Here is a 144179-nt window from a genome sequence, read left to right as displayed (position 1 = left end):
TTGGCGGTCCGGATATGCCAACACCGGTGGCGTCATTAAGCACCCTTGCAGGTGGTCGAAGGCCTCCTGGCACTTTGGAGTCCATTGGAAGGCCTCGGTCCGTCCTTTAGCGAACCCTTTCTTTTCCTTTCCCATGAGGGCATGCATCGGTTGCGCCACTTGGGCGAAGTGGGGCACGAATCGCCGGTAGTACGACATGAATCCGATCACTTGTCGCACTTCTTTCGCCGAGCGTGGCGCCGGCCAGTCCTCTAGGGCCTTTACTTTGTCTGTGTCGACTTGGACCCCGGCCGCAGATACAATGTGTCCCAGGAATTTTACTTCCGCCTTGAGGAGGAAACACTTCCGGGGCTTGAGTTTGAGGCCGTGTTCGCGGAGGCGTCCGAACACCAGGTCCAGCTTCTGGCAGTGGCTCTCGAAGTCCCGTAAGAACACCAACACGTCATCCAGGTAGACCAACAGGACATCGAAGGCCAGGTCCCCCAACACCGCGGTCATCAACCGCTGGAATGTCACCGGCGCATTGTGCAGCCCGAAGGGCATACGGGTCCACTGGTAGAGGCCGAAGGGCGTCATGACGGCCGTCTTTTCTTGATCCTCCTCTTTCACCGCCACCTGAAAGTAGCCAGCCGTGAGGTCGAGGGATGAGAAGATTTTGGCCTGCCCGAGGGCATCTAGGGACTCCTCTATGCGGGGTAGAGGGTACGCATCTCGGTGGGTCACATTGTTTAGTCGAGGGTAGTCGCAACAGAATTGTACAGAGCCGTCTTTCTTGATCACTATCACGGCTGGCGACGCCCATGGGCTACAGCTCTCCACTAGGACACCCTGAGCGACCAGGTCTTGCACGTGCCGTTTCATCTCCTGAAAGATGTGAGGCGGTGCCGTTGTTTGATGGGGTGTGCGCCCCCGGTGGGGATGTAGTGAGTGATCGTGGTGGTGTATCCGTAGTCTCCATCGTCGATGGAGAACACCGTCTTGTGTTTCTCCAATACCTGGTTCAGTTGGTCCACTTGTGCCTGAGTGAGGTCTTGGAGGTTTGCTTGCACAGGCACGGCTAGTCGCCGGCGTCGGGTTGTCTCCAGCTTCAATCGCCATCACCCTCAATCCTCCGGCGACTTCTTCCACAGTCACCCTTTCTTTGGGCAGTATTTGACGGGGCGGTGGAGTTCCGCCAGTCGGGACCGGGGCCGGAGCACAATGGCTGCGTCAGTCGGGTTTAACAGACGCACGGGCACCCTTCCATTTAGGGCGTGTGCCACCACGTTGGCCACCATTAGGCCGGGCGGTAGGTTGGCACTCGGAGTGCTCTCGAGCATTACGGGGTGTTGTATCTTCGCCGACGTCTCGCAGCGGCCCTGGACGACCACTTCGCTGCGGGGGGGAATGACCACCGGGTCTCGGCCGGCCACTTTCACGTACCCCCTTCTCCCCGGGGCGGTGCACCCCTGTTCCTCGTGAGCAACGGCAGCGACGATGCGGCGCAGGGCGGCGCTCCCGGCGTTGGAGCGATGGCAACCAGTTGGGCGTATCACCTCCATTCCGGCAAAGAGGTCATACACCCCGCTGAGTATGTTCATCCCCAGGAGGCCCGGGGCGGCTTTTCCCGCGGAGCTGCAGTGGGGGTAGTCTTTTACTACGAACACACATTTTCCAGGGAACTTCATGCCTAGACACTCCACTTCAGCGAAGAGGCACCCCACCACGGGGATTTCTAAGCCGTTGGCGGCCGTGAGGGTGACCCAGGTGGCGGAGGACAGTCTCTTCGTCTTGAACTGCCGATTGAAATGGGTTTCGTTCATGGTGGTAACCTCGGATCCGGTGTCTAAGAGGCAGCAGGTCTTGACACCGTCTATCTGTACGTCTAGGGTGTAGCAGCCCCCGTACACATCTTGGGTCTCTGGGCCCGTGGCTATCGAGTCGACGGCTCCTGCCGCAACGGCGTCAATTGCCCCTCGTTTTCTAGATAGGCGCCCCTGCGAGCCCGAAGCTTCGGGTGCGGGAGAAGGTGCTTGGCGCGGTCCGCCGGCCTGGAGTGGACATTCCCTACTGATATGTCCCGGCTGCTGATAGGTGTAACAGATCAGTCTTCCATCCTTGCTCCGGCGGGGTAGTCTACGCGGGGTAGCGGGCACGTCTCCCCGGGGATGGCGTCCAGAGAAGTCTCTTTGGGGCCCGTCTCGCTCGGACTGCAGGGCCCGGAGGAGCAGCTCCTGGCCCGCGACCAGCTGGCGGATGGACTCCTGTAGTGCAGACACGTTGACAGGGATTTCGTGTCCTTCCGCGGCGGCGGCGTGTATCGTGCCCCGGGCGGGGCTCTTAGCGGTGGACTCCTCCTCTTCGGACCAGTCGATCGCGGCCAGCATTAATTCGAGGAACATCAGCGTCCCTTTCTCTCTTTGATATCGTCTCATCTCCCGTCGCAGTGCGTCGTCTCTTAGGCCTAGAACGAATTGTTCCTGGAGCAGGGTGGCGGTGTCTGGGACCCGCGTGGGTGCCCGCCGCTGTAGACGCTGAAGCATTTCTTGCAAGTCGTACGCAAATTGTCGTACGGTCTCGCCGGCTGTCTGCTTGCAATCGTAGAACTCCCCCAAGCGGACGCTGACAGGGGCTTTGTCCCCGTAAGTCGCTTCTAGTACCTTGAACAGGGCTTCTGGGTCCGGGGAGGGCTCTTCCATCATGAACCGCACGGTTTGTTTAGCCTCGCCTTTCAGGTGGAGTTGTAATACCTCCGCCTGGTCTTCGGCCGGCACCTTGCCCGCTCGGAAGTGCGACTTCATTGCCCGGATCCAGTCCTCTATTGACAGCTCTCCCCTCTCTTTCCCCCCCCGAACCTGCTGCATTTTCGCTCCCGTTGGACGTACACCGTCGGGGGGGTCGCTTGGGGTTCACGAGCGTGTCTCTCGAGAACGGCCTTGGCTAAAGCAAGGGTTTCTCGCTGGTCGATCCGGGCCTGCTCCAGGTACTCCGCCTGACGGTCCAGGAGGCCTGCCTGGTCGTGGAACCGACCCATCAGGGCCTCCACTTGTGCGGTCAAGTCTCGCATTGTCTCTGTTTCTTCTTCTTTTACCTCGGGGGAGGCGTGCTGGCCGCTTTGTCGCTCCTCTGGGAGCGCCTCTTCCTTCGCCGCCGTTTTCAGCGTGGCGCGGGTCCGTTCTTCGGACATCGTGGGTCTCTCTCTCTCGGTCAATCAAGGAAGTGAGTTAGGATGTTGATCCTGTTCGTGATGACAAATGTAGCAGGGTGGATTATCCCTGCTTTATGGGAGTGGTTGTACACGGCCACCTGGTAGCGAGAACGCAGCAGAGCTGGGTCCAGCTGGGTCCCCGACTGTAGGCCAGGAATGTTGAAGTGGAGGTCGAGCAGCAGGAGTGGATGGGGCCTAGGATTCACTGACCTAGGAATGGTACGCTGGTCCTTCTTGCCCTCCAGGGCGATCAGCAGTAGCTCCCCACACACCCACACTTCCCCCAATACTTCCTGGGCCCTCCCACACCCGATGGCAGTAAAGATGGATGTTATATTCGCTCCCCAAAGCAGTACCCTTCCTCAATGATGAGTGGAGACCTTTCACAATGACTATAGGCAGGGGGTGGGAAAAGGCTTAAACTATAATGAGCATTACCCGGAAAGAAAAGGGTTAGACAGAATGCACATTAACGACACACACACAGTCCTCCCATTTACATCTCCTTTACTGAAGTCTGTTTCACGTTACAAATGATCACAGAACTATAAAGGCTATTTCCACACTGGGCACCTAGTGCTCTCGCTCTGTACTACAGACTCAAGTTATCCCCACACTGGGCTAGACACAGTAATAACCTCTTCCCTTTAAGGGTTATCTACTGCTCCGCTTCTCCGTAGGTGGGGGGAAAAGGGAAAGGAGTAAAGGAGTTCAATGGGATTTTTTATAAGAAAACACACATTATTATTACACTTAAACCAGATTGACAGTGGGCCCAAAAACACGAGGGCTAAACTGTGGTGCTAGCCTAACTAAAGCTAAGCTGTGGGTCGTGGTGAACCCCCTGTCATAACGCATATACACAGCTAACGCAAGGTGGACAATATCTACCACCTGGTCTTCGGCAGTCGCTCGTCTGCTGGTTCATTCACAATGTCTCTTCCGCATTAACCAAAACGCTAAACTATCGCATACTCATTCATCCACAAGGCTCATTCATCCACAATGCTCATTCAGCCACGATGTCTCTTTAATAACCCGCTTCGTAACTGGTTTTATCTCTCGCGTGGTGAATCTCCGGAGCTCCAGCTCCGTGCGTCCTCCTCTCTCTGTGGAAAACGATGAAGAGGAAGCGCCTCCCTAGGCACCACGCTCTGAGCCCATCCTTCTTCACCTGTGTCCCACTATGAAGTGTCAATGTTAGGATAGGGACCCGTCAAGAGAGGTAGCAAGTTAAGTGTCAAGGTTAGGGTAGGGAGGATCAAGAGCGGTCAGCCGGTAACACAACGTCCTCGCGGACACAGGGAATGCAAAGAATTAGCGTTAGACACATTGAATCATTGTCAGAAATATTCAGGTGTCTACATATCTATCTATCTATCTATCTATCTATCTATCTATCTATCTATCTATCTATCTATCTATCTATCTATCTATCTATCTATCTATCTATCTATCTATCTATCTATCTATCTATCTATCTATCATCCAACCATCCTCCATCTATCCATCCATCATTATATCCACACACACACACACACACACACACACACACACACACACACACACACACACACACACACACACACACTGGGGGGTGAGCAAGGCACAAACACAGGGAGACAGCTAAGGACGGGGGATGGGGAAAATTTATTAAAGAAAAGAAGAATGCCACTGCCCTGGGGTAGACAACTCGACCAGCACAGTACAGCCAACCCAACTCACTCACACAGGGCAGGAAGCCAAAACAACAGTGGTGCATCAGAAAAACTGGGCCCTCCAATATGAGGCGCTGATTGGGACAAAAGCCTGTCGAATACAAGACACCACCTATCCAGTTATCCTGCGTGACCCAGTTGGTCTGCGCGCGCCACCCAGTTGGTGCGCCGATTGGGACAAAAGCCTGTCGAATACAAGACACCACCTATCCAGTTGGTCCGTGCGTGCCGCACAGTTTTGGTCCACGAGAGAGGCCCAGATGACCCGCGAGAGAGGCCCAGATGGGTCCACGGGCCACCCAGATGGGTATCACGCATGGACCAAAACTGGGCGGCGCTGGATACCCAGTAACTTTATTCTTTTATTTAAAAGATTAAAGTGGTGTACTCCTTCACTTCCGCAATCAGATCAGTCAGCCTTTGCGCATGTTCAATGATTCTATCCCGCCTTCTCACACAGACAGAATGTCGGGAATTGCTAGAAAAATAGTAGATAGAATTCTTAACAACAACGAAATGGTGTCATCAGGGTTAGATTTAGGGGTGTGGCTGTGGTATTGGACTGGACTAGCAGGATGTGCTGCAGGTTTAAGGTTAGGGTGCTGCTCTGGAGAGGGTGCTGCTTTCTGAAGAAAAAACAAGGTGTTAGTCTGGGGAGCTCATCAGTCTGGTACATATGAGACTGAGCAGGTGTCTGGTCTCTCCCAGGTGTCTGGTCTCTCCCAGGTGTGGCTGTGGTGTTGGCCTGGACTAGCAGGATGTGCTGCAGGGTTGGGGTTAGGGTGCTGCTCTGGTCCTGGGTTGGCTGCCTTGTGGATGAGGCGGTGGAGGGTGGTAGGGGCCAGCGAGGTGTGGGCTGGGTCTTTGAGGTGGTGACAGGCCAGCTGCGTGAAGGCTAGATAATTTGCTGGTCCTGGGGGAGGCGGGGGTCCAAAGGCCACATCCTTCAATGTCTTCACAAAGGTGCTGACGGTATCCTTATGGAGGTGAACATGGTCATAGAATGATGGTGAGCCAGTAGGAAGTGGTCATAGAGACTGAATGTTGAGGGTAGACTGGTGAGCCAGGAGGAAGTGGTCATAGGACATACGTGTGTGTCTCTCTCTCTCACTTTCTGTCTTTGTCTCTCTCTCTGTCTGTCTCTCTCTCTCTTTCTCTGTCTGTCTCGCTTTATCTCCGTCTCTCTCTTTCTCCATCTCTCTCTATCCGTCTGTCTCTTTCCCTCTGTCGGTCTCTGTCTCTTTATCTCTGTCTGTCTGTCTCTCTCTCCCTCTCTGTCTCGCTGTCTCTCTTTTTTTCTCTTTCTCTTTCTCTCTCTCTCTCTCTCCTCTCTCTCTCTCTCTCTCTCTCTCTCTCTCTCTCTCTCTCTCTCTCTCTCTCTCTCTCCTCTCGCTGTCTCGCTGTCTGTCTCTCTCTGTCTCTCTCTCTCTCCTCTCTCTCTCTCTACTTCAGTGCCCTATTTCTCATCCTGATAGAGGGGGCAGGGAGTCTTAATACCTCTACACACACACACACACACCCACATGCACACGCATGCACACACACACACACTCACACACACGCACACACACACACACACGCACACACACACACTCTCACAGACAGACGTGCACAAAGGCATCCCCACACAGACTGATGCACGTGCACACACACACATGACACAGAAACAAGGGTGAGAGAGACAGAGACGGAAAGAGAGACTGGGATGGAATGATACGACCGTCAGAGGAGAGGAGGGAAGGAGGAGTGGAGGAGAAGAGGAGAGAGGGGGAAGGGGGAAGTAGGGCAACCTCACTGCAGGGGAGGGGCGAGAGAGAGAGAGAGAGAGATAGAGACGGAGAGAGATGTAGTATTTGAAGCCAATGGTAGCAAGCTAGCGAGAGAGAGAGAGAGAGAGAGAGAGAGAGAGAGAGAGAGAGAGAGAGAGAGGGTTTTCTTTCCTCCTCTTAAGGATTCTAGCAGGATGGTTGGTGAGTCTCTTCATCGCTCTGAAGCTGCAATAACTGCCTTTGTCGTGTGTGTCTTTTCTGAGGATGTGTTTATGGCTGTCACTACATCAGTCAGGCTGTATTAACTTACTGTGCTAACCAGTTAGCATATGGCGAGGCTAGGATGTGTTGAGACTAGGATGTGTTGAGGCTAGGATGTGTTGAGACTAGGATGTGTTGAGGCTAGGATGTGTTGAGACTAGGATGTGTTGAGACTAGGATGTGCTAAGCCTAGGATGTGTTGAGGCTAGGATGTGTTGAGACTAGGATGTGTTGAGGCTAGGATGTGTTGAGACTAGGATGTGTTGAGACTAGGATGTGTTGAGACTAGGATGTGTTGAGGCTAGGATGTGTTGAGACTAGGATGTGTTGAGGCTAGGATGTGTTGAGACTAGGATGTGTTGAGGCTAGGATGTGTTGAGGCTAGGATGTGCTAAGCCTAGGATGTGTTGAGGCTAGGATATGTTGAGACTAGGATGTGTTAAGGCTAGGATGTGTTGAAGCTAGGATGTGCTAAGGACTAGGATGTGTTGAAGCTAGGATGTGTTGAAGCTAGGATGTGTTGAAGCTAGGATGTGCTAAGGACTAGGATGTGTTGAGACTAGGATGTGTTAAGGCTAGGATGTGTTGAAGCTAGGATGTGCTAAGGACTAGGATGTGTTGAAGCTAGGATGTGTTGAAGCTAGGATGTGTTGAGATGTGTTTAGTGTTAAGACTAATTTTAGCACTCTAGTTCTAGCACTTTAGTTTTAGCACTCTGGTTCTAGCACATTAGTTTTAGCACTCTAGTTCTAGCACTCTAGTGTTAGCACTTTAGTTCTAACACTCTGGTGTTATCACTCTAGTTTTATCATTCTAGTTTTTGCAATCTAATTGTAGCACTCTACTTTTAGCACTCTAGTTCTATGACTAACTTTAGCACTCTAATTGTATCACTCTATCTGTAGTACTATAGTTCTACCACTCTATTTCTAGCACTCTAGTTTGAATACTCTAGTTTTATGACTAGATGTATCACTAGTTGTATCACTCTAGCTTTAACACTATTTGTATCACTCTAGTTTTATCACTCTAGTTTTATGACTATGTGTATAACTAGTTTTATCACTCTAGGTTAATCACTCAGTTTCTATGACTAATTTTAGCACTCTAGTTTTAGCACTTTAGTTTTAGCACTCTAGTTTTAACACTATTTGTATTACTCTAGTTTTATGACTAGATGTATCACTAGTTGTATCACTCTAGTTTTAACACTATTTGTATCACTCTAGTTTTATCACTCTAGTTGTATCACTCATTTTATCACTCTAGTTGTATCACTGTAGTTTTATCACTCTAGTTTTATGACTAGGTGTATCACTAGTTTTATCACTCTCTAGGTTTATCACTCAGTTTCTATGACACATTTTAGCACTCTAGTTGTAGCACTCTAGTTTTAACACTCTAGTTTTATCACTCTAGTTTTAATACTCTAGTTCTACCACTCTAGTTGTATTACTCTAGTTTTAAGACTAATTAAAACCACTCTAGTTGTATTACTCTAGTTTTAAGACTAATTTTAGCACTCTGGTTCTAGCACATTAGTTTTAGCACTCAAGTTTTTGCACTCTAGTTGTATGACTAATTTTAGCACTATTGTAGCACTCTAGTTTTAACACTAGTTTTATGACTCTAGTTATATCACTTTAGTTCTAACACTCTGGTGTTATCACTCTAGTTGTATTATTCTAATTTTAACCATCTAGTTTTAGCATTCTAGTTCTAGCGCTCTAGTTCTAGCACTCTAGTTTTTATTATCTGGTTTTATCACTCTAGTTTTAGAACTCTAGTTTTATGACTAGTGTTATCACTAGTTTTAACACTATTTGTATTACTCTAGTTGTAACACTAGTTGTATCACTCTAGTTTTAACACTATTTGTATCACTCTAGTTTTATCACTCTAGTTTTAACACTAGATTGATTGATTGAAAACTTTATTAACAGATTGCAGAATGGGTACAATACAGTACAGCTCAATACGCACAATTGTTAAGGGGATGCAGACCAGAGAAAGACTTTCGTCTTGTTTACATCAGGGTCCCTCATTTTCAATTCATCATAACATATATGACATACATGACATACAGGTACAGTACTGTTGCATCTAGACATTTATGGGGGGGGGACTGTACATTGGAGGGGGTTGGGTTTAGATGTATCACTTTAGTTTTAACACTATTTGTATCACTCTAGTTGTATGGCAACTTTTAGCACTCTAGTTTTATCACTCTAGTTTCAGTACTGCAGTTGTATTACTCTAGTTGTATCACTCTAGTTTTATCACTCTAGTTTTAGTACTCTAGTTTTAGCAATCTATTTATAGCACTGTAGTTTTATCACTCTAGTTCATTGTATATATCCTGGATGGAGGGGAACTCACAACCACAGATGTTCTGGGCTGTTCACACACCCCTCAGAGCAGTTTCCATTATAGGCAGTGATGCATCGCTCGGTTGTGTCTCTGTAGAAGCCTGTAGGATCTGGGCCCTCATGCTGAATTTCTTCAGCTGAGGTGAAAGAGGCGTTGTTGTGTTTTCTTCACCACCTGGCCGGTGTGCTCGTCCCAAGTGAGGTCCTCAGTGATGTGAACACAGAGGAACTTGAAGCTGCTGACTCTCCACAGCAGACATGTTGATGTTGATGTGAACACAGAGGAACTTGAAGCTGCTCACTCTCCACAGCAGACATGTTGATGTTGATGTGAACACAGAGGAACTTGAAGCTGCTGACTCTCCACAGCAGACTTTGGCGCGACCCGAGTCAGTCGCCATGGGCTTTGCTCAGCAACGAATGTGCACATTTTTAGTTATTATGTTTGTTTTTACTACTTTTTTTTATCGAAGCATCACTGGCGGGGACGTCATACGACCGCCAGTCACTTATTGACCTAAACTCCGGACTCAAAGAGGAGTTTAGAGACACGTTATCATGCCAAGAATGGCCAACGGAGATCAGAAGAGACAATGGAGACAATGGTCAAGCGGGAGACGGACGCAGAACAAAGAAGAAACACAGGGGGAAGAGGAGCGGGATCAGATTAAGGCTAAGAAAATCTGCTTACCGTCCGGCTATTCCATCTATCTTCCTGGCGAATGCACGTTCGCTAGAGAGTAAGATGGATGATTTACGAGCGCGGGTCCGATTCCAGCGAGAGATGAAGGAATGCAATATCCTGTGCTTCACGGAGACCTGGCTGAAATCAGTGACTCCCGATCACAGCATCTCTCCCTCCAACTCCTTCACCATCTTCAGAGCGGACCGTACAGAAGCCTCCGGGAAGAGCATCGGCGGGGGTCTATGCCTTATGACCAACAACGGCTGGACTAGCCCCGGGGAGGTGAAGATACTCTCCCGTTCATGCTCTCCCGACATGGAACACCTCACGATCCAATGTCGCCCGTTCCATCTTCCGCGCGAATTCACTGCAGTGATCATGACTGCAGTGTACATTCCACCCCAGGCGAACGTCGGCAGGGCGTTAGGGGAACTACACGAACATCTGAACACACACCAGATCAAGCATCCGGACGCAGCCATGATAGTAGCCGGGGACTTCAATCAGGCGAATCTGAAGAAAGTCATGCCGTCTTTCTTCCAGCACATCGTCTGCTCCACAAGGGGAGGAAATACACTCGACCACTGTTACACCCCGTTCAGAGCCGGTTACAAGGCTGTACCGGCTCCACCATTAGCGGGAGCAACAAACACGTCGGATCATGCCGCCATCTTGCTGGTCCCAGCATATAAACAGAGATCACGTGACGCCGTCGTGTCACGTGAGGTAAAAAAATGGGACGACCAATAAGAGGCCACGCTTCAGGACGCACTAGACGCCGCCGACTGGGGAATGTTCAAGAGGAGTAACAGTGACGTCAGCGATTTCACAGACGCTGTGGTGTCATTCATAACAACACTGGCTGATAGTATCGTCCCCACAAAGAAGGCGAGGGTGTTCCCAAACCAGAAACCATGGGTGGACAGTACTATCAGAGCAGCCCTGAACTCTCGCACCACTGCTTATAACCGGGGCAGAGAGTCAGGAAACATGGAAGAGTACAAGACAACAGTCTACACTCTGCGCAAGGCTGTCAAATTTGCTAAGAGGACGTATGCCGACAAGATGGAGGCACAAATGGCACAGAATGACACAAGAGGCTTATGGCAGGGACTGAGGGCTATAACTGACTACAAAGTCAGCGCCCCCTCAATGGGGAGCGACGACGCCTCCCTTGCGGACCAGCTCAACACCTTCTACGCACGGTTTGGTGCAAACAGTGGCACTGCTAGCCCAACGGCTAGTGACGTCACTGGTGCGCCGGCTGTTGTGGAGGGGGGGGGGGCATCCGCGGGGGGGCGGGGACGCTCTCTCATTGACGGTACACAGTGTGAGAAGAGCATTTATGCAGGTGAACACCAGGAAGGCTGCTGGCCCAGATGGTATAACAGGACGCATACTTAAGTCCTGTGCCAACCAGCTTGCCCCGGTGTTCACCGCCATATTTAATCAATCCCTGGCGGAGTCAGTGGTCCCTGCCTGCTTCAAGATGTCTACCATCATCCCTGTACCGAAGAAACCCTCCCCAACATGTCCAAATGACTACAGACCGGTGGCACTCACCTCTGTGGTCATGAAATGTTTTGAGAGGCTGGTCAAGGACCACATTTGTGCCTCCCTCCCCAGTGATATGGACCCTATGCAATTTGCATACAGGACAAACAGGTCCACTGACGACGCGGTCTCCCAGGTACTGCACAGCACCCTCTCCCACCTTGACCGTCAGAAGGGGGGCTATGTGAGACTGTTGTTCATTGACTACAGCTCAGCGTTCAACACCATAGTCCCCACCAGACTGGTGGACAAGCTGATCGAGCTGGGTCTGAGCTCCGCCCTGAGCGCCTGGGTACTGGACTTTCTGAGTGAAAGACCCCAGGCGGTCAGGGTGGGGGGTCAGACCTCCAACACCATCACCCTGAGCATCGGGTCCCCCCAGGGCTGTGTTCTAAGCCCCCTGCTGTACTCACTCTACACACACGATTGTGTGGCCAAGTTCAGCTCCAACTCCATAGTGAAGTTCGCAGACGACACGGTGGTGGTGGGGCTGATCTCGGACAACGACGAGAAGGCCTACCGGGAGGAGGTTGAGGTACTGGAACGCTGGTGCCAGGACAACAGCCTGCTCCTGAACATTGGTAAAACCAAGAAGCTGATCGTGGATTATAGGAGAGGACAGCAGGAGACACACACACCACTGATGATTAACGGGGCTACCGTGGACAGGGTGAGCAGCTTTAAGTACCTGGGGGTCCACATCTCAGAGGATCTGACATGGTCAACACACATAGACACAGTAGTAAAGAAGGCGAAACAGCGCCTCTACCACCTGAGACAGTTAAGGAAGTTCAGAGTATCGGGGAAGATACTCCAGTCCTTCTACTCAGGAGCTGTAGAGAGCATCTTGACCGGAAACATCACTGCCTGGTATGGAAACAGCACGGCACAGGACAAGAAGGCCCTACAGAGAGTGGTGCGCTCAGCCGAGCGTACCACGGGTATTGCACTACCTCCCCTGCAGGTTCTATACAACAAGAGGTGCAAATCCAGAGCCTGCAGGATAATGAAAGACCCTCACCACCCCAATAACAGCCTGTTCCAGCTGCTGAGGTCAGGCAGACGCCTGCGAACCCCAGCTACTAGGACAGAGCGGCTTAGGCTCAGCTTCTTCCCCCAGGCCATCAGAGCCCTGAACAATGAACATTGAGTGCCACAGATCACTGAACTATCCACACACAAGCACACATGAACACACACACGACACGCATGCTGTGCACGCTCACACACTAGCAGCCACTTAACACTTTAACATGAGCGGGCACACACTCATGACGCACACACGCACACTTATGGCCAAAAGGAAAGGCCACTTTAAATTAGAATAACAGGAACAGTGTATTGCACTACCAAAGCTACCTAGCATGTCCTATATGCTCTGTAAATAACTATGTACAGATACCGAGATGTCACACCATGTTACCTGTTACCTGTTTATTGCACAATGTTGTTTTTTATTGGATTCTATTATATGTTGTACCACTGTATTGCACATCGTTGCGGGCAAGACCACCCGCATTTCATTGTATACTTGTATGCCGTGACAATTAAAACTCTTGACTTGACTTGACTTGACTTGTTGATGTTGATGGGGTCCTCTCTCACCCTCTCCTGTAGTCCACAACCAGCTTTTTGGTCTTGTCAACATTGAGAGAGAGGTTGTTCACCTGGCACTACTGTGTCCTAACCTCTGTCCTGTAGGCCGTTTCGTTGTTGTTGGTGATTAAGCCTATCACTGTTGTGTCATCGGAAAACTGAATCACCATGTTGGAGCTGTGCGTGGCTACACTGTCACAAGTGTACAGGGAGTAGAGGGGGGGGCTCAGGGCACCATGGTGGGTGTACAGGGAGTAGAGGAGGGGGCTCAGGGCACCATGGTGGGTATACAGGGAGTAGAGGAGGGGCTCAGGGCACCATGGTGGGTGTACAGGGAGTAGAGGGGGGGGCTCAGGACACCATGGTGGGTGTACAGGGAGTAGAGGGGGGGGCTCAGGGCACCATGGTGGGTGTACAGGGAGTAGAGGAGGGGGCTCAGGGCACCATCGTGGGTGTACAGGGAGTAGAGGAGGGGGCTCAGGGCACCATGGTGGGTGTACAGGGAGTAGAGGAGGGTGCTCAGGGCACCATGGTGGGTGTACAGGGAGTAGAGGAGGGGGCTCAGGGCACCATGGTGGGTGTACAGGGAGTAGAGGAGGGGGCTCAGGGCACCATGGTGGGTGTACAGGGAGTAGAGGAGGGGGCTCAGGGCACCATGGTGGGTGTACAGGGAGTAGAGGAGGGGGCTCAGGGCACCATGGTGGGTGTACATAGGGAGTAGTGTTGTCACAATACTGGAATTTCGACTTCGATATGATACCTTGAAAAGTATCGATACTTCGATACCATTTCGATATAAAAAAAAATATATATATATATATGTTTTTTTTTTTTTTTTTTTTTTTAACAAATTTAGCTTTTGTTGCTGGCTTATTCTCCTCAGCTTCTCTCTGGTACTATAAGAGAAGATAAATATAACACTTTTAAAACCCTTTGTTTATCTTTAGATCACACATTTAAAAATAACTGTTCATCTCACTTCAATCATTTTAATTGCAGATGCAGAACATGGTATTTTCCCAAGCAGACAGATGTAAACACTGTAATCTGTGTTGCATGTACCTGACAAACTGAACTGTTTGTATTACAGTTAGTAACAGTTTCGATTTTTATTTAAAGATAACAAGAGCGAGAGAGAGAGAGAGAGAGAGAGAGAGAGAGAGCCGGTGTGCTCGTCCCAAGTGAGGTCCTCAGTGATGTGAACACAGAGGAACTTGAAGCTGCTGACTCTCCACAGCAGACATGTTGATGTGAACACAGAGGAACTTGAAGCTGCTGACTCTCCACAGCAGACTTGTTGATGTTGATGGGGTCCTCTCTCACCCTCTCCTGTAGTCCACGCAGACCAGGCTGCAGAAACAAATTAGTGGGGGGGCATAACATTTTCTCGGGGGGGCACAATGGTTTTTCAACACAGGTTCCCTTTTATACGTTTCAGCTGGGACAGCGGCGCTGTGGCTTGCTTGGCGCTGCCCACGGTGCTGAACTAAACAGCAGAGAGGCAATTGAAAAATCTAATTTCTCTCTATCTTAAGAACTTTCACTTATACAAAAACAGACTGAACGGATATATATAGCAGACCTGCTGGGGCAGCGGACTGAGAGCAGGGGACACAAACAGGCTGGATAAGATGGTCAAGAAGGCCAGTAGCGTGGTTTGGGTGGAGCTGGACTCTAGCGAGGGTGGCGGAGAGGAGGAGCCTTGCTAAGCTCCAGGCCATCAGGGAAAACCCCTCCCACCCACTATACACAGACTTGGCTGACAGGAGGAGCATGTTCAGTGCCAGGCTCACACTACCTAAATGCAGCACTGAACGGCACAGGAAGTCCTTCATTCCGACAGCCATCAGACTATACAATGCATCACTGTGCCTCACTGCATCACTGAGCACAGAGTGACAGTTACCATCTTCCTGGACTCTTACTTTTTAAACAGCACTGTGCATTATTACACCTACTGTAGACTTCAGTATATTTTTACTGTATTCATTTACTGTATCTTTTATTCTATTTTTATTCTATTTAATTTTATTCTATTCTTAGGCCATTTGTTTTGTTATTCTTATTCGTGACTTGTTCTGTCTAAATGTTTAATGTTGAGTGATTTGCAGTGTCAAATCTCCCTCAGGATAATACATTTCTATTCTATTCTATTCTATATCTTTGAAAAGTCTCCATTTATTCAACACTTCTGAATTCACTGACAAACTGAACTGAACTGACAAAAATAAGGTGCATAAAAAAGCAAACAAAATTCCTCCACAGGCTACTCACCATCATAAGTAGAGCGGCAAGCGGTGTTTGGGGACAGAGTGAAATCTTCTTAAAACACTGCCCCTCCACTCATTCCTGAACTTTTTTGTTAAGTCCTTCTCAAATGCCAACTGAATAAAATTGGCCTTAGTTGCGTCGATGAAGCATACTAAAGCGATGTTCTGTAAAGACGTTCTTGAGGGTAGAAAACGAATTCTCACAGAGTGCCGTGCTAGCTTCAGTAGTGTTGTTGTTGACATCAGTGCCCACTAGGGCTGTCCCTGACGAAGGATTTGGATAGTTGACTTTGATTGAAAAAAAAAAAAAAAAACGTGTTTTTTTTTTTTTTTTTTTTTTTTTTACCAGGGTGGGCACAGCTGACTCAGTGGGCGGGCCCGGCCCCCTAATGCCCGCCCATGGCGCCGGGACTGAGTCCACGACCAGCTTTTTGGTCTTGTCAACATTGAGAGAGAGGTTGTTCACCTGGCACTACTGTGTCCTAACCTCTGTCCTGTAGGCCGTTTCGTTGTTGTTGGTGATTAAGCCTATCACTGTTGTGTCATCGGAAAACTGAATCACCATGTTGGAGCTGTGCGTGGCTACACTGTCACAAGTGTACAGGGAGTAGAGGAGGGGCTCAGGGCACCATGGTGGGTGTACAGGGAGTAGAGGGGGGGGCTCAGGGCACCATGGTGGGTTTAGTTTAGTTTAGTTTATTCGGATCCCCATTAGCCATTGCCACAGGCATAGGCTACTATTACTGGGGTCCACACAAATCAATACAATACAATAAAATCAATACAATACAATTAATACAATACAATAAAACAATACAATACACCTCAATAACACCTAAAATATTATATAATAAAATATCTAAGTTCACCTATCACACATAAAATATCTAAGTTCACCAATCACACATACCCATCTACTCAATCATGTTTCAAGGCATATATGTTCACTTAAAGCATAACAATACATCTCAATACAATATACAAATATATTAAAAATCCAAGTTCAACAATCACACATACCCATCTTCTCAATCACCCACTATGTTTACTTAACTGACAGTACCACTCTTTCTTATATGATTTTTAAGGTGTTTTTTAAATGTCTGTTTGTCTTCAACCCTAGTTAGTGCAGGTGGTAAGGAATTCCATGCAGTCATGGCTCTATACATCACAGTCCTTTTCATTGCATTTGTTCTTGGCATCTTTACAGTACATCTTTCCATTGACACATGCCTGGTGGAGTAGCTGTGTCTGTTGATTGTGAATTGTATCTCATCATATAGACAAGCAGGTTTTTTGTTCTTATATATATTTCTAAAAAACATTATGATATTTACATTTAGTCTTTGTTCTACCATTAACCATGACAGTTTTTCATGCATGCTTACTATGTTTGACCTTTTCCTACAATTCAGAGCAAGGCGCGCTGCTTTGTTCTGTGTCATTTGTAGTTTTCCCAGTTTTTCTCTTCCAGCACTTCCCCAGATCCCCGGACAGTAATCCAGATGTGAAAGGATCAGAGCCTGGATAACATGGATCACCGACTCCGGAGTTAGGAATTCTGCACATCTTCTAATTAAAGCCAGCCCTCTCCCCATCTTTTTTGTTATGTTATTTATATGCGTTGACCAGTTCAGATGACTGTCCAATGTTATACCTAGTAGCTTTGCTTCTTTTACCTGTTCAATTTCAGTTCCCCCATCATTATTTTTAGCAATTAGCATATGGTGTGAACCCATTAAAATACACTTTGTTTTTGCTATGTTTAAAACCATTCTATTCACTCTAATCCACTCTTCTACTTTTTGTAGCTCTTTATTTAGTGCCACACCCAGATCTTCCACAGAGGAGGATGCCATGTACAGGGTTGTATCATCCGCATATATAGCCACCTTTGCTTGCTCTAAAATTAACGGCAAATCATTTGTATAAATGGTGAATAACAAAGGTCCAAGGCAGCTTCCCTGCGGAATTCCATACTTAACATTTTTCGCTTCAGATAGGCTACCGTTAAAAAATACTCTCTGTTTTCTACTGTATAAGTAGCTAGTTATCCATGAAACTGACGATGAAGCAAAACCATAGTCTTTAAGTTTCTCCAGTAGTATTTCATGATCCATGACATCAAATGCTGCACTGAAGTCTAACATCACTGATCCTGCTAATTTCTTTCTATCAATATCCATTAGACAATCATCTACTAGCTGTGTCAACGCTGTCACTGTTGAGTAACCATCCCTATAGGCATGCTGAAAATCAGTATTCAATTCATTGTCATTGAAGTAACTCTGAATTTGTGTAAACACTATTTTCTCCATTATCTTCGCTAACACTGGCAAAATGCTCACAGGGCGACTGTTTGCACCCGACAGGTTGACTTTTGCATTTTTCTGTAAAGGAATGATTTTAGCCTCCTTCCAGACTTTTGGACATATACCATATTTAATGCTTTGATTTATAATATGTGTGACCGTACCTGCTACATGCTTTGCTGAAACCTTCAGTAGTCTACCATCCATGTTATCCAGGCCTGCTGGTTTTTCCTTTTTTATATCTGACAACATTTCCTCCACCATTTTAGTGTCAACAGAACATAGACTAAATGAGCATTTTTTTATCTTTCATAATCCTTTCTAATATGTTATCATTATATTTTACATTACTCATACACATATTATTCCTTAGAGTTTCAACCTTACACAAGAAGAAGTCATTGAAATACCGAGCTATATCAACAGGCTTTGTTATAAATGCCCCATCAACCTCAATAAAGCTAGGTACATTGTTATTCCCCCTTCCTAGTACAGTGTTAAATGTTTTCCATAACTGTTTACTGTCATTTTTCACTTCAATTATCTTAGCTTGAAAATAGCTTTTCTTTTTCTTTCTATTCCACTTTGTGACACAATTTCTAAGCTTGCGGTAGTTCTGCCAATCAACCAGACATCCAGACTCGCATGCTTTACTTTTTGCTGCATTTCTTTCTGCCATACAATCTTTTAATTCTTCATCTAACCAGGGTGCCCTTACTGTTTTCACTGTACACTTAACTATAGGCGCATGTCTGTCTGCTACTTGGATAAACCTCTTCATAAATATACTTAGTGCTTCTTCTGGGTTATCCTCTTTATATACATCATCCCATGATATGTTTTCAATATCTTTGACAAATTCCTCTTCCCTGAAATTCTTATATGATCTTTTATGTATAATCTTAGGTCCAGCTTTTGGTATTTTTGCCTTTCTAGTGAATGCTATAATATTATGATCAGTGCATCCTATATTAGCTGATATAACTTTTGAACATAGCTCTGCACTATTAGTGTACACATGGTCGATGCATGTAGACGATTTTCCAGGGAGTAGAGGAGGGGGCTCAGGGCACCATCGTGGGTGTACAGGGAGTAGAGGAGGGGGCTCAGGGCACCATGGTGGGTGTACAGGGAGTAGAGGAGGGGGCTCAGGGCACCATGGTGGGTGTACAGGGAGTAGAGGAGGGGGCTCAGGGCACCATGGTGGGTGTACAGGGAGTAGAGGAGGGGGCTCAGGGCACCATGTTGGGTGTACAGGGAGTAGAGGAGGGTGCTCAGGGCACCATGGTGGGTGTACAGGGAGTAGAGGAGGGGGCTCAGTGTACATAGGGAGTAGTGTTGTCACAATACTGGAATTTCGACTTCGATACGATACCTTGAAAAGTATTGATACTTCGATACTGTAACTGAGGGGTACAATTCCCTGACTGTATTGTTAGATATGATATTTAATACCACTACCTCATGTACTTTAACTTCTGGCCACCCAGTACAAGATATAAGTATGATGAACACTTTTCCACCTGATGAAACGAATCCACACAAATGTACCAAATCGAAGGTTTAATACAGCAAAGGGTGTATACAACGATCACTTAATTACATTTATGATTTGAAATATGGAATATGCACTTTTATGGCAAATGAGTATTCGTAGGTAAATCAACATTGAATGTCCAATCTCTGGTTGCGCAGGGAGTAAGTATACAACCTGGAATATTTAGGAAAACGATAGCGATGGTACTTAGATGATTATAGCTGGATACACTACGGGGGGGGGGGGTCCCGCTGGTTGTAAGACAGTAGGAGGGGGGGGGTTAGAGAAGCCGCTGGCGGTATCCCATCTGGCCGACGGTGTCTTGGGAGAATCCAAAGTCTTGGACACGGTGCCCACAGAACCTCGGACCGCAGACGAATACAGCTGGACCCTCTGTGGAACGGTATCTGCCGGTCCACACAACGGAGAGACGTGAGGCGACCTCACGTGTAGAGCGCCGTCTCACCTGGAGTCCTCTCCGGGGGGTAATTCCAACACTCAGCAATGTTGGCCTTTATCCATGGAATAATCAAAGCACACAAAGCATAATCCAAGCCGTGGAAGGCTCGCCGTCGTCTGGGTAGAGTAATCCAATATACAGGTCCAGTCGCTCTTGGCCCGGAGCTCCTCGGATGCAATCACCACTAGGGGTCTGACCAGCCTGGTTAAGCGTCCAGATAACGTCAGGAACGATGGGGGTACTGATAACTGTAGAACTCTAACCGAACGATGCACCATACATAAATAGACTATTATTAGCTTAATAGAATACGTCCAACTCGACGGTATGGTGCCAAACTATGACCATTCAACTATTAATCTACACGATATCTCAATGCCTATTCTGGGCCAAGTAGGCCTTACTACACCGCACGTGCGTCGTGGGGAGGCTTTTGCGTCTGTCACTCTGTTGGAGGGTAAAGAACTGGACTAAAAGAAGGTTCTACTTTACTGGCGCCATATATATATGCGCTATGAACAAATAGTACCATTCGTATTTCGCCCGACATATTACTGCGCGGAACCGGGGGTTGCCTCGACATGTTAGGCGGCACGATTGAACTTGGACCTAGGGGTATGGCAACCTGGCGCCAGGTTCTCGTCCAATGGTAGAATGAAACTATTATGGGCTGTTTAGTAGAAACGGGGATATTCAATGCATATTGTACAAGGAATATACAGGGGATATCAAACGATATACAAATACAATTAAATATATATATATGAATAAATATACATATTCGGTTTAATCTGATCCTTCACAACAGCCACCCCCTAATTAGTCCCACCTAATTAGCTAAGCAGAGACAGATTAACCGCACTGTCTTCCACTCAAGGTCCGCTGTAAGGGTCAGTCAACTCACAAAGTCATAGGGTCATGGTCATCATCGATAGTATCTGGGAGTCGGGGCAGTTCTATGAGCCTCGCCACGGGACGTGTGTAAGTGCGCCCTTGGACGAGTACTTCAGCTGCTCGGACCTTGCCATCGGCACCGGGGATCACTTTGCTTACGCGGCCAGCCGGCCACATAGCTCTGGGTAGCGACTGGTCAATAATCATGACGACTGTTCCTTCTGTCAAATTGTCTCTCTCTTTTACCCACTTCTGGCGGGTCTGTAGAGACGGCAGGTAGTGAAGTAGGAAGCTGCTCCAAAACTTGTCAGCTAGTACTTGGCTGTACCTCCACATTCTTCGGCCGTTCGCTTCTTCAGGCCTGTACATTGTCTGGGGTAGCGCGGGGTCCAGCCGCCCCATTAGGAGTGTGTTGGGGGTGACTGGGTCGACATCTGCTACATCACTGGAGACGTAACCGAGGGGCTTTGAGTTCAATACTCCCTCGATCTCCGTGAGGACTGTCATTAGGACTTCCTCTGCCACAGTCTGGGCTCCGAGTACTGCGTACAGGGCTGTCTTTATAGAACGTACTTCTCGTTCCCAGGTTCCACCGAAGTGGGGTGCGTTCGGGGGATTAAACTGGAAGTCAATCTGGGCTGGAGCGAGGTGGGTCTTAAGTTCTGGGCCCATAGCTTGGAAGCTCTCTCTCAGCTCTCTTTCTCCGCCTTTGAAGTTGGTCCCGTGATCAGACAACAATGTAGACGGTTTTCCTTTCCGTGATGTGAATCTCCGGAAGGCCATAAGGAATGAGTCTGTGCTCATGGTCGGAAGGAGCTCGATATGTATCGCTCTGGTGGTCATGCATTTGAATACAATACCCCACCGCTTCTCGGTGCCTCTTCCTCTCTTTATATACAACGGGCCAAAGCAGTCCATGCCTGTGGAGTGGAATGGCTTGTCGCCGATTCGGAGGCGACAGGGGGGTAAGTCAGCCATCCGTGGTATGCTGGGCTGCGCGCGCCACTTACGGCAGTCTAGACAGGTTCGCTGGAAGCGCCGTACTGCTTCTCTCCCTTGCAATATCCAATAACGACGTCTGATCTCCGCGAAGACTCTCTCTGCTCCTGCGTGGTGTACATCCTTGTCGTATTTCTTTATGATCAGCTCTGTGACCTTGTGTCGGCTGTTCAAGACGATCGGGTGCTTAATGTCATCTGGTAGATCGGGGGCTCTCCGCAGGCGACCACCCACTCTGATGAGATTATGTGCGTCACTCTCTGGTGCCAGGTGAATCAGTCTGCTGTCTGATGGGACGGGGTTTCCTCCCTGTAGACAGTCTAGCTCATCGGGGAACGAGTCTCTCTGGGCTCGTTGTAGTAGAAGAAGTTCTGCTTCTTCGTAGTCAGCTGCTGACATGTCAGTGGTGGACTGAATCTCTGGGTGGTGCCGCAGGAATGTTCTTTGTTGCGCACTCTCTAGGGTAATGCAGTCATCTATGTTGGGGTCTGTGGAGGCGACAGTGCTCAGTCCACAGAACATAGGCTTCTTGTTCTCAGCCTCCTCGTTACTTGCTTCCCTCGGGGTGGGCGTAGGCCAATCTCCTTCCGGGAGCTTGAGGAATGCTGGTCCGTCACTGTAGATGTTGCGACGGGTTAGGTCATCCAGAGACATTCCCCGGGTGATGACGTCAGCTGGGTTGTGTTTGGTGTTCACATACCGCCAGCTTGCTTCTTCTGTTAATTCTTGAATCTCGGTGACTCTGACTCCCACGAAGACTTTGTATCTGCATGAATCAGACTTAATCCATGTGAGTACTGTCGTGGAATCTGACCACAAGATTGTTCTATGCACCGGAATGGTGAGTTCACGTTGGATTAACGTGGCTAGATGCGCTCCTGCGAGGGCTGCGCAGAGCGCTAGACGTGGGATAGATTGTTGCTTACGTGGGGCTATTCTTGAGCGGGCCAGTATGAAAGCAGTGTGTATCTTTCCTCCCATCTCTTGGGCACGCAAATAGGCAACCGATCCGTAGGCTACTTCGGAGGCGTCGCTGAAGACGTGTAGCTCAATCTCGCATGTCTCTGGCCTCACTGTGGATGGGAAGTAGCTGCGGCGTATATTGACACCTGGGAGTGAGCGGAGTTCCGTCTCCCACTCTCTCCATGTTGAGGCAAGGTGTGCGGGTATTGGGTCGTCCCAGCCCTGGTCCTTGTCCCATAGTGCTCGTACAATCATCTTTGCCCTGGTGGTGTAAGGTAGAATACATCCCAACGGGTCATATTGTCTGGCGAGTGTTCTGTACACACTCCGTCTGGTGGTCGGTATCGCCGCCGACCTTCCCTGCTCTGGAGCCAAGGGTTTGTGTCTATAGTGGAGCGAGTCTGTTTTGAATCGCCAGACTAATCCTAGTGTCATTTCTTGGGCTTCTCCTGGGATTGTCGCCATCCAGGTCTCGCTGCTGGCAGCCTTGTCCGCGGAGGAGAGGCTGCGCAATACGTGCGGGTCGCTGCTGGCCCACTGCCTGAGATCAAAGCCGCCCTTGATTAGGGAGGCGCGTAACTTGATTAGGAGAGCCTCGGCTTCTTCTTGAGTCGAGACGCTTTGTAAACAGTTGTCCACGTAGAAACTGTTCTTCACACTGTGTTGGACCTCTTCATCTGCTGCTGGGTCCTCTGTGACGTGTTTCTGTAGTGCAAATGTAGCACAGCACGGGCTGCATGTGGTTCCGAAGGGGAGTACTTCCCACTGGTAGATGGATGGGTTCTCATCTCCGATCTTCTCTCTCCATAGGAACCGTAGCAGAGGCTTGTCCTCCTCTACTAGTCTCACCTGCAAGAACATCCCTTTGATATCCCCGCTTATAGCCACCTTGTCCTGGCGGAAGCGCAGTAGCACGCCTAGTAGGGAGGGGCCGAGTGTGGGGCCGGGCAAGAGCTCTTTATTCAGATTTTGGGATCCGATCTGGTAGCTGCAGTTAAACACAATGCGATCCTTGCCATTGTGATGGACCTTGTGATGCGGCACGTACCATGATTCGGTCGTCTGATCGGCCTCTTTAATGTCAATCTTTGTTACGTGTCCCGCTGTGATTAGCTTCTCAATCTCAGCTCGGTACACACTCTCTTGAGCGGGGTCTTTGGCTAGGTGCCGCTCTGTGTTCAGTAGATAGCGCTCCGTGGCGTCTTTCTTTGCGTGAAAGGTGGGCATTCCCTCTCGCCTCAGGAGTGGAGTTGCGTATCTCATCACTCCGCCGACTGTGACTCTCTTTGTCCCCTGCTCGAGTAGGTTGATGGCGTAAATGTCTTTTTTAGAGCGAATGTCTTTGTTTTCGTTCTTAAAGGGCATTGTCTCTAGGGTCCATAGCCTCTCGACATGCTGCAGGAGAGTGGTGTCTTCTTCTGTCGTTCTGGAGTGGAAGCAGCTAGTGGCTGCTGTTCGGTTGAGAGATTTAGCGAGGGGGCCTTGGAGGGTCCACCCTAGGCGGGTCTCGACTGCTGCAGGACAGCCTCGGGGGCCTGTATGGACCCGGTCAATCGGGACTATGAGTTCTGCATGGTCGGAGCCTATCAACAGGGTCGGGGTAGCGCCGTCTATGAGCGGGATAGGTAATTGGCGCAGGTCCACATATTTATCCATCAACTTGGTGACAGGGTAGGTGTACTGCGATAGTCCTATTTCTTGGCTGGTGAAAGCATTTGTGATCTTGTACCGTCGCTCTGGCTGCCCGTTGGCTGCGATGGTGAAGGAGACATTCTCGCCCTTTATCGTCTTTAAATCTCTTCTTATTGTCCGAATCGTCATTTCGTTCTTGCTCCCCCGCAGTCCCAGCTGGGTCGCAGCGGAGGCGAGCAGAAGGGTCTTCTCTGACCCGTCATCAAGGACGGCGTAAGTGTCCATGACTTTATCTTGGTAGCTCAATGTCACACGGACTACCTTTAAGAGCACTTGAGCTCCGTTGCTGCTGGCGGGGTCAATGTACATGACACTTGCCTTGGTGCCGCTCCGTGGTGCAGGTATAGGCCGTCTTCCGTTACTATCGTGTAGTATATCTAGATGGGCTCCATCGCACCGGCTGCACCTTTTCTTTAGGCGGCATTCGGCTGCCATGTGGGGCCGCGCACATCGATAACAGCGCCGGTTGGACTTTATCCATTGACTCACTTCTTCTGCATTCATCTTTGTGAATGAGTCGCATTGTGACAGCCAGTGTTCTTTCTCACAGTAGGGACACGCTATCTTCCACTTCTCTTTTCTCGAGGGGGTGCTGTGACTCCTACTGCTCGGTACTGACTCTGATTGGTGCATGACAGTCACCGATCTTCTTCCATCATTTATTCTCCTGGGTCCCTCTCTGGAGCTTGGCGTGCTCCGCCCGAAGGTGTCCAGTCGTAAGCTGCTGACCTCTCTCGCCAGGAAGTCGGCCAGATCAAGGAGGGATGGCTCGGGGCCGTCGGGATCTCGGTAGTCCCTCTGCCGCCTAAAGCGCTCCTGTCTTGCGGGTGGCAGCTTCTCCAAAATCCTCTCAACGTTAGAGTTGGCGTATAGCTCATGCATGCCCTTCTCTCGTTGAGCTCCCAGCATCCCCACCAGGGACTGCACTTTGATTGACAGGTCGTCTAGTGAGCGATTGTCTGTGGCTGGGGGTAGGCGGTCAATATGCCTTATCTCCTGGATTACGTAATCCCATATACGTCCATATCTCTGATCCAGCGCTGCAAGGGCCGCTGTGTATGGGGTCGAGGAGGTAGCATAGGCTAGCGCTATATTGTGCGCTCGCAGTACTTTCAGGTGCTTCAGTAATATTGCATACTTGTGGCGTTCATCAGCGACATCCACCATCATTGTCTCTAGGCACATCCGGAGCTCCGTGTACTGTGCTCGACTCTCATAGGCGAAGTCTGGGAATGACGGCGTGGCGTTGTATGACGCCGTGGATGGCTGATACATCGGCGAGTGTTGGGGGAGAGACCTCCTGGGCGAGTCCCCTCTTGCGCCTCGCTGTAGGCTGGTACTGGCAGGGTACCATGGCCCGCTGGTCCAGGTACTGTTCCTCGGGGCTGGTCGTGCGTCGTGCTCACCCGTGAATAGAGTCGGGGGTCTGTAGCGCAGCGCCGCGGGGTATAGCCTGGACTGTATGGGACCTCCTGGTCCGGTGGAGTACTGTGCTGTCGTCGGGCTTGGTTCTCCTCTTCTCCCTCTTCTTCCTCTATCAAATCTTCCAGATCCTGTAATCGTTTATTTAGCTTCTCCGCAGTGTATGCCGCTCCTTCCTTGTAGCTGGGTCTCGCTTGGACCGGTATGGGAAGGGGGTCTGCGGGGGGTCTAGACTCGGTCTGTTGGTCAAGTTCAGGGTCGCTTGCTCGTTGTGGTGACGCTGCTCTTGACTGTTGTCTCGACGAGTTCCTTGAGCCCCTGGCGGAGGGAGAGGGAGTTGTCCTTTTGATCAGCTGCTCCATTAGCTGCGCTTGTTGCTTGTCGCGCTCGGCTTGTATCCTGTCGCGCTCGGCTTCGCGCTGGATGAGAGCGAGTTCGCGCTCTGCGTCTCTTTGGGCACCGGCAGCGGCACGCTGGGTGTCTGCTCGGTCTCTTGCCATATTCTCTTCCATCTGAATGCGTCTCATCTCCAGGCGTATGCGCTCTTCTTCGCTCCGTTGTTGCGCTTGGAGTTGTTCGCGCTCGCTAAGCGTCTGTGCTTGGAGTTGTTCGCGCTCGCTAAGCGTCTGTGCTTGGAGACGATCGCGTTCGGTAGAGGCTGTCAGGCTGACGAGGAACGCCTGTTGTAGTATCCTCTCCGCTTCGCTGGGGGAAGGCGGTTGTGGAGGTGAGCCGCTCCTGCGTGAGCCGCTCCTGGGGGTACTCGTTGGGGAGTCCTGGAGCTCTAGTTCCTCGGCGCTCTCCTCCTCTTCTTCCGTGCAGAGTTCTCTCTCTGTAGGGTTGTCTTCCTCCCGGGGCTGGTCGGGGACTACTTCTTGAGTAGTGGCGGGGGGTAAAGGCATGTCAATTCCCTCCTGGTCCCCACCGTGGGCTTGGTCAGTTACATTAGGACCTACTAGGGCCTCTGTGGTCGGGGAAACCTGCTCGTTAAGGTCAGACATAGTTTTACTTTCTACTTTTACCGCGTTTACCGTTTGTCGAAGGCTAGGTAGTTGACTGACAGTGTAAGCCTCTAAGTACTGAGGTGTCTGTCGTCTGCGCCGCGGTCGTTCTAGGTTAGGAGGATCGTTTCGTGGAGTGTTCATCATAGGCCATTTCGATATTAATAACACTATATTAATATTACACTAGTTACCATCCGGCTCGAAGGACCAATTGTAACTGAGGGGTACAATTCCCTGACTGTATTGTTAGATATGATATTTAATACCACTACCTCATGTACTTTAACTTCTGGCCACCCAGTACAAGATATAAGTATGATGAACACTTTCCCACCTGATGAAACGAATCCACACAAATGTACCAAATCGAAGGTTTAATACAGCAAAGGGTGTATACAACGATCACTTAATTACATTTATGATTTGAAATATGGAATATGCACTTTTATGGCAAATGAGTATTCGTAGGTAAATCAACATTGAATGTCCAATCTCTGGTTGCGCAGGGAGTAAGTATACAACCTGGAATATTTAGGAAAACGATAGCGATGGTACTTAGATGATTATAGCTGGATACACTACGGGGGGGGTCCCGCTGGTTGTAAGACAGTAGGAGGGGGGGGGTTAGAGAAGCCGCTGGCGGTATCCCATCTGGCCGACGGTGTCTTGGGAGAATCCAAAGTCTTGGACACGGTGCCCACAGAACCTCGGACCGCAGACGAATACAGCTGGACCCTCTGTGGAACGGTATCTGCCGGTCCACAACGGAGAGACGTGAGGCGACCTCACGTGTAGAGCGCCGTCTCACCTGGAGTCCTCTCCGGGGGGTAATTCCAACACTCAGCAGTGTTGGCCTTTATCCATGGAATAATCAAAGCACACAAAGCATAATCCAAGCCGTGGAAGGCTCGCCGTCGTCTGGGTAGAGTAATCCAATATACAGGTCCAGTCGCTCTTGGCCCGGAGCTCCTCGGATGCAATCACCACTAGGGGTCTGACCAGCCTGGTTAAGCGTCCAGATAACGTCAGGAACGATGGGGGTACTGATAACTGTAGAACTCTAACCGAACGATGCACCATACATAAATAGACTATTATTAGCTTAATAGAATACGTCCAACTCGACGGTATGGTGCCAAACTATGACCATTCAACTATTAATCTACACGATATCTCAATGCCTATTCTGGGCCAAGTAGGCCTTACTACACCGCACGTGCGTCGTGGGGAGGCTTTTGCGTCTGTCACTCTGTTGGAGGGTAAAGAACTGGACTAAAAGAAGGTTCTACTTTACTGGCGCCATATATATATGCGCTATGAACAAATAGTACCATTCGTATTTCGCCCGACATATTACTGCGCGGAACCGGGGGTTGCCTCGACATGTTAGGCGGCACGATTGAACTTGGACCTAGGGGTATGGCAACCTGGCGCCAGGTTCTCGTCCAATGGTAGAATGAAACTATTATGGGCTGTTTAGTAGAAACGGGGATATTCAATGCATATTGTACAAGGAATATACAGGGGATATCAAACGATATACAAATACAATTAAATATATATATATGAATAAATATACATATTCGGTTTAATCTGATCCTTCACAACAGATACCATTTCGATATAAAGAGAGAGAGCGAGAGGGGCAGGCTATGCTCGGAGCATTTTAGTAACGTTACATTTTCAACAAGATTGCTGCTATTTAAACACTTCATGGAAACGGGGTAACGTTAACCTTATGTCGACTGTAGTATTGTATGACCTCGACATAACGTTTAAACGTTAACGTTACTCCGTTTCCATGCAGTAATTGTAAAAGTGGCCAGCTAAGCTAACGGAGCTAACGGCTAGCAGTAGCTAGCTCTAACGTTACAACGAATCAGCTGTTGATATTATGCGCCATCAGTAGACAACGTATCATGTATTAAACTAGAGTTAATGGTTTAATGCTTCAGTCACAGTGACGTTGAAAGAGCAGCTGTCACAAACCTCTTTCATTTCTTTATGGAGATCCTCGTTGGCACTGCTCTAACACTACTTGCAAATAGCATTGGGGCAGCTTTAGCTTGTCCTTTGTTGTTTACTCAAACCCGAAGTACCTCCAAACAGCACTTCTGCTGTTTTCTTTATCCACAAGCACAAGTTGCGGAGGCTTCCTTTGAAACGAAAAACGAACTATCAAAACGTACACGGACCCATTTGCCATAGGGATGCTCGATATTGGCTTTTTTACCGATACCGATATTCCGATATTGTCCAACTCTTAATTTCCGATACCGATATCAACCGATACCGATATATGCAGGGTTTCCCCCCAAAAAAACTGAATAATTTCAGGTAACTAATAATTTCACTGGATGCATTCAAAAGGCTTTCTAAATGTAAGCATTATCTGTGCAAAATATGATCATTAAAAAAGTAAAAATTAACATTACATATCTCTTGTTGTTGAATTAAACCAACATGCATACTTTTGACAATAAATAAAATAAGAATTGGTTCTTACTTGCTTGCCTGGGTAAATAAAGGTTATATAAATGTAAAAAAAAAAATTGTTATTGTTTTTTTCTTTTTTTTACCGATACCGATATTTTCCGATATCACATTTTACTGCCGATATCGGCCGATAATATCGGACATCCCTAATTTGCCATCTTCACTCAGCTAAAAAGTTTATTTACAAACTGAAGACGGCTCTGAGGGGGAGGGCTGGAGCAGGCGGAGGGGCAAGAACAGCGTGTCAACAACTTGAGGTAGAACACTCGCCAGCTGGTACCGATACTGCAGAAAGTATCAGTATTTCAGGAAATGAGTATCGAAACCATTTTAAATATTCAGTATCGATATGTATCGATACTTCGATATTTTTGACAACACTAATAGGGAGTAGAGGAGGGGGCTCAGGGCACCATGGTGGGTGTAGGGAGTAGAGGAGGGGGCTCAGGGCACCATGGTGGGTGTACAGGGAGTAGAGGAGGGGGCTCCTGTGTTGAGGGTCAGAGGGGCTGAGGTGTTGGGTCTCATCCTCACCACCTGGCGATGGTCTGACAGAAAGTCCAGGGCCCTCATTCATCAACGTGTCTTACGCACAGATTTGTGCTTAACCTGTGCGTACGATCATTTCTAAGCAAAGAGTGGGATTCATCAATTTCAACTTGAACTTGACTCTGTGCTTATATTTACGCACAGCTCAGAGCACACTTAGCTGACGCCCAGTGGTAGAATATATTATTACAACAAGGAAATGAGCTTCTGTGCATAATAGTTTCAACACTGGCATGTTCTGTATGAACCGTAATTCATTATAGTTCATTGTAAAATAGCAACAGTAGTGTAATTATGGTCAAAAGAAAACCCTATAAATAGCATTTGGAATAATAGATCTTTCTCTCAGAATGAATGCAGCATGGTTTATATAGCGTTATCGCCGTTATCGGAATATACGGGGTGTACTGCTCCGCGTAGCTCAACTCGTTATTATTTTGCGCACAGACCGCAGAAACACGGGAACGTTTTGATTATATTTAAAAGGCTTTACGTTAAACGAAACAAGTGGAATTTCGAAGCTGTAAGCAGAATACAAGTCATAGGAACACCCACGATATAGTGTTCTTCCCCCTTTTTACTGTATAAGAAAGAATAAAAAAACGCATTGCAATGACACCAGATAGTGGACAGACTATGTATATGATGGGATTCAAGTTCGCGTTTTTGTTGATCATAGGCATGCTGTCAGAGTATAATATCTTAATCAAACATTCTAGAACATTTGTCGTCACAGATCATGTCCTAATAGAACATATGGCTATGGCATGGTCCATCGTGATATTGTGTGGACTGTTATTACTGTACCGGTACCACCCATTGTGACAACAGCCTTGTGAGTCCCGCACACAAACATGATGGGATTCAAGTTCATGTATTGAAAGGCAGGCTACATCATACATGCAGTGAGATTCATTGTTCTTGTATATGCTCTCGTATTATTGTTTATATAGGCTACCCAATACTGACATCAAAATAGATTGTAGTATGCCTCTAGAAATCATATGCAGCAGGTAGAAAATTGACGGAAGATCCATCGCGATTTGGAATAAAATTGAGGAGAACTTTAATCCCTGGGTATTAATCAAACAACACGGGAAAAGGCAGTCATATTCCAGCGCGGTCTTTGTGTTTGCGCTGCCCAGGCAGCAATGGTTAATAGATATCATATCCGACATCACCGTAAGTGTACACGTCTGTCAGCCTGTCGAACGAGTTGAGTTCTAACAAAGAACATATTACATGCTGGTATGCTGATAGAGTAAACTATTATATGAATATGATATGATACAAGGTATACACTGGTCCGTCGCATACACTGGTATGCGCAAGTTACTGTTGCATAATGTAGGCTATGGCTGCTATTATATGTAATTCATATAGGCTACCTAATAGTATATGATTTTTAGAGGCATCTATTTTGTTGTCGGTAATACCGACAACAAAATAGATGCCTCTAAAAATCATATAGCCAATCGAACACAACTAATAAAGGCATTCATATTACAGCACGGTTATAATGACACACAACCAACGCCAAACAGTGGTCAACGAACGGTCTTTATTAGTATTTTGAGCTGTCCAGGCAGAATTGCAGCAATGGTCTTAGGGAGCCGTTGATATCTGACATCACCGTTTACAAGTCCGCCTTTTATTTATCCCATAAACACGCGCGTTGTGTCTTCTTGGTTCGACAGCAGTGAAAAATCTCCGTGAAGCTTCTCAGAGTTCCGCTCGGGTCAGTCCATTATTTCACATCCCATGGGGGGTGTTTCCTCACTTTCATGACCATATATGGATAATCATGCACGAGCATTGACGGTAGAACAAAGTGGTATTCATCAACACGGAGGAGCATAGGACCTGTGTACGCACGATTGATGAATCCCAATATTCCTGTGCGTACACTCATTCTAAATTCCGTGCTTACGTGTGGAAATAGAACATGTTCTACGCACACGTTGATGAATGAGGGGGCCCTCATTCATCAACGTGTCTTACGCACAGATTTGTGCTTACCCTGTGCGTACGATAATTTCTAAGCAAAGAGTGGGATTCATCAATTTCAACTTGAACTTGACTCCGTGCTTACGTGTACGCACAGGTCAGAGCACACTTAGCTGACGCCCAGTGGTAGAATATCGTTACTACGTACAAGCGCTCCTCAGTACATGCATTCGTTCCAACGCGGAAATAAAGACACTGGCCGTGTTCTGTATGACCCCCCGTAATTCATTATAGTTCATTGTGAAATAGCGATATTAGTGTAATTATTGTCAAACCCTAAATAGCATGTGGAATAGGTCTTTCTCTCCGAATGAATGCAGGTTTATATATATAGCGTTATGGGGTGCATTGACTGCGCTCGCAGGAACTGTTTTCAGAGATAGCATCAGATAGGGATGAATGAGGGGCAGTCTAATTGCAGAGAGAACATAATATTAACTAGAGTCCACTACCCGAGACACCTCCTTCATTTGTACCGCAATTTGGGACCCAAATTGGAGCTACAAGCTTAAAAGCTTTTCCGTGCTTATTTGATCAAGGTCCAGCTGCAGAGCCGGAGAGACAGACAGCAGAGAGAGAGACAGACAGACAGATATACACTGTTCCACAGTGTGTGTGTGTGACCACTAGTCTCCTAGTAGAGACCCCCCCCTCTGGACCACCTCCCAGTAGAGACCCCCCCCCCCCCCCTCTGGACCACCTCCTAGTAGAGACAAGTTTTCTGAAATTTATGTTTATATATGCAAATGAGGCACTTCCCCATTAAATATGTGGACATTTATGGATGCAATAAGGCAAAATGAAGTAAAATGAACAACTAAATGTGTGTTATTGACGTTTTATTGTCACTAGTTTCATAGAAGACATGTTTAGGAAGCAAAATATAACAGAATCTCAAAATCAACAAAAAAGGTATATTTGCCTATTCACCTGCAGTGTCTCGCCTTAATCCTCATCTTCGTCTTCTTCCTAGAGAAGTCTCTACTAGGAGGTGGTCCAGAGGGGGGGGGGGGGGCTGAGTCTCTACTATTAGACTAGTAGTCACACACACACACACGCACGCACACACACACACACACACACACACACACACACACACACTGTGGAACAGTGTCTGTCTGTCTGTCTGTCTCTCTGCTGTCTGTCTCTCTGCTGTCTCTCTCAAAATAGTATAAGTGCTATCTTGGCCCTGAGAGTTGCTCTCCGGCTCTGCAGCTGGACCCTCTCAAATCAGCACGAAAAAAGCTATAAGCTTATAAAACGATTTAATATGCTAAACTTCGTTTTAAATTCCTTAATTCACTTTTGTTTATTTCATAAAGATTTTCCCGACATAATGATACCTGCCCCGACCAGATCCGTGACTCTGTTGCGATACAGATGAATTATCTACTCAGAAAGCTTATAAAACAATTTAATATGCTAAACTTTGTTTTTAAATTCTTTAATTCACTTTTGTTTATTTCATAAGGATTTTCCCGACATAATGATACCTGCCCCGACCAGATCCGTGACTCTGTTGCGATACACATGAATTATCTACTCAGAATAGTATTATAAAGTGGCTATCTTTTATGTAGATCACTGCTGGTATGTGTGCAGAACCTTTATTTCAGCGGGGACTGTAGTATTTATTTGACGTTACTGTACAATATATGTGTATTAAAAGACGGAGCTGTCTTTTATTGTATTATAATAATTATTAATATTAAAAATAGATTAAGAAAGGCATTCTTATTCCAGCATGCATTAATGACACTAACGGGCAACGGCAAAACAGTGGTTAATGGTCTTTATTAGTGTTTGCGGTGTCCAGGCAGCAATGGTCTTTTAGGAAGTTAATAGGTATAATATCCGACAGTGTACAACACCCTCGGTTTAGTCCATTCTTCCACATTTCATGGGGGTGTCCATTACCGTATATGGTTAATCGGGGCGGTTTTGGTATGCAAATACGTGAAAGTGTGCACGAGCCTCGGCGCAGGGCCAAGGTGAGATTCATCATGAGAGGTGTGCGTAGAACCTGCGTACGCACGGTTGATGAATCCCGATTTTCCTGTGCGTTCACTGATTCTACATTCTGTGCTTACGTGTGGAAATAGAACATATTCTACGCACACGTTGATGAATGAGGGGGCCCTGGATCCAGCTGCACTGGTTGGGGTTGAGTCCTAGATTCCTGAGTTTGGTGTCAAGTGGCCGGGACTATGTTGAATGCTGTTATAGACCACCTGATTCTGACATCATGGACGCCTTTTATTGTACCCTGGAAAAGACATGTAAGAAAGGAAAATGTGTAGCTACTTGGTGATATATTTAGTTAAGTATTGTGTGATTTTGTGTGAAGGGTGGACTAGCAAAGTAAGATTTTCATTGTACGGCAAACAATGTCTGTTTAACTGTGCACATGACAATAAACAATCTTGAATCTTGAATTTCAATATTATCCTCCTCAGTGATAATTGACATTGGAAAATGTTTCCCACTGTTAAATTTTTTTACTAATGTGTGATTTATGTGCGTGTGTGTGTGTGTGTGTCTGTCTGTCTGTGTCTGTCTGTCTGTCTGTCTGTCTGTCTGTCTGTCTGTCTGTCTGTCTGTCTGTCTGTCTGTCTGTCTGTCTGTCTGTCTGTCTGTCTGTCTGTCTGTCTGTCTGTCTGTATGTGTGTGTGTGTGGGGGGGGGTGTCCAGGTGTGTGTGGGGGGGGGTGTCCAGGTGTGTGATGCGACAGGCGAAGTACAATAGCCAGGATTCGTTGCTCAGCACTGGCTGTGTGTCGTCATTGGAGCTCAGCATGGACCAATCAGTGATCATCAAACCTGTCCACTCATCAATACTGGGGCAGGACTACTGCTTTGAGGTAACACACACACACACACACACACACACGCACACACACACGTACACACACACACACACACACGCACACACACACACATTGAGGCCTTTATATCAATTACCTGGCATATCTGAGGCCTGTGTCCTTATATCAGTTACCTGTGTACTGTCCTTATATCAGTTACCTGGCATATCTGTATGTTGATTGGACAAAGTTATCTGCCTAATAGTCCTATACGTCCTATAGACCAGGGGTTCTCAACCTTTCTGCTGCCAAGGCACCCCTGTGTCCAATAAAATATTCCAGGGCACCCCTACATACGTCTTTTTGTTTTTAATATACAAATAGACCTCCTGTTCACTATAAAGTGCCACGTTTTGATATATTGAGCTTTAAACTTTAAGTAAATCTTTTGGAACACGCAACCTAAAACACATTCCTCTCCCAAACCGTTCCTGCAATTGTTTTATGTTGCATGATGATCATGGATATATTTATTATGTATTGTATTTTTTATGTTTAAATATCAACATCATTTTAGATTAAAGATAGAGCTAATAGCGATAGCAAATGAACATTTTGATGACATACAGATAGACAGTACTGCTATACATACACTATCTATACATTTATGACATACCAGATTTGCAAATACAGTACTGTTTGTGATACGAAAAGAGTCCAGACAAAAAGTATATACATCTGACGTAGAAACTGTACATTGGAGGTGGTTGGGTAGGTGGGGGGGGGGGGGGGGGGTACTGTACATTGGAGGTGGTTGGGTGGGTGGGGGGAGGTTGGGTAGGAGGGGTGGGTGAGGACACTGTACAACTGTACAAGCAAAACTGTACATTGGAATATTGACAAGACCATACTTGTAAAGTAGTAAAGTTAAAACACAAATTTGGCTGTGGGGGGCCAGAGGAACAGGAGTCAAACAAGGTAATTATTGTAGAAGCTAAACTTTTCTCCACATAATTACTCTTTATGGGACAACGACATAAATTCAGAATAATACTATTCAGCAGGAGGTGATTTGACTGTCAAATACCATTAGTTAAGTCATGCTCCCAGGTAGAAAATAAAACCGAAATGGCAGTACATTTAACTAGTCATTATAGGCATGGTTAGATTTGCTCAATAGCTCAAATTCCTGGTCAAGAGTGAGCCTACGTTAGTGTAGGAGTAGACATTGCAGCATAGGATGCAGCCAAGAGCTTGTTGTTAGCTTATGCTAACGGGACATTAATTCCGTTCTTAAACACGACGTGGTCAAAAGGAATGGCAAGGATTGCAAAGCATGTTATATGCATTTGACCCGTTACGGAATAAAACAGCAGGGATTTGTTTTGGGTCGCGAAAACACTATCCTTGCTCTGTTTCAATGTGCGTGTTCACTGTTTCAGACGCTACTGCTCAGGCTGCTGAGCTGAGAGACGCTACTGCTCAGCCTGCTCTGTGTGGAGATGCATCCTTATTGGCTGTGTGCTGTAGAGCGGATATGAGTCACGACACCACGGATTAGCTCACGCTCTGCTCTATATTGGAACAAAAGAGCGGAGCAGAGTGGAGAGCCCGACAAATGTACCCACTGAGGTCCCCTAGAACCATCAGAACACGGGGGAGGGGCGGGGGCGGAACAGGACACCGACTGTGCGAAAGAGGGGACAGCACCCAAAAAAAGCACAGGGTGAGCAGACCGCGGGACAGAAGGGCCTGCGACTACCCGACCGCGCGCTACCAGGGAATGTACGTGAAAAAAAAAGCCTGTGTTACCGCTTCCACTCCTCGTCGGGTCGGGGTTGTTAAACCCAGACGCTGCCCGCAAGGCCGTAGCAGCGGGGCGCAAAGGGAGTCCCAGCCCCAGGCCACTCAAGGCGGGCTTACCGCCGAGTCCGGGGGCCAGGACCCCCAAAAAGGGACCTGGTGAGGTCAACGAGGCCGACAGGTAACAAGAACAGAGCTCGACCTGCAACCGGAGGACTGCAAACTACACAGGCACGCCTAGAGGGGCTGACTGTAAAAACAGTACCCCGGCGGCCCACCCGCCAAGCGGGGGGGGAGGGGAGGCTGTTCCACATGCCATGCACAATGTCATAATCTCATGGGGCCACGAACCTCGCGGGATCGGGGTCAAGGACCCCGACTCCGTCAGTAAACTGACCTCACCACGAACCCTGATCCCGCCAATCTATTAATCCCGCGGGGTCGGGGTTCAGAGAAAGAGTTCGACACTATTGGCAGACATCATAAAACATGCAAGGCAGACCGTCGAGGAGCCGGAGCCGGACCCAGGCTCCGTCAGAGAGTTGACTCCGCTATCGGCATGCCGGGGAGACAACCATCCCAACAGAAAAGGGTTGCTCCCTTAACCCATTAAACAACCGGGAAACACAACTGCGCGTATATACAGGCTATATAATGCAGTTTAAGGCGTTTCAGGCTTAAAAAAGGGTTAACCCAGGCCAACAGGTAACAACGGCAAGGCCCGACCCGTGCCTGGAGGACCGGGAACTACACAGGGGCGCTTAGAGGGGCTGACTGATAATAAGCAGCCCCCCGACGCCCCCCACCCCTGCCGAACGGGGAGGGAGGGGTGAAATTAATGGAGAAAGGAAAACGCACAGCTCCCGGCAAACGCACAGCTCCCGGTGGCCCACCTAACTGGCGTGAAAAAAAGTGGGGAGTGGATCCCACAACGACCTTGACCTTTGTGATACGAAAAGAGTCCAGAAAAAAAGTATATACATCTGACGTAGAAACTGTACATTGGAGGTGGTTGGGTGGGTGGGGGGAGGTTGGGTAGGAGGGGTGGGGGAGGACACTGTACAACTGTACAAGCAAAACTGTACATTGGAATATTGACAAGACCATACTTGTAAAGTAGTAAAGTTAAAACACTAATTTGGCTGTGGGGGGCCAGAGGAACAGGAGTCAAACAAGGTAATTATTGTAGAAGCTAAACTTTTCTCCACATAATTACTCTTTATGGGACAACGACATAAATTCAGAATAATACTATTCAGCAGGAGGTGATTTGACTGTCAAATACCATTAGTTAAGTCATGCTCCCAGGTAGAAAATAAAACCGAAATGGCAGTACATTTAACTAGTCATTATAGGCATGGTTAGATTTGCTCAATAGCTCAAATTCCTGGTCAAGAGTGAGCCTACGTTAGTGTAGGAGTAGACATTGCAGCATAGGATGCAGCCAAGAGCTTGTTGTTAGCTTATGCTAACGGGACATTAATTCCGTTCTTAAACACGACGTGGTCAAAAGGAATGGCAAGGATTGCAAAGCATGTTATATGCATTTGACCCGTTACGGAATAAAACAGCAGGGATTTGTTTTGGGTCGCGAAAACACTATCCTTGCTCTGTTTCAATGTGCGTGTTCACTGTTTCAGACGCTACTGCTCAGGCTGCTGAGCTGAGAGACGCTACTGCTCAGCCTGCTCTGTGTGGAGATGCATCCTTATTGGCTGTGTGCTGTAGAGCGGATATGAGTCACGACACCACGGATTAGCTCACGCTCTGCTCTATATTGGAACAAAAGAGCGGAGCAGAGTGGAGAGCCCGACAAATGTACCCACTGAGGTCCCCTAGAACCATCAGAACACGGGGGAGGGGCGGGGGCGGAACAGGACACCGACTGTGCGAAAGAGGGGACAGCACCCAAAAAAAGCACAGGGTGAGCAGACCGCGGGACAGAAGGGCCCGCGACTACCCGACCGCGCGCTACCAGGGAATGTACGTGAAAAAAAAGCCTGTGTTACCGCTTCCACTCCTCGTCGGGTCGGGGTTGTTAAACCCAGACGCTGCCCGCAAGGCCGTAGCAGCGGGGCGCAAAGGGAGTCCCAGCCCCAGGCCACTCAAGGCGGGCTTACCGCCGAGTCCGGGGGCCAGGACCCCCAAAAAGGGACCTGGTGAGGTCAACGAGGCCGACAGGTAACAAGAACAGAGCTCGACCTGCAACCGGAGGACTGCAAACTACACAGGCACGCCTAGAGGGGCTGACTGTAAAAACAGTACCCCGGCGGCCCACCCGCCAAGCGGGGGGGGAGGGGAGACTGTTCCACATGCCATGCACAATGTCATAATCTCATGGGGCCACGAACCTCGCGGGATCGGGGTCAAGGACCCCGACTCCGCCAGTAAACTGACCTCACCACGAACCCTGATCCCGCCAATCTATTAATCCCGCGGGGTCGGGGTTCAGAGAAAGAGTTCGACACTATTGGCAGACATCATAAAACATGCAAGGCAGACCGTCGAGGAGCCGGAGCCGGACCCAGGCTCCGTCAGAGAGTTGACTCCGCTATCGGCATGCCGGGGAGACAACCATCCCAACAGAAAAGGGTTGCTCCCTTAACCCATTAAACAACCGGGAAACACAACTGCGCGTATATACAGGCTATATAATGCAGTTTAAGGCGTTTCAGGCTTAAAAAAGGGTTAACCCAGGCCAACAGGTAACAACGGCAAGGCCCGACCCGTGCCTGGAGGACCGGGAACTACACAGGGGCGCTTAGAGGGGCTGACTGATAATAAGCAGCCCCCCGACGCCCCCCACCCCTGCCGAACGGGGACCTTAATGGAGAAAGGAAAACGCACAGCTCCCGGCAAACGCACAGTGGATCCCACAACGACCTTGACCAGCTGGAAACCATCACAGCGAATGTGGAGCGGATCCTGAAGGCTGGGGGCTTCGAGCTTAAACCTTGGGTCTTCTCTAGGCAAAGTGGGAGGAGCGAGTGCAACGACAAGTTGGAGAAAACTATAGTCTTGCCAAACCAAATGCACAGTGACAACAACAAAGCACTTGGCCTGGGTTACATAGTAGAGGAAGACAAGCTCCACGTCATGACTGCAATCAATTTCTCAAAGAGAAAGCAAAAGATGCGACTTGGCCAAGACCTTCTGCAAGAGCAAATCAGAACCCAGACGCCAAACCCCCTCACACGCAGAGAACTGCTCAGCCAAGTGTCAGGTCTGTATGACCCAGTTGGCCTAGTAACTCCCACCAAGCAGAAGGGAGCTATTCTGGTATGGAGGGCATTCCAAGAAGCAAAGGGGGAAAGTTGTCAGGTCAAGGACACATGGGACACAGCACTCTCAGATGGCCTCAGGGAGGATGCGATTAAGCTTTTCGAAGAGTACACCCAACTCTGCAAGATAATGTTTCCAAGGGCATTAACACCTCTATGCTTCACTGATGAACCTTGGGCGATCACATTCTCTGATGGAAGTGAGCATGCCTATGGGGCAGTGATGTACTTGCGGTGGAACTCAAACCTAGGCCCAATCATCAGGCTGGTGGAGTCTAAAGCCAAACTAACTCCCTTGGACCACAAAGGCGATGCTGTCAAAGCAGAGATGTGCGGAGCAGTGTTTGCATCACGCCTGAGAAAGTACTTTGAGCTGCACAGCCGAATCCAAGTTGGGAAGTGGTACCATTTTGTCGACAGCCAAACAGTCCTCTGTGCCATCCAGCGAGAAAGCTATGGCTATCGGACATTCTTTGCCAATAGGATCGGGGAGATCCAAAGCAATACAAGCACCCAGGTTGCGGACCAGGAATCCACCACCAATCAGATCGGCCAAAGATCTAGCAGCCACTGCCAGGGAAAGCATCAACAAGCTGCAAAGGAAGGCTTTTGCTGCTGTGCTGACAAGGGCCAAGGCAAAGGAGCAAGAACCAAAACAAAATCGGAACCAGGTCCAACCATTGGGAGGGTCAGCTATCCAAAGCCTTGTGGATTTCAAGCGGTTCAGTGTCTTAACCCGACTGGTCAAAACTGTCGCATGGATCTGGAGGGCGGCGAAAAAGTTCATTGGACAAAGTCCAAGGGCCGTGGACAGCCCAAAGTGGGAGGCTGTCTCACCAGCAGGAGTCATCTCGGGAAGAGAACGAGAGGATGCCTTAAGAGACATTTTCCTTGCTGTGCAAGAGGATACAACCTTCCCAAGCACCACTACAGAAAGGCTAGTAGTCTATAAGGACCAAGAATCTGGGCTGTTGGTTTGTGGTGGCCGAGTGCAGGCCTTCGAAGAAGACCAAATTGTTGTCCCCATCCTACCTTATGACGCCTGGGTATCCACACTGTTAGCGCGGGAGGCCCACAATGAGAGTCACGATGGAGTGGCCGGGACCTTGCTCAGAATGAGAAGGAAGGCCTGGGTCATAAAGGGGAGGAGAATCACACAGAAAGTTGTCAATGGCTGCATGGTGTGCAAGAAGGCAAGAGCAAAGAAATGTCAACAAGTGATGGGCAACTTGCCACCAGAACGGACCGAACCTGCTGCACCATTCGAGTTCACAGCAGTAGACCTCTTCGGACCCTACCAAGTGAAAGATGATGTCAAGAAAAGAGTGGCACTAAAAGTCTGGGGAGTGGTCTGTTGCTGCATGGCTAGCAGGGCCATCCACACAGAAGTAGTGAACACCTTATCAACTGAAGGTTTCCTGATGGCCTATCAAAGGTTCACAGCCATCAGAGGGCATCCAAGGAAGATCTGGTCAGATCCAGGCACCAACTTCATCGGAGCAAGACCAGTCTTGGAAGAACTGAACAGATTCTTGGATGGCCAGAACACGGCAGCTCTGGAGGAGACTGCGGCCCAAAATGGAACGGAGTGGACGTGGAGGATCCATCCAGCTGATTCTCCACACAGGAACGGTGCAGCAGAAGCCGCTGTACATGTGGTGAAGAGAGCACTCCAGAATCTTGGAAAGGAGTCTGGGCTCAGTTACACCGAGTTCCAGACAATTCTTTGCATCGCAGCCAATCTCACAAATGAGCGCCCAATTGATGCTAGGGTACAGAGCCGGGAAGACTGTATTGAGTGTCACGCCCAACACTCTCCTGCTCGGTCGAGCATCCCAAAGTGGGGATTTCAAAACCTTTGACTTTTCCTGCTACCCCTACAAACGACTCAGAACAATGCAGTCGGAGGTGACCAAATTCTGGAAGTGCTGGAGCCAACTCGCTGGTCCCAATTTGGTTGTGAGGAGCAAGTGGCACACCACACAGAGAAATGTCGCAGAAGGAGACATTGTCTGGTTGGCCGACCAAAATGCGCTGAGAGGCCAATTCAAGCTTGGCAGAGTCGTCGGAACCAACCCAGACAGCAAAGGCATCGTAAGGGACGTCTACGTCAGGGTTTTCCCAAGCTACCATGTTCCCCTGACGAAAGCTCTAAAAAATAAAACAAGCCACCAGACCCCTACTGGCAAAAGAGATAAGTCCCAAGCCACTATCCTTCACAGGGACGTCCGGCGGCTGGTTGTCTTGCTACCTGCTGAAGAACAAGGTCAAATCAAATAGTTGCTGTGACATCTCAACTTCAAGAACCACCAGTTTGCCTTTGGAGCTGGCGATCTCCCCAATGGTCCATGGAGAGATCGAGTGGGAGGTGTCACGTCAAACTAGATCTCCCAACCTCCTGAACCCACACATGACCCAGTCATGGCACCCCCCCCCCCCCCTCCCTCTCCCACACACACACACACACACACACAAACACTAACACACTGTCAGGGCAAAACTGCTCTCACACGGGCTGATTGGTAACCAATTAACTCTCACTCTCACCCCCCTGTCGATGTTTGATCTACCCCATCATTTCCCCCCGGAGATGCACGCGAGCCCTCAAGCTGCCTAGTGAGCTGGCACTCGGTAGAGGAAAAAAAAACGTCCCGGCCGACAGCATAAAATGCTGTTTATGCCGTTGGCCAGACCAGGGCGCTCTGGTCCCGAAGGCTGATTCAAATAAACACCTGAAAAACACGCCCGGGCCAGCGCTGATACCGGTCCCGTAAGACCAAGCGCTGATATCTCGTAAAACCTGAGAACGGTAGCGGGCCAATTCTGACCAGAAAGAGCCCCCACAACGTTTCTTCCCCCTGTCTGGGTAGAACCCTGAAGGAACCGGTCCCAAAAGGACGCTGACACAGGGTTTATATACGGAGCCTACAAATGACCCCTTCCGGCGGGATCAGTGACATTTTCTCCATGGCTGTTCTAGTGTTAAAAGACAACGTGAGTGAATAAATGAATGAACACTTTATTTAACAGATTGCAGAATGGGTACAATACAGCACAGCTCAATACACACAATTGTTAAGGGGATGCAGACCAGAAAAAGACGTTTGTCTTGTTTGCATCAGGGTCCCCTATTTTCAATTCATAGTGACCTGCCACGCAGACCTCAACTCACGGATATATCTCTCGGGCCAATAAGAAAACGCGAAAGCCTGTGACGTTTTCAATGGCCGGGAATCCCAGCCCCACTCACTAAGTTTGGTGTGGGTATGGGGAACCCCCCCCCGTCCCCCTCCTCCCCGTGACAAGCAGGATATGCAATGTCGGGGAAGCTGACGGGACGGAGTGCTACGCACTTGCGTGATGACGCTAAAGTGCACGAGAGACTCTACATTTAGTGAGCGAGAGGTGCGCTCGTTTTGAGCCACAACCTCCCCGTCCACAGTCAGTATTGTAGAGCAGTGGTTCCCAAAGTCGGGGTCGCGACCCAAAGGTGGGCCGTGAGCAGCCACGGGAGGGCCGTGAGATGATTTCCAAAAAAAATTAAAATTTTCAGGCCACTGAACATAGAAGCAGGCCAGGACAGTGTTTCTAGTTGTATTGTAAAATTCTATTCTATTGTATTCTAAAATGTGACTATATGGTTTTATATTAACTTAATAAATAAACAAAAACGAAAAATCTACTTATTTCAACGAACATTTCAAACTAAATAACAGATTATGCACATAAAATGCTGAAAACAACCGAAGCAACAATAGTATGTTAATGAGGCTATTATTATTATCATTATTTTGCAACAAGTTAGCCCTCTCATAAATAGCACATATAAATGAATAACTAACTTGAACTAACTTAATAGGATTGAAGTGATATTTGGCTTAAAAAATCGGTCGCCTGGCAAAAAAGAAAAGAAAAAAAAAGCCTGACGATGTGCATTGGGCTGCGGCTCTCTGACGCCTTATTTTCTGGGTCCCGGCCTGAAAAGTTTGGGAACCCCTGTTGTAGAGGACATACAGTAACCATCCAAAGGGGAGGGTTTATCCTCACCCCCCCTCAACCAACCCCATGTAAATACGAAGCATGTAAGAAGTGAAGACAGAGCGAGGCTACCAGCCGTGCGGCGTGTTACAAATGAAAGGCACATACAAGCGTATTCGCTTCATTGCATTGCACAACCAAAGCACAGCCGCTAACCATTAACCATGGGGGCAGACCGTGTCTGTGTAAAAGACGTGTCCACCGAAAATGTGTGAAAAACTTGTTACCCGCCATGTTTTCACTTCACCACGTAAAGTGACATACTGGCGGGATGAAGAGAGGGACAAAAGCCCTTGGCTACGTGCTAATGTACATTGCTTTGCAAAGCTAACATAAATAGCCACTCGAGGATTCAGAGTTTACGTTTTTGTTAAAAAATTATTTCATCACATGAATCGCATAACTCTCCTCATACAAGAAAAACGCTGCCCGACAATACTTTAGCTGCTTTCAAACAGAAAAGGACAGCGGGTCTTATTGCTTATTTCGTACACATGCCCAAAATACAGTGAATAATCACACGTCTGTTACAACAAAAACCATCACGCTCAAATGAGGGACTTTTTATTTAACAAAGCATGTTGAGGACGGGGGGAGGGGAGAAAATAATAGGGTGTTAAACACAAAATATGATAGCCGGAGAGGGAGAACAGAGCCGCCATCTCCCGCCGCGCATGGAGCGGCCTCGCTTGCCCCCTCGGGCAGATGGCCCGGGGGGACGGTTCGGGGGTGCAGCTTGCACTCGCAGCTTGCACCCTACCTTTCCCCCCGGGCACAGGGTAGCTGGTACCAGACCGAGGTACGGTGTCAGACTCTCCCCCTCGGTGGCGAGCCCTCTTGCTGGTGCTGGGGCCAGCGGCTGCGCTGGCTGTAGCCTTACGCCGCCGTTCTCTTTGGCGGCTGGTTGTCGCGGAGCCGGACCGGGGGAAGTTCTGGACGAGGACCAACCGCTGCTCCTCCATCTCCTTACAGGCGGCTGTCATCTTGTTGATGGCGGAGCCGAAGAGCCCAACGTCGGAGAGGGGGGCCAGGAGGAGGGGTATCCTCTGTCGCTCGCCCAGCGATGCCTGCTCCAGCCACAGGTGTCGCTGAGTCAGGGTAGCCAGAGCGCGCATCCTCCCCGCAGCTATGGCCTGTAGCTGGATTAGGTGCAGGATGGCACCTAACACCTGCGCGTGGAGGAAGAGCTGCTCCGGGTCCAGGACATCCTCGCCCACCATCAGCCCCGACTGGAAGCACACCAGCTGCGCAATGTTGGAGGACGCAGCTAGGCTCTGCATCGAGGCGATGTAGGCCTGGTTGGACCAGTATGCCAGCTGCCGGGCCGACTTCCCCTTTGGAAGCGGCTTCTTCTTGGGCTCCCACACCATCTCAGGGCAAAGGACGGATGGCATTGGGTTGTCAAGCCGTGGCACGCCGTCCCTCAAATCCTGGACCAGACCCTCCACCTGCGTGAATGGCACGTATGCGGGGGATAGGCTGACGATGCGGGGCACCACCTGTCCCCGAGCCACATAGGCACCCATGGATGAGAAGAACGGGCACACAACGCTCGGCTCCTTCAGCGGGCGGCGTTGGAAGACATGGCCTATCATGTTGTCAGGAACAGGTGTCAGCAGGGGCATCGGTAATGGTATCCCATTAGCTTGCGCAGCTGCCGCCATCAGCTCGGGAAAGAGAGCGTGCAGCTCTCCTTGCGTTCTCTCTTCTGCCTTGTTCTCTCTTCTGCCCCACGCACGGGTAGCTCAAACCACTTGGAAGGTGGGAGCTGACGCCTGATGCTGTAGAAGGGGTGTCTCGTTTCGGAGTTGGTAAGTCTAACCCAGTCTCCGAGTACGAGGCTTCCCAGTATGAAACCAGAGCCTCGGGCTCCGATTCCGCTGGGACGTCAAAGAGTAATTCCCCCGCCCCCTCCATATAATCCTCAGTCTCCATCGGATGCAATGGAGAGGCAACGGGGAATCTCTCCTCGGAGCCAGCTGTTCCACAAAGCCGAACGCCTCGGGTCCTGCGTACTAAACACAGCCGCCAGACCACCCGCCCCTGCTGCTCACCGCAGAGTGATGGGAGCGAGCAGAGGCGGAGAGCTTGCGCCGCAAGTCGGCACCCACCAAAGAGACCGTCGGACCAGCCAACTGCCTCTAGGCGAGATGCTGGAACCGGAGGGCCACCTCACTGGGGAAGGGATGATCGACGGCTGCCGGGCGGCGCACACCCAGCTCTGCACGCCACTGACGCTCACCTTCCTGCCACAAACTTGGAGTCAGGGAACCTCCGCGGCGCATGGAGGAGGTCGCGACTGTGAACCGCTGGTGGAGGCCTTAGCGATAATTCCCAGGTCCCGGTGGTGATGTCATTTTCAGTTTCCTCTGCGGGGACGGTGGAGGGAAAAAGAAAAGGGACAGCAACACAATCGTAATCTAAGCTAATAACTAACTAACTTTCGCTGCGAAGAGTGCTTGTAGCCATGGACTTCCGTGAGTGAAAGATAGGGAAGAGCGGAAGTATGGTCACACCCCTCGCTTATATACATGGGCGGATGTGGGCGTGGCCGGACAGGTGTAGGTGCATTGTGGCAGAAAGTTTTCAAGATCACAGTAGGTGATAGGGAATGTTCCAATATATAGCAAAGCGTGAGCTATTGCGCTATATAACCACCTCCATCTTGTCTCTTAGGTAACCACCTCTATCTTGTATCCTAGATAACAACCTCTATCTTGTTTCCTAGGTAACCACCTCTATCTTGTCTCCTAGATACAGTAACAACCTCTATCTTGTGTCCTAGGTAACCACCTCTATCTTGTCTCCTAGGTAACCACCTCTATCTTATAATAATAATTATAATAACTTAATTTTATATAGCGCCTTTCAAGAGACCCAAGGGAATGTTCCAATATATAGCAAAGCGTGAGCTATTGCGCTATATAACCACCTCTATCTTGTCTCCTATAACAACCTCTATCTTGTCTTCTAGGTAACAACCTCTATCTTGTCTCCTAGGTAACAACCTCTATCTTGTCTCCTAGGTAACAACCTCTATCTTGTCTCCTAGGTAACAACCTCTATAACGTGGGGTTATCCTATAACCCTAGTTATATGAGTATAGCGAGCGCTCTACTCTATTGGAACTATCCCTTTATCCATTCTAATAAGGAAGAACTTTCTCCACATGCACACACCTATTTACCTCCGCCTATATAAGCGGGGTTGTGGTCACACAATCAGCTCCTTCCCAAGTCTTTCACCACCGAAGGCAAAGACCATGGGGTCCTCAGTGAGTCAGAGCAGAGCGCTCGCTATACTCATATAACTACTGTAGGGTTATAGGATAACCCCACATTATAGATCGTATAGCTTTACGCTCTGCTCTATTGGAACACAGGAGCTGAGCAGAGCGAAAAGCTCGACAGATGTACCCGCTGAGGCCCCCTATAACCATCAGAACCGGGGAGGACCCGAGCCCCCCGGTCCTCCCTAGTGGAGGACGGGAGGGAGATCGGATCCGACTGTGTGAAGAGGGTTTAGCACCTCAAACGCACAGGGTGAGCAGACCGTGGGACTTTCCTTCGTTCAGAAGGACCCGCGACCACTTGGGCGCGCATCCCACATGCCACCAGGCAATGGACGGGAAGCCAAAAAAACCCTGTCACAGCCCCCAACATCACGGGTCGAAGGTCAAGAACCCAACCCTGTGGCAAGGCTGCAGCAGCGGAGCACGGAGGAGGTCCCAGCCCTAGGACAACCTGAGGACTAGGACCCCCCGAAAAAAAGGGGCCTGGCGAGGCCAACGAGGCCGCGGCATCGAGACCCCACCAGACGGTCACTAGTGACACCACCCCCCACATCGCCAGCGTATCGGACAGGGCCCAAATCAAGAGCAGGCCCTTCCCCCCTTGGCACGCCGCTCTCCTCAAGAGGCTACCCCCCCACAACACTGCAGGGCCAGTCGACGTGCCGGGGAGACAACCCCCAAGGAGGTTGATCCCTCAATCCAGGCAACAGGCCCCAAGAGCAGAACTTGACCTGTGCCTGGAGCACTGCGGACTAGACAGGCGCCTAAAGGGTCTACTGCAAGAACAGTATCCCGGCGGAAGGGGTGTTCGGTATGCTGTGCACCATGTCATAACCTCCACAAACCCGACCCCCCAATCCAGCGGGGTCGAGGTTCAAAGAAGAGGCTGACACAATTGGCAGACGTCATGAAAGATGCGGGGGCATACTCTCGGCAGACGGGGTCAAGCCCGGCCTCCCCGAGAGTCGACTCTGCTACCAACACACCGGAGAACCAACCACCCCCCTATGTTTAGTTTAACAGGAGGCGGTTGTTCCCTTAACCCACAAAGAAAACTCAGAAACATAATTGCGTGTATACACAGGCTATACAAACAGCACAAGTGTTTCAGTTTTCAAAGGGTTAACCCAGGCCAACAGGTCGACGAGAACGAGTTCGGACCTGGGTCCCGGCGGACCGGGACCTACACAGGGATGCCTAGAGGAGTTGACAACAACCTCCCCGACAGCCCCCTCCCAGCCCCGTCCTAGCAGGGAGGGAGGGGTGAAACAAATGGAGAGGGACCAAGCCATACATATGACACACACATCCACGACATCAATCCCCGCGACGCCCGGCCCAACCCAGCATTTTCCCCCCGGAAAAGCACAAAGTCCTTCGGGGTACCAGAACAGCAGATCTGCCCCCCGGCGGACAACGGGTTAACTGACCTGGTCCGGCGTGACCAGAACCAGTCCTGCATCCTAGTCACGCCGCCATCCCCAGTCCTAAGAGGGGGGTAGGTACGCGTGTCGATCCAAAACATCACAGAGGGCGCCACCAAGACGGTCAGTACGCGAATGCACTGCTCCTGGTGGCCCACCTCATGGGCGTGAGACCCCTCCGCCAATGTTTTGATCTACTCCGTCATCTCCCCCCGGAGATGCACGTGAGCCGCCAAGTCTAACCTAGTGCACTGGCGCTCGGTAGAGATAAAATCTCCTTCCCAGCCGCCCGCATAGAAAACGCTGTTTCTATGAAGTGGGCAACCAAGGCGCGCCAGCCATAAAGTGGTTCCACATGGAAAGCACCCAGGGCCAGCGCTATATGCACGTCGAGAACACGAAACATATCGATGACGAATTCTAATAAGAAACACTAGACAACGTTTCCTCCATGCTGTCTGGGACGAGCAGCAGGAAGCCGGCCTATAAGACACAGACACGGGTCTCATATGACGCGTCTGAGGGTAAAACCCTGTCAATTCTGCTCTTTACATACGAGGGGAAGACAGAAGTTCCCCCAGAGAGACCTCTACGTGAGTAACAATTGAAAAAGATACATGTATAATTGGGCCAAGTGACCAACGGCCCAATACACACTTTAATAGAGAGCAGAGCAGAAAAAAACAGTTTTCGAATGCATCGCATCATCCAACTTTGACAATGACAGCGGTCTGCAGCACAGAGCCTGACAACTCACGGATGTCTCATGACCAATAGGAAAAACGCGCCCAGTGACGTATTCCATGGCCGGGGGAAATCCTGTGACCCACCCATCCTAACATGGAGTGGAACCAGGGAACCCCCCTCCCCCTTCCCCCTCCCTGTGACGCGCTGACCCCTCAGCCCAACTCAGGCGGCTGAGGTCGGAGAAGGAGGTGGCCAGGCTCAGTGGTGATGCTCATCGGTTCAGGCAGGTCAAGTCCAAATTCGCCAAAGAGGTGAGGGAGGCGAAACTTTGCTTCTCAGATAAACTGCGGCAGCAGCTCTCTGAGGGGAATTCCTCCTCTGTTTGGAAAGGCCTCAAGACCATTACAAACTATAAGCTGAAGTCACCACAGGCGCCTGATAACCTCCCCCTGGTGAACGAGCTAAACACATTTTACTGTAGGTTTGAGAAAGAGGTTCCCCCCGCCCTCTTCCTTCACCCACTCGGTCACAACCTCCATCCCCCCACCCCAGTGCCCCCCCCCCCACACCCCCCCCCCCTCTCTCTGTCAGTGTGAGAGAGGTGAAACGGCTGTTTTCTAGTCAGAATCCCCGGAAGGCGGCCGGCCCGGACTCTGTCTCCCCCTCTGCCCTGAAGCACTGTGCTGACCAGCTCGCACCGGTGTTTACCACCATTTTTAATGCATCGCTGGAGCTGTGTCACGTCCCAGCATGCTTCAAGGCCTCAACCATCATCCCCGTCCCCAAGAAGGCCAAGGTCACGGGCCTTAATGACTACAGACCTGTCGCCCTGACCTCTGTGGTCATGAAGGTCCTGGAGCGCTTTGTCCTGGCCCACCTGAAGCTCATCACAGATCCTGTGCTGGACCCGCTGCAGTTCGCGTACAGAGCCAACAGATCCACAAAGGATGCTGTGAACATGGCTCTGCACTACACGCTGGAACATCTGGACTACGCGGGCAACTATGTCAGGATCCTGTATGTGGACTTCAGCTCGGCCTTCAACACCATCCTTCCACCCATCCTGGAGCACCAGCTATCCCTGCTGCAGGTGCCGGCCTCCACTCGCAGGTGGATTACCGACTTCCTGTCCAACAGGTCTCAGCGGGTGAGGCTGGGGAAGAGCATTTCCAGCTCTAGGTCCACCAGCACCGGTTCCCCGCAGGGCTGCGTTCTATCCCCACTACTGTTCTCCCTGTACACCAACAGCTGTGCCTCTCTACACCCCTCGGTCAAACTCCTGAAATTCACTGACGACACCACCCTGGTGGGTCTCATCTCCAGGGGGGACGAGTCGGCCTATAGGAGGGAGATCGAGAGGCTGCAGAGCTGGTGCAGCTGCAACAACCTGGAGCTCAATGCTCAAAAGACAGTGGAGATGGTAGTGGACTTCAGGAAGAAAGCAGCCCTGCCCCCTCCCATCATACTGGGAGGCACTCAGGTGACCTCCGTGGAGTCATGCAGATTCCTCGGCATGACCATCTCCCGGGATTTGAAGTGGGAGCTCAACATCACGGGGCTGCTCAAGAAGGCCCAGGGGAGGATGTTCTTCCTCCGGCAGTTGAAGAAATATAAACTGCCGAGGACCATGATGGCCCAATTCTACACGGCCATCATTGAGTCCATCCTCACCCACTCCATCATCTCCTGGTTCCCCGCTGCAGCGGCAAAAGATCTTGCCAAGCTGCAGCGGGTGATTCGCTCCGCGGAGAGGGTGATCGGCTGTCCCCTGCCCTCCCTCAGGTCCCTGCACGACTCCAGGGCGCTGAAGAGGGCGAGGAAGATCATGGCCGACCCATCCCACCCCGGTCACAGCCTCTTCACCCTGCTCCCCTCTGGGAGAAGGCTGAGGATCCCAAAGGCTGTGAAAGCTCGACACAGACTGAGCTTCTTCCCCTCAGCCGCCAGGCTGATCAATGCCTCAGGTCCCCCCCCCCCCCTCGGTACCCCTCCCCCCCCCCCCTCTGCCCCCAAGTGACACTGGCACAATGACACTGACTGCACTGCACTAGTCCGTACTGGATCTATGCACTCTTCACTTTATATATATATATATATATGTATTTTATTGATTAATCCCCCACTGCACTGTTTCGTTTCTTGTCTGTGTTGGTGTTGTTTACTGTGAAAAAAAAAGAAAATGCATACACTGTATTGCTGCAACAATTACCAATGTGTTTTACACAAATGGCTCAATAAAGGAATCTGAATCTGAATCTGAGACTGACAGGCAGGAGGTCCAACCTCCCGGCCAATCAGTAAAGGCGTGGAGGGGTTTATTAGTCCACCCCTTATGACCCCTCACCCCTGATACGATGCAACAACAAAGCAGAGCCATGACACCAGTCGTAGCACGCTACATGAAAGCACATATACCTGTTAGGGTAATAGCTTCACATTCTGCACGCCAGCCACAGACCATAACCTCGTTTGTGCAAAAAAACTGGCTTTATACACGGCTTCAGGCTCATGTGCGAAATTTGCCACCTGCATTTTTACACCTTTACCCTAAAGTAAAGAAAAAACACACACCAAAGAGAGGGGCCAAAGGCCTTGGTACAAGAGCTATACATGTAAACTTCTGTAGGCTAACACCTAACCCAGTTGTGGACTCAATGCCACGTTTATCTTAAACGTAAAAACACGATACACACAACCCTCTTTACACAATAAAAAAGGCAAAAGTTCACTCTCACTACTGCAAGAGGAACGCCGTCTTTTATGACGAGAGAAGACATAAGTCCTCGACCAAGTGCTAGCTACAGGCCTTGCTAAGTCATACATAATAGCGACCAAACAATTTTCAGAGAAAACTGCACTCTCCCTAAGCAAGAGCACAACCCCAACAGTAGCTGAGGGATTACACCGTATCCCCAAAAATATAGTGAATCAACACACGTTTTGTGGGGGGGGGGGGGGGGGGGGGCCAACCGGGGAATAATTTCACCCACCCCCTCACCACCTCACCCCTGATACGACGCCAAAAGAAAAACAGAGCCGTGACACCAGGTGCATCGTTATTTTTTTTTTTAAACTTTGACCAGTCAGCTGGTTCTTTTAGCGTTTATCGCTTTTTCATCGCATTCATACTTGGTCAAGTTCGACCGACAGAAGCAGGCTGAAAGGGTTCAGATGGGGGGGAAGACACTCTGGGAAAGGCACGGCTGCCGTCCGGGATTCGAACGCGCTCAGCCCCAGATCCGTGACGAGCACGGTTGTCCACGGCGCTGAAATAGCACTCGCGGTACGTGGTGAGCTACTGGAGCTCCCCCAGGTGCATCGTTATTAACCAAAAACATTCGGGAGGGGGAGGAAGCAAGAGTGGGGCAATGTCCTACGGACATCTTACCTGCACCTCGTACGCAGGACGAAATGGCCGCAAACACAGGTTGGTCTACCACGTTGACGATGCCTCTCGCTGGCCAGAAGCGGCGACGGCTGGAGCCTCGCTCCGGTGCGACGCCCCCCTCCTGCGGCCGGTCATGGCGCAGGCCTGACGACATCTTCTGCCAGAAATGACGCCGTAGTCAGAGTGCCAGGGCCCGCTACCTCCTCACGGCTAGCGCCAATGGTTGTAGCATAAGCTAACAGCTAACTCCAGGCTAACTGATAGCATCAAGCTAACGTTTCTAGCCGAGCGTAGCCGCCAGCTAACGACTTAGCCTAACAGCTAACTGGCTAACAGTTAGCTTCTACCGGCTATCGATAGCCACTAGCTAACGCAGTAGCAAGCTAAGCGGCTACTCTGAAGCTGTATAACGTGAGAAATAGTGATAGCGGCCAACACTTCTGACAGCCGCTGTCTTTTCCTCTTTTTATCCGAAAGAAAAAAGGGAAAAGGGCAACACACGTCCCTCTCACAGAACGGTGTTTACCAGACACAGCAGCATCGGCAGTAAGCCCTGTTGTACGCGGGCTGCAGCCGACTCGAGCTCGGAGATATTCTCATAATGAAACACCAAGCTCGCATCCCTCGTGCCGGGTGTTTTCGTCTTGAAAAATGGGGCCAGCGCGGTGGCAGAGGGTATCCGTTTTCCAGAGACCCGGGGAATTGAACCGCAGACTCGGAATCACGGCCCCAGGAAAACAAAGCTACGACTTCACTGAGGTGGAGCACTGTGTTATCGTGGGGCATCAAACTAGAACCCCCTCCACGCCGCTATGAGGGGCAACAAAGGGATTCTAGCCTGGAACCAACCTTACGCAAGCTGCACAGTTGTCCCCTCACAACTGACACACCCGAGGCTCGCGTCGCAAAAAACACCACCCGCCCTGGGCGACCGTCAGCCCTCACACAGCCGACCGCCTCCCGAGGCACAGTATCCAGCTGCAGAGCCGGAGACAATGCCGGCGGGGATTGCTCAGCAACGCGCGCCCCAATGCGAAGCGCCGGTGGAGGTCAGAATGATCATCATCTTCTAGACTATCCGGTGGTGAAGACATTATCGCTTTCTTTTCTCGAAAAATAGTGAGAGAGAAAACAAAGATACAATGTCAATGCAGCTCCTTTTCTCTTCTTTTCTTAACTACTTTGGCACTAAACTTAAAGTGGTGTATACAGACACCTTCGGTGGTGAAAGTAGGGAAGGAGCTGATTGTGTGGCCACGACCCCGCTTATATAGGAGCGGATGTGGGTGTGGCCAGGCGGAGGTAAATAGGTGTGTGCATGTGGAGAAAGTTCTTCATTATTAGAATGGATAAAGGGATAGTTCCAATAGAGCAGAGCGTAAAGCTATACGATCTATAATGTAGGTTTCCATAGCTATGCGGATGATACACTGTACATATCTGCTGAACCAAATGATACAGCTATTAACTCCATCACAGACTGCTTATTGGCAATAAATAAATGGATGAGTAAGAACTTCCTGAAACTAAACGAGAACAAAACTGAAATTATAATTATCGGCCCCAAAACAAAAAAAGAAACGTTAATAAAGAACCTGAGAGGACTAACCCCTTGGATCAAATCTGAGGTCACAAGTATCTGGGTTATCATAGATTCAGAACTGAACAGAGCCCTGGTGGAGAGCTTCGTGGGGTGGAGCGACAGCATCCACCTCCAACTCAACACCAGTAAGACCAAGGAGCTGGTGGTGGACTTCCGGAGGGGCAAGAAGAGGCCCCCCCCGATTCCCATCTCCATCCGAGGGGTGGATGTGGAGATGGTGGACTCATACAAGTTCCTTGGGGTACACCTGAACAATAAACTGGACTGGTCGGACAACACAGAGGCCCTCTACAGGAAGGGACAGAGCAGGCTGTTCTTCCTGAGGAGACTCAGGTCCTTCAATGTGTGCAACAAACTGCTGCAGTCTTTTTACCAGTCTGTTGTGGCCAGCATCCTCTTCTATGCTGTGGCATGCTGGGGAGGCTACATCAACTCAAGGGACACCAACAAGCTCAACAAGCTGGTGAGGAAGGCTAGCTCCGTGGTGGGAGTCGAGCTACCTAGACTTGAGGTGATGGTAGAGAGGGGGATGATAAGGAAGCTGGATGCCATCATGGAGAACCCCTACCACCCCCTCTACGACGAGCTAGTCAAGATGAGAAGCTCGTTCAGCCACAGACTCATCCCCCCCCGACACTCAACTAACCGCCTCGGACAGTCCTTCATACCAGCGGCCATCAGCAGTGGGCAGCGACTAGCAGCCTCCAGGCCCCACAACAGGGGGCAGCGACAGCGACTGCTACCAGACATTGACCTGGGACTTATAGGAACCCAAGGGGGACAAAGTAGACTACCCTGGTACTTTGATTAATGTATACTCAGTAGATAGTAAATTATAACACTACCTCATGCATACTGCACCTTATGTGACACTGTGAATAATGTGAATATTCCTCAGCTAGTCAGATAGTAAATTATATTGACCATATTGATCAAATTGTTTACACTGCCTGTGTTGTCTTTTACTACTGTATACTGTGTTGTTTTACTACCTGTACCCCTCCCCCCCTCCCCCCCATGCTGCTATGATGCCTGAATTTCCCCAAGGGGATCAATAAAGGAATATCTTATCTTATCTTATCTTATCTTAACTTCAATTATCATATTAACAAAGTGACCAAAACATCGTTCTTCCATCTCAGAAATATAGCCGGTTAGACGACTGTAATGCAATTTTCACAGGTCTCCCTAAGAAAACCACAGAGAGGCTTCAGCTAATCCAAAACTCTGCAGCCCGACTGCTAACTAGAACCAAAAGGAGAGAGCACATTAGTCCAGTCTTAGCTGCTCTACACTGGCTTCCTGTAACATTTAGAATTTACTTCAAGGTCCTTCTCCTTACATACAAAGCTCTAAATGGACAGGGACCTAGCTACATCGCCAACATTCTAATAAATTACAGGCCAGCAAGAACACTGTGATCATCAGCTGCTGGACTACTAGAGGCTCCCAGAAACAGTCAAAAGAGGATTGGTGATGCAGCCTTTATCAACTACGCCCCAAAACTATGGAACAAACTGCCCAAAAACATCAGGAAAGCCAACTCGCTAGACATCTTCAAAAGACAGCTTAAAACCTATTTCTTTGCTCAGGCATTTAAATGAAACATCAGGGACATCCTAACACAAATTGTACTTTACCTGCACTTGTCTTACCCTGCCTACTTGTATACACTTCCTATCAAATTCATGTGTCGGTTCTATGCCAATTTTATCTCACTGCACACTTTTTACTTTTTACTGATGCACTGCTCTGTTGTATGTTAAATACCCTGTTGTATGTCCGTTCTATTTTTAAACTGAATCAAACCGCACTTTTTTACTCTGTCTATTCTATTTTTATTATTTGTATTACTGAATGGAACTGTAAACAGAGAGGCCTATTGGGATGCTAGATCCTAATGTGAAACACTGTGATTTACCTTACCTTGCTACCTCTCTATCTTTTTTATGCTCGCTTATGCCTGTATTTTTCACTGTTGTGAAGCACTTTGAACTGCAACTTCTGTATGAAAAGTGCTATACAAATAAAGTTATTAACTTATTATTATTATTATTATTTGTTTCCTAGGTAACAACCTCTATCTTGTCTCCAAGGTAACAACCTCTATCTTGTCTTCTAGGTAACAACCACCACGGGGACCAAGTGTTTCTCATGTCGCTCTGCAGCAGAAAGAGACAAATGGATGGAGAACCTGAGGAGAGCAGTTCACCCTAATAAGGTATTTATCATCTAGATCTACCGGTACTGTATAAACACACACACACGCACGCACGCACACACACACACACACACACACACACACACACACACACACACACACACACAAACACACACACACATATATATCATATATATCCATAGCCATGAAGTGCTTTGAGAAGCTAGTAAAGGGCTACATCTGCTCCTCCCTCCCCATCAACATGGACCCCCTGCAATTTGCATACCGCCCCAACAGGTCCACGGAGGACGCCATAGCCCATGTGCTGCACACAGCAGCATCACACCTGGACAAGAGGCAGGGGAACTATGTGAGAATGCTATTCATCGACTACAGCTCGGCATTCAATACCATAGTCCCCTCCATACTCATAGCCAAGCTCAGGGACCTGGGCTTGAACTATGACCTCTGCCAGTGGGTCTTGGACTTCCTGACTGGCAGACCCCAGGTGGTGAGAGCAGGCAACTGCACCTCCTCATCCATCACCCTCAACATAGGGGCCCCCCAGGGCTGTGTTCTGAGTCCCCTCCTCTACTCCCTGTACACACACGACTGTGTGGCTCAGCGGAGTAGCAATACAATCATCAAATTTGCTGACGACACAGTGGTGGTGGGCCTGATCTCTGCCAACGACGAGAGGGCCTACCTGGAAGAGGTCAAGGTCCTGGCGGGATGGTGCCAGGAAAACAGCCTCTCCCTGAACGTCAGCAAAACAAAGGAGATGATTGTGGACTTCAGGAGGTCGGGGGTCAAGGACTACAGCCCCCTCAGCATCGACGGGGCACCGGTTGAGAGAGTCAACAGCTTTAAGTACCTCGGAGCCTACATATCCGAGGACTTGACATGGACCACACACATTGACAGTGTTGTGAAGAAGGCACGACAACGCCTCTACTTCCTCAGGCGCCTAAGGAAGTTCCAAGTCAGTCAGAAGATCCTTAAGAACTTCTACTCATGTACAATAGAGAGCATCTTGACCGGCAACATCACCTCCTGGTTTGGGAATAGCACTGCACAAGACCGAAGCAGACTACAAAGAGTGACACGTTCAGCCGAACGCACAATTGGAGGGGGGCTCCCCACCCTCCAGAACATTTACAACAAGCGTTGCAAGGGCAAGGCTAAGAGAATCATTAAAGACTCCAGTCACCCGAACAACTGCCTCTTTGAACTGCTGCGGTCAGGCAAGCGATACCGGAGTCTCAAGGCGAGCACAGAAAGACTCAGAAGAAGCTTCTATCCCCAGGCCATCAGGCTGCTAAACGAACAATGAACACTACACAACAACAACCACCAAACGCACATAGCACACACATCCACACGCACACACTCACTTTAAACAAACACACTGTAGCACCCACTCCACACACTTTATAGCACACACCCACTTTAAACAAACACACTGTAGCACCCACTCCCCACACTTTATATTTATTGATGAAGGATTGCACTACAACTCGTACACCTTACTGTAAATTGTACCTAAATTGTACCTCATCCCATTTCTGCTTTGCACTATATAGTACTGTACATTAGTACACTGCATAGTATTGTATATTATATGGTAACTCAGAACATTGTACATATGTCTATACCGAACACTGTGACCTCATTTTCTTCTTCTAAATTACATGCTATACTATGTTATTTGATACTATCTTGTCTAGCACAGTCTCTGGAGCGTAACAGTAAGAAGCATTTTGTATGAAAGTATTCTGTACTTCTGTATGACAACTATTAAAGAAACTTGAAACTTGGAATCTAGTAATTATATTAAAGTGGTTTCAAGGACGATTCCACTCATCTGGTTTTTCTCAAACTGGGATAATTTCAGTTTGTCTGCTGTTAGGGTTAGTTAGTAGGTTTAGTTAGTGGGGTTAGTTTGTAGGGTTAGTTAGTAGGTTTAGTTAGTGGGGTTAGTTTGTAGGGTTAGTTAGTAGGTTTAGTTAGTGGGGTTAGTTAGTGGGGTTAGTTTGTAGGGTTAGTTAGTAGGTTTAGTTAGTGGGGTTAGTTTGTAGGGTTAGTTAGTAGGTTTAGTTAGTGGGGTTAGTTTGTAGGGTTAGTTAGTAGGTTTAGTTAGTGGGATTAGTTTGTATAGGGTTAGTTAGTAATAATAATAATAATAATAATAATAATACTTCGTTTTATATAGCGCCTTTCAGAGGACCCAAGGTCGCTTTACATAAGGGGGGGGGGGGAGATAACAAATTAACAAACATAGTGGACAGACACAACATATACATATAAAGTGAGAAAGTTAGGGGTTGAAGGCCAGGTTGAAGAGGTGGATTTTGAGCCGTTTTTTAAATGAGTCCAGAGTTGGGGTGGTGCGGAGTTCTGCGGGGAGGGAGTTCCAGAGGGTGGGAGCTGCCACACTGAAAGCTCTGTCCCCGAACGTCCGTAGTCTTAGTTAGTGGGGTTAGTTAGTAGGTTTAGTTAGTGGGGTTAGTTTGTAGGGTTAGTTAGTAGGTTTAGTTAGTGGGGTTCGTTTGTAGGTTTAGTTAGTAGGTTTAGTTAATATGGTTAGTTGTGGGGTTAGTTAGTAGGGTTTAGTAGGTTTATTGATGGTTTAGTTAGTGGAACTAGTTTGTAGGGTTAGTTAGTAGGCTTAGTTAGGCTTAGTATAATAATAATAATAATAATAATAATAACTTTATTTGTATAGCACTTTTCATACAGAAGTTGCAGTTCAAAGTGCTTCACAACAGTGAAAAATACAGGCATAAGCGAGCATAAATAAGATAAAAAGAATAGAGAGGTAGCAAGGTAAGGTAAATCACAGTGTTTCACATTAGGATCTAGCATCCCAATAGGCTCTCTGTTTACAGTTTCATTCAGTAATACAAATAATAAAAATGGAATAGACTAAATCACAGTGTTTCACATTAGGATCTAGCATACCAAAGTGTGATAAAATAGTTCAAAAAAAATATAACAGAGCAGTGCATCGCTCTTAATCAGTTTTGAATTACAACAGAGCAGCATAGAACCGACACATGAATTTGATAGGAAGTGTATAAGTAGGCAGGGTAAGACAAGTGCAGGTAAAGTACAATTTGTGTCAGGATGTCCCTGTTGTTTAATTTAAATGCCTGAGCAAAGAAATAGGTTTTAAGCTGTCTTTTGAAGATGTCTAGCGAGTTGGCTTCCCTGATGTTTTTGGGCAGTTTGTTCCATAGTTTTGGGGCGTAGTTGATAAAGGCTGCATCACCAATCCTCTTTTGACTGTTTCTGGGAGCCTCTAGTAGTCCAGCAGCTGATGATTGCAGTGTTCTTGCTGGCCTGTAATTTATTAGAATGTTGGTGATGTAGCTAGGTCCCTGTCCATTTAGAGCTTTGTATGTAAGGAGAAGGACCTTTTTTTGTATCCACTTTTTCTCCCATTTTCTATTTTTCTCCCATCCCAATTTCGTATCGTCCAATTCAACCCTCCCCTGTCTCGAACGCTGTTTCTTGCCTCCCACAAGCTGGCTGCAATGTGGACGAAGCCATACATAGCACGAGTCCCCTCCGATACTCGAGGTAGCAGCCGTCGCATCTTTTCACCTGCGCGGCATGATCTTTCAGCGTCAGGGGTCTGCGCTTTGGAGGGGCGCCGCCCCCATCGCTTCTTGATTCTACTGCGCAGGCGCACCAACCGACCTGTAGGAGTCGCTGTCCACAACGTCCGATCCCCACCCCTCAGTTTTCCCTCCCCATAATACTGCCAATTGTATTAGTACGGACGACCAGCCAAACTGAAAACAATGTGGAGAGCTGGGCTCGAACCCAGCATCTCCAGCATTGGTGGTGAGTGCCTTGCCCACTGCACCACCTAGCCGCCCAAGGAGAAGGACCTTGAAGTCAATTCTAAATGTTACAGGAAGCCAGTGTAGAGCAGCTAATACTGGACTAATGTGCTCTCTCCTTTTGGTTCGAGTTAGCAGTCGGGCTGCAGAGTTTTGGATTAGCTGAAGCCTCTCTGTGGTTTTCTTAGGGAGACCTGTGAAAAGTGCATTACAGTAGTCTAACCGGCTAGATACTGTATGAATGCATGAATTAGATTCTCAGCATCGTTTTGATTAATAAATGGTCGTACTTTTGCTATATTTCTGAGATGGAAGAACAATGTTTTGGTCACTTTGTTAATATGAGAATTGAAGTTCAGTTCTGAATCTATGATAACCCCAAGACTTGTGACCTCAGATTTGATCCAAGGGGTTAGTCCTCCCAGGTTCTTTATTAACATTTCTTTTTTTGTTTTGGGGCCGATAATTATAATTTCAGTTTTGTTCTCGTTTAGTTTCAGGAAGTTCTTACTCATCCATTTATTTATTGCCAATAAGCAGTCTGTGATGGAGTTACATTTACATTTACATTTAGTCATTTAGCTGACGCTTTTATCCAAAGCGACTTACAAGTTCTGTACGACAAGTCATCAGGAAGGGTACAACTCTATCAGCTGAGTAACAATGTTCATCAGAGTGTAGGTTAGTTTATTAGGACAAGTGCATGACAGTAAGGTTAGTTAGGGTTAGATATATATATACAGTATTTTTTTTTTTTCAGATAATGGTTGAAGAAGTGCGTCTTTAGTCGACGGCGAAAGATTGGACAGGGTTCGGCTGTCCTAACTGGGGTGGGTAGTTCATTCCACCATTGTGGGGCAAGGACTGAGAATAGGCGACTTCTCTTTGATGACCCTCCCGGAGCTTGGATAGGAGTAGGTCTGAGGCGGCCAGAAGATGCAGAGCGTAGGGGTCTTGAGGGTGTGTAGTTAGAGACCATTGACCGGAGGTAGGCGGGAGCGGTTCCCTTTGCCGCACGGTATGCTAGGTCGAGGGCCTTGAAGCGGATTCGTGCAGCAATGGGGAGCCAGTGCAGGTCCCTCCCTAAGGGCGCTTTCACATATACAGGGTTCCCACGGTACCTGGAAAACATGGAAAACATGGGATTCATTTTTTCATTTTCCAGGTATGGAAAGGCATGGAAACTGAGCAAAAGTGACCAATTACATGGAAATAGAAACAGTTGTCCTGGAAAAAATGTATTGGATGATGTGTAATAAAATGTAACTATTGAGCACAGAATTAACATGAGTTTATAAAAACCCTTTACATGTGAACAGCTTTTACTGTAGATAGAAATGGATGATCCCATGTTGTAGAGCATGCTCTTGGCATCCTATATGGTATATTGGATGTTGGAATTTGATGCAGGCAACTTGGTGAGCCAAGGGAGCCTTGGCATCTACAGTGAAACTTGAGTGAAACTTCTTATGCAAGTTTATCCTCAAATGTAAGTAGCTGTGTTTTAACTGTGTGGTAAACCTGGGTTTATCAACGTTAGTTAGTAAGCAGTGCAATCTTTCAGCAGTCAGTCTGGAATTAATGTATGCATTCAAAAGTGGTGAATAAATGTTTTATGGGCCCATTGTAGTGATTATTAATATTATTTAAGTTAAGTTTGGCCATAATCATGTATTTTGCCATAATCAGGTAGCTGAAAAAAAATTCATTATATATATATTTATATTAATCATTTTCGGCCTTTCTGCATTCGGTTTTCGGCCAACTGTTTCCTATTTTCGGTATCAGTTTTGGCCAAGAATTTCCCTTCAGTGCATCGGAAACCCATTGGGGGGTGCGTCAGCTAGGTGGGGAGGTGACAGGGGGTGCACGGCCAAAAAAGTTTGGGAACCGCTGCTATAGATCATCACTTAATATGGTACCTGGAAAATCAGGAGGTGGTATGGAACAAAATGTCAAGGCAACCGTGGGAACCCTGATATAGTTTTGGTGGACTCGGTGCGGACTCGGTGCGGTTCGGGGGGTGAAGTTGCAACATTGTTGCATTCTTCATTTGGTTTGTCTGCTTTTACATTGCAATTTGTCAAGCGCACTAAACTTTCGGAACAATGTCACGCGGTCGAAAAGGGCGCTCGTCTATTGGACACAATTGAGTGGAAATGTGTGTGTGTGACTGCGAGCATGTGTGTGTGTGCGCGCGCGTGTGTGTGACTGCGAGCCCTGTCTGACTCCAGATCAGCGGAGGCGACGGCGTCACAATTTTTAGTCGGTGGTAGGGTGACCAGGTGTCCCGCTTTTGGTTGTACTGTCCCACCATTTGACCGAATGTCCCGCGTCCCGCATATTGAGGGATATCCCTCTTTTCGAAGCAAAAAAAAAACATGGGTCTAAAAGCCCCTCCCTACAGTAAACGTAGCAACCCGCCTCTTGTCCACACACATTGCTCTGCTCGTGACGCTACCTCATATCGCAGATCTGATTGGTTAGGTAGTAATTTAGCGCTCTGCTCGTGAGAGTCGTGACTCACTTCCTATATTTGGTCCGCGTTTGGTCCGATGAAGTGAACCGAGACCTACGTTTTCAGGCGGACCAGAGTTTGCGTGTTTGGTCCGCACCAGAGTTCGACTGAGTATTCACACCACCCCAAAAAAAGCTGACTATCCGAGAAAACGAACTCTGGTCCGATAGTCCGGACCAAACAGCTCTGGTGTGAAAGCACCCTAAGAAGTGGGGTGACATGGGCAGACTTCGGTAGGTTTGAGATCAGGCGGGCCGCTGCGTTCTGAATGAGTTGAAGAGGTTTGGTGGCAGTGGCCGGGAGGCCAGCAAGCAGTGCGTTGCAGTAGTCGAGGCGGGAGATGACTGGACGAGGAGTTGGGTGGCTTCTTTTGTCAGGAATGGGTGGATCCTTCTGACGTTGCTCAGGAGGAATCTGCAGGTTCTGGTTGTCGCTGCAATGTGAGCAGAGAAGTTCAACTGGTCGTCAAGGACAACACCAAGGTTCTTGGTGGTCGGGGACGCGGTCACAGCTGCATTCTCGACTGTGATGGAAAGGTCGGTCAGGGGGGAGGATTTGGCCGGCAGGTGGAGCAATTCTGTTTAGCTTAGGTTCAGTTTGAGGCAGTGTTAATTTTGTTGACTAAATTGATGATGAAAGATGTTCGTCAACGAAGGTTTTTTTCATGACGACAACGAGACGTGACGTCACGTTACTGAAGACCATGTCACGCTAACGAGACTAAATAGTTTATTAAATATCGTTGACCACAACTGAGGACACAAAAATGTAATTTACAAAAACCAGGACGAAATTTCACTTCATGTATGTTGCTATTGTTGACTAAAACAAGACAAGACAAAATAATTATAACTTTTCTTAATGCCATCGTCCCGAGTTGAGCAGTGTGACGGGGAGCTCTGTTATTAGCATTAGCTGTAGAGCTATTTGAAAAGCTAGTTTTAGCTTAACCTTACCTTGGCTAAAGTTGGGACTATTCATAATCCAGCTGCAGACCTGCAAGCAAAGTACAGAAAGTTGGCAAAGGAGTATTCCAAGGTAAATCACTTTTTCACCAGTAACGTGACATTGTTTGTATTTCCATCTAGCTCGCATTAGCTAGTGGCTAACCTAGCTCACGCTAATGTGGCTAACTGATCGACCTCTCCCACAGAATTAATGACATGTTGCAGACAGCCATACCGGTGACAATGTTTAGCTTTTAGTGCCAAATGATAAGAGTCTGAGGCGAAGTCTCAAAAGAGAATGTTGAATATTTATTTTGCATTAAAAATCACAACAGAGCCTCTGCTACTACATTAGCTAACCTAAACGGAGCCGACTGGATAGGAAGTGCGCAACAACGTGTAACGTCCGTGCGGAACCAATGTACCAACAACCATTCCGTGGGTGAACTCATTGAGTTTAGTTGTCAATTAATGATACTAATACTAATCTATACAATCACCTGTTGTTGAATAAATACCATTACTTTCTAGTTATTACTAAAAAACAGTATATATAAAACAGTAGCTGTAAAAAAGAAAAGAAAAAAAGTTTTATAATTTATATAATATAATTTTTTTTTTATGTATGCACTGGTATCGGATCAGTATAACCAGACCTAGACCACCTCTAACTCTAACCCCTAACCAGACCTAGACCACCTCTAACTTTAACCCCTAAGTTAGGGTTGTGACTTAGAGGTGGTCTAGGTCCGGATAGGGGTTAAGAGTTGGTCTAGCCCTTTACATCCATCTAAATAATAATAATAAATTATAATGAATGCTTAACTACCCCTAAGTTACCCTAACCAGACCTAGACCACCTCTAACTCTAACCACTAACCAGACCTCTTCCATGTGGCACTTTAACACTGACCTCAGAATGTGATTTTATATAATGTTTTTATGCAAGCAGATTGCAATCAGTGTGTACTACTACTAGTATTACTGTGTGTTCTGTTTACTTAGTTTACAGTATCCTGTTATAGAATAAACCGCTGCCAGACACAGCAGAGAGAGATAGGACAGACATGACAGAGAGGACAGACACAGCAGAGAGAGGACAGACATGGCAGAGAGAAAGGAAAGACACAGCAAACAGAAGACAGACAGAGTTCAGCGTCGTCTCTCTGGTCAGAAACAACGTCACCACATTTGTAATGCTCTCTTTGATGCATACATTGGACCATGTCTACACCAACATATACTGTAGGAGCAACAATACATTGGACCATGTCTACACCAACATATACTGTAGGAGCAACAATACATTGGACCATGTCTACACCAACATATACTGTAGGAGCAACAATACATTGGACCATGTCTACACCAACATATACTGTAGGAGCAACAATACATTGGACCATGTCTACACCAACATATACTGTAGGAGCAACAATACATTGGACCATGTCTACACCAACATATACTGTAGGAGCAACAATACATTGGACCATGTCTACACCAACATACTTCCTGTGTATCACTTGTGCCGCTGACTCAGATTCCCCTATGTTAAAAAATAAATACGCAATTTAAATCAGAAAATGTTCCATGTTGACTATTTCTGACTTCTGACCATTTTTACCCCATGAACTAAAAATAGACAAAAATGTCATCCGTTTTCGTCGACTAAATCTAGACTAAAACAAAAAAGACAAAATTGAGACAAAAACTAACTAAGACTAAATTGCTCAGACATTTAGTTGACTAAAACTGTCTAAACAAAAAATAAATGAAGATGCCTAAATATGATGAAAACGAAAAAGGAGCACTTGACACATGACTAAGACTAAAACTAAAATGAAAATAGCTGCCAAAATGAACACTGGTTTGAGGTGGTTGGTCGTCATCCAGAGATGTCGGACAGACAGGCCGAGATCCGCTCAGAGACGTGGATATCTGAGGGAGGGAAGGAGAGGACGAGTTGAGTATCATCGGCATAACAATGATACGAGAAGCCATGAGACGTGATAATGTTACCCAGTGATTTAGTGTAGAGGGAGAAGAGAAGGAGTCCTAGGACCGAGCCCTGGGGGACACCCGTCCACGGGTGGCCGACAGGGTCCCTCTCCATGACACTTGGTAGGAGCGGTCATTGAGGTATGATGTCAGCCATGTCAGCGCAGAGCCAGCCACTCCCATTCCTGCTAGGGCCGCGAGGAGGATCTGATGGTTGACTGTGTCGAAGGCTGCAGATAGATCTAGGAGAATCAGGACAGAGGGGAGGCCTTTCACTTTTGCTAAGTGAAGTGCCTCTGTGACCGCAATGAGGGCCGTTTCTGTGGAGTGGCCAGTCCGGAAGCCAGACTGATTAGGGTCTAGGAGGTCATTCTGTAAGAGATAAGCAGTACAGTAAGTTGGTTGGATACAGCACGTTCAAGTGTTTTAGAAAGGAAGGAGAGAAGAGAGACAGGACGATAGTTGCCTATGACGGTGGGGTTCAGGGTTGGTTTTTTTATGAGCGGCGTGACTCTGGCTTGTTTTAGGAAGGTGGGGACCACCCCCGAGTTGAGTGAGGAATTGATGGTTGCAGTTAGGAATGGGAGGATGTCCGGGGCTATAGAATAGAATAGAAATACTTTTATTATCCCGTGGGAAATTTGACACTGCAAATCGCTCAACATTTAAACATTTAGACAGAACAGGTCACGAATTAGAATAATAAAACGAATCAAATCAAGTTGCCTAGGATAAGAGTAGAGTAAAATAGAATAAAAATGGAATAAAATATACAGTAAACAAATACAGTAAAAATATACTGAGGTCTGCAGTAGGTGTAATATTGCACAGTGCTGTTTCAAACTAAGTCCAGGAAGATGGTAACTGCCACTCTGTGCTCAGTGATGCAGTGAGGCACAGTGATGCATTGTATAGTCTGATGGCTGTTGGAATGAAGGACTTCCTGTGCCGTTCAGTGCTGCATTTGGGTAGTGTGAGCCTAGCACTGAACCTGCTCCTCCTGTCAGCCAAGTCTGTGTATAGTGGGTGGGAGGGGTTTTCCCTGATGGCCTGGAGCTTAGCAAGGCTCCTCCTCTCCGCCACCCTCGCTAGGGAGTCCAGCTCCACCCCAACCACGCTACTAGCCTTCTTGACCAGCTTATCCAGCCTGTTTGTGTCCCCTGCTCTCAGTCCGCTGCCCCAGCAGGTCACAGCGTACAAGAAGGCGCCCGCCACCACCGACTCATAGAACATCCTCAACATCCTATGGTCTGGAGGAGTGGGGAGGGTAGCTGGTCCAGCTGGCATGTAGTCGGACGGTTTGACGTTACCAGTGTCAGGGTCTTGGCTTCTGTAATGGGAGAGAAAGATGACAGAGTGAAGGATGAGGTTCTCGATTCAGTATTTGGAATGGGTGGGGGTTGGGAGAAGGAGCTGCGGATGTTCTCCTCTTTTTCCTCAAAGAAGATCGCGAAGTCTTCGGCAGAGAAAGATGAGGGAGGGGGGGGTGGGGGGGGGAGTGAGGAGGGAGGACATGGTAGCATGCAGTTTGCGAAGATTCTTGGCAGAGGGGTTCATTTGTTGAACTTCCCACCACAGTTAGGACAGCCGAAACCCAACCAATCGTTGTCGACTAAAAACACACTTCTTCAATTCAAGAAAAGAAAAGAAAAGAAAAAAAATGAACTTTCTTACTGTCTTCTACCATGCACTCTTCTTACTATACTAATATGTCTCTACTGCTATGCACTCAACACTGCAGCACCCAAGTTTCAACATTGTTACTCAGCTGAAAGAGTTATACCCTTCCTGTTGACTTGTTGTACAGAACTTGTAAGTCGCTTTGGATAAAAGCGTCAGCTAAATGACTAAATGTAATGTAATGTAGGGTTAGTTAGTGGGTTTAGCCCGTCTGTCTCTCTCTCTCTCTCTGTACGTTCAATGATTTGAAGTAGCGTTACACTATAAAAACGAACTGGATAGTTGATGATAATAAACATTTCACTTCATTAGCAAAAATACTGTAAAATAATTGTATCTGCTATAAGATATTCTCCATCTCTCTCTTGTGTGTGTGTGTATACACATTTACTATAGGCTACTATTTTTTTCTTTATTTTTATTTTTATTTTTTTACATGGATTAGGCTAATTAGCTTTAACGATCTTGATTCCGGGGCCTATTTTATACATTGTATATAATGATAAACAATGTCATAGTAACGGGCGGGTGTTATATTATTTCAAGATAATAAACTAGCTATGATGAGTCAATAGATAAAAAGCCAGACCCCAGGAAGACTAGCTTGACTCTGGTGCAGCAAATGGGAAGACCTCTTTTGCTCAATGCTGCCCCCTAGTGGGCCAGTGTACAAGTACAATGAAATAACTTTTTTGTATGCTAGGTCAGGGGTTCCCAAACTTTTCAGGCCGCGACCCACAAATAACGGTGTCAGAGAGCCACGACCCCCACTATTATAGTTCAAGTTTTCAAGTTTCTTTCAAGTTTCAAGTTTCTTTAATATTTGTCATACAGAAGTACAGAATACTTTTATACAAAATGCTTCTTACTGTAGGAGGTTTTATTTTTTTTATAAATGTAAATGTATGGTTGAAACATGCACACGTTCAAACGCACACACACTAATAAGCATTGGAGGCTTTTAACCAGGGCCAGACTGGGGAAATCATTCAGGCCAGGAAATATAGTGCAAAATATAGCCCCATTCAGGCCACTTTTTAAGCAGGGTGTCTGGGGGTCCCCCACCAGGACATTTCTTGTTACAAAGACTTCATTTCCTGCATTCTGGTGCAGGAATTTTTTTATTTGTACCCTTTAAATGCCAGTGTTTGTGATGGCATCACAAATTATTGTTAAAAAACAGGCTAGCATATGTATGATTAACAACAACACTGATTTTGATGGATTTTCAGTTTTTTTGTAATGTCAGATTGAAAATAATACAATATTTTATTCAACTTCAGCCCTGATCATAACACCACATAGTCATTTTATAATTCTAACCCTTTAAATGCCAGTGTGTGTGATGGCATATATTTGCAATATACCAAATGCAAAGTAGATTTTTCTGGGGGGGATTATTACAGGCTAGCATGTGTCAATGATTAGCAACAACAGTTTTTTGTAAGGGTCCCGCCTCCACCAATCACATGCGGCTCCCTTTGTGTGTGTGTGTGTGTGTGTGAGAGCAAGAGAGAGAGAGAGAGAGATAGTTCTCCAACTTGTGTGAGTTGCAGTGATCTCCTGGTTGTTCCCCACCTAGGTTATCTAACTATTGCGCTGCTGCAACTAGAAACACTGTCCTGGCCTGCTTTTAAGTTCAGTGGCCTGACTGCATAAATTTATTTATTTAAATTTTTTTAGGATAAAAAAAAATGGAAATCATCTGGCGACCCCGACTTTGGGAACCCCTGTGCTAGGTCTATCAAAGCAGCAGTCAAGACCAAGGAAACTATAAAAGAAGGAAGAGTAATCGCGTCAGAATACCTGCATTCTATACCAAGGAAACTATAAAAGAAGGAAGGGTCATAATAACGTAACAATACCAGCGTTCTATAACAAGGAAACTATAATAGAAGGAAAGGTCATCACGTTCAGAATACCAGCTGTTGTAATTATTTTCACTCTTCATATGAAGCTGTTTTTTTTTAAATGCAAATACATTTTTCAAATCAGATATTTTTCACCTTTTTTGTATCATTCACATACAGTAGAACTACAGTTTTGAACAGATTCAGGTGTTTGGTTAATCGAAGAGATTTCTGCAGAACTAAATGGTGCATGTTTACACCATGACACTTTGTGACTTTGATGGCAGTTATATTGAAGACTATAGGAGATGTAAATAATACAAAAGATAATATACAAACTATCTGAGGAAATATACATCAATCAATATATCAAACGTTAACTAGTTAACAATACACCAAATTTCAGATGATTCTGATATCTGAGATAATAACCTGCTTAAATAAAATGTCATAAACGAGGAGATGGATAATCCCATTGAACTCAATGTCGGCCAGACGGAAAGTTTCCACACTTGGCACCAATGTGCGTTCAAGCGCTGCACGGTGACGTGATGACCCTTCCTTCTGTTATAGTTTCCTTGGTCAAGACGAGGAAAGGCAGGATCAAAAGTATATATTTTTTACTAAACTGTTTTTATGATGTGAAAACTACATTTGTGACCTACACAGTCTGAGCCTCAGTGAATTGTATTGAAGTGTGTGTGTTTGTGTGTTTGTGAACAGGACAACAGTCGCCGTGTGGAGAACATGCTGACAGTCTGGGTGATCGAAGGAAAGGACCTGCCAGCTAAGAAGAGGTGCTGTGTCTGTTGTGTTGTGTTGTGTTCTGTTCTGTTCTGTTATGTTCTGTTCTGTTCTGTTCTGTTCTTGTATGTTCTGTTATGTTCTGCTCTGTTCTGCTCTGTTCTGCTCTGCTCTATTCTGTTTGGCTCTGTTCTGTTCTGCTCTGCTCTATTCTGTTCTGCTCTGTTCTGTTCTGCTCTGCTCTGCTCTGCTCAGTTCTGTTCTGCTCTGTTCTGTTCTGCCCTGCTCTGTTCTGCTCTGTTCTGTTCTGTTCTGTTCTGTTCTGCTCTGCTCTGCCCTGCTCTGTTCTGTTCTGTTCTGTTCTGTTCTGCTCTGTTCTGCCCTGCTCTGTTCTGTTCTGTTCTGTTCTGTTCTGTTCTGTTCTGCTCTGCTCTGCTCTGTTCTGCTCTGCTCTGCCCTGCTCTGTTCTGCTCTGCTCTGCTCTGCTCTGTTCTGTTCTGTTCTGTTCTGTTCTGCTCTGCCCTGCTCTGTTCTGTTCTGTTCTGTTCTGTTCTGTTCTGTTCTGTTCTGCTCTGCTCTGCTCTGTTCTGCCCTGTTCTGTTCTGCTCTGCCCTGCTCTGTTCTGCTCTGCCCTGCTCTGTTCTGCTCTGTTCTGCTCTGCTCTGCTCTGCTCTGCTCTGTTCTGTTCTGTTTTACTCTTCTCTGTTTTGTTCTGTTGTGACTGGGTTGCTTCTCACCAGTAGTGATTCTGTAGATGAAGGGATATTAAGAAATGTTGTTGATTTCAGCTTGTTCCATGCTGTAGTATTTTCTTAGTCCAGGTTTAGCCTAAGCCCAGGTTTAGCCTTAGTCAAGCTTTAGCCTCAGTCCAGGTTTAGCCTCAGTCCAGGTTTAGCCTCAGCCCAGGTTTAGCCTTAGTCAAGCTTTAGCCTCAGTCCAGGTTTAGCCTCAGCCAAGGTTTAGCCTTAGTCAAGCATTAGCCTCAGTCCAGGTTTAGCCTCAGTCCAGGTTTATCCTCAGCCCAGGTTTAGCCTTAGCACAGATTTTTTGTTGTTGGGGTTCCATGGTTTCTCAATAGAGCCATGTCATTTAGCACAGGTCAGTGCAAGTCAGGGACAACTCAGTCACATGTTTCAGTGAGCGTTACTCATAGGCTGGAGCACAGTGTGTTTACGAACAGGAAACCTGTCTGCGGCACATGCAAATTTTTTTGGACTAATCTTTAGTTTATCACCGAATTAACCATTCCATGTTGCCAATAATTTACCAGTGACTTAAAATATCAAAGAAAAACAACTACGGTACTGTATATGTATGCCAATTCTTTGATACAGATGACTCCCTATCTATTCAAAGAGGTGTGGGTGATTATTAAGGTATTTCTGTGAGTTGTGTTTGGATGATACTTGTATAAAGCTATTGTTAACATTATGATTATTACATTATATATTGTAGGTATTTCTGTGAGCTGTGTTTTGACAATACTTGTATAAAACTATTGTTAACATTATGATTATTACATTATATACTGTAGGTATTTCTGTGAGCTGTGTTTGGACGATGCCCTCTATGCGCGGACAGCCTGTAAGCTGAGAACGGACAACGTTTTCTGGGGCGAGAGGTTTGAGTTCAGCAGCCTGCCACCGCTAAGTGCCTTGACCTTTCACCTCTACAAAGACACAGACAGGAAGAGGAAGAAGGACAAGAGCAGCTACGTGGGATTGGTCAACATCCCTGTCGCCACGGTGACCGGAAGACAGTTGGTGGAGAAGTGGTACTCAGTGAGCACGCCCAGTACCAGAGGTCTGTGTCTGTCTGTCTGTCTGTCTGTCTGTCTGTCTGTCTGTCTGTCTGTCTGTCTGTCTGTCTGTCTGTCTGTCTGTCTGTCTGTCTGTCTGTCTGTCTGTCTGTCTGTCTGTCCGTCCGTCCGTCCGTCCGTCCGTCCGTCCGTCCATTTATATAATGCTTTTTCTAGTATTCCAACCTCAAAGCACTTCATAACGTATTCCTCACATTCACCCATTCACTCAACATACTGTTCGATTTCGATCAATCAGCCAGTGTCACCTCTTCATCTGTTGGCTTGTGTTATCACCTCTTTATCCGTTGACTCTGCGTTGTGTTTATTTCTTTGATGTATTCTCATACTGGCTGTACAATCTTTGTCATTCCCCCTTTAATGCAATCCGTAATCATAATAATCCACCACCTTCGTAAGAATTAGACACTTGACAGCGTAATACCTTTCTTGGAAAATGTTGTTTATTCCATAAACAAAGCCTCGTAATCAGATGGAAACCAATTCTGTATTGTCCTTGAAAAGTCTTTGGAAGAAAACTAAATTCATTATTCTAATGATCTCTCCTTTCACCCCGCTCGGTGGTTGTCGCGGCCTAGCTGTTATCCAAAAGCCTTCATGGTTGTCGTGCCACGTCAGTCCCCCCCCCTTTGTGAGGGGAGGAGGGAGCCGTCTCAAAGTCTCTGATCAACGTCCGCTCGCGTCAGCTTCGTTTCTTAGTCTGCCCTTACCCGGAAGAAACCTTAGTTATATGATCTTCGTCATAGCAATGACAGGCCCCGCCCCTCTTCTGGTTGTCATGTGACGCGCTGTCATGGCAACTGCTTTCAACCTTTAACACACATTAAACTGCCATTTCTAATGATGGCAAACTCTCTCTCTGACCGTTCCTGCACTGTTCTCTGTCCTTATCAGTTGTTATGTGCTGATGGAATGCAGACACCCTGCTCGCTGCTACGACACTGACTGCTCCCTGCTCTGTTTTCACCCAGCTGATAACGGCCCTCTGCCCAGTTTGGCTGGAGACAGACATACATGCTGAAAATGATGATAATGGTATTATCCTCTTAAAACTCATCTCTATATCGGTTATACACCAAATGCAAATCATCGATTTCCTTCACTACACAACGATGGCGAAGGCAGCCATGCAAGGCGCCAACCAGCTTGTCGCGGGCAGTTAGGGGTTCAGTGCAGTGCCATGCTCAGATAGGGCAGAAGGTATGCAAAGCACCCCCCCCCCCCCCCTCTTGAGGCCCGCCCCCCAAATTGTCTGTGCGCGCCCCTGGTTCAGTGTCTTGTTCAAGAACTCTGAAGTCGGGAGGAGTTATATTTTGCAGACAATCTCTCTACCTGCTGAGGGGTAATGATGAAGTAAAGAGCATGGCATCAACATGGGCCTTCGTGATCCCCACATCTCTGATGGGGAGAACAAGAGAGAGGATGACATCTAGGGTGTGATTTAGTTATATCTCCGTTGTAATATGTAATAGGTAGTCAGACAGTATGGTTTAGTTATCTCTGTTGTAATAGCTAACCAGATTACAGGGGTTACACACACACACACACACACACACATACACATACACATACACATACACATACACATACACACACACACACACACACACACACCAAACCAAACCAATGTTTTTCACAAAGGGGATCAATAAAGGAATGTCTTATATATTACATTATATCAGCTCAATTATAATAACATGGTGTTTTTCTCTTCTCTAGGTAAATCTCCAGGTCCAACGGTGCGTATTAAAGCCCGTTACCAGAGTATTGGGATATTACCCATGGAGCAGTACAAGGAGTTTGCTGAGTACATCAGCTCCAACTACCTGCTCCTCTGTTCCACACTGGAGTCAAACATCAGCCTCAGGACTAAAGAGGAGCTAGCTGCTGCGTTGGTGCACATACTACACAGCACTGGGAAGGCTAAGGTAGGTACACCCTAAAGAGTACCCTCAATATACCCCAGTACACACTATAACATGGAGCTCTAGACAGTATAGTATAGCCTATAGTAAAGACGTCAGGAAATGCATGGGATGTGAAGCTATTAGGGATGTCTGATATTATCGACCTACCGATATTATCGGCCGATATCGGCATTAAAATGTCGGTATCGGTTTTCAAATATCTTTTTATTTAAATTTTTTTTTTTACATTTCTATAACCTTTATTTACCCAGGCAAGCAAGTAAGAACAAATTCTGATTTTATTTATTGTCAAAAGTATGCATAATGTTGTGTTAATTCCACAACAATAGATATGTAATGTTAATTACCTGAAATTATTCCATTTTTGGGGGGGTGGGGGAACCCTGCATATATCGGTATCGGTTGATATCGGTTGATATCGGTTGATATCGGTATCGGAAATTAAGAGTTGGACAATATCTGTATCGGTAAAAAAGCCAATATCGAGCATCCCTAGAAGCTATGGTAGCCTGTATAAAGACCTCTTTATATTCATGACTGACTTATATTGATGACTTATTCATCACTCCAAGTTTGGAATTGTATAGTATTTTTTGTATTTCCTTTTAGCAACAGCTAACATTAGCCACACAGTTAGCAACAGAGTTATCAACAGGTTAGCCACATAATTAGCATCAGAGTTATCAACAGGTTAGTCACATAATTAGCAACAGAGTTATCAACAGGTTAGTCACATAATTAGCAACAGAGTTATCAACAGGTTAGCCACAGAATTAGCAACAGAATTAGCAACAGAGTTGGCAACAGAGTTGGCATCACACTTCTGAATTCAACACTGATTTGTTGATGTGTGTCAATTAGGGTTGGGTACCTAACTCTGTACTTTTAAGGGTACCGACCGAATTATGTTGGTACTACAGAGTACCGATTCATGTTAGATCAATCTGTGCCACATTTCGGTTCCTTGAGAGTTTATAGATTAAGACCCGCCCAGTTAGAAAATAAATCTAAATCCAATGAGGCATTACATTTACATTTACATTCATACATTCAGTCATTTAGCTGACGCTTTTATCCAAAGCGACTTACAAGTTCTGTACGACAAGACAGCAAGAAGGGTACAACTCTATCAGCTGAGTAACAATGTTTATCAAAGTGTTGCGTGTTACAGTGTAGGTTAGTTTATTAGGACAAGTGCATGACAGTAAGGTTAGTCAGGGTTATATATATATATATATTTTTTTTTTATTATTATTATCATTTCAGATAATGGTTGAAGAAGTGAGTCTTTAGTCGACGGCGAAAGATTGGACGGGATTCGGCTGTCCTAATTGTGTAAATTGAGTGAAGTTATAGTTTGTAGATAATGCTGCAGGTGTTGATGAGTTATTGGGGGTTATCCAGGTCTCAGTTAGAGCCAGGAGCTGCAGATTTTGACTATGGGCGTAGGCAGTAATGAAGTCAGCTTTCTTGACTGCTGATTGACAATTCCATAAGCCTCCCCGTACTGTGACAGGTGTATTAGTGGCTGTAGGAGGGTAGGAGAGATTAGCCGGGTTGCTAGCAAACTGGTGTGGATGGGTTGAATCTGTTCTGGAGGAGCAGATTGTGGATATAGGTATGAGGCACATTGTGGTGTCAAGAGTGGCAGGGAGAAGGTTGTAGGGAGGCAGATTTTACCATAACCATTTATTTAAAAAAGTATTTTACGTGTCTCGGTTTTTGGGTTTGAGTTCATATCCCTCCTCCCATCAATGTTAACAAAGAGTTTCGAATGAGTTTAAAGGGTGGTAGAGGACACATAGACCTCTCACTGGTGATGTACAGTAGTTTGGCAGCTTTGGCTGCTTTGAAATTACCTGAAATGTCCTTTGACCCCTGCAGGACTTCCTGACTGACCTGATGATGTCAGAGGTGGACCGTTGCCGTGACAACGATCACCTCATATTCAGAGAGAACACGCTGGCAACAAAAAGCATAGAGGAATACCTGAAACTAGTGGGACAGAGATACCTTCAGGATGCACTGGGTACACACACACACACACACGTATACACACACACACATATTATATACACACACACACACACACACACACACACACATACATACATACACACACACACACACACACATATACACACACACACACACTCCCTCACTCACTCACTATCTATCTATCTATTAACAAATCTGTCTGTCTGTCTGTCTGTCTGTCTGTCTGTCTGTCTGTCTAGGTGAGTTTATTAAGGCGTTATATGAGTCAGATGAGGTGTGTGAGGTGGATCCAGCTAGATGTTCCTCCTCTGAGCTGTCAGAGCACCAGGCCAACCTGAGGATGTGCTGCGAGCTGGCCTTCTGCAAGATCCTGGACTCATACAGGTACACACACATTGGCCTTCTGCAAGATCCTGGACTCATACAGGTACACACACACTGGCCTTCTGCAAGATTCTGGACTCATACAGGTACACACACACTGGCCTTCTGCAAGATCCTGGACTCATACAGGTACACACACACTGGCCTTCTGCAAGATCCTGGACTCATACAGGTACACACACACTGGCATTCTGCAAGATCCTGGACTCATACAGGTACACACACACTGGCATTCTGCAAGATCCTGGACTCATACAGGTACACACTGGCCTTCTGCAAGATCCTGGACTCATACAGGTACACACACACTGGCCTTCTGCAAGATCCTGGACTCATACAGGTACACACACACTGGCCTTCTGCAAGATCATGGACTCATACAGGTACACACTGGCCTTCTGCAAGATCCTGGACTCATACAGGTACACACACACTGGCCTTCTGCAAGAGCATGGACTCATACAGGTACACACACACTGGCCTTCTGCAAGATCATGGACTCATACAGGTACACACACACTGGCCTTCTGCAAGATCCTGGACTCATACAGGTACACACACACTGGCCTTCTGCAAGATCCTGGACTCATACAGGTACACACTGGCCTTCTGCAAGATCCTGGACTCATACAGGTACACACACACTGGCCTTCTGCAAGAGCATGGACTCATACAGGTACACACACACTGGCCTTCTGCAAGATCATGGACTCATACAGGTACACACTGGCCTTCTGCAAGATCCTGGACTCATACAGGTACACACACACTGGCCTTCTGCAAGATCCTGGACTCATACAGGTACACACTGGCCTTCTACAAGATCCTGGACTCATACAGGTACACACACACTGGCCTTCTGCAAGATCCTGGACTCATACAGGTACACACACACTGGCCTTCTGCAAGATCCTGGACTCATACAGGTACACACTGGCCTTCTGCAAGATCCTGGACTCATACAGGTACACACACACTGGCCTTCTGCAAGATCCTGGACTCATACAGGTACACACACACTGGCCTTCTGCAAGATCCTGGACTCATACAGGTACACACACACTGGCCTTCTGCAAGATCCTGGACTCATACAGGTACACACTGGCCTTCTGCAAGATCCTGGACTCATACAGGTACACACACACTGGCCTTCTGCAAGATCCTGGACTCATACAGGTACACACACACACACACGCACGCACGCACGCATGCACGCACGCACGCACGCACACACACACACACACACACACACACACACACACACACACACACACACACACATAAAAAACAACTCTCTCTCTCTCTCTCTCTCTCTCTCTCTCTCTCTCTCTCTCTCTCTCTCTCTCCAGAGTCTTTCCCAGGGAGTTAAAGGATGTGTTTGCGTCCTGGCGTCAGGAGTGCGGTACTCGAGGTCGTCCGGACATCAGTGAACGTCTGATCAGTGCCTCCTTATTCCTGCGCTTCCTGTGTCCTGCTGTGATGTCACCGTCCCTGTTCGACCTCACACAGGTACACACACACGCACACACACACACAAACAAACAGGTACACACACACAAACAGGTACACACACACACGCACGCACGCACGCACGTACACACACACAAAAAAGAAAAAGATGGCGCCGCTACGACCGGCTGCCTGTCTGTGCGCTCCGTCGAGACTGTGCATACTTTTGTTAATATTTATAGTTTTAAGAGTTTTGTCTGTACCAACAGTAGGTGCATTTAATGTGTATGACCGTCAGTCACTTATAGACATTGGATTACGGGAAACTTACCGACTGGATTACTCTCTGGATCAGCTCTCTGAACCGCAACAATGGCCCGTTGAGATCTTGAGGACATCAGGACCGGATCTCGCCCCCAGGGACAAAGGACCCAGACGGCGAGGAAAGAGAGCTGGAGTCCGTAACAGGCTGAGAACCAGGCGGCACAGGACACCACTACCCAGTATATTGCTAGCCAATGTACAATCAATAGACAATAAACTAGACGACATCCGAGCAAGGATTCAATTCCAGAGAGACGTTAGGGACTGTAACGTTCTCTGCTTCATCGAGACGTGGCTGGCGCCAGAAGTCCCAGACCACGCCATCCAACCGGCCGATCATTTCTTCATTCACCGCAAGGATAGAACAGCAGAATCCGGTAAACAACGTGGAGGAGGTATTGCCTTCATGTTGAACAAAAATTGGAGTGACCCAACTAACGTGAAGGAATTATCCAACCACTGCTCCCCAGAACTGGAATATATAACCATCAAGTGTCGTCCTTTCTTCCTCCCGAGGGAGTTAACGGCGATCGTCCTGGTCGGAGTGTATATTCCACCGCAAGCCAGCAACAAGGTTGCGCTCTCCAGACTACACGACGAGGTAAATAGAATCCAAGAGGCGAATGTTAACGCCGCCATTTTAGTTCTGGGAGATTTCAATAGCGCCAATCTGAGAAAGGTATTGCCCGACTTCTATCAGCATGTGACTTGCAACACCAGAGGCGGTAACATCCTAGATCACTGTTACACGCAATTTAAAGGTGGCTACAAGGCTCATTCTGATAGTGGCTTCGGTAAGTCAGATCACGCATCAATTTTTCTTTCACCGAAGTACAGACAGAGAATTAAAAGTACTCCCGTAGTCTCGCGAGAGGTGCAGAAATGGGATGTGACGTCAGAGGATACGATCCGGTCAGTGTTTCACAACACAGACTGGAATGTGTTCCGCGACACAGATAACATTAATGCCTACACGGAGACAGTGCTGGACTATGTTTGTACTAGGGTGAAAGAAACAATCCCCACTACCAAAATGAAAGTTTACCCAAATCAAAAACCCTGGGTAGACAAATCCGTCCGTGAAGCTCTGAGAGAGCGCACCAAAGCATACAACGACGGCCTAGAGGCAGGCAACATGAATGACCACAAGGTGGCGCGATACAACGTAAGGAGGACTGTGTCAGAGGCCAAACGACGCTACAGGGATAAAATTGAACTCCAGTTTGAACAAGCTGACTCTAGAGCTATGTGGCAGGGGCTCAAAACGATGACAGACTACAAAGGCGCCTCCCTCAAACTGAACAGTGACATCTCATTAGCAAATGACCTCAATACCTTCTATGCGAGGTTTGATGCTGGTAATAACAACACCAGCTCACAAGCCTCGGCAATGGGGGGGGGGGGGTCGGCTGCTGATGGAGGCGCAGTGTTCAGGGTAACAGAGCATGAGGTGAGGCGGACCTTTAAAAAAGTGAATATCAGGAAGGCAGCAGGTCCAGACGGCATCCCCGGCCGCGTCCTAAAAGTCTGTGCCGACCAACTGGCCCCAGTATTCACTGACATATTTAACCTGTCCTTAGAACAGGCTGTCATCCCCACCTGCCTGAAGAAGTCCACTATTATCCCTGTACCCAAAAAATCCAAGCCTGCTTGCCTCAACGACTACCGCCCTGTAGCTCTCACCTCCATAGCCATGAAGTGCTTCGAGAAGCTAGTAAAGGGCTACATCTGCTCCTCCCTCCCCATCAACATGGACCCCCTGCAATTTGCATACCGCCCCAACAGGTCCACGGAGGACGCCATATCCCATGTGCTACACACAGCAGCATCACACCTGGACAAGAGGCAGGGGAACTATGTGAGAATGCTATTCATCGACTACAGCTCGGCATTCAATACCATAGTCCCCTCCATACTCATAGCCAAGCTCAGGGACCTGGGCTTGGGCTATGACCTCTGCCAGTGGGTCTTGGACTTCCTGACTGGCAGACCCCAGGTGGTGAGAGCAGGCAACTGCACCTCCTCATCCATCACCCTCAACATAGGGGCCCCCCAGGGCTGTGTTCTGAGTCCCCTCCTCTACTCCCTGTACACACACGACTGTGTGGCTCAGCGGAGTAGCAATACAATCGTCAAATTTGCTGACGACACAGTGGTGGTGGGCCTGATCTCTGCCAACGACGAGAGGGCCTACCTGGAAGAGGTCAAGGTCCTGGCGGGATGGTGCCAGGAAAACAGCCTCTCCCTGAACGTCAGCAAAACAAAGGAGATGATTGTGGACTTCAGGAGGTCGGGGGTCAAGGACTACAGCCCCCTCAGCATCGACGGGGCACCGGTTGAGAGAGTCAACAGCTTTAAGTACCTCGGAGCCTACATATCCGAGGACTTGACATGGACCACACACATTAACAGTGTTGTGAAGAAGGCACGACAACGCCTCTACTTCCTCAGGCGCCTAAGGAAGTTCCAAGTCAGCCAGAAGATCCTTAAGAACTTCTACTCATGTACAATAGAGAGCATCTTGACCGGCAACATCACCTCCTGGTTTGGGAATAGCACTGCACAAGACCAAAGCAGACTACAAAGAGTGACACGTTCAGCCGAACGCACAATTGGAGGGGGGCTCCCCACCCTCCAGAACATTTACTACAAGCGTTGCAAGGGCAAGGCTAAGAGAATCATTAAAGACTCCAGTCACCCGAACAACTGCCTCTTTGAACTGCTGCGGTCAGGCAAGCGATACAGGAGTCTCAAGGCGAGCACAGAAAGACTCAGAAGAAGCTTCTATCCCCAGGCCATCAGGCTGCTAAACGAACAATGAATGAACACTACACAACAACAACCACCAAACGCACATAGCACACACATCCACACGCACACACTCACTTTAAACAAACACACTGTAGCACCCACTCCACACACTTATAGCACACACCCACTTTAAACAAACACACTGTAGCACCCACTCCCCACACTTTATATTTATGGATGAAGGATTGCACTACAACTCGTACACCTTACTGTAAATTGTACCTAAAATTGTACCTCATCCCATTTCTGCTTTGCACTAGATAGTACTGTACATTAGTACACTGCATAGTATTGTGTATTGTATATTATATGGTAACTCAGAACATTGTACATATGTCTATACCGAACACTGTGACCTCATTTTCTTCTTCTAAATTCATGCTATATTATGTTATTATGTTATTTGATACTATCTTGTCTAGCACAGTCTCTGGAGCGTAACAGTAAGAAGCATTTTGTATGAAAGTATTCTGTACTTCTGTATGACAACTATTAAAGAACTTGAACTTGAACTTGAACACACACACACACACACACACACAGCAAACAGGGTCACTAGACAAAAAAAAGTGTTAATCCACACCATAAAATGCAGGCAAACATTGTAACCATCGACAACAGAAAATTGCAATCCTCTAGCATTTCCTATGCCTCAGCGCGATGCAATGCCATGTTCCAACATGAATCAAGCATAAGAAGTGCTTGAGGAACGTGTTTTTCAGCTGAGGATAGTTAAAACATTGTTATGGTGTGGATTGACACCTTCCTTTGTCTCATGAGTCGTGACCCCGTTTGCTGCCTGTCTGAAGGTCAAAAGGTCAGACCTCCAACCAAGGGACTCATATAATAATGTCATAGCATCGACTATACTACTAGCAAGTCTTTCATACCACTTAACCCCTTATTAACCCCTTATTGTTGCCAGATGCCTGTTTTTGGGTTCCAGCTGAGAGGTAGGAGCTGGAAAACATAACGGTTCCATAGCCTGAAGTCTTATCTAGTACAGGTCCAAAGTTTATAACAATCCCACAGAAAATTTGTGTTTTACAAATGTTTTTGTAATGTTCCATTCAGGACCAGCCGAAACCGGACGTGGTCACTTGTCCGATGCTTTAGCACAGGGGTCGGGAACCTATGGCTCGCAAGCCATATATGGCTCTTCTGGTGACAGCATATAGCTCCCAGAAATTTTAATTTTTTTTTTTTTTTTTTTTTTTTTTTAATACTTGTGATATTTCTTAATAATACTGTGTCATGGTAGACTTCCGGTCTGACAGCGGAAGAACATGGCTGCTTAACTCGCGAGCTCCCCGACAGCAAAATGATGTAGCCCCGAGAAACATTTAGTAAAAACACCAGGGTATATATTTAATGATGATGGGATGACAGAAGGGGCTATCACGAGACGTAGGGCGACCACGATTACAACTGAAAAGGACGACGGAATGGCAGAGAATGACGAAGTAACGGGAGGAAAAGATGGCAACGATGACTGTGAACAAGAAGCCACGCTGTTGAACATATACAACGAGCTCAAAGACTTCAGAAAAGACAATGAGCGTCAATTTCGGGAGATAAGAAATGACATGAACAAAATGAACGACAGGCTCGATGAAACTGAGGGGAGAATCGGAGAAAATGAAAATGTGCTTGATGCGGCGACGGTTTTAATAAAAAAGCTAATGCAGAGGCAGGCCGACGTGGAGGCTAAACTACTCGACCAGGAGGGCAGGACGAGGAGAGAGAACCTGCGGGTGTATGGTATCCCGGAGGAAAAAGAGGGGAAAGACATGCATGGATTTCTAGACGGCTTGTTTAAAGACGCCCTCGGTCTGCCTCATGACATGGACCTTCGTATCGAAAGAGCACACCGGGCACTGGCCCCAAGGCCTAACAACCCACAGCTGAAGCCACGGTCAATCGTGGTTAAGTTTGGGAGTTACAAAATGAAGGAAGAGATAATACGCCGAACATGGCAGAAGAAGAACGTCTCATGTGGCAACGATCGCTTCTATGTCGACCATGACTTCCCCACTGAAATACTGAAGAAGCGAGGAGAATATGCCGAGGCCAAGAGAATAATGAAGGAGAAGAATCTCAAGTTCCAGACACCGTATCCAGCGAAGATGAGGGTATTCTACGAGGATGGCACCCGCCTGTACCAGAGCGCGGCGGAGGCGACGGCGGATATGGCAAAGCGTGGATTCAAGATCACCGTGGTGAACCCGACTACCGACCCGGACCGAGAGGAGATAATGCGGCTGTCTACCTGGCAGACAATGGGAAGAAAACGGGGACCGGGGGACGACATGCAGACGACGGGGACTGAACGCCCCACACAGCAGGGCAATGGTCATCACGGATACCGGGAGAAACTACAGGGATTCAGACGGGGACAGTCGGAGGCGGACAATTGAGATAAAGTTCATGAAGCGCATGAATACAGATAAGTCACGGGGGCATCGTCATAGAGTAAATAACATCAAAAAATGTCAATATGTATATAGAGGAAAAGACAAAAGAGAAAAAAAACAAAAAACAAAAAAAAAATGTGAAATGAAAATAGAGGGCAATGGATAGAAGAATATGATAAAAGTATGGGAGGGGAAATATCCCGGATGGATACAGGAAAAGTATAACGAAATGAACCACAGGCCATTATGGCTATGTCATAGAAGTTACAATGTACCAAGATATATCTGAAAGATATACAAATGTTAATGGTTGGAAACGTTACCGTTTTGTCAAGTTCAGTTGAATTGATCGCACTGTATATAGATTACAGTGTGAGCCATACGTTACGTCAGGGTATACAAGATAATAGGGGCACAGTTTTGGGCAATCTGCCTTGTGCCGTATGCACTCCTCTGTTAGTCGAGGGGGACCAAGGTGCATGGGTGAGTATCGATTTCACCCTCGGTACGACTGTTCTATCTGGGGTCATATCGAACGTAGCTTGGGTAAATGTGGGGGGGGAGAGTGTATTTATGTTTTTATATGTTCTTTTTTATTTCATTGTATGCTATACTATTGTATATATATCTTCACAGTCTCAGGCACTAGACTACGTCATGGATTGCACAGGGGAGATGCATTACGAGAAATATGGGGCTGATTAAAATAATATCGTGGAATATAGACGGATGTCATCATCCCATTAAGAGAAAGAAGATATTGACGTTCTTGAAACAAAAAAAGGCAGATATTGCACTAATTCAGGAATCACACCTGGATGAGGAGGAGTCGGCCAAGCTTAAAAGGGATTGGGTGGGACAAATATACTATAGCACGTTCTCTTCTAGGAAGAGGGGGGTGGCAATATTGGTGAGAAAAAACTTAGACCTAAAGGTACACAATAGTTTCTCACATGATGAGGGAAGATGGGTTATACTGGATGCTGATTTAGAGGGACAGAGGACTACTTTAGCTAATATATATGCGCCCAACGGGTCGTCCTCAGACTTTTTCCATGAGATATGTGAGGTGATCAGGAAAATAGGGAATAGCAACGTAATCATAGGGGGGGACTTCAACTTGGTTGGAAACACCTTGATAGACAGATCATACCAACCCAAAACCGCTGACAACACAGGGAGACTGGCGGTTGGTGTTCTGATAGAGGAGTTGGGTCTAGTGGATGTTTGGAGGGTTATGAACCCACAAGAAAGAGACTACACGTTTTACTCTCACCCACATTCCTCATACTCTAGAACAGGTTGCAAGTACTGGGATAGGGAACATTGTAATATCTGACCATGCTCCGGTTGATTTAGTGATCACATCCATGGAAGAAGGGCAACGATCTCGGAGATGGCGATTCAATAACCTGATGTTAAATGATGAAGGATCGTGTACGTACATTAGAACTATATTTAAGGAATTTTGGGAACTTAATGAAGGGTCAATAGATGATAGTGGCATAATGTGGGACACATGTAAAGCTTACATGAGAGGACGACTCATACAATACGGTGCGATACTAAAAAGGGCGGAGAAACAAAAAATGACAGCGTTAGATGAGGAAATTAAAATACTTTCGAAACAGCACAGCCAAAGACCAGACCCAGAAACGTGGAGGAACCTAAGCAAATCTAAATACGAATTGAACAACATATATCAAAAGAAGGCTGAATATGCGTTATTTAGGACCAACCAAAGATATTATGAACAAGGGGAGAGAGCGGGTAAAATATTAGCGAATCGGGTTAAACAAATGCATAATCAGAATATTATATCCTCGATTCGTAATAAAGATGACAAGATTATTACGGACAAAAAGGAAATTAATAATGTCTTCAGGTGCTTCTACCAGGACTTATATACCCCACAGAAGGCGGTGGATCAGCTAAAAATGGACGCGTTCTTCGACAAAATCAAATTACCGTCATTATCGAAACAACAGGTAAAGTCAATGGAGGGGGGGGTCTCGATAAAAGAAATACACGCGGCAATCAACAGCCTTAAATTGGGTAAAGCACCAGGAGACGACGGGTTTACTCCCGATTTCTACAAACAATTCAGTGATATAATCGCTCCGAGATTATTAAAAGTATATGAGGACTCACTGATAAAGGGGGGATTGCCCACTAGCTTGAGATCTGCCACTATTACATTACTACAGAAAAAGGGCAAAGACCCTCAATGCTGTGGAAGCTATAGACCTATATCCCTGAGCAACTTGGAAGAAAAAGTATTGGCAAAGATACTTGCGAATAGAATAGAAGATGTACTACCAACTTTGGTGCATTCAGATCAAGTGGGCTTTGTGAAGGGGAGAAACTCAGCTGATAATATCCGCAGACTCCTACACATAATGTGGAAGGTAAGGAATGATATAGAACCTACAGTGGCCTTCTCATTGGATGCCGAAAAGGCCTTTGATAAGGTGGAATTTGCATTCTTATTTCACACGCTAGAGCGCTTCGGGTTCGGTCCATCGTTTACTGGGTGGGTAAAACTGTTATACACAAATCCGATGGCATCAGTATTGACCAACGGGATCGTATCCTCGCCCTTTAACCTAGGGCGGGGGACGAGGCAAGGTTCTCCGCTTTCTCCCCAAATGTTTGCGCTTTTCCTCGAACCACTTGCTATCGCACTGAGGACTAATCAGGACATCAAAGGGATAATAGCGGGGCAGGTAGAACATAAATTATTTTTATATGCGGACGATATCTTATTGGTATCCAGCAACCCCCGAACAGCAGTTGGGATCATTGGAAACGTTATCGAGTCCTTCTCCGAAATATCTGGGTACACAATCAACTGGAGCAAGTCAGAAGCAATGCCTCTCTCTAAATGTTGTCCCCCTGATATCAGAAGGGGGTGGCAATACAGATGGATGCCGTCAGGGTTGATATACCTAGGAATAAAGCTGATCCCAGGTCTGAAAGAGTTGATGCAAGCCAATATTGCCCCTATAATCGAACACATTAGTGCTCTGACCCAGAATTGGGCCAAAATGAATATGTCCCTCCTGGGAAAGATAAACCTAGTGAAAATGATACTAGCTCCCAAATTAAATTATATCCTATATATGTTGCCGCTGACTCTCCCGACCCAGTTACTCAAACAGTATGACAAAGTCATTAATGTATATCTGTGGGGGGGCAAAAGGCCGCTATTTGGACGGGCCAAAATGTATGCAGCAAAGGAAAATGGCGGTTTATCCCTGCCTGAACTAGACTGGTATCACTATGCATTCTCGCTCTCCCAGCTCTCCAAACTGAATCACTCGTCTGAGGAGGCACCTGCTTGGGTCAGGATGGAGGAGGAAATGATATATCCCTCATCTCTGGAATCCTTCCTGACACAATCAGACAGACCTATACCTCTTAAAAACCCTTTGATGGCATTTATCAGGGAAACTTGGAATCAATCGCACAAAATGACTGGTGATAGCCCATACTTAACTACGAGAGCCTCTATATGGTATAATAAGAAACTAAAGATTGGGAAGAAATCAGTCATATGGGACGATTGGGTTAAAAGGGGGATACATGTACTAGGTGATATAGCCGGGGAGGATGGGGTTTTGCCTTTTGAGGATATTAAGGAGGATTTTGATATAGATAATAAAAACTTTTATAAAGTCCTACAGATTAGACATTGTATATCGTCATCAATAGGAGGACCAAAGTGCGGCCCAATTACTGCAATTCAAGAAATATTCTATAAAGGATGGCGCAGGAAAGGCGGTGCGTCAAGATTTTATGATGTTATAAGAGAATACAATGCACCCAAATTGGCGGGTCTGAGATTGAGCTGGGAGAACGATGTACATGAGGATATTACTGAGGAAATGTGGGAGAAACTGGTGTCCAAATGGAGTAAATTCTCTAGGGAGGCGCAATCACAACTTATTTTTTACAAAGTGCTGAACAGAAGCTATTGGACGCCTAGTAAACTGGCCAGACTGAAATTAAGGGACAGTGACATCTGCTGGAGATGTGAGAAGGAGACAGGCACCTTACTGCACATGTTGTACGAATGTGAGAAGGTCCGGAAAATGTGGGATCAAATTGTGATATTCCTAAGTAAGGTCCTGAATGTGAAGATAAATAACGCCCCAATGGCATGTGTTTTGGGTATAGTACCGAAAGGGATTAAGCTGCCTAAATACCGGGGAATGTGGTATAGAATGGCCATGATATCAGGATGTAGAATTGCATTACGACATTGGAAATCACCTGTTGATATTACTTTTAAAGAATGGATGGAACTAATGTTTCGGACAGCATCATATGAAAGGGTAATGTATAGAGTCGCAGGGAGAGAGGATATTTTCGCTGAGATATGGGACAGTTTTCTACACCTGACTGAACGATCTGAGGACAAATGAGTAAAATGGGATTACAATATTATCAAGGATGAATATGAAAAAGGGGATTTGATCTGATGGTACTTGTGCTCTATAATATATTATGTATATATGTACATATATTTTATGTCCGGATGGTGTGTCTATGGAACGGTCACTGTCTCTATCACACTCACATGTGCGCAGATATAGCCACATACAAGTATCTAGGATACACATATTCATATGTGTACATAATAGGTTTACATGCACGCATATACACAAGGATAAGGTATACACGTCAGGGGCACACATACAAGCACATACTCATGTATAGGAAATAGGCATACACACACCTACATATACACATAGTTGAGATATAGGCTTTCACTGACACATAGGGGTACACAAGTATATAGGAGACACACACATACGTAGCTGAAATGTAAAAAAAAAAAAAAAAAAAAAGAAAAAAGAAAAGAAAAGATGCAGCACATACCTGCTCACAGGTAGATCGGTCTACATGTAACGTATGACGTATATATATATATATATATATATATATATATATATATCAGAGATGTATATGCACAATGTATAGTATGTTTTTTTTTTGTAAGTGCTTTTTTAATTTCCATGTCAGTTATTAATGTGTTTGTATGAGTCTATTACATGTTTTGTATGTTGTTACAAAAATGAAAAAGGCGAATCTCGGATGTTGCATATTATGCTGTGAAAAGGTATACTGTAAATAATGGAAAGATTTGTGCAAAAATATCAATAAAAAAAAAAAAAAAATACTGTGTCATTTTAAAGTAAACAGAAATTAGTTTTGAAGATACAGCTAATAGTATCTGTAGCTGAAGATATAGCGAGCAGAGCTGGCGAGGGAACACAAGTGGACAGAAATTTAAAATATTCAACCTGAAGACCAGCTGATTCTTAAAACTTGGAACGAGCTTCCTGTGACATACCACACAATGCAGCGTGAGTATTGCCGTATTGACCATGTTTGGCTCTACATATGCATGTGGGCAGTCATTCTCGCATATAAGGAACATTAAGACCAACCTACGCTCACGTTTAACTGATGGAAGCCTCAACGCCTGCATGAAGCTCAACCTCACCACGTATGAACCAGATTACAAGGCCATCAGCAAAACCATGCAGCGCCAGAAGTCGCATTAAAAGTAAGACATATTTAATATATTATATGTTAAAAATACTATATGGCTCTCAATGAAATATATTTAGAAATATTTGGCTTTTATGGCTCTCCCAGTCAAAAAGGTTCCTGACCCCTGCTTTAGCAGATGCAGGCTCTGCTGTAGGCCAGCTGCTGTGGGGGACAGCAGAACAAGGGCATCTGCAAAGAGCAGTCATTTCACTTCCTGATTGTGGAGACTTACATCGGGGACAGTGGATTTTTCTAGTATAGTAGCCAATTAATGAATGTTGATTAATGCAGGGCTGAGGTTAGAGCCCTGATGAATAAATAATTGGGGAAATAATTCTGTTCTTTTGTTGCCCATTATTATACTGCATATTGCCACAATACATTTATTTAATACTATAATTTGTATTACCCTCTACACCACTCTACACACCTTCAGAGGTAGACACAATCAAATCACTATATTTGAAACACCATAGCCAATTACACAACAATTACCTCTCTCTTTCTCTCTCCGTCTGACTCTCTCTCTCTGTGTATTTCTCTCTCTCTCTCTGTCTCTCTCTCTCTCTCTCTCTCCCTCTCTCTCTCTCGCTCTCTCTCTCTCTCTGTCTCTCTCTCTCTGTCTCTGTCTCTGTCTCTGTCTCTCTCTCCTCTAAACAGGTCTGTATAATTTACAAAACATTACATGGACTCTGTCCTCCTCCCCTGGGAGAATTAATTAAAAAGAAGTCTGATCGTGGTCATAGGACTAGGTCGACCTCTAGAGAGGATTGTGAGGCAGCGCCGACGCACCACTTTCGGTCAGAATGTCTTGTCAGTGCAGGGAAGTATGTTGTGGAACAGTGTACCTACCACCATTCGAGAATGTCTAACCTTTACTACTTTTAAACTCAAAGTAAAAAAAAAAAAAAAAGGGTTTCTAGAACACCAAGCATTTGACCATATATAGGACCTTTATGGTCTTGGTCCTTTTAGCGTTGTAGCCATGTTTTTGTTCTTTTGTTTAAACATGTTTTTATATTGCTCTATTTTTGTATTTTATTTGTTTTATGTTTGGGGACTGAGGATGAAAATGTGCATCCCTTGCTAAATCCTGTGTATTTACAGTGCATTCTATGTATTGTCCATTAATACATGTTGTCCCTTCCAAATAAACTAATACATTTAATGATATGTTTCTGTCTCTCTCTCTCTCTCTCTCTCTCTCTCTCTCTCTCTCTCTCTCTCTCTCTCTCTCTCTCTCTCTCTCTCTCTCTCTCTCTCTCTCTCTCTCTCTCTCTCTCTCTCTCTCCGTCTCCGTCTCCGTCTCTCTCTCCATGTCCCAGGAGTACCCTGATGACAGAACAGCCAGAACTCTGACCCTCATCGCCAAGGTGACCCAGAGCCTGGCCAACTTCACCAAGTAAGAGTGAGCTTTAGAGTGTGTGTGTGTGTGTGTGTGTGTGTGTGTGTGTGTGTGTGTGTGTGTGTGTGTGTGTGTGTGTGTGTGTGTGTGTGTGTGTGTGTGTGTGTGTGTGTGTGTGTGTGTGTGTGTGTGTGTGTGTGTGTGTGTGTGTGTGTGTGTGTGTGTGTGTGTGTGTGTGTGTGTGTGTGTGTGTGTGTGTGTGTGTGTGTGTGTGTGTGTGTGTGTGTGTGTGTGTGTGTGTGTGTGTGTGTCGTGTCGTGTCGTGTCGTGTCCCAACTCACTTCCCGAACCTCTACACCTCCCAGTTTTCACATAAACGGTCAAAACAGTGGATCATTTCACCTACCTCGGCTCCACTCTGTCCTCATGCTGCTCCCTTGACGCGGAGATACACACACGTATCAATAAAGCGGCATCATCCTTTGGACGCCTACGCAGCAGGGTTTTTGAAAACCGAAACCTGAAGATCAGCACCAAGGTTGCCGTTTACAATGCAGTATGTCTCTCCACTCTGCTCTATGGAGCAGAATCCTGGACCCCATACCGCCGGCACATCACCAACCTGGACGCTTTCCACATCCGTTGCCTCCAAAGGATCCTCGGCCTGACCTGGGAAGATCGAGTCCCCCACACAGACATCCTCAACAACACCAACTCAATCTGTATGGCCGCAGCTGTGGCCAAAAAACATCTTCGTTGGATAGGGCACACCCTACGTATGCCTGACCACCGCCTGCCCCGCCAAGTCCTCTATGGCCAACTGAGAGGAGCAAAGCGGGCTGCTGGAGGCCAAAAGAGACGCTTTAAGGACTACACCAGGGACCTCCTAAAGTGTGCAAACATCACGCAGCTTGAAACTCTGGCACTCGACAGATCAGCCTGGCAAGTCACTTGTGCCACTGCAGTTTCCCAAATACACCAAACGAACCAAGACCGAAGATCTGAGAGGCGCACGCAACGACACCAGCGGGCGGCTGGCATCCCCCAGGTATCTGGCTTCCCTTGCGCCATCTGTGGACGGGTGTGCGGCTCAAGGATCGGACTCAACGCCCACGAGAAGTGGCACCAGCGGCGGCGGCGCTAACCCCCCCTCTCTCCCCATCCCTGGAGCAAGCGTCATCATCGAACACGATGGATAGCTAAGAGAGAGAGAGAGAGAGAGAGAGAGAGAGAGAGTGTGTGTGTGTGTGTGTGTGTGTGTGTGTGTGTGTGTGTGTGTGTGTGTGTGTGTGTGTGTGTGTGTGTGTGTGTGTGTGTGTGTGTGTGTGTGTGTGTGCGTGTGTGCGTGTGTGCGTGCGTGCGTGCGTGCGTGCGTGCGTGCGTGCGTGCGTGCGTGCGTGCGTGTGTGTGTGTGTGTGTGTGAGAGACTGTAGTGTTATCTGGGCCCTATTCCCCGTACCTGGTTCAACTAAGTCGATCAAAAGTCCCATTATCCAGATTCAATTAACCCCATGTTTGAATCCGGGCTTTCCCTGTTCCTCGAAATGATTCAGTCTCGTTAATTCGAACCAGACTTGATACTCAGGATAATTTCACGCGGCCGCCTCACCTGAAAAGACAGCAGGTGTCGATCGCAGAAATCCTGATTTTCTAACGGCATTGATTGATTGATTGATTTAAAACTTTTTTAACAGATTGCAGAATGGGTACAATACAGTACGGCTCAATAGCCTCGCTGACAGATTAAATGCATAGTTTCAAGTTCAAGTTTCTTTAATAGTTGTCATACAGAAGTACAGAATACTTTCATACAAAATGCTTCTTACTGTTACGCTCCAGAGACTGTGCTAGACAAGATAGTATCAAATAACATAGTATAGCATGTAAATTAGAAGTAGAAAATGAGGTCCCAGTGTTCAGTATAGACATATGTACAATGTTCGATGCAGAATAGACGTAACTGAGTTACCATATAATATACAATACTATGCAGTGTACTAATGTACAATACTATATAGTGCAAAGCAGAAATGGGATGAGGTACAATTTAGGTACAATTTACAGTAAGGTGTACGAGTTGTAGTGCAATCCTTCATCAATAAATATAAAGTGTGGGGAGTGGGTGCTACAGTGTGTTTGTTTAAAGTGAGTGTGTGCTATAAAGTGTGGGGAGTGGGTGCTACAGTGTGTTTGTTTAAAGTGAGTGTGTGTGTGTGGATGTGTGTGCTATGTGCGTTTGATGGTTGTTGTTGTGTAGTGTTCATTGTTCGTTGAGCAGCCTGATGGCCTGGGGATAGAAGCTTCTTCTGAGTCTTTCTGTGCTCGCCTTGAGACTCCGGTATCGCTTGCCTGACCGCAGCAGTTCAAAGAGGCAGTTGTTCGGGTGACTGGAGTCTTTAATGATTCTCTTAGCCTTGCCCCTGCACCGCTTGTTGTAAATGTTCTGGAGGGTGGGGAGCCCCCCTCCAATTGTGCGTTCGGCTGAACGTGTCACTCTTTGTAGTCTGCTTCGGTCTTGTGCAGTGCTATTCCCAAACCAGGAGGTGATGTTGCCAGTCAGGATGCTCTCTATTGTACATGAGTAGAAGTTCTTAAGGATCTTCTGACTGACTTGGAACTTCCTTAGGCGCCTGAGGAAGTAGAGGCGTTGTCGTGCCTTCTTCACAACACTGTCAATGTGTGTGGTCCATGTCAAGTCCTCGGATATGTAGGCTCCGAGGTACTTAAAGCTGTTGACTCTCTCAACCGGTGCCCCGTCGATGCTGAGGGGGCTGTAGTCCTTGACCCCCGACCTCCTGAAGTCCACAATCATCTCCTTTGTTTTGCTGACGTTCAGGGAGAGGCTGTTTTCCTGGCACCATCCCGCCAGGACCTTGACCTCTTCCAGGTAGGCCCTCTCATCGTTGGCAGAGATCAGGCCCACCACCACTGTGTCGTCAGCAAATTTGATGATTGTGTTGCTACTCCGCTGAGCCACACAGTCGTGTGTGTACAGGGAGTAGAGGAGGGGACTCAGAACACAGCCCTGGGGGGCCCCTATGTTGAGGGTGATGGATGAGGAGGTGCAGTTGCCTGCTCTCACCACCTGGGGTCTGCCCGTCAGGAAGTCCAAGACCCACTGGCAGAGGTCATAGTTCAAGCCCAGGTCCCTGAGCTTGGCTATGAGTTTGGAGGGGACTATGGTATTGAATGCCGAGCTGTAGTCGATGAATAGCATTCTCACATACTGTAGTTCCCCTTCCTCTTGTCCAGGTGTGATGCTGCTGTGTGCAGCACATGGGCTATGGCGTCCTCCGTGGACCTGTTGGGGCGGTATGCAAATTGCAGGGGGTCCATGTTGATGGGGAGGGAGGAGCAGATGTAGCCCTTTACTAGCTTCTCAAAGCACTTCATGGCTATGGAGGTGAGAGCTACAGGGCGGTAGTCGTTGAGGCAAGCCAGCTGTTAATCTATAGGCACATTTTAAGTCCCTCATTACCCCAATCAATCAGATTATATTTATTTAAATGTGCCTGCTGGCTTAATGGAATGAATAATCGAATGAGATCTTGCTAGCGAAAATAATTATTTCAACTCTTTCAGAATAAGTATACAAAAATAAGCCCAAAGATAAAGAGTATATCTAATTGATACGAATGAATAGATACTTAAGAGGATATATGTACTGTATGCGCTTAGGTATCATGTAATATAATAAATACATTGTTCCTAAAGTTTTCAGGCCGCGACCCCCGAAATAACGGTGTCAGAGAGCCGCGACCCCCACTATTATATAGAGGTGGTTGAAACATGCAAACGTTCACACGCACACATATGCATTGGAGGCTTTTAACACGCACAATAACTACACAAAATAACACAATAATCAAACAGCCATAAAATGAATACATATAGCGTGTTTCATTTAGAAGGCTATAATGTTCAACTCACCTAATGAGATGGATGGGCATAGTCTGGGTTTAATATTGGAGACAGCGACTCGGAGATCATCCTCCACATTCATTCAGACGTGATCTGTACTTATGTTTTATATAAGTCAAATATAATACTATACTATATAGTATAGTATATACTATATATACTCATCCCGCAGCTCAAACAGGTGTCGTGCAGTATGTAGGAAATCCATAGGCTGAATATGATTTATTATCAGCATTTTAGGTCTTACCCCGCACTTACCGCACTTACCCCCCACAGTCGGTCTGGGAGAGTGGAGGCTATCACGTGCTTCCTCCGACACACGTTATTATATATGTGACCCCGTACAATGGTAGCATATTAATCACACTGGATACGCTGTTTACAGGGACTACAGACCATGGCTGTAGCTATCTTTATTGCCATAACAACGAACCCGGAAGCGGGCTGAGCTGTCACCTTAAGAAGTGCTCGCCCTCCCCCTAGAGGGCAGGAATAGGAATGGTGAGGTCGTAACACACCAACAGCCACATACATCACACTCCTCCCCACTTAATCGTATCGCTGTCCCCACTTCCAAACCCAGTACCTAATATAGTGATAAAGTGCCCCTGAATGACCCCTCCTAATATAACACCAAAAAACAATAGTGCAATAACCCCCATAGTCCAACTGAGACTGTCAGAACGTCCCGCTCAATATGTGAGACGATCAGGAGGCCTAGTTACCCTCACCGGGTACCTCCTACTAGTCTCTGTAGATGTTCTGGTTGGCTCTAAGTCAGCTGCCTCAGTGTGCGTGACTGAGGGACCGCTGGGGAAACGGTCACTGGATCTGGCATAAGGACTGTCGTAGTTTGTGCCAATGGGGCTGGTGGTATAGGCTCCCCTGAAGTGAGTAGCATCGGGTCACAGGCCCGCATCTGTTCTGTGTGGCGTTTCCAATGCCCCGAGCCTACCCCGACTGTGTAGGACACTGGCCCCTCCTGGGAGACCACCACCCCTGGCATCCACTTATCCTCCCCCCGTCTATAATCACGGACCAGCACCGGGTCTCCCGATGCAAAGTCCTTGTCTCTGGCCCACTTATCCTCCCCCCGTCTATAATCACGGACCAGCACCGGGTCTCCCGATGCAAAGTCCTTGTCTCTGGCGAACTGGGCTCTGCGATCCTGCTCGACTGTCTGAGCTTGATCCACCACCGCTGCCACACTGGGTTTGAGAAGGTCAAGGCGGGAGCGGAGTCGGCGGCGAAGGAAAAGCACCGCCGGAGACTCATTAGTCGTGGCGTGGGGAGCATTTCTGTAGCTGAGCAGAAACGAATCCAGTCTGTGCTGCACTGTCGTCGCTCCTCGGGACGCTTTCAATTAGCGTTTTAGTGTCTGTACAAAGCGCTCCGCTTGACCGTTCGTGGCCGGGTGAAAAGGAGCAGAGCGCATGTGCTTCACTCCATTTCCCTTGAGGAAAGACGCAAACTCATATGAACTAAACTGCGGCCCATTGTCGCTCACCAGAACTTCTGGCAATCCATGGCGACTAAACAACCCTCGCAGTACTTGAATAGTCTTAGCGGTTGTGGTGGAGCCCATCAGCTTCACTTCTGGCCACTTGGAGTGAGCATCCACCACCACCATAAACATATGACCCTCAAAGGGCCCTGCAAAGTCCACATGTATCCTCTGCCACGGAGTGCCTGGAGTGAAGTGGGGAGAGACCGGGAGATTTCTGGTTGCGCTGACACGACTGACACACTCTGGCCTGTTGTTCTATTTGAGCGTCAATCCCCGGCCACCAGATGTAGCTACGAGCCACACCTTTCATTTTAACTACTCCCGGGTGGCCTGCATGCAGCTCCTGTAGTAATTGGGGTCTCAATTTTGGAGGCACAATCACCCGATTTCCCCACAACAAACACCCCTGTACCACTGAGAGTTCATCTTTTCTTGTGTAATAGGGAGTCAGTGCACTGTCCTGCCCTTGCGCCACAGGGAAGTGTCCTGACAAACACATGTCCATCACCTGAGCGAGCACTGGATCATACCTCGTTTCCTTACGAATGTCAGTGCTGCATACTGGCAGCGATTCAAGGTGATGTATCAGTACCGTATCCACTGAACCTGGTTTGTCCTTATGCTCAACCGGCAGTGGCAGGCGTGAGAGGCCGTCCGCATTGCCATGTTCCGCCGCCCCCCTGTACTGAATCGTGTAGTTGTGAGCAGCTAATATTAGGGCCCATCGCTGCAGTCTAGCAGCCGCCATCGATGGGATAGCTTTACTGGGGCTCAATATTGTAGTCAGGGGCCTGTGGTCTGTGAGTAGGGTAAAATGGCACCCGTACAGATAGGCGTGGAACTTGCGCACGCCAAATATGATCCCCAGGGCCTCCCTCTCAATCTGAGCATAATTTTGCTCCGCTTTACTCAATGTCCTGGAGGCAAACGCTATGGGCCTCTCTTGACCTCCCGGCATCACATGCGAAATCACCGCGCCCACGCCATAGGGCGAGGCGTCACACGCCAGTATGATTGGCAGTTGGGGATTGTAATGTGTCAACACCCTCTCCGAGAGCAGTTGATCCTTAGCTGAGCAGAAAGCCTTCCCACACTCCTGTGACCATTTCCATGGTGTCCCCTTATGTAGTAACGCGTGAAGGGGGCTGAGTGTCGTTGCCATGTCCTGAACAAACCGACCATAATAATTAATTAATCCCAGGAAGGAGCGCAGCTGGCCCACATTTGTCGGGGCTGGGGCCTCAGCAATCGCCCTGAGCTTTTCTGGGGATTTATGAAGGCCCGTGGCGTCAATATAATGTCCCAGGTATTCCAGTGAGTCCTTGAAAAACTCACATTTCCCTCGCTGCGCCCTGAGACCAAACTTCTCCAATCGACCCAGCACCCCCTCCAGATTCTTCAGGTGCTCTGCATCATTACACCCAGTTACCAATATGTCATCCAAAAAGCAGTGCACATTGGGAAGCCCCTGGAGGACTTGATCCATAATACGCTGAAAGATAGAGGGCGCTGACGTTATGCCGAAAGGCAGTCGGTTATAGCAGAACATCCCCTTGTGCGTTGTGATGGTGAGATATTTGCAGCTTGCTGAACCGCTGCCCCCCCCGCTAGCGAAGCAAACATATCCTCTATCCGGGGTATTGGATAATGTTCAGCACAGAGGGCCGGGTTCACCGTCACTTTAAAATCCCCGCAGATGCGCACACTGTCATTCTTCTTAACACTTTGGTTGCCTAAGGTTAAATTAATGATATACCATAGATTGCCAGCGCTATTTGTCTATGGAGAAAGTCCCCTTCTTTGCAGGGCTATAACTTTTTAAATTCTATTGCTACATTGCCATTATTAGGGCCCATTCAAAGTCCTATATGTATTGTTCATTGTGTAGCAACGTTAAACTTTTTCATTCACATATTCATAGTAAAGTATGGTCTAATGTATAAGTATGTTTTCATCTCTTTCTGCAGCTTTCTCCAGAACGTGATATATAGCCCCAAATGCATTATATTGATGATGAAATACAGTTTGATGGCAATCAGCGCGATATAAAAAATTCCAACTAGACGTACTTCTAGAAGTTACTACACGTCATCTGATGTTGACCGGATGGGCGAGGGGGCGTTTATAATTCCGTGGGCAGCGTTATACCAATCATCTAATGTGGGTCAAATGTTGATAATATCAGTTATTATCGAAGACGGTAACGTTACACGCTGAAACTCACCCCAGTCTCCGCGCGCCGTTGGGCGATCATCGTCGAGTAGAAATGTTATCATTATGGGATATATTTTTACCCGGTCCATCTCCAGCTTGTATAATGGTATATACGTCCAAATCATGTTGTTTATCGAGTTATTGGCAATCGATCACCGTGTAGCGTGACGAGCCAGAGTCCCATGAACCATAGCGAGCGCCCGGAAGTACTACGGTCGTCATGACAACCTCTATTCAACATCCTGTTTTGGCGATTGCGCCGATCGGCCACCAGATGGCGCTCCTGAATCGCCAGAGAGCTCAGTGGGTCCTGCTGGTGGATCTCAGGCCAGCGGAGGGACATTATGAATCCGATCGCAGATTTTTGAAATATTGATATAAGGACGCTGTACAGCGTCCCCCGGCAACTTTAGCATGGCCAGCAAAGACGTGAAAAGACGTGTCCCGGCACTCAAAGTGTTAATGATAGGCACAATGGGGGTCGCCCATTCACTGAACTGCACAGGCGAAATTACATTTAGCAGTTGCAGGCGCTCTAGCTCAGCGTCCACCTTTGGCCTAAGTGCATAGGGAACCACCCGGGCCTGACAGAACTTCGGCTGATGTTCGGGCTTGAGTGTCAGAGCTACTTCAAAGCCCTTCAATGTCCCCAGTTCGTCCTTAAATACATTGGCATGCCCCTTTAACACTGCTTCCAGCGTGTTCCCCTGCATGCGTTGTCCAGATCTAACTGTTTTTATGGCGCTCCAGTCCAGTCTCACTCTTCTCAGCCACTCACGGCCGAACAAGGGGGGTGCATCGCCTTTCACCACATATAGTGGGAGCCGTGCTTGGTCTCTGTTCATTTGAACCTTCACCTTTACCACCCCCACTGGTGCGATCACTTCACCTGTATATGTTTTCAGCAGAATGTGGGTGTGGCGCAGGCGAATATGACTGAACTTTTCACTATACATTTTCTCTGATATAAGTGAAACGGCTGCCCCTGTGTCAAGCTCCATGTCAATCATTTGCCCCTCCACTTTTGGCCTAACCCAAATCACTGATGAGGCTGAACCGCCCTGCTGAGACACATCACCTGCTGCATCCACCCTGTGCAGGGCTAATTCCCCATCTGAATCAGACCCCGTATCACTCTGCATCCCCCTGGTGTTCATCTTATTTATCCGCCTTTTTGACCTTTCTCCCCCTCTGTCTCTTTGCTCCCATCTTGTGTTAATCCCCCCTCTGTCTCTTTGCTCCCATCTTGTGTCACTTGCTGCTTTATTTTCCTGCTTGCTCTCTCTGCATGTACGTGCAATATGGCCTTTCTTACCGCAACGGTGACAGGCCTGGTCCTTGAAGAAACAGCCACTCTCCACATGATTTGTCCTCCCACACCGGGTGCATTTTCTCCCAGGTGTAGATGAGCGAGACATCGCATTCACTTTTACAGAGCTGCTGAGCTGTTGTGCCTCCCTCGCCACCGTTTCCATAGCAACGGCTATTTCCACCGCTCTGTGATAGGTGAGAGCATTCTCGGTCAATAGTCTCTTCTGTATGGACTCGCTGAGGAGACCACACACGAACCGGTCCCGTAACGCGTCTGACAGGTACGTGCCAAACTCGCAGTGCTCCGACAGCTTCTTCAAATCCGCAATATACTGGGCTATTGTCTCCCCCTCCGATTGATGTCGTTTATGGAAACGGAATCTTTCCGCAATCACAATGGGCTTGGGAGAAAAATGGCTTTGCAATGCTCGCACAGTCTGAGTATAAGTTATATCCCATCCTCGTCGCCATTTATTATATATGTGACCCCGTACAATGGTAGCATATTAATCACACTGGATACGCTGTTTACAGGGACTACAGACCATGGCTGTAGCTATCTTTATTGCCATAACAACGAACCCGGAAGCGGGCTGAGCTGTCACCTTAAGAAGTGCTCGCCCTCCCCCTAGAGGGCAGGAATAGGAATGGTGAGGTCGTAACACACCAACAGCCACATACATCACACACGTCTAGCCAATCAACCGCTTCTTTTCACCTGGCAGCGCGGACTCTCACTGAGAGGGTGTAACGTGTGGAAGGATCACACTACCCCCCTTAGATCCTATCCGCGCTGAGCAGGCGCCCCGACCGAACTGTAGGAGTCGCTGTTTTCAACGACCCGGACCCACCCCGCCAGCTTTCCCACCCTCTAATACAGCAAATTGTATTAGTGTGAACGGCCAGCCAAGCTGGTGACAACGCCGGAGCTGTGAGCTGGATTCGAACAGGCGAATCCAGCGTCTCCGGTGTTGGTGACGAATGCAATCTCCGCTACGCCACCTGACCGCTATTATTTTACATTTCAAAAGCATTTCTTTTACCAGTTTAATGTATTTAAATTGTTTTTAATTATAGGCCTATTTCACACATTCTATGAAATCAATACATTCTGGAAATCATCTCGCGAAAACATTATTCAGAATGGTATAATGGGATCAAAGAGCACCTACGGGAGGCTGCAATTCGAAACTGGCCCCCGTAAATGTCCAAACACCACCTCCCACCCACCCACCCCCTCCCAATGTACAGTTTCCTCCCCCTCGTATATATATTTTCTGTTAGGATCTCTGTTTAACAGTACTGTATATTTGCATATCTTGTATGTCACAAATGTAACAGTACTGTATATCTGTATGTCATAAATGTCATGATATATATCTGTATGTCATGTATGTCATAAATGTCATTATGAATTGAAAATGGGGGACCCTGATGTAAACAAGATGAAAGTCTTTCTCTGGGTCTGCATCCCCTTAACAATTGTGTGTATTGAGCCGTACTGTATTGTACCCATTCTGCAATCTGTTAATAAAGTTTCCAATCAATCAATCAATCAATCTCTGAGGAAGGGAGCTGCCATTTTGTTCCGAGGGAGTGGCCAGCTTATATCCAGCTAACTCAACTAAACCCTGCTCCGGAGCAGGTTCAAACTTTTCGATCTGTTGCCATAGCGACTTAGAAAATCCGACGTCGGGGAACGGACATGTCTGGTTTAAGTCAAGCTATGCTGAAAATGATCCGGTTAACTCAGTTAGCTAGGTACGGGGAATAGGGGTCAGAGAGGTTTCAGATGTTATATTTGTGTTTGATCACAAATCTGTTTTAAGGCTGTTCCTTGTGCTTCTGTTCCATCTCATGGTGGTTAGGGTTGGCTAGGGTTAAGGTTAGGGTTAGTCATCTACCTGTTGTCTAGTGTTAGTCCTTGTATCAAGAGCTGAGTCATATTTACCTGTTGTCTAGTGTTAGTCCTTGTATCAAGAGCTGAGTCATATTTACCTGTTGTCTAGTGTTAGTCCTTGTATCAAGAGCTGAGTCATATTTACCTGTTGTCTAGTGTTAGTCCTTGTATCAAGAACTGTCTATCTGACTCTGCCTGTCTATCTGTCTCTCTGCCAGTCTATCTGACTCTCTGTCTGTCTATCTGTCTATCTGACTCTCTGTCTGTCTATCTGACTCTCTGTCTGTCTATCTGACTCTCTGTCTGTCTGTCTGTCTGTCTGTCTGTCTGTCTGTCTGTCTGTCTGTCTGTCTGTCTGTCTGTCTGTCTGTCTGTCTGTCTGTCTGTCTGTCTGTCTGTCTGTCTGTCTGTCTGTCTGTCTGTCTGTCTGTCTGTCTGTCTGTCTGTCTGTCTGTCTGTCTGTCTGTCTGTCTGTCTGTCTGTCTGTCTGTCTGTCTGTCTGTCTGTCTGTCTGTCTGTCTGTCTGTCTGTCTGTCTGTCTGTCTGTCTGTCTGTCTGTCTGTCTGTCTGTCTGTCTGTCTGTCTGTCTGTCTGTCTGTCTGTCTGTCTGTCTGTCTGTCTGTCTGTCTGTCTGTCTGTCTGTCTGTCTGTCTGTCTGTCTGTCTGTCTGTCTGTCTGTCTGTCTGTCTGTCTGTCTGTCTGTCTGTCTGTCTGTCTGTCTGTCTGTCTGTCTGTCTGTCTGTCTGTCTGTCTGTCTGTCTGTCTGTCTGTCTGTCTGTCTGTCTGTCTGTCTGTCTGTCTGTCTGTCTGTCTGTCTGTCTGTCTGTCTGTCTGTCTGTCTGTCTGTCTGTCTGTCTGTCTGTCTGTCTGTCTGTCTGTCTGTCTGTCTGTCTGTCTGTCTGTCTGTCTGTCTGTCTGTCTGTCTGTCTGTCTGTCTGTCTGTCTGTCTGTCTGTCTGTCTGTCTGTCTGTCTGTCTGTCTGTCTGTCTGTCTGTCTGTCTGTCTGTCTGTCTGTCTGTCTGTCTGTCTGTCTGTCTGTCTGTCTGTCTGTCTGTCTGTCTGTCTGTCTGTCTGTCTGTCTGTCTGTCTGTCTGTCTGTCTGTCTGTCTGTCTGTCTGTCTGTCTGTCTGTCTGTCTGTCTGTCTGTCTGTCTGTCTGTCTGTCTGTCTGTCTGTCTGTCTGTCTGTCTGTCTGTCTGTCTGTCTGTCTGTCTGTCTGTCTGTCTGTCTGTCTGTCTGTCTGTCTGTCTGTCTGTCTGTCTGTCTGTCTGTCTGTCTGTCTGTCTGTCTGTCTGTCTGTCTGTCTGTCTGTCTGTCTGTCTGTCTGTCTGTCTGTCTGTCTGTCTGTCTGTCTGTCTGTCTGTCTGTCTGTCTGTCTGTCTGTCTGTCTGTCTGTCTGTCTGTCTGTCTGTCTGTCTGTCTGTCTGTCTGTCTGTCTGTCTGTCTGTCTGTCTGTCTGTCTGTCTGTCTGTCTGTCTGTCTGTCTGTCTGTCTGTCTGTCTGTCTGTCTGTCTGTCTGTCTGTCTGTCTGTCTGTCTGTCTGTCTGTCTGTCTGTCTGTCTGTCTGTCTGTCTGTCTGTCTGTCTGTCTGTCTGTCTGTCTGTCTGTCTGTCTGTCTGTCTGTCTGTCTGTCTGTCTGTCTGTCTGTCTGTCTGTCTGTCTGTCTGTCTGTCTGTCTGTCTGTCTGTCTGTCTGTCTGTCTGTCTGTCTGTCTGTCTGTCTGTCTGTCTGTCTGTCTGTCTGTCTGTCTGTCTGTCTGTCTGTCTGTCTGTCTGTCTGTCTGTCTGTCTGTCTGTCTGTCTGTCTGTCTGTCTGTCTGTCTGTCTGTCTGTCTGTCTGTCTGTCTGTCTGTCTGTCTGTCTGTCTGTCTGTCTGTCTGTCTGTCTGTCTGTCTGTCTGTCTGTCTGTCTGTCTGTCTGTCTGTCTGTCTGTCTGTCTGTCTGTCTGTCTGTCTGTCTGTCTGTCTGTCTGTCTGTCTGTCTGTCTGTCTGTCTGTCTGTCTGTCTGTCTGTCTGTCTGTCTGTCTGTCTGTCTGTCTGTCTGTCTGTCTGTCTGTCTGTCTGTCTGTCTGTCTGTCTGTCTGTCTGTCTGTCTGTCTGTCTGTCTGTCTGTCTGTCTGTCTGTCTGTCTGTCTGTCTGTCTGTCTGTCTGTCTGTCTGTCTGTCTGTCTGTCTGTCTGTCTGTCTGTCTGTCTGTCTGTCTGTCTGTCTGTCTGTCTGTCTGTCTGTCTGTCTGTCTGTCTATCTGGCTCTCTGCCTGTCTGTCTATCTGGCTCTCTGTCTGTCTGTCTATCTTATATTATTTTATTTTTCAGCTTTTATAGTTTCACAAACACACATCAAGACAAATCACAAACAAAGAAAATAAAAAATAAATAAAAAGAACACAAACAGTATGTTGCCAGACACTGTCACATCAATGAACAACCATACACCATGTCATATGCTATACACTAAGGACGCAAGGGGCTAATTCTCTGACATATATACACACATTACATATATACACATACACACACATATACACATATATGTGTATATATATTTACACAGATATACATACATACATAGTAGCGCTGTCAAAAATATCGAGAAATCGATACATATAGATTCTGAATATTTAAAACTGTTTCAATACTCATTTCCCGATTATTATTTTTTTATATAAGGAAGTCTGTCTGTCTATCTGACTCTCTGTCTGTCTGTATATCTGTCTCTCTGCCTGTATGTCTGTCTGTCTGTCTGTCTGTCTGTCTGACTCTCTGTCTGTCTGTCTCTCTGCCAGTCTGTCTGTCTCTCTGCCAGTCTATCTGTCTCTCTGCCAGTCTATCTGACTCTCTGTGTGTCTATCTATCTGACTCTCTGTCTGTCTGTCTGTCTGTCTGTCTGTCTGTCTGTCTGTCTGTCTGTCTGTCTGTCTGTCTGTCTGTCTGACTCTCTATCTGTCTGTCTCTCTGCCAGTCTATCTGTCTCTCTGCCAGTCTATCTGACTCTCTGTGTGTCTATCTATCTCAGTGGTTCCCAAACTGTGGTGTGTGCACTCCTTGTGGTGCGCGAGCGCCCTCATTTTAATTAAATAAAGAAATTCCCTATCCATAGTCGCCGTGGGAAGAGATAAAATAAAAAATAAAATCTGTGCACGGAGACCAGCAACAATTTTTTCTAACAGAAACCCATTGGGGGGTGCGTCAGCTAGGTCGGGAGGTGACAGGGGGTGCACGACCAAAAAAGTTTGGGAACCGCTGATCTATCTGACTCTCTGCCAGTCTATCTGACTCTCTGTCTGTCTGTCTGTCTGTCTGTCTTTCTGTCTGTCTGTCTGTCTGTCTGTCTGTCTGTCTGTCTGTCTGTCTGTCTGTCTGTCTGTCTGTCTGTCTGTCTGTCTGTCTGTCTGTCTGTCTGTCTGTCTGTCTGACTCTCTGTCTGTCTGTCTCTCTGCCAGTCTATCTGTCTCTCTGCCAGTCTATCTGGCTGTCTGTCTGACTCTCTGTCTGTCTGTCTGTGTTCCAGGTTTGGCACTAAGGAGGAGTACATGCTGTTCATGAATGGTTTTGTTGAGCGTGAGTGGAGCAGCATGCAGCGCTTCCTTCAAGAGATTTCCAACCCAGAGAGTGTCTCTCACACCGCTGGCTTCGATGGCTACATCGACCTGGGCAGAGAACTATCTACTCTACACACACTATTAACAGAACTAGACCAGGTAACTAACCAGCTAACTAACTAACTAACTAACCAGCTAACTAACTAACTAAACAAAACCCGACCATCAGCCATGAGTGATTGATTGATTGTAACTAATAAAGGTTAGTAATATTTTTGTCAGTAACTTAGTGATACCATTAGGCCTACAGTCAACTAGTGCTTATCCAAGCTAGCTAGACCAAGTGGGTAGGCTAACCACAGCCTCTATACCATTACATTGGACATTTTCATCACCACCTACATGACTAGTCCACCATAACAGCAACTTGGGACCCACTGATTACTACAATCTCCTTTTTATTGGCTGTTCATGAGCTACTTGTTTTCAATCCGACACTGTCCGTGGTGCTGCAAACGCCCACTGCTATGTCTCTGTAGCCTGCGGCTGCGTTCCTTGTCCTAAGCTAAATACAAAACCCAGTGTGAATGCATTGTTGATGTGATCATTTCTCCTGATTTTAATTAAGTTAGGCTACAATTGAAAGTCTGAGTTAATTTCTATTTGGTCAGCCTATTAAATCAGAAACACTATGATGGCCTATCAACTGCAAAAATATGAAGATCTTTGCATTAAACCCAGCAGGCAATACAACAATAAATCGATGGCTGAACGCTGACGCCCAATGGCTGCTAACTAACTAACTATTAAACTAACCAACAGCACCAACTAATTCATTAACTAACTAACTATAACTAACTGACTAGTTCAATCTCTCTGTCTGCCCAGGGCTGTCTGTCTAAGCTAGCTCCTCTGCCTCGCATCTTGAGGGAGGTGTCGGCTGCACTAGCTAACCCTGGGGGCGTGGTCAGCACAGGGGGTGTGGTTAACCCAGGGGGCGTTCCTGTCACCTCCCCAGAGCCACAGCGAATGGCGTCTCCTCCTCCTCTGTCTCCGCCCCTCTCACCTCCGCTGGCTGCATGTAACCTTCCCCTGGGCGTCATGGGGTTAGACAGCGGGTTAGTCAACTGAAATATACTAGTAGAAGTAGTAGTAGTACTAATAATAGTAGTTGTTGTTGTTGTTATTGTAGTAGTAGTAGTAGTAGTAGCAGTAGCAACAGTGGTAGTAGTAGTAGTAGTAGTAGTAGTAGTAGTAGCAGTAGTAGTAGTAGTAGCAGTAATAGTAGCAGCAGTAGTAGTAGTAGTAGTAGTAGCAGTAGTAGTAGTAGTAGTAGCAGTAATAGTAGCAGCGGTAGTAGTAGTAGTAGTAGTAGTAGTAGTAGTAGTAGTAGTAGTAGTAGCAGTACATGTAGCAGCAGCAGTAGTAGTACTAGTAGTGTAGTATAGTAGTAGTACTACTGATAATAGTAGTAGTAGTTGTTGTCATCCTAATAGTAGTAGTCGTAGTAGCAATAATACTAATAGCATTAGTAGTAGTAGCAGAAGTAGTAATGTAGTACTAGTTTAATTATTCAAATTATTTAGAGAGTAGAATACCTTATATCTACTGTATATAATAATATAGTCATATTTACTTTGTGTGTTTGTAGGTCGTAGTTCTATATATTAACTTTGTGTCTGTGTGTTTGTAGGTTGGTAGACTTTACTAGACTGCCGTCTCCAACTCCAGAGAATAAGGACCTTTTCTTTGTCACTAAAGGCTCCAGCCTGCATCCTACAACAGGTAAACACAGACTCCCTCCTAACCTCTGACTCCAGCCTGCATCGCACTGTCATCCCAGGGCTAAATCTGTTCCTACCCTTGAAACTAACGTGATAAACCAACCATTTTCATTGTTAGTTCATATTTGCGTTTCAACACAGTAATGGCAATCTGTCATTGTATACTAAAAAGCCATGCATGCTAGCTACATCCTGCCATTGTCCTTGACCAGGGTACTGACACTTCACTGTGTGTCTGCTCACCACTGATCCTACAAGTAAAAGTAAACAGTAGGAAAAAAAGAAGGTGTAGATGAGGGTCTGTATCCTCATAATATATATCATATAGGCTAATACACACTGCGCTACAGTCCATAAATAGTAAATAGTCCGTCCGTAAATAGTCAAAATGGGTCAAATGCAGAGGACGAATTTCCCCAAGGGGATGAATAAAATGCCTTCTTCTTTTTCTGTATGCACTGCACACAGGTTCATGACATATCCTACCATTTTCACCTACATGTATCATTTAGTTTGTTAGCTTAATATGCTGTTAGCTTAGTACAGGGTCATCCCTATGTTCCCCGGGTTCTATGTTCCCCGCTCCCGAAAAAAAGGGTCTATGAGTGGGCCAGTGAGCGCCATCGAGTGGGCCGCAGAGGCAGCCTAACCTATTGCCAAAATCAATGCTTAAATTTGTGTTAGTAGTCGCCGCAACGAACGGTAGAATTTCTCCGGCACGGAAACAAGAGAAATGGAATTGAGAATGTTTCCGGAGGAAAGAGAATAATATTGTTGGCTAGGTGGTAGGCTATTGATTGCGTGTGTGTGGTTCAAACGTTAAACTTCTATTCCTAAAAGAACACTAGCGACAGAGTTGTGTGAGGGTGTAGATGGTGCATGTTTTCTGTAGGAACATAGGACCCGGGGAACATACAGTAGGACCCTTTTTGTCGGGAGCGGGGAACATAGGACCCGGGGAACATAGATACGCTCCCCTTAGTACTGTGCATGTGAGATGGCAGACACTCACTAACTAAGGGTTAGTTAGCCAACGTTAGCTTCTCTATCAAGACAGTTCATTTGTATTTCTAAATACAATGGAAACTGATCACACATATAATGATGGATTAATGTTATGATTTTGAAATTCAAATATAAAATTAATATATTGATAGTTAGTAGGGTCAGAATGAGATTGGCACCATATTACAACAGGTAAACACTGACCTTCCAACTACTGTAACCTCTGATTTCTGACCTCTGACCCTTAAGCCTTTTGGATTTTAGCTGTTTATTGTTCCACCAGAAGCAAAACGTCTTTTATTCATCCTTCAGTTTCCCTCAAATGTAATATTAGCATCGTTAGCTTCATGCTGTCATCAACATCAATCTTCCTTTATAGGGTAGGCTGTTTGTTCAATCTACAACTTCAGGACAAACAGATACATCATGACTAAAGACTATCAAGTCCCAGAAATAGTCATTACCTCTTAGGGTTAGTTATTCTTAGTGTTAAGGTCTGAAGGTTCAGGTCTGAAGAAGCAGGTCTGAAGGTTCAGGTCTGAAGGTTCAGGTCTGAAGAGGCAGGTCTGAAGGTTCAGGTCTGAAGGTTCAGGTCTGAAGGTTCAGGTCTGAAGGTTCAGGTCTGAAGGTTCAGTTCTGAAGAGGCAGGTCTGAAGGTTCAGGTCTGAAGGTTCAGGTCTGAAGAGGCAGGTCTGAAGGTTCAGGTCTGAAGAGGCAGGTCTGAAAGTTCAGGTCTGAAGGTTCAGGTCTGAAGGTTCAGGTATGAAGAGGCAGGTCTGAAGGTTCAGGTCTGAAGAGGCAGGTCTGAAGGTTCAGGTCTGAAGGTTCAGGTCTGAAGAGGCAGGTCTGAAGGTTCAGGTCTGAAGAGGCAGATCTGAAGGTTCAGGTCTGAAGAGGCAGGTCTGAAGGTTCAGGTCTGAAGGTTCAGGTCTGGAGCTTCAGGTCTGAAGAGGCAGGTCTGAAGGTTCAGGTCTGAAGGTTCAGGTCTGGAGCTTCAGGTCTGAAGAGGCAGATCTGAAGGTTCAGGTCTGAAGGTTCAGGTCTGAAGGTTCAGGTCTGGAGCTTCAGGTCTGAAGGTTCAGGTCTGAAGCTTAAGGTCTGAAGGTTCAGGTCTGAAAGTTCAAGTCTGAAGAGGCAGGTCTGAAGGTTCAGGTCTGAAGGTTCAGGTCTGAAGGTTCAGGTATGAAGGTTCAGGTCTGAAGGTTCAGGTCTGGAGAGGCAGGTCTGAAGGTTCAGGTCTGGAGCTTCAGGTCTGAAGGTTCAGGTCTGAAGGTTCAGGTATGAAGGTTCAGGTCTGAAGGTTCAGGTCTGGAGAGGCAGGTCTGAAGACGGATCAAACTTTTTAGCACAAACCCTCGATGGCGGCCAGAGTTGGCGTGACATGACTTGATGAACTAACAAACAAGGACAAATACAGTCAGATCTATAGGAATAGAGAAGCTTTCTCCCTTTTTGTGAACATTGCTCATTTTAATGATTAATCTATAAGTTTAACAAGGACACTCAGTGTCACAGATGAGAAAGATTCTCACTTAGATTCAACTGAACCACCACTCTGGTCAGAGTGACTGAATTCCTGAATTAATGAATATATTAGAGGTCCAGACCTCTGAATTATAGAATTATGGGGAAGTTTGAAAAAAGGGAAGACATGGGTGATTCAGAGAGCTGGATTCAAGCATCATGTATAACTTGCTGCTGGTATGAGCCCAATGCACTGTAACTGTCTATGTCACTTCCTGTCCTGACCATGTAATTTCCTGTCAGGCCTGCAGGGCTCCCCAGCACGCAGCTCTTTCTACTCAGAGACCAATGACATTGAGCCGGGGCCCGAACTAACCAATGGCAGTAGGAGGGAGGGGCCGGAGCTGACCAATGAGAGCCGGAGTCTGTCTCCATTGGACCTACAGGAATCCACGCCTAGCGATGGTTTTGATGACAGCCAATGGCAGCGCAGGACAGGGCTCCTCCCCCTCTCCTTCCAGAACCCAGTCTATCACATGACCACCACGTCTCCACGGCAACCACAGCAGCCAGATGCCACGCCCTCCGATGGCTCTGCTGGTTCCCATGGCAACCCTGAGGAGGGAAACCCCATGCCAACCAAACCCACCTTCCTGACGCAGATGTCTGTCGGCCTGGGTGGAGGAGAGAAAGGAAGTGAGAGGGGCGATCGAGCAGGGGAGAGGGGTGATCGAGGAGGGGAGAGGGGTGATCGAGGAGGGGAGAGGGGCGATCGAGGAGGAGAGAGGGGCGAACGAGGAGGAGAGAGGGGCGATCGAGAGAGGGGCGATCGAGGAGGAGAGAAGGGCGAACGAGGAGGGGAGAGGGGCGATCGAGCAGGAGAGAGGGGCGAACGAGGAGGAGAGAGGGGCGATCGAGGAGGAGAGAGGGGTGATCGAGGAGGAGAGAGGGGCGATCGAGGAGGAGAGAGGGGTGATCGAGGAGGAGAGAGGGGCGATCGAGGAGGAGAGAGGGGCGATCGAGGGTCGGCGTTGTCCAGCAGTAGCAGTGGAGATGAATATTCTCGCCGCCAGCTGTCGCTAACAGAGACCCAGCCCGGCCAGGTGCCAGGTAAACACTACATCACCTTCCAGCCGTATTGTTAATGTTCTATGTCTCAGCGTAAGAATAATGTCCTTGTACTTTACCAGATACAGTTTAGTTAGTGAGGTATATGTTAAATGATTTAGAGGAATACATTGTCCAGTATATACTGGGCACCCTGTTTTATTCAACAAAGAGGACAGTGTTTATAAGTGTTGTACCGTCTCTGTCCACCAGTGGCCCCTCTGCCTATTCGTCAGAACCCATCCGGTCCCTCTTCAGGACCCCAGCGCCGGATCGACCAGCCTCCACCCTCCTCAGCCGCACCGGGCCCTCCCCCCCGTGGCAGGACACCTCCCAGCATGCTCAGTGGCGGTAGCTCCGCCTACCCTCCTCGTCCGGCCTCTGGCAGTGTGATGTCATCAAGCCCCGATTGGCCCAGCAGCGGCCAATCACGACTCAGACAAACCTCGTCATCCTCTAAAGGGGACAGCCCAGAGAAACAACGACCTGTTACCAAGGTAACCACCCCACAGACATACAGATACTATAGATAGAGAAGCTAACGTTAGATTCTTTCTCTTTCCAATTTTCTGTTGAATACTTTATTTATTTTAGGTACATCTTTTATCCATAAATGTATATGTATTAAGACACAACCCGTATTGGTGTTTTTATGAGAGAACTAGCATTGCACTGAAAATCACTGAAGTATATGAACAAGGAAAACAGCTGAAAAACAAGAAATACATTATTGATGCCTTAGAACTTAGCTGTGTTATTATTATTAGAACCCCTTAACTATTGTATTATTATTAGAACCCCTTAGTTGTTTTATTATTATTAGAACCCCTTAGCTGTGTTATTATTATTAGAACCCCTTAGCTGTGTTCTTATTATTAGAACCCCTTAGCTGTGTTATTATTATTAGAACCCCCCTTAGCTGTTTTATTTTTTGTTATTTTCTAAAGAACCTACTACTGATCACTTATATCACTTGCCATATATTGTTGTACATTTTGTACTAAGTGTTGTGAAGGATCAGATTAAACCGAATATATATATTTATTTATATATATATATTTAAATAGTGTTTGTATATCGTTTGATATCCCCTGTATATTCCTTGTACAATATGCACTGAATATCCCTTTAGTCTACTAAACAGCCCATAATAGTTTCATTCTACCATTGGACGAGAACCTGGCGCCAGGTTGCCATACCCCTAGGTTCAAGTTGAATCGTGCCGCCCAACATGTCGTGGCAAGCCCCGGTTCCGCGTAGGAATACGTCTGGCGAAATACGAATGGTACTATTTGTTCATAGCGCATATATATATGGCGCAAGTAAAGTAGAACTTTCTTTTTAGTCCAGTTCTTTACCCTCCAACAGAGTGACAGACGCGAAGCCTCACCCACGACGCACGTGTGGTGTAGTAAGGCCTACTTGGCCTCAGAATAGGCATTGAGATATCGTGTGGATTAATAGTTGAATAGTCATAGTTTGGCACTATACCGTCGAGTTGGACGTATTCTATTAAGCTAATAATAGTCTATTTATGTATGGTGCATCGTTCGGTTAGAGTTATAAAGTTATCAGTACCCCCATCGTTCCTGACGTTATCTGGACGCTTAACCAGGCTGGGCAGACCCCTAGTGGTGCTTGCATCCGAGGAGCTCCGGGCCAGGGCGACTGGACCTGTATATTGGATTACTCTACCCGGACGACGGCGAGCCTTCCACGGCTTGGATTATGCTTTGGGTGCTTTGATTATTCCATGGATAACGGCCAACACTGCGGAGTGTTGGAACTACCCCCCGGAGAGGACTCCAGGTGAGACGGCGCTCTACACCAGTGAGGTCGCCTCACGTCTCTCCGTTGTGGACCGGCAGCTACCGTCCACCAGAGGGTCCAGCTGTATTCGTCTGCGGACCGAGGTTCTGTGGGCACCGTGTTCAAGACTTTGAATTCTCCCAAGAAATCGTCGGCCAGATGGGATACCGCCAGCGGCTTCTCTAACCCCCCCCCTCCTACTGTCTTACAACCAGCGGGACCCCCCCCCCCCCTTAGTGTATCCAGCTATAATCATTTGAGTACCATCGCTATAGTTCCTAAATATCCAGGTTGTATACTTACTCCCTGCGTAACCAGAGATTGGACATTCAATGTTGATTTACCTACGAATACTCATTTGCCATACAAGTGCATATTTCAAATCATAAGTGTAAACAAGTGAACGTTGTATATACCTTTTGCTATATTAAATATTCGATTTGTACATTTGTGTGGACTTCGTTTCATCAGGTGGGAAAGTGTTCATCATACTTATATCATGTACTGGATGGCCAGAAGTTAAAGTACAAGAGGTAGTGGTATTAAATACCATATCTAACAATACAGTCAGGGAATTGTACCCCTCAGTTACACTAAGGATAAGGATATCTTTTATGAATCCCTCACGGGGAAATTCAGTGACATACACATACAGCTCATAGTCTCATTAAACAATAATTTCACAATCATTACATTTTTACAGTAATAATGGTACAACATAAATTCAAACAGGCATGTACATTTGTTGACACATGTCGACTACAGTATGTCTGAGACAGCGTATGTATAGTCTGCTGCAGCCAGTACTGGAGTGCATCTGCGCCTCGGCGGGAGGGGGGGAGGAAAGAGTTAATGTCCTGAACGCGTCTATTCTTATCCTAACCCATGTTTGCATGTTTGCGATCTGATTGGCCACTGACGTTTCTGGTCATGTGACATATGCGCCCAATCGCGTGACGAGCTGTGTCTTTGCCCATTTCCGCGTCGAACAGCCTACAAACGACCTAACGCCTAGTTTATCACTGGTTAAGCTTAGGCGACTCTTTCGAAGTTGGTTAAGGTTAGAGTTTGGAATCAGGGCTGGCGTTCTATCGCCATGCTCTAAGACAAACTCTAACCTTAACCAACTTCGAAAGAGTGCCTAAGCTTAACCGTCGAAAGAACTTGCCGTCACACGATTGGTGCACATGTCACATGACCAGAAACGTCAGTGGCCAATCAGATCGCAAACATGCAAACATGGGTTAGGATAAGAATTTAGGCGTCCTGAACGCGTGTATCCTTTCCGCAACGGAATTCGGTTTCCGGGTTCCTCTGATTGGCCGCAACCCCCATGTGACCCGCCCCCCTATCCACCGCTCTGCCGCGCTACGCATGGAAGTATTGACTGAATGAATGAATGAATGAATGAATGAATGAATGAATGAATGAATGAATGAATGAATGAATGAATGAATGAATGAATGAATGAAAACTTTATTTAACAGATTGCAGAATGGGTACAATACAGTACGGCTCAATACACACAATTGTTAAGGGGATGCAGACCAGAGAAAGACGTTTGTCTTGTTTACATCAGGGTCCCCCATTTTCAATTCATATAGAACGACTACGCCGTAACAAATCATTAAAAAAAATATACCGTTAACTGGAATATGTTGTGCCTTTACACATATGTTGGATTATGTAATTGGTTTGTCATGACAAACAAATAAAAAAATCGCGATTTACCCGCTGGCTACAACAACACACAGTGATCGCTGAGCTCTGGCTCTGACTACATGCAGTCACTGTGTGTTGTTGTAGCCAGCGGGTAAATCGCGATTTTTTTTATTTGTTTGTCATGACAAACCAATTACATAATCCAACATATGTGTAAAGGCACAACATATTCCAGTTAACGGTATATTTTTTTAATGATTTGTTACGGCGTAGTCGTTCTATATGAATTGAAAATGGGGGACCCTGATGTAAACAATGAGGAAGCGAGCTCTGCCGCGCACGGCAGAGCGGTGGATAGGGGGGCGGGTCACGTGGGGGTCGCAGCAAATCAGAGGAACCCGGAAACCGAATTCCGTTGCGGAAAGGATACACGCGTCCTGAACCACAGTTGCAGCAGCAGGAAGGGGAGGGGCTAGGCTCTAAACAACATTTGCTGTTAGCGTGGGGGTGGGACTTGGTGACGAGACAGTCTTCTTGGCAGGGTTCCCAAGAAAGATGCCCCGATTTGACTTTAAACACGTTTTATCACGGTCTGAATCTCCTGCGCGATACCCAGCATGACTGTTGATCTCAGTTGTTCATCCGCCTGATACACAGCCAGTCTCTTAAGCAGTTCAATGTGGGAGACTTCAATCCTGGCCAACGCCATTGCCAGAGGAATTACGTCCTTCCGAATTATTTTTAAACAAAACCAGTCCCAGATGACGATCACTCCCAAACCGATCAGCATGAATGCGAGGATCCAAATATCCTCCACATCCTCAATCTCAAGAGGAAAAAGACACACGGCATTCCATTTTCAATAGATACTACTAGATTTTGTAACCAGGAAGTGTGTTTGTGTTTGTGTGTGTGTGTGTGTGTGTGTGTGTGTGTGTGTGTGTGTGTGTGTGTGTGTGTGTGTGTGTGTGTGTGTGTGTGTGTGTGTGTGTGTGTGTGTGTGTGTGTGTGTGTGTGTGTGTGTGTGTGTGTGTGTGTGTGTGTGTGTGTGTGTGTGTGTGTGCGCGTGCGTGCGTGCGTGCGTGTGTGTGTCCCCAGGCGCCCTCTCCAGTCAACCCCTGTGCTTTGGACCGAACTGCTGCCTGGCTGCTTAATATGAACTCCAGTGCCCCCTATGTAGAGTCAGAGGAAGACCGACAAGAAGATGTCCTCACTGAAAAGGTTTGACATGGCTTCTGGTATCTTCTATTGTTTTCTACTGATGTTTTCTATTCTAATGACTTCTACTGACTTATATTTTCTTCTACTGTATTCTATTGACCTTTGCTGTCTTCTACTGTATTCCATTTACTTCTGCTGTGTTCTATTAAATGCTGCTGTCTTCTGCTGTGTTCTATTAACGTCTACTATATGTTACTGTATTATATTGACCTCTGCTGTCTTCTACTGTATTATATTGACTTCTGCTGTCTTCTACTGTATTCAAGTCAAGTCAAGAGTTCTATTTGTCACGGCATACAAGTATACAATGAAATGCGGGGGGTCTATTGACTTCTGCTGTCTTCTACTGTGTTCTGCTGCTTTTTGCCATCTTTTACTGTGTCACTTCCTTTTACTGTGTGTGTGTGTGTGTGTGTGTGTGTGTGTGTGTGTGTGTGTGTGTGTGTGTGTGTGTGTGTGTGACTGTGTGTGTGACTGTGTGTGTGTGTGTGTGACTGTGTGTGTGTACTGTGTGTGTAGTACCAGGCAGACATCGCCATGCTTCAGGAGAGGTTGCGGGTGGCGTCTCTACGTCAGGAGGAATGTGAGGCCAGACTGCTGGTCCAGGATCAGCAGAACCAGAGGATGTTACAGGAATACCAGGTCATATTATATAGTAATATATGATATTATTGTATATCATATCGTATAATACAATTTTATTTCAAACCTTTATTTCTTCTCGAAGAGACATTGAGGTTTCATATTAAAAACACAAAATAAAGATAAAGGAAAAGAAAATCTGTTACTTTAGATAATTAGACATTGAATAAATAGTTTGGATAATTAGACATTGAATAAATAGTTTAGATAATTACACATTTCATAAATACTTTAGTTAATTAGACATTCAATAAATAGTTAGCTGACATGGCAGAGAATCTGACAGAGAGGGAGGATGTAAACTGCCTGCGTGCCACTCACACCGGCATGCATGCATAGCGACGGGGATGCCACCCCATCTCCCCCGGTCCCGGCGGCCTGAATACTTTCGACAACAAAGTCGTGTTTCCGCGTCTCTGATTGGCCAGGTCATGTGACATGTACGCCCAATCGTGGGGCCGCACGTTTTTGGATGGTTAAGCTTAGGCGCTCTTTCGAAATTGGTTAAGGTTAGAGTTTGTCTTAGAGCATGGCGATAGAACGCCTGCCCTGATTCCAAACTCTAACCTTAACCAACTGCGAAAGAGTCGCCTAAGCTTAACCAAATCGCTGACGACACCCAAATATACATCAGTACACAATCCCCCCACAGCCCACCCCTCAGTCACATTGAATCATGCATCACCGAACTCCAAACTTGGATGACCCACAACTTCCTCAAACTGAACAGTGACAAGACTGAACTCCTCATCATTGGCACCAAAACCACCCTCACCAGATCCGGACCCATCACACTCACCATCAACGACTCCACCATCACCCCCTCCCCCCTAGTCCGCAACCTTGGTGTCCTCCTTGACCCCACCCTCTCATTTGACCCCCACGTCCGCTCCATCGTCAAAACATCCTACTTTCACCTCCGCAACATCGCAAAAATCCGTCACTGCCTCTCCCCCCCCGCTGCTGAATCCCTCATTCACGCCTTCATCTCCTCCCGCCTGGACTACTGCAACTCCCTCCTCACTGGTATCACCTCCCGCTCCCTCCATAAACTGCAAATGGTCCAAAATTCAGCCGCCCGCCTCCTCACTAACACCCGGTCCCGCGAACACATCACTCCTGTCCTCCACTCCCTCCACTGGCTCCCGATCAAACACCGCATTAACTTTAAAACACTACTCCTCACCTTCAAAGCCCTCCACAGCCTGGCCCCCCCCTACCTGACTGATCTCCTTCTCCCCTACCGCCCAACCCGTTCCCTCCGGTCCTCCTCCACTGCCTCCCTCACTGTCCCGACATCCAAGCTTAAAAACTTCGGAGATCGGGCCTTCTCTCGCACTGCACCCCGACTCTGGAACTCCCTCCCCCAGTCCATCAGAGACTCTCCTACACTCTCCACCTTCAAAGCTCGCCTCAAAACCCACCTGTTCTCCCTTGCCTTCAACCCCCCCCACCCCTAAACCCCCCCCTCCCCTCCAACCTGATCGATATGTCTCTAGTCTTTTTTTTGTGCCATCAGGCTGTCTCCCCCGTTCCCCCCATGGTCTCATGTTCCTTTGTTTTTGTTTCTTTGTTGTTTTGTTTTGTTTCTTTGCTTTCGCCTCTTTGTTTGTACCCCTGCTCCCGACTACTGTCAGCGACTTCGGGTTATTGAGAAGCGCTATATAAATTAAATTAATTATTAATTATTATTATTTATTTAACCAGTGATAAACTAGGCGTTAGGTAGTTTGCAGGCTGTTCGACCCGGAAATAGGCGCAGAACTTGCCGTCCCACGATTGGCGCACATGTCACATGACCTGGCCAATCAGAGCGCAAAACTCGAACGCGGAAACACAAATTTGTTGTCGAAAGTATACATTTACATTTACATTTACATTTAGTCATTTAGCTGACGCTTTTATCCAAAGCGACTTACAAGTTCTGTACGACAAGCCATCAGGAAGGGCACAACTCTATCAGCTGAGCAACAATGTTCATCAAAGTGTTGAGTGCTACAGTGTAGGTTAGTTTATTAGGACAAGTGCATGACAGTACGGTTAGTTAGGGTTAGATTTTTTTCTTTTTTTTTTTTTCTTTTTTTTTTTTTTTTTTAATTCAGATAATGGTTGAAGAAGTGCGTCTTTAGTCGACGGCGAAAGATTGGACGTGATTCGGCTGTCCTAACTGGGGTGGGTAGTTCATTCCACCATTGTGGGGCAAGGACTGAGAATAGGCGACTTCTGAACGGCTTCTGAAGTATAGACGCGTCCCGGCGACCTCGCCACCACAAGGAAACCAGCTAACCACACGCCACCACCCCCAAACTCCACGGCACTCCATAATGGACTGCATTTATATAGTGCTTTTATCCAAGCACTTTGGGTGAATGTGATACATACTGTAAGTTGTATTCATTCACACATTCACACACAGATGGCAGAGACAACCATGCAAGGTGCCAACCTGCTCATCGGGAGCAGTTAGGGGTTAAGTGTCTTGCTCAAGGACACTTCAACATGCAATATATATATATATATATATATATATAGTAATGTCATATATTATAATATGTCATATCATATTAAATAGTAATATTTTTTTTTTTATCCACTTTTTCTCCCATTTTCTATATTTTCTCCCATCCCAATTTCGTATCATCCAATTCAACCCTCCCCTGTCACGAACGCTGTTTCTTGCCTCCCACAAGCCGGCTGCAATGTGGACTAAGTCATACATAGCACAAGTCCCCTCCGGTACTTGAGGTAACAGCAGTCGCATCTTTTCACCTGCGCAGCTCGATCTCTCAGTGGCGAGGAGTAACGCGTGGGAGGCTCACGCTGCCCCCGACACTTCCTGATTCTACTGCGCAGGCGCACCAACCGACCTGTAGGAGTCGCTGTCCACAACGCCCGATCCCCACCCATCAGTTTCCCACCCCTTAATACGGCCAATGTGTATTAGTATGAACGACCAGCTAAACTGAAAGCAATGTGGAGCGCTGGGCTCGAACAGGCGAGCCCAGCGTCTCCGCATTCGTGGCGAGCGCCTTGCCCACTACGCCACGTAGCCGCCCTTTTAAATAGTAATATTATATAATCATATAGTATATGTGGTAGAACCGGACTCATCAATTATAATAATAATAATAATAATAATAATAATAATAATAATAATAATAATAATAATAATAATAATAATAATAATAATAATAATAATAATAATAATAATAACTTTATTTGTATAGCACTTTTCATACAGAGGTTGCCGTTCAAAGTGCTTCACAACAGTAAAAAATACAGGCATAAGCGGGCATAAAAAGATAGACAGGTAGCAAGGTATGGCAAATCACAGTGTTTCACATTAGGATCTAGCATCCCAATAGGCTCTCCGCTTACAGTTTTCAGTAGCACAAATAGTAAAAATAGTTTAAAATGATTCAGTTTAAAAATAGTCAAAAAATTATAAAATAGAACGGACATAAAAAAATACAGGCAGTGTTTCACATTAGGATCTAGCATCCTAATAGGCTCTCTATTCAGTAATACAAATAATCACAGTGTTTCACATTTGGATCTAGCAAATAATAAAAATAGTTTAAAATGATTCAGTTTAAAAATAGTCATCAGTAAGAAGTAAAAAGTGCAATAACCGACACATGAATTTGATAGGCAGTGTATAAGAGTAGGCAGGGTAAGAATAGTGCAGGTAAATACAAGTTGTGTCAGGATATCCCTGATGTTTCCTCTTGCCACTAGGTGGTAGCAGATATCTATCAGTGAAATGCCTGAGCAAAGAGATAGGTTTTAAGCTGTCTTTTAAAGATGTCTAGCGAGTTGGCTTCCCTGATGTTTTGGGGTAGTTTGTTCCATAGTTTTGGGGCATAGTTGATAAAGGCTGCATTACCGATACTCTTTTGACTGCTTCTGGGAGCCTCTAGTAGGCCAGCAGCTGATGATCGCAGTGTTCTTGCTGGTGTGTAATTTATTAGAGTGTTGGCGATGTAGCTAGGTCCCTGTCCATTTAGAGCTTTGTATGTAAGGAGAAGGACCTTAAAGTCAATTCTAAATGTTACAGGAAGCCAGTGTAAAGCAGCTAAGACTGGACTAATGTGCTCTCTCCTTTTGGTTCTAGTTAGCAGTCGGGCTGCAGAGTTTTGGATTAGCTGAAGCCTCTCTGTGGTTTTCTTAGGGAGACCTGTGAAAAGTGCATTACAGTAGTCTAACCGGCTAGATATGAATGCATGAATTAGCTTCTCAGCATCGTTCTGATTAATAAATGGTCGTACTTTTGCTATATTTCTGAGATGGAAGAACGATGTTTTCGTCACTTTGCTAATATGAGAATTGAAGTTCAGTTCTGAATCTATGATAACCCCAAGACTAGTGACCTCAGATTTGATCCAAGGGGTTAGTCCCCCCAGGTTCTTTATTAATGTTTCTTTTTTAGTTTTGGAGCCGATAATTAGAATTTCAGTTTTGTTCTCGTTTAGTTTCAGGAAGTTCTTACTCATCCATTTATTTATTGCCAGTATAAGCAGTCTGTAATGGAGCTAATTGCTGTATCATTTGGTTCAGCAGATATGTACAGGCAGTTATGCTCGTGGACAGATCTTCATCATCAATATACATAGTACAATGTAGGTTAAATGAGCTTGGCTAAGGGGAGTGCTCTCATCCTGGCCATTAGGATGAGAAGGGAACCATTAGGATGAGGGGGAGAAGGGTAGAGAGGGGTTGGGGGTTGGCTGTCTCCAATGTGTGAGATTTAAGATATTGTTGCCAAAGGGATTATTCCACATATATCACATTATATTATAATATCATATATTATTTATAATATAGCATATTATATTATAATATCATATATTATAATATAGCACATCATATTATATTATTGTCACCATGTTTCCATGCATAATGATGTATATTATCGACCAAATTCAATAACGACAAGCGTAAAGTTTAGATATGTTGTTTATTACGTGATCAAGGTTAGATTAGGTTGTACTTGGTTAGATGTTGGCTGAGGAATTGATTTCAATGTGTTTATGGTAACAGGTGAGACTGGAGGACACTGAGAGTCGACTGAGACGACTACAAGATGACAAGGACCTGCAGATGAACAGCATCATCAGCAGGTAGAGAGAGAGCTTGTTATGTCAAGTTTCAAGTTCAAGTTTGTTTTTATTTGTCACGTATAAAGTACATGTACAGTACAGTGAAATGCTTGGTTCTGTATCAGACCCTGCGAATGTGCTTCATACAGTAAAAAGTGTATGTAAAAGAGGAATAACACTATACAATATACAATATACAAACTAAAGTACAACCTAAGTGCAATCATACAATGAAGTAAAAATGCAGACAATCTTTTTTAAAGGCAAGGTGCAAATGCAAATGAGGTATGAATGTAGTGCAAATCTCTTTAATAAATAGATACATATGATTAGTGTTAAAGTGTCTAAAGTGAGTGTTAACACTTTGAGTGCCACGCTGTTTTTGCGTGTTGTGTTGTGAGGGTGCCAGCCTTATAGTTGTTTCCGCGGTCATTTCACTATGTTTGCGAAGCTGTGTGTGTGTTCTGTATTACAGCTGTGGAGACATGGTGTGGCTCATTTTGACAAACGTTACTTGTAGTGCAAGATGGGGATAATAGTTTGTTTCCACACGCTGTAGTTTGTAGTTTATTACACGCTAAACATCGCGCATTTCCAAGATAATCCAGTCTTTTTTCATAGATCGCGAGATAAAACGTGTTATGTGCAATAAGCCCAAACCGTTCTAGCTGATCCCATGAAACCCCAAATACTCCCAAATCAAAGGTATATGACATGTATATATGTAAGTAGAAAAAGGGGGGTAACCACTGCGGTCAGACAGGTGCGTAGTCCAACATTAATTAAGTATCAAAAAATAGAGTAGGGACCGCACTCGAGGAAAGTCGTTGTTTTTATTTTAATATGCACAAGTTGTATACGCACAAAACGTTTTCAGCCATCCGGCCTTCATCAGTGTGCAATGATAGTTGTGACAAACAAAACTTAACTAGGCTGTACTTGACAACATGCAGGTGGGAACAATCAGCAATCAGGCTAGGTTGACGTCATGATCAGTGATTAGCAGGGCTAGATTGACAGGTAGATAGCATCACAGTATCACATGAATGCGTATAATGGCTATGTATGAAACAACACATATTAATACATATTACAATACAATATTTACAAGTCTGTATGGAACAAAAAACTAGTACATTAGGGGTATCAGGTTGTTAGACCGTTCATTAATCAGTGTACTAGTTATTGTTTATAGAGTAAACAACTTAGAATAGTTTTCACCTACAGTAAAGGAATGGAGCCAAATTGAACTCTTCATTCATCCCAGATGGGTACATAGATTTGAGCCGATGAATCCATACACATTCCCGTTGTAAAATAAGTTGTTCATGGTTACCACCCCTTCTATTAAGAAAAAACATCTCTAGACCTATGCACTTGAGGTCATTGATTTTATGATCCATTTTGTTAAAATGCCGTGCCACAGGGGAATTAATGTCTGCCCGCTTTATATTGCTTCTGTGTTCGTTCAATCTGATTTTTTATTTGCGGGATGTCTGTCCGATATAGTATTTTTTACATGGGCAGAATAATAAATATATTATGTGTGTGGAATTACATGTTATTAGCGATCTGATCTTGTAATTCTTCCCGTGTGGGAGTTGTGAAATGTGTTTGTTTTGATCATGTGGCTACAAGATGTACATGCTCTACATGGGAAGCTTCCATAAATAAAAGGCTCTGGCCTTGAATACGAGTCCGCTCGAACTAGGCGGTTTTATGTGTGGAGGGTGTTGGAAGCGGTCATTTAAGGTTCTATCTGATGATAGAATGTGCCAGTGTTTCATGACTGTGGACTTAATAACGGAACTAAATGGATCATAAGTAAGGACATAATTGATGGTGCCTGATGTTCTGTTTCTTTCTTCCGGAATAGTTATTTTCTTTCAATTTGATTTACAGTGGCCATGGCAGAGTTAAGACACTGCTTTGGGTAGCCCTTTTCATCAAATCTTCCCAACATCCTTTCACTTTCGGAGTGGAACTCCTCCTGAGAGCTACAGATACGTTTGAGTCTGTAAAATTTACTTACAGGCAGGCTTTTCTTTAAAGGCACCGGGTGGTGACTAGAAAACTGTAGGAGGTTGTTTTTATCCTTTGGTTTTCTGTAGATGGTTGTGGCGATTAGGTTATTAACTTTAGTTAGTTTTACATCTAGGAAGTGAATGGATTCTCGGCTCTTTTCCATGCTGAAAGTGATGGATTCTACACAAGAGTTTAAATAGGACAAGAATGATGACAGTTCTACCTCGTTCCCTGACCAGACCATGAAAATATCATCGATAAATCAAACAAAGTATTTGATATGGGGTCTATATAACGTATTGTTGTAAACGAAGTCCTCTTCGAACTTTCCCATAAATAAACACGCATATGCGCATGTGGATGGGGATCCCATAGCAGACCCATATTCCTGTTGGTAATATGTATTTTCAAACATAAATACATTTCTATTCAGTGTAAATCTCATCAGTTCCATGATAAATTCATGTGGAGGTGTTTGGTCTGGGTGTTTACCTAGGAAATGGTTCAAAGCTTCTAGACCAAGGTTATGGTTAATGTTGGAATATAACGAAGTAACGTCTAGGGTTACGAGAATATCACTGTCACCAATATTTCTGACTAAATCTAGTTTAGATAGAAAGTCAGAGGTATCTTTTATATATGAGGGAAGTTTCCAAACCAGTGGTTGGATGTGATAGTCTAGAAACTTAGAGGCATTCTCTGTGAGGGACCCTCTCCCTGAGATTATCGGTCGGAGTGGAGGGTCGTTTGGACATTTGTGCACGTTAGCTAAACCATTATGACAGGTGTGATAGGGAACTCATCCACCAGGAATTTTGCTTCTTTTGTAGTGACCCATTTATTTTCTTCAGCTCTTTTGATTATCTGTTTCAATTCTAGGTTGTAGTTATTCCTGGGATTCAGTCAAATTCTCTTATAATATTTGGTGTCAATCAACATCTCTTTTTTCACTGTATCTAGATGTATCCATTATTATTATTATTATGTATATATGTACCATCACAAAATCATCAAGGGGGGGGTCGTTTTATCGTGTTTGCCGACCATGTTTTTCGGCCGGTAAAACACAGAACTGTGATCATCATTAGAAAAACACGTTTCAGATTCGGTAAAATAGACATAGAATGTACCTTACCTTAGCCAGAAGGTATTCCAAGAAGAAGAATTCCAAGAGATCGCATCACCATCGCGATTACCATTGTATATGTCTATACACGTTTCGATGGTCAAATACGCTTATGCAACGGAATTCCGAGGCGAGCAATGTGAATTTCTGTTCAAGCGGGAGGAGGGGCCACTAACCGAGGAGAAATTAAAGTGAAGCTGACTGTCAACCCCAAGCCATTGCAGTTCAGACACGGATGATACTGCCACCTGGTGATAGTCGATCAGCATTGTAGTTCTAATGTGTGGGGACGTGCCTAAATGATGCAGATCGCTCCCGGCAGGTCTGTAGAGCGGGGATCAAAGTAAAAAGATCAAACGATCCAAAAACGTAATGTCGTTTCTGGCACTCAACGCTTGTCGGGCAAAAACGTAACATGTCGTTTTTGGCACAGATTGTGTTAAGGTGAGTGTTTGTTTAAAGTGAGTGTACGGTAGCTTGTGGGCTCAAATGCACAACACGGGAGGCAGAATACTGTTAACCATGCTTCTTGTAGGCAGAGGGGTAGAGTGGGAGCAGGTGTGGAGTCTCCATCCATCAGCGCAACTGTGCAGGGGATGTGTGAGGCAGGTATGGAGGGTTGAGCTGAAGTGCAGGGGGTGTGTGAGGCAGGTATGGAGGGTTGAGCTGAAGTGCAGGGGGTGTGTGAGGCAGGTATGGAGGGTTGAGCTGAAGTGCAGGGGGGTGTGTGAGGCAGGTATGGAGGGTTGAGCTGAAGTGCAGGGGGTGTGTGAGGCAGGTATGGAGGGTTGAGCTGAAGTGCAGGGGGGGTGTGAGGCAGGTATGGAGGGTTGAGCTGAAGTGCAGGGGGTGTGTGAGGCAGGTATGGAGGGTTGAGCTGAAGTGCAGGGGGTGTGTGAGGCAGGTATGGAGGGTTGAGCTGAAGTGCAGGGGGGGTGTGAGGCAGGTATGGAGGGTTGAGCTGAAGTGCAGGGGGTGTGTGAGGCAGGTATGGAGGGTTGAGCTGAAGTGCAGGGGGGGTGTGAGGCAGGTATGGAGGGTTGAGCTGAAGTGCAGGGGGTGTGTGAGGCAGGTATCGAGGGTTGAGCTGAAGTGCAGGGGGGTGTGAGGCAGGTATGGAGGGTTGTGGAGGTGAAGCCGTAACAGGGAGAGAGCATATCCGGATGGACGGACGAAACATTAGATTCGTTTAAATGTATTGTTGTTATACAAGTACAGAGTACAACGAAATTAAGTTGGCATCTTAAACAGAGTGCAAAGGAGCAGTAAAGTACATTGCAGTATACCGTATAACATGTGGAGTATATAAAAAAGCTATGAAGTAATTATGCAAAGCTAATTCTGAAGTCCACGATGAGCTCCTTGGTTTTCGTGGTGTTGAGGGCCCGGTTGTAGTCGGTACACCACACCACCAGGTGCTGGACCTCCTCCCTGTAGGCCTACTCATCGTTGTTTTTGATGAGGCCCACCACTGTTGTGTCATCTGCAAACTTAATTATGGTGTTGGTACCATGTATAGGAGTGCAGTCGTGGGTGAAGAGGGAGTAGAGGAGCGGGCTCAGCACACAGCCGGTGTTCAGGGTGAGGGTGGAGGAGGTGAGATCATCTATCCTAACAAACTTAGGTATGTTCGTTAGGAAGACTAGTATCCAGTTGCAAACAGAGGGGTTTGTGTCAAGGTCCTTGGTTTCCACAAGGTCACCATGTTTGGAGATGAGTTTGGAGGGGATGATTGTATTGAATGCTGAGCTGAAGTCGATGAACAGCTCCTTGGTTTTCTTGGGTGTTGAGGGCCAGGTTGTTGACGGTGAACAGGTGCAGGACCTCCTCCCTGTAGACTGTCTGTCGAGACCCACAACCGTTGTGTCGTCTGTACCAGCAGCTTTAACTCAATCAGCGCCACAGGTCTAGCCCATCTTTGTTCCTACTGTGCCACCGCTCTAAGAGATAGGGATGCGTGGCGGTGTTTGCAGGGCTATATATCTATATTCTATATTATAGCTATGGATACAATACTATGGCTCATTTGACATCAACTATCCATCGTTCAATATGTGAAAAAGAATAAATGTTTTCATGTATACGTTCGCGTGTTATACCGTGGTGAATATAAGTATAGTTTCAGAGTGATCCTGGCTAATTCCAGAAAACGGCGCTATGGAGCAATATGTGAATTTTACTAAAAGCGTTGGTGTTGCTCGCCTAGACACGCTACTATTTCCAATGTATATAATAGGTATTATGTTTCATCATGAATGCATGAAAGGGGGGGGGGGGGGTGGGGTTGTTTTTTGATGCTTTGATCGTCACCAACGGCATACATTTTGGAGTATGTTACACATGGTCGTTGCGATCGATGTGAAATCATGGTTGGATCAAAGCAGGATTGATGTCATATAGTCCTTACCTTCACTAGGAGGTACCCCAGAAAGAATATTCCAATTGTCTGATCGCGATTTCCAGTATTGGTGTCCATCGTGTCGCCAATATAATCCACCACAACACATGCATTGGACGCATTGGACGCATTTCAATGTGATCGAGTGAACCGCTCGACTCGCCTGACCAAAAAAACTGCGCCTGGAGTGAATTAAATGTAACACCGGGTGTGAAAAAAAAGGTTTCGAAGGGTGGGCGATACTGCCACCTACCAGGATGCGGCCGGTATTGCACTCTAGTGATCTCAGAGTGATTCCCTATGCCCCGAGGTCCGTGTGAGAGAAATTTATAAAAATATCGAATAAAAGAAATAACGATGAAAACCTGAACAGTTCGGGAGCTCCCGTAGCTCACCGCGTATCTCAGCGCTATTTCGGCGTCGGGGACAACCGTGCTCGTCACGGATCTGGGGTACACGAGTTCGATTCCCGGACCCGCCGTATTTTCTCAGAGTGTCTTCCCCTACTCTACATCCCATTCAACCTGTTTCTGTCGGTCATGCTTGACCAGAAAAAGCGATAAACGCTAAAAAATAAAGTAAAAAAAAAAAAAAAAAAAAACTGAACAGTTCAGTTCAGTTATTTTTTATTTCGGGCTTTGGACACATAACAACGTCCATTCCATAAATCACCAAAGTTTTACCAGCTGCTATTGCAGCATTGTCCAATTGTCCGAAAAGGGCTAGGGAGAAGCACTAGGCTTGTCGGGCCCTACCCCTGAAGACTTACGTTTCATTTTTAATTTTTTTTATTTACATACATACATAGTAGATACATATACTATTAGCGAGTTAACCCGACTATCCTCGGGTCTGGTGCTGATTGAGTTAAGCTTAACCCTTTCTGCGCCAACAACGAGTTAACTTGTTATAGCCCGCCAATCGAATTCTGCCAACAATGAGTATACTCGTTATTATGATTGTTATTTCTTTTATTCGCTATTTCCATTCATAATTCATCCTGCTGTGCTGTGGGAATGTGTGGCAATCTGTCTGAGATCGCAACGGTCCGATACTGCCGCCTGGAGGTATGCGGCCGATGTTGCACTTACTTTCTGAAGGAAGTTCGACTCTTCCAGGCGGAGTTATCTTGTAATGTGGATCAAGATACACACTCGATTGCATTGAATCGCCTTCAGGACGCCAGAATCATTATGCTTTTGGGGCTTATGGTGTGGGCCAAATGGACATACGATCTAGCAGATGGCAATCAAATAATTGGAATATTCTTTTTGCAGTCTCATCGGCCACAGGTAAGAGCAATCTAACGTTAATTTCAGCTTGATTGTCGATTGCCATCAGAGCCATCGCTCTGATCAACGTATGCTGTTGTACTAACGAATGACGTTATTGACAATCAATTAATCATAAACGACCCCCCCCCCTTTCCTGCATGCATGATGGAACATAATATACCGATCATATGCATTTGAATTTTTTATTGTAGCGTGTATAGGGACGAAATGCCAATGGATTAAGTATGATATGCGTCGCGGCCTATTACTAGCGTTCCAGGAATTATCCTAGACCACTCTAAAACTATACTTATATTCACCACGGTATGTAAGGGATAATGTATAGGTACGAGGTCATTGTCGCAAAATAATTGACCGACACAGAGTTTAGAACACAGAGGCGCAGCCGAGGTGTTTTAAACGTCAGTGAAGGTCAATTATTTTGCGACAATGACCGAGTATAGGCTATACATTATCCCGCTTATTACATGGCTAACTTACTAACAATATACCTAATTCATCGACAAGACGAGATCAAATGCAGACGCAGTTGTTCTGTGGCTCTGTCAGCCCAAATAAAGTGATTATTATTATCGGCAGCCGGCAGGTCTGTGGTCTGATTGCATGACTGAGTGCAGCTGTGCATATGCTGAGCAGCACTGATACAGTGTGTGTAGTGGGCTTGATTGGTCCAGCTGCGCACAGCGGTCATTATTGTTCGGCAGAGGTCCGTTATCGAGTAATATCGGACCTCTGACGAGCGCTATTGACCAATCACAAGCAAGCATTTCGGCGAATGTGAAAACGCCATGTAATAAAAAACGATAATGTATGGATGGAAAAAATATTCCTTTTACACATCTTGAACGATAGATACCCGATGTCAAATGGGCCATAGTATTGCATATATAGCTATAATATTTAAATAGTTATAGCCCTGCAAACAAGGTGAGCGACTCCCACCGTTTACAGTGATGGTGTCAGCTGCTAAGGATGAGGCTATTGCGTGGCAGTCATTGTGTTAATACAATTATAATAATACAAAATATTTCACAGCCTCTGATCAGCAGGTGTTTTGCACATTGTGTTGTACTTCCTGAGGCTGCATCGGAGAACAAAGACCACTGTCAAATGGTCGCTGTGTGGCATCGGCTTGTGATGCAGAGCTTGTTCTGTTTCTGCTGGCAGTGTAAACTCACTCTTGTTCATTTCTCTTAAGTTGCCTACTGCAGCTTTAAGAGCTCAACCAGGCAATTTGAGAATGAAAGAAAATGACTACAGTCCTGTGGTTTGATTTCAGTGGTGTTATTATTTTATTGATATTCTGTCAGGTTGATATTGTTATTTTATTGATGTGTTGTCAGGTTGATATTGTTATTGTATTGATGTGTTGTCAAGTTTCTGTTATTGGTCAAGGGAAGTTTGTTCCAGTTCAAAGCTCCACTGTACTTAAAGGAGCATTTACCCATGTTGGTTGAAAACCGGGGCAGGTACAAGTCCTCAATACTGGCTCTCGTCTCGTGTTGTGATGTACATCCCTGTTCATCCTAAAAACCCTCCAGAGATACTCAAGGGCCCTTGCATTGGTAATGGTGTGGACGAAGTTGAGCTGGAGTTGCACAAATTAACTTCCAGGGGGAATAACAGGTTGATGTTATTATTTAATTGTATTGATGTGTTGTCGCCCTGTTCCTCGTACCTGGCTAACTGAGTTAGGCTAACTGAGTTAGCCGGATAATTTTCAGCATAGCTTGACTTAAGCCAGACCTTTCCGTTCCCCGATGTCGGATTGTCTAAATCACCATGGTAACCGATCAGAAAGTTTGAACCTGCTCCAGAGTAGGGTTTAGTTCAGTTAGCTGGATAAACCATGGCCACACCCTCGCAAAGAAATCCCAGCTCGCTTCCTGAAATAATTCTCACAGTCTAGATCGCATTTATACCATTCTGAATTATGTTTTTGTGCTTCGTTCTTCTAGAGGGGGCTTTTGAAATGTAAAAATAATATACCTAAAATGCTGATAATAAATCATATTCAGCCTATAGATTTACTTTGTCCTAAATAATGCACGTCATATTTATACGGATACGGCGCTCGGAGTCGCGATACACACTGCATGTGGTTATTTTAATAACGGCGCATTGCAAATGTGAATCCCGCAGGGATATTTTTAATGAATGAAACCTATCGGGCATTTGGCTCTGATTAGTTTCATATTCTCTGCTGTGGATGTATTTGCTTAACGGAGCGCCCGGATTGTGTTTCATTCAAGCATACATTGCTTGTTCAAGCACTGTTATCTGATGATGAACATGTGTCACTGGTATAGGGATGCCCCCCGGACCCCGGTTTTGAACGGGAACCGGTACTATATTAGAAAATACCGGAGTATTTATAAGCTCCGACGTCCTCGGTACTGCTATCGATACTCTAGAGAAATTATTATTATTATTATTATTATTATTTAAAAGTTGCGAACGATCCTCTCTCTGTCTCTGCACGAGAAGCGAGCCGCAGCAAGCCATTACACACACGTGTCGCGAGCCACTCACACATACACGGGTAGGGACTGGAGGTGCATGTCCGTGGCTAGCTACGTTAGCTACGGAGCTAATAGTCAGTTTCAGTGTTGCTGGATGGTACACTCTAACGTTAACGTTATGCCGAGTTCATACTACACTACACGTATGAACTCGACATAGCGTTAACGTTACTCCGTTTCCATGAAGTGTTTAATTAGCAGCAATATGTTCTGTTGTTGAACATTTAACGTTAACGTGGCTAGCTACGTTAGCTACGGAGCTAATAGAGTGTAACATCCAGCAACACTGAAACTGACTAACGTTAACGTTATGCCGACTCGCCGAGTTCATACTACACTACACGTATGAACTCGACATAGCGTTAACGTTACTCCGTTTCCATGAAGTGTTTAATTAGCAACAATCTGTTCCGTTGTTGAAAATTTAACGTTAAGGTAGGTATCCGATGCACTTCCGGCGTGGACAGGAAAACGTCGTGAAATCGTTGTAGTCATTTTGTAGTCTTATTAACTAAAAGATTTTAACAAAATAAAAAGCAGCAGCACTATTGCATAACTGAGTCATGTTTGCTATGTATTTCTTTCTTTAGGGGAGTAGGACATTTGTTTCACAGTTTTAGCATGATGTTTTATAGATGGCCAGGTTAAACACAGGTTTTTGTTTTTTAAGAGGGGGCCGGGGGTTTGATTTGATTGACGTTTATTTCAAATATGCAACACAACAAACAAATATCAAGTACAGATATAGCCTTAAGCCGTTCAAATAATAATTTATAATTTTTTTTTAAATTTAAATATATTTAAATAATAATCTAAAAGAACCGATAAGAGTATCGATAAAGTACCGAACCGTTAAGCAGTATCGATAAGAGTAGTAGTATCGATAAAATCCTAACGATACCCATCCCTACACTGGTATAAACCAAAGGTTAATCAATTCAATGCATGTATGGATGATGTCCGAAACAGATTAAAACCTGATTAATAGTGAAACTGTATATAGCCTCCCTCCAAGCCTCTCTGACACGTTATTTCGGGTCGCGCCTTGAAACTTTGGGAACCATGTATTTATATTAGTGCTGTCAGGCGATTAAAATTTTTTATCTAATTAATTACAGGATTTGTAATTAATTAATCGCATTTTAATCACATAACCATTTTATGCCTGATATTTTATATTCTATAATCTATTTAATAATATAATATAATAATATTAATAATATTTCAAATTGCATGTGTCCGGATGGCAGAATTCAGTACTGTATCTACAAAACCTTCTGTTTAATCATCTTCCATCTATTAATTTGCTTAGATTTTTCAGGTCTGGTCAATTTGAGCATGGTGTTATTCACAGTCAAAGATGAAAAAAAAATTTATTGATATTCTCATTTGGTTCATTACAATTTACTCAAGCCTAGTAACAGACACAGTATTTCTGACACTGGGAATACATTCACTGAGATCCATAGATGTCCCTAGAATCGGATACCAAGAACATGCAAATGGACCATATTAACACTTTGAGCGCCACGCCGTGTTTTCCTTTTTACCCCCTTGAATGCCACGGTCCACTCCCAATGTTAACGTTAATATCGCCTAATCTATGTTTTAAATTATGGGTCTAATCTGCCCGTCGCTTATCAAAGAATCATTTTCCAGTCAGTGTTGTCGAGGCAGATTGGTTTTTTATCGCTTCATTTCCGTTTGAGAGCATTTTGAAAAGCACTCGTTTTCAGGTGAAAAACAGCCCATTCTGTGATAATCGCCTTTTACTGGAATATTCCAGAACGTTGATATTTGTCGGCCTATTTATGAATTGTTTTCAAATAAACGCTAGATGATTAATAGTATACGTGCACGCACGCACGTTCGAGCCGCGCGCTGATAATAGCTGATTTCATTTCCTCATGGATTTTACAGTGAAACAGATAGAGCACATATCACAAAAAAGCTTATATCTCCTCGAAAACGAGTCTGATTATCCTAACACTGATAACATAGATTCCTTACCTGACATCAGATGGTATCCAAATAGTATATTCCAATTCCTGATCACCATTCGAAAAAATCGATAAGTGTATAGATCTAACGTGTATACAGTAGAACTCATGATCCGCGGGGCTCAGAGGATCCAGAATGAACTCTGGTAACCCCGGCTGCATCAGTGGACTGGAAAATGTGGACTGGAATATTTTTTTTCCCCCATCCATTTTCATTGAGTCCATTCCAAAAGGGTGATTTACCATCTGGGAGATGATAGGGGGCGCTTTTTTCACATCTGATCGCCGGCAGCCCTTGGGTAGGCTAGGGTAGGCTCGCGTGATGCAATATGATTTCAGATCGCTAGAAAAAAAATTATAATAATTCCGAGAAATCTCGTGAGTGGCTTTCTACGTAACTATCGTAAACACGAGATTAGCCGTGAGTGGCTCTCAAAGTGTTAAAAACAAGTCTGTAAATGTGTATTCTACGTTCTTATGGAATAAATAAGATTTTTTTTAAATGTATATAAAATAAAATAAAAAAGTAATCAGATTACAATAACGCGTTACTTAGTAACGCGTTACTAGCATCACTGCTGACAACACATAAATAACACAATAACATCAACCTGTCAACACATCAATAAAATAATAACATCAACCTGGGCCCTATTCCTCGTACCTGGTTCAACTAAGTAGATCAAAAGTCCCAGTATCCAGATTAAATTAACCCGATGTTTGAATCCGTGCTTTCCCTGTTCCTCAAAGGCTGATTCAGTCTCATTAATTCAAACCAGACTTGATACTCAGTATAATTGCTCGCAGCCGCCTCACCTGAAAAGACAGCAGATGTCGATCGCAGAAATCCTGATTTTCTAACGGCATTGATTGATTGATTGATTTAAAACTTTATTAACAGATTGCAGAATGGGTACAATACAGTACGGCTCAATAGCATCGCCGACAAGTTAAATGCATAATCTATAGGCTAATTTTAAGTCCCTCATTACCCCAATCAATCAGATTATATTTCTTTAAATGTGCCTGCTGGCAGTAGGCTTAATGGAATGAATAATCAAATGAGATCTATTGCTAGCGAAAATAATTAGTTCAACTCTTTCAGAATAAGTAGATAAAAACAAGCCCAAAGAGTATCTAATTGATACGAATTAATAGATACTTATGAGGATATCTGTACTGTATGCGCTTAGGTATCATGTACATGAACATGGTTCCCAAAGTTTTCAAGGTGCGACACCGGAAATAACGGTGTGAGAGAGGCTTGGAGGCTATACAGTTTCACTATTAATCAGGTTTTAATCTGTTTCGGACATCATCCATACATGCATTGAATTGATTAACCTTTGGTTTATACCAGTCATGTTCATCACCCTCTTGTTCATCATCAGATAACAGTGCTTGAACAGATACATGCATTTTCTCAAATTCATTCACGTCAAACGTCAAAGGCTTGCAATTGCTCATTCACTTTTCTCAAGTCACGTCCACATCATCAAATCCGTGACAGTGATACAATTCAACAATCCACAGATTCAGATTCCTCGGAATTCACATCCACAATCCACGAGTAAAGACGCTTCAATTTATGCTTGAATGAAACACAATCCGGGCGCTCCGGTTAAGCAAATACATCCACAGCGGAGAATATGAAACGAATCAGAGCCAAATGCCTGATAGGTTTCATTCATTAAAAATATCCCCGCTGGATTCACATTCGCAATGCGCCGTTATTCAAATAACCACATTGTGTGTCGCGACATGCATTTCTTTGCGAGGGTGTGGCCATGCAGGTTATCCAGCTAACTGAACTTAACCCTGCGCTGTAGCAGGTTCAAACTTTCTGATCTGTTGCCATAGTGATTTAGACAATCCGACGTCGGGGAACGGAAAGGTCTAGTTTAAGTCAAGCTATCCTGAAAATTATCCGGCTAACTCCGTTAGCCAGGTACGAGGAACGCCCTGGTGTGTTGTCAGGTTGATGTTATTATGTTATTGATGTGTTGTCAGGTTTATGTTATTAATGTTATTTATGTGTTGTCAGGTTGATGTTATTATGTTATTGATGTGTTGTCAGGTTGATGTTATTATAATGTTACTGGTGCTTTGTCAGGTTGATGTTATTATGTTACTGGTGTGTTGTCAGGTTGATGTTATTATGTTACTGGTGTGTTGTCAGGTTGATGTTATTATGTTACTGGTGTGTTGTCAGGTTGATGTTATTAATGGTACTGGTGTGTTGTCAGGTTGATGTTATTAATGGTACTGGTGTGTTGTCAGGTTGATGTCTGTAGAAGAGGAGTTGAAGAAAGACCATTCGGACATGCAGGCTGTTGTCGACTCCAAACAGAAGATTATAGAAGCACAGGTCTGTCTTATAACCTGTCTTGTCTTTAGTTGTCTCTCTCTCTTGTCTCAGTTGAACAGTGTGTCTGCTAACAGTCTCTCTCTGTCTGTGTGTCTCTACCAGGAGAATAGGATAGTCAGTCTGGATGCTGCTAACAGTCTCTCTCTGTCTGTGTGTCTCTACCAGGAGAAGAGGATAGTCGGTCTGGATGCTGCTAACAGTCTCTCTCTGTCTGTGTGTCTCTACCAGGAGAAGAGGATAGTCGGTCTGGATGCTGCTAACAGTCTCTCTCTGTCTGTGAGTCTCTACCAGGAGAAGAGGATAGTCAGTCTGGATGCTGCTAACAGTCTCTCTCTGTCTGTGTGTCTCTACCAGGAGAAGAGGATAGTCGGTCTGGATGCTGCTAACAGTCTCTCTCTGTCTGTGTGTCTCTACCAGGAGAAGAGGATAGTCGGTCTGGATGCTGCTAACAGTCTCTCTCTGTCTGTGTGTCTCTACCAGGAGAAGAGGATAGTCGGTCTGGATGCTGCTAACAGTCTCTCTCTGTCTGTGTGTCTCTACCAGGAGAAGAGGATAGTCGGTCTGGATGCTGCTAACAGTCTCTCTCTGTCTGTGTGTCTCTACCAGGAGAAGAGGATAGTCGGTCTGGATGCTGCTAACAGTCTCTCTCTGTCTGTGTGTCTCTACCAGGAGAAGAGGATAGTCAGTCTGGATGCTGCTAACAGTCTCTCTCTGTCTGTGTGTCTCTACCAGGAGAAGAGGATAGTCGGTCTGGATGCTGCTAACAGTCTCTCTCTGTCTGTGTGTCTCTACCAGGAGAAGAGGATAGTCGGTCTGGATGCTGCTAACAGTCTCTCTCTGTCTGTGTGTCTCTACCAGGAGAAGAGGATAGTCGGTCTGGATGCTGCTAACAGTCTCTCTCTGTCTGTGTGTCTCTACCAGGAGAAGAGGATAGTCGGTCTGGATGCTGCTAACAGTCTCTCTCTGTCTGTGTGTCTCTACCAGGAGAAGAGGATAGTTGGTCTGGATGCTGCTAACAGTCTCTCTCTGTCTGTGTGTCTCTACCAGGAGAAGAGGATAGTCGGCCTGGATGCTGCTAACAGTCTCTCTCTGTCTGTGTGTCTCTACCAGGAGAAGAGGATAGTCGGTCTGGATGCTGCTAACAGTCTCTCTCTGTCTGTGTGTCTCTACCAGGAGAAGAGGATAGTCGGCCTGGATGCTGCTAACAGTCTCTCTCTGTCTGTGTGTCTCTACCAGGAGAAGAGGATAGTCGGTCTGGATGCTGCTAACAGTCTCTCTCTGTCTGTGTGTCTCTACCAGGAGAAGAGGATAGTCGGCCTGGATGCTGCTAACAGTCTCTCTCTGTCTGTGTGTCTCTACCAGGAGAAGAGGATAGTCGGTCTGGATGCTGCTAACAGTCTCTCTCTGTCTGTGTGTCTCTACCAGGAGAAGAGGATAGTCGGTCTGGATGCTGCTAACAGTCTCTCTCTGTCTGTGTGTCTCTACCAGGAGAAGAGGATAGTCGGCCTGGATGCTGCTAACAGTCTCTCTCTGTCTGTGTGTCTCTACCAGGAGAAGAGGATAGTCGGTCTGGATGCTGCTAACAGTCTCTCTCTGTCTGTGTGTCTCTACCAGGAGAAGAGGATAGTCGGTCTGGATTCCGCCAACAGTCGTCTGATGGCGGCACTGACACAGCTTAAGGAACGCTATGCCATCACATCCCAGCGCAACGGCCTATCGCCTAGCAACACATCCGCCATGTCGCCTAGCAACTCCTCCGCCCTGCAGATCACAGAGAACGGAGAGTTCAGGAACACCAGTAACTGTTAGGGCCCCCTGCCGACCCAGGAGCCTGATTGGATGGGAAGGATCGGACATATTATTGGACATCAGGAAGTGATGGGGGAGGGGTCCAAAATTGTAAAGAACCAATCAACACTGAGCACATTAAAGCTGACAGTAAGACTAGCCTATTTGACTGGTTGGACCCTAACCCTTGCCACCTGCCTGCGGCTACCCTGACCCCACTCTGTACTGGAGCTAACCAGACTGACCCAACATCATGCTAGCCCTGCCTAGCCTCACTCATTCCTGCCCATCTACCTAGCCCCACCTAACTCTACCTAGCCCTGTCTACCTCTACGTAGCCCCGTCTACCTCTACGTAGCCCCGTCTAACTCTACCTAGCCCTGTCTAACTCTACCTAGCCCCGTCTACCTCTACCTAGCCCCACCTAACTCTACCTAGCCCTGTCTACCTCTACGTAGCCCTGTCTAACTCTACTTAGCCCTGTCTAACTCTACGTAGCCCTGTCTAACTCTACCTAGCCCTGTCTACCTCTACGTAGCCCTGTCTAACTCTACTTAGCCCTGTCTAACTCTACGTAGCCCCGTCTAACTCTACCTAGCCCTGTCTACCTCTACCTAGCCCTGTCTAACTCTACGTAGCCCTGTCTAACTCTACCTAGCCCCGTCTACCTCTACCTAGCCCTGTCTAACTCTACCTAGCCCTGTCTAACTCTACCTAGCCCTGTCTACCTCTATCTAGCCCTGTCTAACTCTACCTAGCCCTGTCTAACTCTACCTAGCCCTGTCTACCTCTACGTAGCCCTGTCTAACTCTACGTAGCCCTGTCTAACTCTACCTAGCCCTGTCTACCTCTACGTAGCCCCACCTAACTACCTAGCCCTGTCTACCTCTACGTAGCCCCACCTAACTACCTAGCCCTGTCTAACTCTACCTAGCCCTGTCTACCTCTATCTAGCCCTGTCTAACTCTACGTAGCCCTGTCTAACTCTACGTAGCCCTGTCTAACTCTACCTAGCCCTGTCTAACTCTACGTAGCCCTGTCTAACTCTACCTAGCCCTGTCTACCTCTACGTAGCCCCACCTAACTACCTAGCCCTGTCTACCTCTACGTAGCCCCACCTAACTACCTAGCCCTGTCTAACTCTACCTAGCCCTGTCTAACTCTACCTAGCCCTGTCTAACTCTACCTAGCCCTGTCTACCTCTACCTAGCCCTGTCTAACTCTACGTAGCCCTGTCTAACTCTACGTAGCCCTGTCTAACTCTACCTAGCCCTGTCTACCTCTACGTAGCCCTGTCTAACTCTACCTAGCCCTGTCTAACTCTACCTAGCCCTGTCTAACTCTACGTAGCCCTGTCTAACTCTACGTAGCCCTGTCTAACTCTACCTAGCCCTGTCTAACTCTACGTAGCCCTGTATAACTCTACGTAGCCCTGTCTAACTCTACGTAGCCCTGTCTAACTCTACGTAGCCCCGTCTAACTCTACCTAGCCCTGTCTACCTCTACGTAGCCCCGTCTAACTCTACCTAGCCCTGTCTACCTCTACGTAGCCCTGTCTAACTCTACGTAGCCCTGTCTAACTCTACCTAGCCCTGTCTAACTCTACCTAGCCCTGTCTAACTCTACCTAGCCCTGTCTACCTCTACCTAGCCCTGTCTAACTCTACCTAGCCCTGTCTACCTCTACCTAGCCCTGTCTAACTCTACCTAGCCCTGTCTAACTCTACCTAGCCCTGTCTAACTCTACCTAGCCCTGTCTAACTCTACGTAGCCCTGTCTAACTCTACCTAGCCCTGTCTAACTCTACGTAGCCCTGTCTAACTCTACGTAGCCCTGTCTAACTCTACCTAGCCCTGTCTACCTCTACGTAGCCCCACCTAACTACCTAGCCCTGTCTAACTCTACCTAGCCCTGTCTACCTCTACGTAGCCCTGTCTAACTCTACCTAGCCCTGTCTACCTCTACCTAGCCCTGTCTAACTCTACCTAGCCCTGTCTAACTCTACCTAGCCCTGTCTACCTCTACGTAGCCCTGTCTAACTCTACCTAGCCCTGTCTAACTCTACGTAGCCCTGTCTAACTCTACCTAGCCCTGTCTAACTCTACCTAGCCCTGTCTACCTCTACGTAGCCCTGTCTAACTCTACCTACAGTAGCCCTGTCTAACTCTACCTAGCCCTGTCTACCTCTACGTAGCCCTGTCTAACTCTACCTAGCCCTGTCTACCTCTACGTAGCCCTGTCTACCTCTACCTACAGTAGCCCTGTCTACCTCTATGTAGCCCTGTCTAACTCTACCTAGCCCTGTCTAACTCTACCTAGCCCTGTCTACCTCTACGTAGCCCTGTCTAACTCTACCTAGCCCTGTCTAACTCTACCTAGCCCTGTCTAACTCTACGTAGCCCTGTCTAACTCTACGTAGCCCTGTCTAACTCTACCTAGCCCTGTCTAACTCTATGTAGCCCTGTCTAACTCTACGTAGCCCTGTCTAACTCTACCTAGCCCTGTCTACCTCTACGTAGCCCCACCTAACTACCTAGCCCTGTCTAACTCTACCTAGCCCTGTCTACCTCTACGTAGCCCTGTCTAACTCTACCTAGCCCTGTCTACCTCTACCTAGCCCTGTCTACCTCTACGTAGCCCTGTCTAACTCTACCTACAGTAGCCCTGTCTAACTCTACCTAGCCCTGTCTAACTCTACGTAGCCCTGTCTAACTCTACCTAGCCCTGTCTAACTCTACCTAGCCCTGTCTACCTCTACGTAGCCCTGTCTAACTCTACCTACAGTAGCCCTGTCTAACTCTACCTAGCCCTGTCTACCTCTACGTAGCCCTGTCTACCTCTACCTACAGTAGCCCTGTCTACCTCTACGTAGCCCTGTCTACCTCTACGTAGCCCTGTCTAACTCTACCTAGCCCTGTCTACCTCTACGTAGCCCTGTCTACCTCTACGTAGCCCTGTCTAACTCTACCTAGCCCTGTCTAACTCTACCTAGCCCTGTCTAACTCTACCTAACCCCGTCTAACTCTACCTAGCCCTGTCTAACTCTACCTAACCCCGTCTAACTCTACCTAACCCCGTCGAACTCTACCTAGCGCCACCTATCTCTACCTTGCCCCACCTAAACTCATCCAACTGGGTCCACCAAACTGTTCTCTGGTCCTTGGAGACTTCCAGGGACCCATTGGACTACACTGGGCACAGCCCCCGGGCCCCTATAGCTTCTATAGCCCCTGACTACTGTCCCATTACTTTAATCTAAATGTACCCTACGTTAACCCTTACCCTGCAGACACCTTTAACCCATTACCATAACCCCTGGAACGGGATAGAAGAATGGTCAGATGTGAGGCATACAGTATTTTTACACTAGAGCAAACACACCAAGCGCAAGGTTTTTTATAATGTATTCTCTGATCCCTTTGAGTGAATCTCCCACTGTATTTCTATGGAGTCTGCATCTGTCCCGACCTATTTGTAACTCTACCTAGCCCCACCCAACTATCTACCCGCTGCATCCCTACCTAGCCCCACCCAACTATCTACCCACTGCATCCCTACCTAGCCCCACCCAACTATCTACCCGCTGCATCCCTACCTAGCCCCACCCAACTCTATCTACCCCTTCCATCCCTACCTAGCCCCACCCAATTATCTACCCGCTGCATCCCTACCTAGCCCCACCCAACTCTATCTACCCCCTCCATCCCTACCTAGCCCCACCCAATTATCTACCCGCTGCATCCCTACCTAGCCCCACCCAACTCTACCTAGCCCCACCATCCCTACTTAGCCCCTCCATTCCTACCTAGCCCCGTCCAACTTTATCTACCCCCTTATCCTTACCTCTTGCACTGAGAAAAAAGGTGGATTTTATTTCTACTCTTCCATGAGCTGCATTAGGCTGGTCCAGTGAAGCAGGTGTTAATACTGGGTTCAGTAAAGTAAGTGTTAATACTGGGCTGGTCCAGTGAAGCAGGTGTTAATACTGGGATCAGTAAAGTAAGTGTTAATACTGGGTCCAGTGAAGTAGGTGTTAATACTGGGTTCAGTGAAGTAGGTGTTAATACTGGGTTCAGTGAAGTAGGTGTTAATACTGGGTTCAGTGAAGTAGGTGTTAATACTGGGTTCAGTGAAGCAGGTGTTAATACTGGGTTCAGTGAAGTAGGCGTTAATACTGGGTTCAGTAAAGTAAGTGTTAATACTGGGTTCAGTGAAGTAGGTGTTAATACTGGGTTCAGTGAAGTAGGTGTTAATACTGGGTTCAGTGAAGCAGGTGTTAATACTGGGTCCAGTGAAGTAGGTGTTAATACTGGGTTCAGTAAAGTAGGTGTTAATACTGGGTTCAGTGAAGCAGGTGTTAATACTGGGTTCAGTGAAGTAGGTGTTAATACTGGGTTCAGTGAAGTAGGTGTTAATACTGGGTTCAGTGAAGTAGGTGTTAATACTGGGTTCAGTGAAGCAGGTGTTAATACTGGGTTCAGTGAAGTAGGTGTTAATACTGGGTTCAGTGAAGTAGGTGTTAATACTGGGTTCAGTGAAGTAGGTGTTAATACTGGGTTCAGTGAAGTAGGTGTTAATACTGGGTTCAGTGAAGCAGGTGTTAATACTGGGTTCAGTAAAGTAAGTGTTAATACTGGGCTGGTCCAGTGAAGCAGGTGTTAATACTGGGATCAGTAAAGTAAGTGTTAATACTGGGTCCAGTGAAGTAGGTGTTAATACTGGGTTCAGTGAAGTAGGTGTTAATACTGGGTTCAGTGAAGTAGGTGTTAATACTGGGTTCAGTGAAGTAAGTGTTAATACTGGGTCCAGTGAAGTAGGTGTTAATACTGGGTTCAGTGAAGTAGGTGTTAATACTGGGTTCAGTGAAGTAGGTGTTAATACTGGGTTCAGTGAAGTAAGTGTTAATACTGGGTTCAGTGAAGTAGGTGTTAATACTGGGTTCAGTGAAGTAGGTGTTAATACTGGGTTCAGTAAAGTAAGTGTTAATACTGGGTTCAGTGAAGTAGGTGTTAATACTGGGTTCAGTGAAGTAGGTGTTAATACTGGGTTCAGTGAAGTAGGTGTTAATACTGGGTTCAGTGAAGCAGGTGTTAATACTGGGTCCAGTGAAGTAGGTGTTAATACTGGGTTCAGTGAAGTAGGTGTTAATACTGGGTTCAGTGAAGTAGGTGTTAATACTGGGTTCAGTGAAGCAGGTGTTAATACTGGGTTCAGTGAAGTAGGTGTTAATACTGGGTTCAGTGAAGTAGGTGTTAATACTGGGTTCAGTGAAGTAGGTGTTAATACTGGGTTCAGTGAAGTAGGTGTTAATACTGGGTTCAGTGAAGCAGGTGTTAATACTGGGTTCAGTAAAGTAAGTGTTAATACTGGGTCCAGTGAAGCAGGTGTTAATACTGGGTCCAGTGAAGTAGGTGTTAATACTGGGTTCAGTGAAGTAGGTGTTAATACTGGGTTCAGTGAAGTAGGCGTTAATACTGGGTTCAGTAAAGTAAGTGTTAATACTGGGTTCAGTGAAGTAGGTGTTAATACTGGGTTCAGTGAAGTAGGTGTTAATACTGGGTTCAGTGAAGCAGGTGTTAATACTGGGTCCAGTGAAGTAGGTGTTAATACTGGGTTCAGTGAAGTAGGTGTTAATACTGGGTTCAGTGAAGTAGGTGTTAATACTGGGTTCAGTGAAGCAGGTGTTAATACTGGGTTCAGTGAAGTAGGTGTTAATACTGGGTTCAGTAAAGTAAGTGTTAATACTGGGTTCAGTAAAGTAAGTGTTAATACTGGGCTGGTTCACTGAAGTAGGTGTTAATACTGGGTTCAGTGAAGCAGGTGTTAATACTGGGTTCAGTAAAGTAGGTGTTAATACTGGGTTCAGTAAAGTAAGTGTTAATACTGGGCTGGTCCAGTGAAGCAGGTGTTAATACTGGGTTCAGTAAAGTAAGTGTTAATACTGGGCTGGTTCACTGAAGTAGGTGTTAATACTGGGTTCAGTGAAGCAGGTGTTAATACTGGGTTCAGTGAAGCAGGTGTTAATATGTGTCCAGTGAAGCAGGTGTTAATACTGGTTAATAGCTAACTACCTCACTGTAGAACTGAACAGCCACATGACTGTTCTAGCCCTAACTAACTCGCTGTATAACTGAACAGCCACAACACTGTTCTAACCCTAACTAACTTGCTGTATAACTGAACAGCCACAACACTGTTCTAACCCTAACTAACTTGCTGTATAACTGAACAGCCACAACACTGTTCTAACCCTAACTAACTCGCTGTATAACTGAACAGCAACAGGACTGTTCTAACCCTAACTAACTCGCTGTAGAACTGAACAGCAACAGGACTGTTCTAACCCTAACTAACTCACTGTAGAACTGAACAGCCACAGGACTGTTCTTTGTCTTGGTCTTTATAGATCTGGTTGATCCACAGTAGCCATGTAGATGGGTGTTCCATAGTAACCATGGGGATGGTTGTCCCATAATAACCAAGGTGATGGTTATTCCATAGTTACCAATGTGATGGTTGTTCCATAGTTACCATAGAGATGGTTGTTCTATTACCATGGCGATGGTTCTTCTAACCAGGGTTGAGTAGAACTCCAGAAGGATGTGACCAAACTGTCACTGGGTTTACATGCATATTAATACTCAAATATTAAGCTGAATATTACAATATTGTTGACTCGTTGAAACACAATATATAAACACACACCTTATCCCGAATAAGATCTTAACCAGGATGTTAGCTAGTATCTGGAATATTAATGTGTATATATATATACAGCTTATCCTGAATAAGATCTTAACCAGGATATTAGCTAGTATCTTGAATATAAGTGAATTAATTAATTTAGCAGCTCAGTAGACCACCAGAAGAATGATACCATGTACTTGATTGTGTGCTTCCAGCAATATGGCTTTAAAATCATTTTGAACATTTCTTCCCAACCCTGACCTTGACCTAACCCTAACCCAACCCTGACTCACACCTTCATGAGAAATGGTCCCAATCAAGAAGTGAAATTGTTACTTTTGTTGGCAGTTCATTGGTTTTGTTCTGCATTACCACTTGACAAATGAACCAACCTTCCCCATGAAGCTGTTTATAGGATAACGTTTTATCATATATCACACATCAAAACAGAATGTGTAATTTCCTTATGCTAAAAGATGCTATTTACGTCCAATGAAAAATTATAAATGTGGAAAGATTTCAACAAAAAATCTGCTTCTTTAAATGCATAATTTATTGTTTGTTTTCTCACTTTCTGTCCGATTGCTTTCTCATTTCAAATGTACTGTATGCCTAACACCCATAGGTTCACTAAGCAGACTGAGACCACCATGTGCAGCCTACGCAGGGTAAAGGTTAGATTAGGAGGACCAGGGTAAAGGTTAGATTAGGAGGACCAGGGTAAAGGTTAGATTAGGAGGATCAGGGTAAAGGTTAGATTAGGAGGACCAGGGTAAAGGTTAGATTAGGAGGACCAGGGTAAAGGTTAGATTAGGAGGACCAGGGTAAAGGTTAGATTAGGAGGACCAGAGGGCGGCTACGTGGTGCAGTGGGCAAGGCGCTCACCACGAACACTGGAGATGCTGGGTTCGCCTGTTCGAGCCCAGCGCTCCACATTGCTTTCAGTTTAGCTGGTCGTCCGTACTAATACACATTGGCAGTATTAGGGGGTGGGAAACTGATGGGTGGGGATCGGGCGTTGTGGACAGCGACTCCTACAGGTCAGTTGGTGCGCCTGCGCAGTAGAATCAGGAAGCGATGGGGGCAGCGCCCCTCCAAAGCGCAGACCCCTGACGCTGAAAGATCGCGCCGCGCAGGTGAAAAGATGCGACTGCTGTTACCTCCAGTATCGGAGGGGACTCGTGCTATGTATGACTTAGTCCACATTGCAGCCGGCTTGTGGGAGGCAAGAAACAGCGTTCGAGACAGGGGAGGGTTGAATTGGATGATACGAAATTGGGATGGGAGAAAAAATAGAAAATGGGAGAAAAAGTGGATAAAAAAAAAAAAGATTAGGAGGACCAGGGTAAAGGTTAGATTAGGAGGACCAGGGTAAAACTTAGATTAGGAGGACCAGGGTAAATCTTAGATTAGGAGGACCAGGGTAAATCTTAGATTAGGAGGACCAGGGTAAAGCTTAGATTACCAGGACCAGGGTAGAATAGAATAGAAATACTTTAATCATCCCGAGGGAAATTTGACACTACAAACACTACTACTCTCACATTAAACATTTAGACAGAACAAAGTCACAAATAAGAATAACAAAACAGGGGGAGCTCCCGTAGCTCACCGCGTATCTCGGCGCCATTTCGGCGTCGGGGACAACCGTGCTCGTCACGGATCTGGGGTACACGAGTTCGACTCCCGGACTCGCCGTATTTTCTCAGAGTGTCTTCCCCTGATCTATATCCCATTCAACCTGTTTCTGTCGGTCATGCTTGACCAGGAAAAGCGATAAACGCTAAAAAATGAAGTTTAAAAAAAAAAAGAATAACAAAACAAATTGCCTAAGAATAAGAATAGAATAAAATATACAGTAAAAATATACAGAAGTCTACAGGAGTCTACAGTAAGTGTAATATTGAACAGTGTTGTTTTAAAAGTAAAAGTCCAGGAAG

The 144179-nt window shown here is 46.4% G+C and overlaps 1 protein-coding gene across 1 annotated transcript; it reads left to right on the top strand.

Annotated features, from left to right (window-relative positions):
- Positions 1-34499: 34499 nt before the first annotated feature.
- Positions 34500-135574, top strand: LOC311248521 (disabled homolog 2-interacting protein-like; the record flags this gene model as incomplete). The annotated part of the gene is made up of 20 exons (XM_084338012.1): positions 34500-34604; positions 56186-56284; positions 69792-69865; positions 71347-71615; positions 73351-73559; positions 75444-75588; positions 75797-75941; positions 77291-77450; positions 89827-89903; positions 104208-104397; positions 105127-105356; positions 105932-106023; positions 108795-109187; positions 109497-109601; positions 109812-110095; positions 114168-114290; positions 114810-114932; positions 119973-120052; positions 133678-133765; positions 135380-135574. Exons 1-20 carry the CDS (start codon positions 34539-34541, stop codon positions 135572-135574), a joined length of 3147 nt encoding a protein of 1048 aa, XP_084194138.1. The 5' UTR covers positions 34500-34538.
- Positions 135575-144179: the final 8605 nt, after the last annotated feature.

The sequence above is a fragment of the Notolepis coatsorum genome, assembly GCF_963971535.1.
Source record: "Notolepis coatsorum genome assembly, chromosome: 2".
NCBI lineage: Eukaryota > Metazoa > Chordata > Actinopteri > Aulopiformes > Paralepididae > Notolepis > Notolepis coatsorum.
Note: the sequence above shows the minus strand (reverse complement) of the source record. Positions and strands in the feature narration are given on the sequence as shown.